Source organism: Schistocerca cancellata, chromosome 9 (assembly GCF_023864275.1).
Source record: "Schistocerca cancellata isolate TAMUIC-IGC-003103 chromosome 9, iqSchCanc2.1, whole genome shotgun sequence".
In the NCBI taxonomy this organism is placed as follows: domain Eukaryota; kingdom Metazoa; phylum Arthropoda; class Insecta; order Orthoptera; family Acrididae; genus Schistocerca; species Schistocerca cancellata.
Window position 1 is genome coordinate 428022414 of NC_064634.1, and position 144179 is coordinate 428166592.

General features: G+C 41.4%; 1 protein-coding gene across 2 annotated transcripts; it reads right to left on the reverse strand.

The window, feature by feature from the left end:
- Window positions 1-23632: 23632 nt before the first annotated feature.
- On the reverse strand, window positions 23633-120675 carry LOC126100820 (uncharacterized). Of its 2 annotated transcripts, none has more exons than XM_049911452.1 (3): window positions 120550-120675; window positions 62673-64068; window positions 23633-26105 (listed from the first exon to the last, which is right to left on the reverse strand). In XM_049911452.1, exons 2-3 carry the CDS (start codon window positions 64055-64057, stop codon window positions 25514-25516), a joined length of 1977 nt encoding a protein of 658 aa, XP_049767409.1. In that variant the 5' UTR covers window positions 64058-64068; window positions 120550-120675; the 3' UTR covers window positions 23633-25513. The 2 variants fall into 2 exon arrangements, with proteins under 2 accessions (XP_049767409.1, XP_049767408.1); XM_049911451.1 differs by having other exon boundaries at window positions 120480-120667.
- Window positions 120676-144179: the final 23504 nt, after the last annotated feature.

Genomic DNA, 144179 nt, shown 5'->3' on the forward strand with positions numbered 1-144179 from the left:
AGGACAATTGGCGCAATAATCGCGACAGTGGTAGAGGCCGTGGTAACAACAACGGCTACCACAACGACCACAACAACGATAACCATGGAAATAATGCATACCGCAACCGTGGCAGCAATAACAATAATGGTTCGGACCGTAATAACAATCGGTACAATGCAAATAATAACAGGAATGACGGAAACCAGTATCATACTAGCGTGATACGGGCTTCGCAGAATAGTAATAACGCCAGAGAGTGTGATCAGCCGCCTCAGCAGCATCCGGGGAGCGTATCTGCTGGGACGAGACAGGGAAACCATTAGCCGTCGGATAACACGTCCGTCATCGAGCGAGGGGATGCAGAGAGGGATGAGGTCTGGTGAAGGCAGTTCGGTCGCTTATACGACGAACTAAGAGATTATAGGGGCCTGTACGGGAGAAGTGTTTATGGGAAGCACGGGCAGGATTTGCCGCGTCTCGTCCCGCAGGAAGATAAGTGTTTGTGAAGTGATAGAAAGTTCTGGCCCTAACCGGCAGACTTTACCAGAAATAGTTGATGTTAATGGGGAACACGAGCAAGATTCGTCGTGTTTCATCCCGCAGGAGATGGATGTTGAAGTAGTAACGGAAAGTTCTGGCCCTAACCGGCAGACCTTACCGAAACTTATAGTGGTAGAAGTGGCCGACCCATCTGACGCAAAACTCCAGTTTAAACATTGCGAGAGTATTAAGGAGAAAGATTACGAGAATTTTAGTGATAGCCGGACACGATTGGTACAAAGGCACGTAGATTACAGCGTGTATGAGGTTAGAGCTGACGTTATACGGTCTGACGGTAGCAGTGTGGGTTGCGCATATCCAGAGGAAGTAATTGCAGATATTACTGGGCACATTCCTCCAGGTAGATTGGCAGATGAGATCAATCTGGCCAAAGAGGAGTCAACGGAGGTGGCAATTAGTGAATTGATAGCAAAGCAAGACTCACTAGTTGACGAGTTACAGGAAAAGGTTTCGGTATTGGAGGCGAAGCTACAGACTAAGCCTCAGGACAAACGTATTGAAATTAAAACTGTATGTGAACAGAGGCTGAAAAAGCCGCCAGATAAGCCGGATTTAGGATCAAAGCAGGATGGTTTTTTCTGGAATGACCTGGATATAGACGAGGATTTATTGTGGGAAAATAAAGAAACAGTCGAGGACAAGTGTAGACAGATAGTAGTGTCTGTTAATATGCACAACCTACAACTAAACATGTTGATTGAGACCGGTGTAGAATTGAGTGCTGTATCTGGGAAAATATTTCAGTTACTGAAAGACAGACCTGGATTCGTAGTTATGCCAGTAACAGGAGTGAAAATTATAGGTGCTACTGGGAAGGCCAGTAAACCGGACACAAAACAGATTTTTGTCAACTTCGAGATATGTGGGGCATGATTTGAACAAGAGTTTGTCGTCGTGCCAGACTTAACTACAGAAGTAATTATCGGGTTAGATTGGCTTTTGAAGTACCGTGCAGTGATTAATTGCGAAAGCAAAACTTTGACATGTTCATCACAAGATAAAACAATGGTAATTAGTTTTGACGCGGCAGGAGACGGTGTGCATGGGCAATGCCAGTCTATACACATTGTTAACTGGCCGGATGCCATTGACGTAGGTTTGAATTTGAACTACTGTAACGTGAGGAATCTCGGCATTGACAATAGTGTAGAAAGTGCATTGGAAAGTGTTGTAGACGGTGTGTCAAACGTAACACACGAACGAAGACGAGGCCGACTTTCCCGTACCTATTGCCATCACAACCACAGGGCATGGCGCAAATACACTCCTGGAAATTGAAATAAGAACACCGTGAATTCATTGTCCCAGGAAGGGGAAACTTTATTGACACATTCCTGGGGTCAGATACATCACATGATCACACTGACAGAACCACAGGCACATAGACACAGGCAACAGAGCATGCACAATGTCGGCACTAGTACAGTGTATATCCACCTTTCGCAGCAATGCAGGCTGCTATTTTCCCATGGAGACGATCGTAGAGATGCTGGATGTAGTCCTGTGGAACGGCTTGCCATGCTATTTCCACCTGGCGCCTCAGTTGGACCAGCGTTCGTGCTGGACGTGCAGACCGCGTGAGACGACGCTTCATCCAGTCCCAAACATGCTCAATGGGGGACAGATCTGGAGATCTTGCTGGCCAGGGTAGTTGACTTACACCTTCTAGAGCACGTTGGGTGGCACGGGATACATGCGGACGTGCATTGTCCTGTTGGAACATCAGTTCCCTTGCCGGTCTAGGAATGGTAGAACGATGGGTTCGATGACGGTTTGGATGTACCGTGCACTATTCAGTGTCCCCTCGACGATCACCAGTGGTGTACGGCCAGTGTAGGAGATCGCTCCCCACACCATGATGCCGGGTGTTGGCCCTGTGTGCCTCGGTCGTATGCAGTCCTGATTGTGGCGCTCACCTGCACGGCACCAAACACGCATACGACTATCATTGGCACCAAGGCAGAAGCGACTCTCATCGCTGAAGACGACACGTCTGCGTAGGATCCTACGGTCTTGACGTGCATCCGTGCAACGCTGCGGTCCGGTCTCAGGTCGACGGGCACGTGCACCTTCCGCCGACCACTGGCGACAACATCGATGTACTGTGGAGACCTCACGCCCCACGTGTTGAGCAATTCGGCGGTACGTCCACCCGGCCTCCCGCATGCCCACTATACGCCCTCACTCAAAGTCCGTCAACTGCAAATACGGTTCACGTCCACGCTGTCGCGGCATGCTACCAGTGTTAAAGACTGCGATGGAGCTCCGTATGCCACGGCAAACTGGCTAGCACCATTCGACGGCCAACACCGCGGTTCCTGGTGTGTCTCCTGTGCCGTGTGTGTGATCATTGCTTGTACAGCCCTCTCGCAGTGTCCAGAGCAAGTATGGTGGGTCTGACACACCGGTGTCAATGTGTTCTTTTTTCCATTTCCAGGAGTGTATGTAGCAGAATTTGAGAGAATTATGAACGCCTTGAGACATGAGTATACGGGACTTTCTCCAGAGGAAATCCTGTTAGATGACAGAAGTAAAAGGAAGAGATAATCAAATTCCGTCCACGGATTGACATTAGTATTGGTGTCAAAAAGGATCGTTTGCGAGACAGAATGAAGCTAAATGCTGATGCTCGCATACGTCGTCATGACGCTAAGGCGCGTTTTGCTAAGTTTGCAATCGGAGACTTAGTACTTGTAAAAGAGCATGAGAAATCGAGCGAGATAGACAATGAAATCTCTAAATTTAAGTTTGTTTATAATGGACCATATAAAGTCATTGGTATACCTCACACAAATGCTTATTGGTTCAAATAGCTCTGAGCACTATGGGACTTATCTTCTTAGGTCATCAGTCCCCTAGAACTTAGAACTACTTAAACCTAACTAACCTAAGGACATCACACACATCCATGCCCGAGGCAGGATTCGAACCTGCGACCGTCGCGGTCATGCGGTTCCAGACTGAAGCGCCTAGAACCGCTCGGCCACGCTGGCCGGCCAAATGCTTATCGCTTAGGTATCCAAGCTCTGGAAAACTATTAGGTATACGGAACATTGTAGACTTGAAATTGTACCAACCTAGGATTGATTAATACCACAGAATGGGTAATTTGTACAGTATGTAAATATAGAGTGTAAGATTTAAGGTTTGCTACATTGCCATTCTTTTGCCTGACCAAGAGGACATTAAAGAAGTTGTAATTAATAAGTAATTAATTTTGACTAAATGATTTAAGAGTAACTGATTGTTAATCAATTGAAAAATCCAAGCTGCTAGTTTAAGTTTTCAGCTGAGTCACAGTAGATTAAGGAATGTAAATATTATTTTGTAACTAGCTGTAAGATTTCATGAATATGCGATTTGCTAGTCATTGCCGATGTACTTAGACGCTGTTTTAAGTTTCAGACTAGTACATGCATGTGGTGATGGACAGTGTAGAGTTATCCACTGTGATAGTGTTACTGGACTCCTTGAGATTACTCGAGAGTGAGTTCTTCCGAAAGAATTCAGTGAAACGGACATTCTGGAAATGCCGTTGCGAGTGAGATCAAGCGTGCCGCACAGGCGGGCGCAACAGTACTGGCGAGACAGATCCGCTGTCGGCTCTTGTTCCGGTCGGCATTCTTTGTACTTGTGGATACGGAAGGCGGAGTTGTTTTTCTTTCCGGACAGCTGATGTGAAAGAATTCTGCTATCAATATGTATGTTTTTTTCGATCTGCTGTGTATTATTCTCTTGTTCAGCGTTAAGTGGACTCTCATGACAAGAATATTAATTATGAGAAGGTTATATAAAAATGTGTATTCTATGTAATTAATTATTAATTTGCATATTTTGATCTACCTGTTTTTATGACCATGTACTCTGATTAATTTTGTAAATAGTATTCCATTCCTTGATACTGTTAGAAATTTTGCTGATTTTAGAATAGCTAAACCATTTTCTATGTTTTCTATGAATTTTAATATGTTGTCAACCTGTTTTCTTTTGTGTAAGATGACAGAGTGGAATAAGGTTAGGAGTGTATCCACTCAATTATTTTGGTCTAAAAATTGGTTTATGGTTAATTAGCGTAATGCTTAACTTTCTTGCTGTTTTGAACATATGTTTTTTTCCATTTTGGGACATTTTCTGAGTCTGTTTAGGTTACACGAACATCCTCAGACAATTTGGGGCACATGTAATGCCAGAAATGCATATCCTCCTATTTCTATCTATTGTACTATAAATTTTTTTCCTTATTTTCTTACCTGAAGATATGACATTTCTGCGCCTTTATATATTGTGGTGGTGGTGGTTGTTAGGATGTTTAAGGGGGACTAAACAGCTAAGGTCATCAGTCCCCCATTATATATTGTAATTGTTTTACTATATATATATGTGTGTGTGTGTGTGTGTGTGTGTGTGTGTGTGTGTGTGTGTGTGTGTGTGTGTGTGTGTGTGTCGATTAATAAATGGTTTGTTTTGTAAATATTATTTGTATTTTTTCGCTGGGTCTTGCCTAGGGAAAACTATGCTATCGAACGAATACATCGATAGGTCGTGTGGAGAACCAAAGTGTTTAGGATCTTTGGTAGTGTTAACTCTGCCGTGTGGAGTGTGGGCAGACGAGCGTCTGGCTGGAGTAGGGCGGTGGAGCAGCTGTGTTGTGTGACGCTCCCGTGAGTTGCCGCGCTTCGGGGTTTGGCAGCATGTAATTGCGCTCGACTTGCTATGATAGTTTCTGACACGGTGTCGCAGACGGGAAGCAGACGAGGGTCTGGCTGGAGTAGGGCGGTGGAGCAGCTGTGTTGTGTGACACTCCCGCGAGTTGCCGCGCTTTCGAGGTTTGGCAGCATGTAATTGCGCTCGACTTGCTATGATAGTTTCTGACACGGTGTCGCGGGCGGGAAGCATTAGCTGGTGCACATCAAGAACCCGTTTCACCTGCTGACAGTGTCGAGAAGAAGGCGCACCAACAGCGACGGCCGACAATGAGTGACTGTCGCCACCTCCCTGATCGACGATTTCAAACCTTCAGTCAACCAACAAGGAAGACTAAAAGCACGTAAAGTTTTAGATCTGTATGGCAGACCTCAGCTTTTTCAAACTGTTGCCTCGCAAAAATACAGCAACTTAGCATGAACCTTTGTTGCTCATTGTCCCAATTGCATTACCAAGCAGGGCCCCTTGCTTTTCTGGAGTGAACTCGAGTGTCGTTGAAATTCATACGCCAGCATTAAAGTAATATCATTCCATTTCACTGCTTTAATTTTAAAGTTCAGTTAAAGTATTCATAGCAGGCTACAATATTTAGATTACACAAGCAGAAATTAAAGAGTGCGAGTTTTGTTACCATATTTTAGCTTACCTGTGACTGCAGCTCAGCTTGGTACATGCTAAATTTTACTATTGTTAATTGTTCAGAATCATTTAATTCAAGTTCAGAGTTAAATCTCTTATTTCTAAATTGCATAGATTCAAGTAGCTTTTGAAATGATTGTTGAGGTAGCTCAAGACTAACCTTATTTTATTGAATTTCGTAGTACTTCAGAAACAAAGTTCACTATTAATTTTAGTCACTAAATTAACTTTCAATTTTCCGGTTTTATTAATTCTTTTGCTAAATTAAGTCAAAGTGTAGCGAAATTTATTACTTCTGACAAACATTCAGTTTTCACACAACACGTGTCAACCTTCAGTGCTAATTATATGTGCAATAACCTTTCTTTTTCAGTTATTATAGTAGTTGTCCATAGGACTGGCGACCGTAATTTTCCCCAAATCTCAAATATCTAATTAACGCCAATTAATTGTTAATGTAACGACCACACATTTACTTTCTTTATTAATTTTACCCTTTTCTCAAAATTAATTTCCACCAATTTCATTTGCATTTTTCCTTTCATTTAGATGTAACCCTTTCCTCCCTCTTTACCGACAGATTAACTTCGGTGACGATTGCTTTTCCCAAATTTCCATTAGGTGCACGTGGTTTAATTTTTCACTGTCATTAAGGTCGATAAGTGAGGGGGAGGTTATAAGTAGTTTTTGCAAAATGCTCTGCCACCGTCTGAACTACGTCTCTGGGCGTTGCTTGGCGCCACCTGTGTTTCAACATTGCAGCTATTAGCACATGGCCATGTCTACCATAGATATTCCAGATGGCTTCCCATAATTTTGTAGAACTGTTCACAGAGTCCAGGAACGCTTGCCATGACCTTTTCTTGCTCTCCTTAATCACCCATCGAGCCTTGGCTCTTGTGACTTGAAAGCCGGCATTTAAACTGCCAAAGATCTGTTTGCCTGGCCTAAATTGGTGAACTACACTCATCTGTCCACCTCTAAGATGACTTGAGCCGGCCAGTGTGGCCGTGCGGTTCTGGGCGCTTCAGTCTGGAACCGCGAGACCGCTACGGTCGCAGGTTCGAATCCTGCCTCGGGCATGGATGTGTGTGATGTTCTTAGGTTAGTTAGGTTTAAGTAGTTCTAAGTTCTAGGGGACTGATGACCTCAGCTGTTAAGTCTCATAGTGCTCAGAGCCATTTTTTAAGATGACCTGAGGACTTTGGAATTGATAGGTCAGCGGCATGTGGATCACTCGTGTGATGTGGTCCACCCATTTATGGATGCTGTCGCAGTGTTCAAACACAGCCAGATGGCTGAACAGTGTCCAGTTAGCATTGCTGACCATCCATTTTGATGCTTCTCTACAGGGAATGCTGCATCCAGTATGTGAATGCGGTGTGGGAAGTGATCAAAAGAACAAAGGTCATCAGTGACATCCTATTGAACAGAGTCTGCAAGGACTGGAGAGCAGTAAGAGAGGTCGATGGCTGAGAATGACCTCAAAGCAGCACAGAAACGAGTTGTAGTACTTGTGTTGAGAATGCAAAGCTCATGAGTCGACATGAGGCTCTACAAAACCTGACTCCGAGGGCAAGTAGAGATGGAGCCCCACAAGACTCATAGACATTGAAGTCTCCCAGTAGGGAAAGTGGTGAGGATAGTTGTTCTATAAGATGTGTGTGTGTCTCATCTCACAGAGGAAAATACAGTGAGCAAACAGTGATCCTTTGACACACATGAATTTCAGCCACAACTGCTTGCAGGTTGGTAGCCAGGGGAGATCAGAGGAGTGGTACACATTACTGACAAACACAGTGATCCATCCCTTGGCCCTTTCCGCGGTTGAGTCATCTTTGCAATGTAGCATATAGCCCTGTAGCACAGGGGCATCAGTATCTTCAAAATGTATTTCTTGTAAACAAAAGCACAAGGGCCGTGCCTGTGCTAGGAGTTTCAGTTCCTCCATGAGTCCTGAACCCATTCATGTTCCACTGTAGTGTGGGAGCCAGTTCATCTCTGTGGTTTTAATATACCCCTATCTATGCACTGGGGAGGTGAAGCACTTGTAGAACAATGGGGAGCAGGGGCTGCCAGAATCTGGGGCATCTAAGTCCATCATGTTTCCCTCATCAATCAGATGTGCCAGAATGACATCTGACGGAGCCCAGGACAGCTTTTGACCCGAACAGCATGATGCTTTCCCTCCGCCCTGTCCTTTGACAATGAGGGGATTGTGAAAGGCATTCTGCTTTTTGTTTTCTTCTGGACGCCCACTGCAGAACTGTTGTTGGTCTTTCCTGTTGCAGCTGCCTGGATTGCTTTGTCCTTACTCAAAGACAGGAGTTTCATCACCTTATATGCTTTTTGGCTTTGGCATAGGGGATCCACTTGGACACTTATTTCCTATGTTTTGCATTTCTCAGCGAAAACAGGGCAGTCTCGGTTCCAAGCTGGATGGCTCCCAGAGTAGTTAATGCAGATCGCTGGAGATGGGCAGTCGTCCCAGTGTCATGGGTGCTTTTCTGCACTTCCCACAGGTTTCTTCACCTCCGCAACTCATGGTTGTATAGCCAAAACACTGGCATTTATAGCACTGGATAGGGCCTGGTGTGTAGGACCTAACCGTCAGTCGAAGCATCCCTGCCATAATATATTCAGATAGCGTTGGAGAATCGAGTGTGACAATGAAAGTGACAGCCTTTTCAGTTTATCCATTATTTCTTCGTGTTTGTTGTTCTACATCGACTGAGATACCAATTTTTGTTTCAGTTGTGCTAGTCCATATCCTTGATATCACAACAAGTTACCACACCGTTGCTTGAGATAAAGCAATCGTTCATCTCAACGATCATGTCACATTCACCCAGTTTGTTTAGAAGTTTCAGCTGCTTTGACCTCTTAGTTTCGACCAAAAAGGATGCACTCATTTTATAGATTTTAAAGTGCCAGCAAGTCCTTCCAAACCCTTATGGATACAGAAGGGGGTCACATTTTCAGACATCCCTTCCTTCCTCTTTATCAGCAGAAGCATGTTTAGACTTGTGATCCTGTGAGCCCTGTTACTTAAGTCCAACTGATTCTTATATTAAAGGGCTAGCCTCCCCTCATTCTTTTGCATCCATGGATGTGAGTACTCCCAGGCAGTACACCTTTCCTGCTAGGAGGTGAAGAAAAAGGTTTCAATGGTTCCATCTAGGTCCCATGAGCATCTAAGGAAATAAGAGTCCAATCACACTGTGCCCTACGTGCCTGAATAAGCCTTATACAACTAAGGTGCAAGGAGGTTCCCCAAAGGTTACCCGCTAACGACTCTTCCACCTCAACAGCCACACATCTGATCAGTACACAGCAGATATTGAGACTGAGGGGTTTATATAGAGGTTTCTACCATCCTCACGGTCTGGGTAGTCAAACCAAAGTCCCCATTCCCTGTGCACACGACAATACACCTCCACGTCACATGGTGGTCGCTGAAGCATGCCCAGAGCTTATGGTGACAGGGAATTGGCGGCACTCGGCACTTACCAGTCCCCAACTCAGGAATAAATGACTACATTTGAATTCCACTACGTAATTTGAGGCACCAGCCAAGTAAGTATTATCAGAAAATGTATATTTTTTTAAATATTTACCCATATTTCTGTAGTCCAGGTCGTGCCAACGACGTGATGATTTCAGCCAATCATAGTCCAATTTATTTATCATTATTATTCTAACAAAAAAATCAATAAACAAAAGGAAGCTCATTATTACAAAGCATCATACGCAATGCAGTATATGTGCACTTGTTACGTTCTCCCTGAATTATGTGTCATACAGTGAGTCACAGAAACATTATATTGATTGCAATGTACGAGACCACATCTGCTCTGACTAGCAACGCTTCACTGCAGCATGGCAACGTACCTTGCTGTAGCCGCTGGAACATCACTGCGTCTCCCCCCCATAGTATAGGATGGGAAACATACTTTATTTTTAAAAGAATGTTTCTATCGCAGTCCACAGATGACCCTGCTGACAAGCTGGTTTAGAGACAGAAAGTGACGATGTAGGTTCTGACCGGAAATAAGAGGGAGCAAAGCATCACAAAACAATATAAGCAATGCAGTAAATACACGCTTACTACGTTCTCTCCCGGGATTATACACCAGTCACAGAAAAAACATCACAAGTCACAATCTACAAGCCCACTGTCTTCCTGCCTGCCTCCTTGCCTAGCCCTGGCTGCGTGCTCTGCTGTAACCGTCGACTCATCGTTCTCTCTTCTCCCCCCATCCATAGAATAGGCAAGGAAATGCACTTTATTACACAAAAATAAATTAGTTTCATTCCCACCCGAGCATCCGCAAGCGATTCTGTCTGTTAGTTAGCAGAGCAAAGGCTGCTACTGCTGCGGCAACCAGCCATGAACCCAGAACTCTCCAGGCCCTGGTACTGCTGTGATAAAGGGACAGACAAAGCAATAAGCTATAATATAATATAATATAATATTATATTATATTATATTGTTTATTTATACACTATGTAATTACACATGATTAACCACAACACACAATAATATGTTTAGCTACAAACAACTTTTAAATGCTAATATCCTCCTAAGGCATCTCAAAGAATTCTTTAATGTCATAGAATGGATGATCTGACATCCAGCTTAATTTTTTTTTTAATTATATCGATAGACTGAACATGAATTGGCAGTTTATAGAACATTATGAGAGGGTTAACTTTGTGGGAATTTCCTGTTCTTGCTAATCTGTGGTGCAGTATGTCTAAATTACCCTTAGCCCTGGTGTTGTGTTCATGTATTTCCCCTCTGGCAATAAATTCAGAAATATTATTTTTAATATAGAGTACAGACACATAGATGTATAAATTTATAAGTGTGAGTATTCTGGGTCTGGAAAAAAAGAGGACGACAGTGCTCCCTATGACCTCTTTTACATATTACGTGTAAGACTTTTTTTTGTAATTTCAAGATGTTCTTGGTGTGAGGGGAGTGCCCCCATATAATAAGACCATATGAAATATGTGACTGGAATAGCCCCAAGTATGTCACACTAAGGTACTCTAAGCTCACTACCTCCCTTAGTTTCAAGATAAAGTATGCCACCTGAGATATTTTTTCACATATGTGATTGACATGTTCCTCCCAATAGAGTTTAATGTAAATACCTAAGAGTTTTACTGACTTATTGCCTAATTCATTTGATGTTTCCATCAAAAGTTGTTGGGCTTTATCAGGATTGCACAGGAGCTTATTGGCTGCAAACCAATCCAGGGCCTTATCAAGCGTTTCTTTACTTTGTTTATTCAGATCTGAAATGTTCAGATGTGTGGTAAGTAGTGTTGTATTGTCAGCATAACACACGACAGGGTGGGCTATGTTTTTAGGTAAATTATTAATACCTACAATGAAGAAGAAGGGTGCAAGGATATACCCTTGTAGTACATCTGTGCTGATTTCCATTATGCAAGAAGTTACATTTCTGACTGAAACAAATTGTTTTTGGTTAGTTAAATAAGAATTTATCACAGCTAAAGTGCTCCCTCTCATACCATAAAACTCTAGCTTCCCCAGTAGTACGTCAACAGGAATGCAATCGAAAGCTTTGCTTAGGTCACATGATACCAGTGATACCATGTTATTGTTTTCAAAAGCTGTTAAGGTTTGGTCAATGATTTCCAAGATGGTTCTTGTTGTGTTTTTCCCTTTGTGAAAACCAAACTGATTGCTACATAGGATATTGTGTTTTTCAAAGAAGCTGCTTATTTGTGTGTGTATCAGTGCATCAAATATCTTTGAGAATATTGGAACAATGGAGACTGGTCTGTAGCTTTGGGGAAGATATTTGTCCTCTTTTTTAAAAACTGGGACAACTTTTCCTACCTTAAGTGCATCTGGATAAACTCCAAATTCTACACATTTATTAAAAATAAAAGCTAATGGTTTGGCAATTGAGTGTATTGCCTTTTTAATTACGTTATTTGATAACAAATAACAGTCCATACTTTAAGAACATGAAAATTTGGATACAGCTTTTATAACATCAGCAGGTGTGACAGCCCTCCATTGAAATACCAGGTTAACAGGCAGTGGTGTTCCAACAAGGTCCATTGCAGATGAATTTGTTGCTTTAATACTGTTACTTATTTCTTTAACTGAGTTTAAAAAGTATTGATTTAATTCCTCAGGTTCAAGCAGAGCTGTTTCTGTACATTTTGGTGTATTCTCTTGTTTTATTATTTGCCATGTTGCCTTGCATTTATTGGGAGCCCAGTTCCAGTACAGCACTCGTGGCTGCCACATCGCGGTCACGAAGTGGGGCCGAGGCAGTTTCAGATAAGTTTTTACAGTCTGACGATAATTTATGGATTTGTAGTTTTAGCTTGACGATGTCCACTATGGACAAATGGTAGTTACTGTTATTCTGAAGAAGGTTGGGTTATCCCAACTGAAACCTAGGTAAATTCTAGGTAAATGGTGCAACTGAGGCTGTTGATTATTAAAATTAAAATGAATATTCTAATGCAAGAGCTGCCTGGAACATTGCAGCAGCAATTACATGTGAACGACTATTACTTTTTGGATTTTGCTGGGATTTTTAAAAAATAAAATGCTGATCTGTGAGTATGTAGTTACCACAGCTTCTGTATGGAAAGAGACTGACAGGGAAATAGCAATGTGATTGTGGACAATGACAAGGGAGTTGGGATTGACTGTCTAATGTAAGATAAAAATATTTATATACCAAATCACAAGCCTAGAAATGAGCAATTTTATTGGTAACTGCCTGGTAGATTTTATAGTATCCAGGCTATGAGAAACTTTAATGTCATCCTTGGCTAAAGGAGGACATAGTATAACCAGACTGGGCTGTATTTACAATGTTCTCCATGCATTACTCCCATGTGGTATCAATAAATGCTTTACAGTACAGCTGTTGCATGGTGTTTAATGATGTACTGTAAGGGTAATAAGAATATGCACAAACTGTAAATAAGTCTACCAGCTACACAAGGCCAGGAAAAACTTGTTAATTATGTTTCATCTGCATGTAGTTTTAATTATTTACCTATAAAGTACGTGGAGATTCTTAACACCTACTCCAACAAAGAAGATGTAAGTATTACACAGAAGTGCTATATTAAAGAGGTGTAGCATATTTCTCTCAATCCATGACACTGCTGCCCAAATACCATCAAACATATAGACATTGCCAAAATAGGTTCGGCTCACACAAACAGTGTTATTCCTCCAATTAACCTGTTATGCACATGAAAATGATAACTTGAGTATATGTCTACAACAATCATCATAAAGTATGAATATAAACTTCAATTGGGAAAAAAGCGGTAGCTACTGTAGGCAAGATTTACATACTGTTTTAAACACAGAGTATGGTGAAAACTGACTGTGGAGTACAGAATATTAGCATTTGTGTAAGCAGCAATGAAGATTGGTTGCATGTTAGATTACTGGTCTAAATCAATCAATTGAATTGAGAACGTTTACTACTATACCATATGACACATGAAAAATCTGTTTACCAAGCTCTGCTTGCACCTGGATTTGCTTAAAAAGGATGACAACATTGTTTATAAAGATGTTGTGGCTTCAAAGAAATGTAACTAGCAACAGAAAAGTCATTTGCAGAGCTTAAAACTGATGATGCAACTACTTTTAATGAGCACTTGTTTGCAAAAGGTGTAAACTTAAAAGTTCCATATGGCGATTTCATAAGAAAGTGCAGCAGCAGAAGAGTTGGTAATGTACACCCAGGAAGATGTGGTGTGCTTTAACAGAAATTGAACTAATTGTTAAAGCCATAAAACAGATGCTTTACTGTAAATAGCAGTGGTGAGTGACTAACAGTGTACTGGTGGAAAATTTTAGAATTGAGAACCTTTACAGCATTAAGGGACACACATAAAAAAATCTGGAGAGTTATGTTCACATCCGGACCCACTTAGACAACATAACAACCATTTTCAGAGTTTAAAACTGATTCAGAATACTGTGGTGGCATATCGTCATCTATTTACATTGCTCGTCCTCCTACTAGATATTTGTCCTTATTCCTAACAGTAGCAAATAAAACCAGTGGTGCTTCTTTCAGCCATATTAGCTGCAGATAGCCATATGGAGTAATGTCTGGAATCAAGACCATTTACTAACTTAAGTAGTACCTGAAACAAAAATCTATACATCTAAATGTGATGAGAATCTTATAGCATGGAGCAGAGTGAATCATATGTCAAGTCCTGTGCAAAGAACAAAAAATAGTATTTACAACCACACTCTGCACCAGTCAAATTTGTTGGAATTGAGACCGTTTATTGGATTAAGGACACACATAAAAACTACAATTGGAGGAGAAATGAAGAGGTTTACATACTGTCTTAAACACAGGGAGATACTAGTGCATACTGTAAAAAAAAATAGCAGTGGTGGGGTAGCCATATGTTGGAATTATATGCACAACTCAATTGTGTTTACTTTAACTCTCTGTAGGACATAAAGAGGAAAGTGTCTTAGCATAATGAGGTACAATAACATGTAATCTTCTGGTCATACCTTCTAAACGTGAATAGCCGTGCAAATCCAGTTATACATTATTTTGTGTGGGCTGCTGTGGCACAGATAACCGAATCGATGAATATTTGCTGTGTAATATGCATACATAAGCATAGGGCTGTCACTAAAATAGACTTACATGGAGGCAGTCCAATTCATTAGCCCCACCTGAAAAGTCTGCCAGATTGTTGATGAAATTAAGCATTTGTTGTAACACACACACCACAAAAATCCTAAACATGCAATGTATGTGGTGGTTATAGATTTGATGGTATTTATTTACATTGCCACGTGGACATGTCCGCCTGCTTAGCTGAATGGTAATGTGCTTGCTTCCGATGCAGCGGGCTCGGGTTCGATTCTCGGCCGGACTGGAGATTTTCTCTGCTCATGGACTGGGTGTTGTATTGTCCTCATCATCATTTCATCCTCATCACCAGTATGCAAGTCATCCAATCTGGCGTCGACTGAAATAAGACTTGCACTTGACGGCTGAACCCGAATGCGACCTCCCGGCAAACAGTGCCATACGATCATTTCATTTCACCATGTGGGCATTAGCACTGCATGGTGACACTATAATATACATCTGGAAAAGACAAGGTTGGCAGCAGGCAGCAGCTGAGTTGCATGGTCATGAGTCATATAGAAGAGATGTGACGATGGTGGAGGGGCATGCCTGATGATGCCAGTGACAGGATAACTGGGTGGCAAGATGGGGAGCAGTGTGCGCTCATTGTCTCTCCGGTGTTAACGATGATGCAGGTGCTGGGCAGAGCGGGGAGTAGCATGGTCAAGTGTTGGTTGAGTGTGACTGGTCAGTGAGTCCAGGGACACATATGCACTCCCACTCTTGTCACGATGACGGTTGTGTATCGAGAGCACGAACAGCCCAAGCACTTGGGTAAGGGCAGCATATATCTTGTTATTACGTTGCGGACACAAAATGTTCATATGGTGTGTGTCAGATGTCACACAGCAGTCAGTGTAGCACTGGTGAACCACCAAGACCTCGTTGGCTGAGGAGGCACACTTCTTGAATGTGTTGATGGGTGAATGATTGTCTTCCTGTAGTCTGTGTTGAACCATTGATGTACCAAGTAGGGTTGTGGGTCCTGTGATGCAGCAGCCTGAGTCAAAGTGTGAGTTATTGTACTACCAGGGAGAGCTGGATGTGGCATAAGAAGTCCATCCATAGGTGCAGTTATATGATTAAGAGAGAGAGTCCTTGAGGGATGGCAAGACTGTGACCATTGCAGGGTTCGGCTCAAGGATCCACAGACTACGATAGATGGTAGCCTTGTGCAGTTGCAATGCCGTAGGTCTGTCCTTTCTTGTTGAGCCGTCATGTAATAGATAATTGATATCAGAACTTATGTCTATTGGAAGGTGATTGTTGGAAGGAAGAAGACACATGGCACAGTTGAAAATAGAGTTCTCAGAAGTGGGATCAGCAGATGAGGAAGTCGTTCATTGACACCAATTTGAGGTCACTATGCTGAGTGGCAGTACTGACATATATTGCACAATGCAGGCAGAAGTACTTCTGCCCAGGCATGGTGTAGTTGGTCGTGTGTGGTGGCTGCATGGGCATGATGCAGGATGGTGGTTTTCAGCGCAGGAAAACATCGATGCAGCATGCTGAGCGGCCTTCTGCACCAGCTTTGACACAAAATGGATGACTATGAAGTGGGGGTTAGTTGCTGTCGTACAAAGATCATTGCTACAACCAGGTTGGACGAACTTGCCTGCTGCTTGAAAATAAGCACATCAAGACTGATGCTGCAGCACATGGCAGCCAGAATTGTCATCAACAATGTCAATATGTTTATCAGTGTTCCATGGAATACTGTTGATGTAATTGATCATTTGTGACACCGGTCATTTGTAACGGGTTGTCGTCAATCGCAGACCAGGCTTGATGGTGGTCTGGGAGAAATTGAATCTGTTCCAGATCCATCCCTGGCAAAATGGCAATGGTTGAAACCCAGGCGGGTGGTGGTGGCGAAGGCGGATCGGACAAATTTGCACATGGTGCAGAAGACGTGGTGTCCATGATGAATGAACACGAATCTGAGTAGTTGGAATATTTCCTGCTGTTTCTGCAATATCGGAATGATGATATGGTCCTACAGTAGAATATGAACAATACAAGGTGTTTCAAAATGAATATACCAGTTTTAAGGCATTGTAGCATTTATTATGTTCAATTTACAATTGTAAATAATACACCAAATAAAAGAGCAACTCAAACAATTTTGTTTGTATACTGCGCGCAATGGGAAGAGTATGGAATGACAAAGAGTGACTGAAAAACGTGTTGAATGAGTGCAAGTCTTTCATGCTTAGCCCCAAGAAATATCCCTGTGGAAAGTTTATGGTCCTCTCTTTTTCGGCAAATCAACTGTAACTGATGTTTCTTATCTTGATGTGCAACAGCTATGGTCTGTGCCTTGATGGAAAGAAGCTGAACAACACATCTTTATTTTGGAGCAAGATGATGCACTGCTTCACTGGCATAATTCAGTACATGACTGGTTAAATGACGTTGTATCCAAATGGTGCCTTGGGTGTAAGGGGCAGGTTGACACAACATTTCATGCATGACCTCCACTCCCATCTGACGTAATCATGTATATGTGACTCCGATACCAGCTGATCTATCCGACTTCAGAAACAGTGTTATTGCAAAAGTTACTCCTGACACATTGATCAAGGTTTAGGAACAACTGATGTATTGACTCGATGTGTGATCGTCATTCACACTGAATAATTGTAAGAAAAACTGTTGATGTTTCTCCTTCATTTGGTGTATTATTTATAACTGTAAGGTGAGTGTAATATGTGTTATAAAGCCTTAAAACCCATATATTCATTTTGAAACAGCCTGTATCATTAATCAACCATACAATCACCCTAGACAATACACAACTTCTTTCCACTGCAGTATCACTGCTACTCTTGCAGACTGAATATCAGCCATTGATAATCGCTAACCTTGCAGATGGCTGACTAAATTAATTCATTATTAGCCCATTATTACCACTTCATTCAAATGTCAAAGTCATTCAAAATCAATGAGCTGGTATCAGACATTATTGTCAGTGCATGTCCTAAATGACACTAGACGTGACCCTCTTTCATTTATACAACTTATCGTAACTTATAGTATGAAATGCTATCTGCTCATTTTAACATATGTAAGACACGTTTATATTAAGTGCAAAAAGGCATCATGGAAACACAGTTGTTGAGCCCCAGAAGAATAAGGGGAAAGAACAGAGTCAAAACTTTGGCTCTCTCCACAAATGGATTTGACATTGCTCTTTTGGCTACAGAGTGCACCAATGACTGATATGCACTGAGATGACGAAAGTCATGGGATAGCTACTAATATCGTGTTGGTCCTCCCACCATTGAGCAGCAACTCAACATGATATGGACTCAACAAGTCGTTGGGACTCCCCAGAAGAAATATTGAGCCATGCTGCCCTATAGCCATCTATAATTGTGATTGTGTTGCCAGTGTTGGACCATGTGCTTGAACGGATCTCTGGATTATGTCCCATAAATGTTTTATGGGATTAATGTTGGGCAATCTGAGTGGCCACATCATTCACTCGAATTGTCCAGAATGTTCTCCAAACCAATTGCGAACAATTGTGGCCTGGTGAAAGGGTGCATCTCTGTTTGGGAATATGAATGGTTACAAATGATCTCCAAGTAGCTGAACATTGCCTTTTCCCTTTCTGTATGTCCATCTTTTCACAGATGGTTGCTGGACTTGGCTGTTCAATACAGAATTTCAAACCTAACACCTTCAACTGCTTAATTTTCAAATTGTTATTTTACTAGCCTACCAGTTATGACAATATATTATGCCATCTTCAGGACTCCTGACTGACATGTAGGAAGATTCCCATCTTCAGTCCACTCAGTTGGGGCCAGCATTCAATGATTGGTACCCATAGATTTCTACTTGAGACAGTGATCACTTCAAACACGTCAGGAGGTGATCGCTGTCTCTGACAACTCTACACAAACTTTGCTGCTCTTGGTCATTAAGTGAAGGCTGTCGGCCACTGAGTTGTTCGTGGTGAGAGGTAATGCCTGAAATTTGGTGTTTTTGGCACTCTTGACATGGTGGATCTCAGAATATTGAATTCCCTAATGAGCTCTGAAATGGAATGCCCCATGTGTCTAGCTCCAATTACCATACAGGTTTTGAAGTCTGTTAATTCCCATTGTGCAGCCATAATCACATCGGAAACCTTTTCACATAAATCACCTGAGTACAATTGACAGCTCCACCAATGCATTGCCATTTTATACCTTGTGTATGCAATATTACCAAATGGTTCAAATGGCTCTGAGCACTATGGGACTTAACTTCTGAGGTCATCAGTCCCCTAGAACTTAGAACTACTTAAACCTAACGAACCTAAGGACATCACACACATCCATGCCCGAGGCAGGATTCGAACCTGCGACCGTAGCGGTCACGCGGTTCCAAACTGAAGCGCTTAGAACCGCACGGCCACACCGGCCGGCTGCAATATTACCACCATCTGTATACGTGCATATAACTGTCCCATGACTTTTGTCACCTCAGTATGGAGTATGTACAAGAACCAAGAGAGAACAATAGGACTGGAAGACCAAGAATGAAGTACTTGGATTAAAAAAGGTTTAAGACAGGGATGTAGTCCTTCGCTCTTCTGTTCAATCCATTCACCCAAGAAGCAATGACGGATCTAAAAGAAAGGTTCAAGAGTGGTATTAAAATTCAAGGTGAAAGGATATTAATGATATGATTCGCTGATGGCATTGCTATTCCCAGTGAAGGTGAAGAAGAATTGCAGGATATGTTGAATATAGTGGACTGTATAATAAGTAGAGAATATGGATTGAGTGTAAATGGAACAAAGACAAAAGGAAAGAGAAGTAGCAGGAATGAGAATCACGAGAAACTCAACGTCAGAAGTAGTTATCATGACGTAGATAAGGTTAAGAAAGTCTGCTACCTAGGTAACAAAATAATCCATCAGGAGGACATAAAAAGCGAATTAGCACTGGTAAAAAGTGCATTCCTAGCCAAGATTCTATAGTAGTAAATCCTGGACTATGGGAAAGCCACAACAGAAGAAAATAGAATCATTTGAGATGTGGTATATAGAAGAGTGTTGAAAATTAGGTGGACTGATACAGTAAGAAATGAGGAAGTTCTCCAGAGAATTGGAGAGGAAAGGAAACTGTGAAAACACTGACAACAAAAAGGGACAGGATAATAGGACACTTGTCAAGACATCAGTGAATAACTTCGATGGCACTGCAGGGATCTGTGGAGGCTAAACACTGTAGCGGGAGACAGACTGGAATACATCCACAAAACAAGGTATTGGGTTGCAAGTGCTACTCTGAGACGGGAAGATTGGCACAGGAGGGAATTTGTAGCAGGCCGCATTGAACCAGTCAGAGGACTGATGGCTCCTATTGACAGCTTCACTGATGTACCATGAAAAGGGGTCAAGCCATACGCTGTCCTGATTTAAAGGCATGTGCACTCCCTCCTGCCCTCAGCATTCATCTGTTGGTCTGTGTAGTAACTAGGGCTGCTCACCAAGGAGTGAGAGATAGTGTATCATATGATGACTGTGAGAAGTGTGTCTACCACATTCTAAGAATTACGACTTCCCTCTAACTCCGTGTTCATGGCTTTGCTCCTTCAAAGTCAGCACGTTTCTTATTCCTGCTGCTTTGTTTGTGGAAGCTGAGCTGCCAGTACTTACTATAAAACCAAGGACTGGGCTAGAAAAAAAATGGCATGCACCTTCTGTTACATATGACAGATGGTTATAAACCTTGTTCTTCAAACAAGGTTTTGCTATAGACATTGAATTTGTGTCCTCGCCTGCAATGCTGTCTAGCTTCAGGTAATGACCATTATTTGGTCTTAATCCCCAATCTGGGTCAGCATTCTGGGTTACTAGAACAAGCCTGAGTTATTTTGGTCTATTTGTAAGGCAAACAGAATTAATATTTTTGAGACGATTGTTTTATGAAAGCTTTATTTCTGTATTTATTTACTAGCAAGACATTAATTTTTAAATTATATGCTTCCACTTAGAGAACTATATGTTAAAACATGAAATAAATTAACACCTGAAAGTATTTGTTCTCCTTTACATACCTGTGTGTCAGATTGCTATTGTCATTATTCAGTTGCAACTAAAACCTGAAATGGGTGTGCAAATTACAACGTATTTCTGTTGTCATTACCTTAGAAAAAGTAAAAGCCTTTGTATGCATAGCTTTAAAAATTTCTTCAACTATTTAACGACCTGAATTATCACTCTTATTGGGGCATCTCAAACATTTTATGGTGTCTTTTTGTCATTCATTTTGTCAATGTCAAAATGCCACCAAGCAACTAAATATTATAAGTCTTTTTAGTTTTTGTCCACCACCTTACAATTCCCAGTTCCATGCTCCCTGTCCTTTTATTGGTAGCAGAGCGGGGTTCTGATAATGTATGGTGTAGTTGGAACTAAAATGAATGGTAGGGAAGTAAGTTGTTTTTTTTTTTTATATTGATAAAGTATATTGCTTGTTTTGATGGTTGTTAGCCATGGAAAAAACAGCTGTACACGGCATGTTGTATTTGACTAAAAAGAAACTTGAGTATGAGCTGGTATTACATGGTTCGCCCACAGAAGGCAATGTGACAGAGTTAAGCCAGCATTTGTGTGCAGTACATTGGATCACAAACTCTGTATCACTGCTGACAACATTACCAAGATAGGTGCCACTAGTGATGTAAGCAGTAGTTTACTTTATGGCTGCAGGTAAATGCTGAATTTTTGCAGAAAACCTCCCCTTTGTATAGCACATCTTTATAATCCAGGCACCTTTAAACCATTTGTGTAATCATGTTCAGGATTTACAGGCAGTGAATGTGGAACCCGTACACACACATTATTGAATAACTGCACCGTAGAGCCATTTAGTTGTAGCTTAGTACCAGTTTGCTCAACTGGCAGGATACCACTGGTCAGGATACAATTGATTCTTTTCCTCCTGACCAAGCTAATCAGGATTACGAGTTTGGAGTAACGAGTAGAGACTGTGGGGTCATGTGCATACAGTTCAACAAATTCCTGGACCTGCCTTTCCTGATACTGCAACACATCAACAAACTGCTGGCTGATACAATTTGTGAAATTAAAGACATTCTGTTGCTAACTATCCAGTTACATAATCTGGCCAGAGTTCTTCAACTTGATGATTTAGTAATATTTCAACTTATTTATCAGCTAACAGGTGGCAGATTAAACAAAATTATATCTGAAGCCCTTGATAAGGTCAAATCATTTGTTGCTTGATAAAAAATTGTTTTGCAAAAATTTATCAAGTAGAGTTAAAAAGGAATTGGTTAAGCAACATTCCTGCTGTGTTCAAAATCATGGTGAATCATTCATTCTATATCAGCATATTAGTATGGTCAAGTTAGCTTTCCTGCCTTAGGGTTACTGAACAGGAAGGGGTTAATAAAACCTTGGAAGGTATGTTCATGGAAGACTGTTCTTTTATATTATTCACTAAAAAACTGGATACTTTTGCTGATGTAGATAAGGCAGCTGCAGGTTTAGAGAACCTCCTGTTTAGTGACGAAAAGTGCGGCACTCCTGAATGCAAGTTTGGGCAATTTTCTGCTAAACACACATTATCTGATAACAAGGAAAAACTGTTTGAATTTGCAACGCAATGGGCTGATTTAAACCCACATGATCTTCCTCCTGGCCTTAATGTTTGTCTGGTGGTCTGTATAGTAACTGGGGTCGTTCACTGAGGGCTGAGGTCCAGTTCATCATGTTATGGGTGGCTGTGGATGATGTGCCTACGATATCTTAAGGATTACAGCTTCCCTCTAATTTTGTGGTCACGAGTTTTAGCATTCAAAGTCAGCATATTTCTTACTTCTGCTGCTTTGCTTTGTGGATGATGAGGAGCCAATATTTACTATACCGCTAAGGACTGGAGTCGAAAGAAAACTTGTGGGTATCTTTTATTATATGTGACTAAAGTTCTGGTTGTAGCTTATTCTTCATGCAAGGCTTTGCTGTAGGGACTGAATTTGGGTTCTTGTCTGCAACACCAGCAAGGCTTTGCTGTAGGGACTGAATTTGAGTTCTTGTCTGCAACACTAGCAAGGCTTTGCTGTAGGGACTGAATTTGAGTTCTTGTCTGCAACACTATCTAGCTTTGAATAACTACCATTATTTTGGGCTTAGCCCCCAGTGTGGATCAGCATTCCAGGCTACCACTACAAGCCGGAGATATTTTAAGCCTGTGTGTAAAAGGCAAACAGAACTTAGATTTTAGTGTTGATTGTTTTATGAAAGCTTTATTTCTGCATTTATTTACTAACAAGGAATCAATCTTTAAATTACGTGCTTCCTTTTAAAGGATGACACGTTACAACTTGAAATAAGTTAACTTCTGAAAGAATTTGTTCTATTTTAAATACCCGCGTATTAAATTATGGGAGTTGTTCGTAAATTTAGCTCAGCACCTTACCAATCCTAGTTCTTTGCTCCCTGCCACTTCAACACAGTTAGTCTTCCATGACACTGTACCCGCACAGAAATGATTCAATCCACTGTTGCCAATGAAGGTGTCATCTAAACTTTCCACGAATGAAGTGGAGGAATGACAATGCTTAGAGAAACTTTTGCTATAAATGCCTGAGTCACACCACAGTCATGATGAAAAGTTCAGGGCTATTGGCATTACTGCCGTCCCTAAAATGGTATGAAAGATGCAGTTTGCTCTTACAACCGATGGCAATATGAAGCTCAACACGCTGGATTAAGTCTGCGTTTGGAGCCTGGTTGCACTGTTTTGTCCGAATGTGCACCACCTCCGTCTCACCCTTGCCAGTAATTCCATCTGTTACAATGACATGTTCCTTCAACCACGATAACATAATTCTGTTGCTACTTCTGCAAATATGTATACAATGGCAATCATAAATGTTTACTTATCCCCACAAAAATATAAAGTTATGTAATTAAATTTTTGTTTATTTGCAGCTACATCTGCAGTCCTGTAATGCATTGAAACAACCAGAATTTGTCCATGAGTATAACAAAATACACATAAATGTTGTTTTAAAACCACAATTTATTCCGTAAATAGCATATCATACCAGATAGTTTTCCAAATCAGTAATTAATTAAATTTTACTGATGCCTATAGGTTGCTTTAAACATAAAAGTAGGAATAGCAATTTGCTTAGCATCCAAATACTTATCAAGTACAGCTCTGAACAGATGAATGGTAAGCATTACCTTTGTAACAAATACATAGTTTTAATAATTTACTCTAGTGGGGAAATAAAAAAGTTCAATTGAGACGAGACTTTGCCTCGACATTCCTGTGTTGCATGTGACTTGCTGTATTAATGTAGGCATTTGGCTGGTTTCATTTGACAGCCACAGGATATACATAACATAAAATTTTGTATGTATATTTTTTAAAAGCAGTGGAAGGAAAGGAGGAGGATATTGATGTTTAACATCCCGTCGACAAAGAGGTCATTAGAGACGGAGCAGCAGCTCGGATTAGGGAAGGATGGGAAAGGAAGTTGGCCGTGCCCTTTTAAAGGAACCATCCCGGCATTTGCCTGGAGTGATCTAGGGAAATCACGGAAAAATCAGGATGGCCGGACGCGGGATTGAACTGTCGTCCTCCCGAATGCGAGTCCAGTGTGCTAACCACTGCGCCTCCTCGGTCGGTACAGTGAAAGGAAAACCCACCAACAATACCACAACCATGGAGGAACTTGTCATGGGAATAAAGCAAAATTGTGTTCTTGCAAGGAGACGGACCCTTTTAATTCACTGATACTTTCTGCAAGAATGGGCACAGGGCTTAAATAGCATTATGAAAATAAAGATAGGGATGTTACATTCATTTCACTCAACCGAAATCTGCACCTTGGGTATGTGTTCTTACCTACTAGCAAGCTCCGTGAACTGGAGCACACAGTTTTGTTGGCAGCCCACTTCACATAAAGTGCATGCTTGGAGAGATATACAATGCATGCTGAACTTGTGGCCCAGTGCCACTACATCCACTAAGTTTAAATACTGTATGGTGACAGCAGGTACTCTCTCACTAATTTGGCAACTAATTTATTTTTCACCAATTTATAAAAATGACACAATGGCAAAGAAGTGTTTTTTTCCTGTAATCATGTTTAAAAACTACCCACAGAGAATCCACACAACAATTATTAAGTGAGAAATATTAATTAGAGAAATTCAGCAGGTGGGGGAAAGGAACTGACAATTGAGTATGGGCTTTGCCTAAAATATAACAAATCATATCTCACCTAAATATACCCAATCATAATTCACCTCAGATAGGGTTAACTGAAAGGCTCTATTGTTTAAAGAATTTCAAGAGTTGTCAGCAGTTTGGAAAATCTGAGGGTGTTTGTCAAGCAGTCCTCCCAGGTGTACAAGGTAATTGTGGAGATGTTCAGTAGCACGAGATGTTTCTTAAGATTGAAGTTAGTCATCATCAGTAACTGGTAAAGTTATTCTTACAATATGGGAAACTTTTGCTCCATAGGCAACAGTTATGAACGGTTATTTCAGATTTTTGTAGGCTACTATTGTGACTTAATCGACACACTCACAACTCATTAGTAGAGGCCTCTTATTAGACCAGGGGACAATTGGCTAGCTGGAGCTTGCAGTGGTGACAGAAATGGATTTCGCAAGGAATAATAAAAATAAAAACTTTATTTCTTTCTACGAAAGCTTAAGTATTTCAATTTTGGTGTGACTCTCGACTTAGGATAGTGTGTTCAAAACTTTCTATTTTCTCTCTGTGGAGATGTGCAAGCACATGCACACAAAATTACAGCTTCGCCTGCAGTATTTGTCCATAAAGTAACAAATAAAGATTATAAACACAGAATAGAAAACATAAATATCTTTTTCTTTATTTTATGCAGCATACAGTTAAAATTGATCCACATAAAAATGAGGCAAACTACCTCATAATTGCTGTCCAGTGGTTTTGCTTGTTTTTTCTCACCAAGTCCAGGGGCTTCTTTCCTTTTTTGTCCTTGGCACTTTTATCTGCACGAGCCCGCAACAGCACCTGTGCTATCTCCATCTGACACCACTTAGCTGCACAGTGTAAAGGTGTACTCCCATCCTTGTCCTTTGCATTGACTTCTGCACCGTTTGATAAAAGCATATGTGCAATGTTAACATAGCCCCAGGCTGCAGCCGAATGCAGCGGTGTACTCTGCCAGCGGTTTCTAATACTGACATCAGCCCCAGCAAGGAGCAATAATCTGACAACCTCTTCATGCCCATTGTGTGTTGCCCAATGCACTGGTGCCCACTTGTCATGGTCCTGGGCATCTACATTTGCCCCTTCTTGTAGCAAACACTTCACAACTTCTTCATGGCCATTCTCTGCTGCCAATAATAGAGCAGTCCTTTTTTTCTTGTCTTTTGCATCCACATCTATTCCTTGGGCTAAAAGTGCCTCTATGTCCTCCAAAGAACCACATTCTGCAGCACTGTGTAAGGTGTGTCTCGTTTTCTGTGCACCACTTGCTCCAGCTGAATTCCTGCATGAAACAGAAACTCTTTTAACATCCTTGTGGCGATAAAACACTCTCATATTTTATAAGTGCCGCTAAGTGAATACTTGCTATCACCAAGTATTTGTACTAGAAAATAAAAACATGCTTGATGAGCCCAGTGAAACATACTCTAATAAGACTATGTAGCTTATGTTAAATTAACACTTTCACTGCAGCTGACGCTTATAAGCATCACAAGCCACGAGCCAGTGCGGCTGACGCTTATAAGCATCTGCGCTCACTGCCGGATTACTCAGTCTAGTTGCAGCATCTAAGCTAGCATCAAAACATGTAAACTTGTTGTTTTGTGTGGTCAGTTATCGAACGTATATTGTTTGTAATGGCGGCTAATGATCCCACATCTGGACTTTTCAATGTGAAAAGGAGCAGAAAAAGCATTAAATTGACAGAGAAACAGTGACTTAGTGTACTAGACGACAGTGATTTTTTTGTGTAGTGAGGACGAGGCATACTACGGAGATTGTCATTCCGAGGCTGCAGAAGAATTGCAGAGTGATGTTAGTGTGGAAGCACAGCTTTCGAATCTGTTTTGTGACAGTTCCGAATCTTACGATATGGATCACGACGATTGTGTGGAAATAGATGACGAAAAAGAACCCTACCTGTCACACGGAGATAATCCTGGTGAGTCCTGGCATAAAGAAACACATAATATGCAGTATCACCCATTTACGAAGGAAATAGTTTTGCAAATTCATCCTGCTGGCAATTCTCCTATGGATGCCTTCAGTTTATTGGTAACAGACAAATTGTTGCAACTTGTAGTTGACGAAACGAATGATAACACAGTCAACATATTGCCAAGCGAAAATACAGAAGAGGGATCTAGGGCACTCCACGTTGCCGGGCCGCACTGCAGAGTTGCTTGCCTGCACCGATGCCACAGTGAAAGTGTTAAGCAACTGCCTGCTATGACTAACACAACAAGCAAATTTGAGGGCACAGGGTGTTCTTGAATTCAGGTTTTCTCTTGACTGATAAAACATACTAGTTGTATTAGTTACATTATCACATAAATACATTGGAATGTCAATTTTACATGCTTTGATTTTTTATGTTTATTGCAATTCTGTGCCATAAATTCATAGCCCCTTGAAAAAGCATAAGATTAATGCTAAAAATTCCCTGATTTTACATTTCTTCCTTGTAAGGTTTACCTCAATTCCATGTTCTTACTTGACATCTCACCTGACTTCATCCCCTTTTCTTCCTACTGACATTTGATGTGACTGAGTGAGTTATAAGTTGCACAAAAGACAGACGGTTCACACCATGGGTGGTGGCAGAGTTAACGGAATATTTTAGACTGTTGTGGAGAGGGGAGACATGAGAAAGGAAATTCTGAGGTAATTCATAATTGGTGTTGCAAACACAACTTGCAACATTTAGCTTCACCACACAATTATCATACAACTACTGCCAGGTTGTCGCAGCAATGGAAAAACAGGACAGTCGACACAAAGTGCTCCGGACCGAGCCAATACGTGACAAAGGAGCCCAGCTGCCACATTTTCTTGTGCCACTTTTAACTCGGTCTCATCTTTTTGCATGTATTTCTGATGTACTGTATTCAGCAAAAAGATCAACTGTCAACCTTTTAAATTCAAACACTAAGTCTCAAAGAATATGCTTGGTCGGAATCAGAGAAATGGCCATTTGTGACTAGTGAGCTCTTATTGACTGGTGACTTGTTACATTACCCAACAGCCAGCGCAGCCACCACACCACACTAACACGCATAATAAGTTTACAGACCAAAGCCTCTGAAACATTCAAAATTCCTAATGTACTGGATTACAAACAAGCAGAGAATCTATTAATCAAAGACAGTGTGAGTATTTCATTCTTATCCTCCTAGGTAACAATTTACCAACACTCATAACATCAACTAACATAACCAGATCACAAACAAAAAAGAAATTTCCAAATTTTACAACATATAATAGATCTATTAGGAAAGAAGAGTGGGTTTTGCCACTAGTAATTCTGTAGGGTACGTAATTGAAAAGACGGTCATTTCTTCTGATGATGTACAAGATACTTGAGCCAGTTCCGAAAACACTACTCCCACAAATTATACCTTAAAACATGCAGTTTTGAGGGTTCTTTTATTTCATGTTCACCGCAAAAATAGCAAAAATTTGTAGCCTACATGGTGAAATAATCTGAAAACTGTGAAATACAGTCAAAACTGCCTCATTTTAACAAGCCGGATGTTTGTTTTCCACCTTCAACCGATAGCAGTATAGCACAGTGACATCATGCTAATGCAGTGACTTCTCACATATACAGTGACTAACAGTGAGCTTACTTGATGGCTTGTTCCAAAGTACAGCTAATGTGATTGGTGTATAGGAAACTGAATGACCACAGCTTCCACTTAAGTTCCCCTACTACTTGCATTAATTTTACTTACAGTAGTTCTGCTCAGAGCCTGCTGTCAGAATCCAGATGGTATCGTGCCTCTACCAACTGCAACCGATGTAGACTACTCCATTTGGCATGTGTGGCACCACAATTAACAGGACATATTCAGTGAACAGTCGTGCAATGGCTTTTTTGTCATTGTTGCCATCCTCAATGGTGTTTAATGCACTATGATGGAAGACAGATTGTTGTAAATGAAACACCCTGAAATCACGTCATGGCTTTATTTTATTTTATATTTAGTGATATAAATAAGTACCACATGTGGAGGAAAACTTGTGTGTATATGCAGATTTTCACAAAATCTGCTGTGTTTATGCTACAGCAAGCGACGAGTTCAAAGTGCAAACAGCATGTGTTGGCAATACTTCAGAACGCTCCACTTCGGCTACTCTGCACAATCTGTGTCACAATGAACAAAGAAAAGTTTACAAGCAATACACTAGAGCTCGCTGCACTCATGTCACCAGGGTATGCTGCACTGCCAATGGCTACAAAAGGAAAACACACACCCCCACACATTAGATTCCAACACCTTTCACCGTACTTCACAGTTTTCAATTTGATTCACCATGTTCATCAATTTTTGTTTTCTTCTGAGTTAATGCAAAGGAAAGCTCTTTCAAAAAAGTGCGTTTTGCTAGATAATTTGTGGTCACAGCATGTCAGAAAATAGCTCAATTACCTTGCACCCAAATGCCAATTTCAATTTTTTGACACATTTTTACTTGTTGTTACACATCTGTGATTTTTCAAGAACTGTTGAAATTCATTACCACAAATTATTGTACAAACATTGTACTGTACATTTAATTTCCTTCACTTATACAGATTTTGTGCATTGTATTGGTGAGGATTATCGTATATGCCAATTACATGTTTTTGCTCAATTTTGGGAGTTTTAAGGTTTTCCTTGATTCTGCATGTTCCTCAATTTTGCAATTTTTTAGTCTAGACCACACAAAAATGTAATATAAGTGTTTCACTATACATATTAGAGACAGCAATAATTAATCATGTTTTATCAGCCATACTGCTGAATTTCAAGACTGAGAGAAAAATATATTTCCTAACAAATTATTTTCATTTTTGAGAAAGAAACATTGCGGTACAACTATTATTATTATTATTATTATTATTATTATTGTTATTAGTTAATATAAGCAAATGTGACATTTCCAATCATGAGGAAACTTTAAGTTCAAACAAATGGTCAAAACGAGAAAACTAATTGTATAATAGTCTCAGTATCAATTCCTAAATAATAAGTTCGGGTAAATCACTAATCTCTTGAAGCAACTTTTACAAATTTATTCTTTTTCTTAAAGTATTTCAGTTTTTACTCTACATTGCTTTTATTCACACTCTATAACAGGTACCAAAATTATGTCTTCTGTTGGAAAAAAGATCATGTTGTACATATCCTTATGTGCCTGACATGTTCTATTAATTCAGAAAGGCGCTTTTCTATAAGAATTAGCCACTTATTAGGCCACTCAGCAGATTGTATTTTTTATGATTTTAAAATGTACTTGTCAGCTAGTTTTCAAGCCACAATAGGTTCAGCATCAGATGGTAGAGACTTAACAGACACTTCGTACTTTCTATACAACAGCAGTTAAGTCATTGCTACAGACACAATTATAGGATTACATGACATCGCCATGATCCCAGTGACTAACTACGTTTGGTACAAAATACATATTGCCTGAAAATAGCCACCATCACTGTGCTGTGGCTGCAATGATGGTTAATGGTCAAATAAAAGTTTTAAAAACATTGGGACCTGACTGGCTACAGTTTACACACAAGCTATCTGATAATTAACTGCAGTCACAATGTCATCCACAGGAAAAACGTTTGTCACATTTAAAAAAATTACAGTGAAATCTCGCTTAACAAGCATGGGATACATTGTTTCACTTAATGAGTGTTTTGTATTACGAGCAAGATTCTGGAACGAATTATGCTTTGTATGCGAGGTTCTGCTGTATTGCACTGTCCTCGACATCACTCTTAACGATACTGCGACAGAAGAAAAGCACTGTGACAGCCAGCTTTACATGGTAGGGAAAGTAAAACTCATGTTTCTTCCATCCAGAACAGGACAATGCAGTTTGTCTACCCTGTTCAGTTTGTCAACATGCACCAAAGGGTCATCTGAAGCTTATCTCACACAAGTACTGTCACTTTATGGCAAGAAAAATAGTCAATATGGGAAACTGCCCGCCAAATTGGTAAACACAAAGGTGAAGGCGTTAGTTAGTTTAGTTTTCATGTACCATGGATCATTTTGCATGATAGATCATAATGATGTGAAATGAGTCATTTTACATTCACATTACAAATTAATCTGTACATAGGTTACATTCTGAACATTTTTTTCCCAAAATGAAAAAATATATACATACATGTGAGTTAGTAGGTGTTACTCACCACCTTCTATACATTACATTAATAGCAATTCTTTGTCAAGGACAAACTTTCTCAATTAATTTTCAAACTTTACTTTGCTGTCTGTCAGAAACTTTATATCACTGGTTAAGAGATCAAAACTTTTGTTGCAGTGCAGTGCACCCCTTTTTGTGCTAAAGACAATCTTAATGTGGAGTAATGAATGTCATTTTTCTTTTGGGTATTGTAATTATGTACATCATTACTCCCTTTGAACTGTAGCGGATTATTTACACAAACTTCATGAGAGAATAAATATACTGTGAAGCAGCAGACAGAATGCCCAACTCTTTAAACAGAGTCTGCTCTTTGAACAGATGTCTACAAGACAATCGTGGGTGAGCACCGCATGTTATTCTTACAACATGTTTTTGCACAATGAAGACTTTCTTTCTTGAAGATGAGTTACTCTAGAAATATTATTTGACAAAAATATCAAAACATATAAATTTACTGATCTGTCTCTCCTAATGATTTGCAATGATTGTAAGTGAAAATGAGGCAACTAAGTTGTTTTAGTACTTCCAAAATGTGGTTTTACCAATTTAAATTCCCATCAATATGGACATCTCAGAATTTTGAAGTGTCCACCTTATTTATTGTTTTCTTGCCATGCATTACACTTATCATTGGTGAAGTATCCCTAGATATTCAAAACTACCCCTAGATATGCAGAACTGAATGTGTTGCATCTTTTTAAAACTGAGGGTGAGACCATTAGCAGAAAACTAGTTAATGATACTTTTAAAGACTTTGTTCACCACTGCTCCTGTTTCTGTGTGTACGCTTGAATTGATTACAATACTGGTGTCATCTGCAAAAAGAACTAATTCTGCTTGTTTTATATTAGACAGAAGTTCATTCATATACAATAGTGGACCTAAGATTGAACCTTGTAGAATACCATATGTGATTTCTCACAAGTTAGGAATGCCCCCTGACTAAACTGATAGAATTACTGAGTACAACTTTCTGCATTCTTTCGCATTCTGCTGCTATTGTGAGAGAGAAAACACCGAGGATCTGTCTCATTGGGGTTGTCCACAGTCAACACCAACCCATAATCACTATCTAGAAATCATAATTTGTAAACGTCACAAGAAGAATCTAACAGAATGGGGCACTGCTGTTTTGGAGACAAGTGAAAGGGCTGTGTTGACCACACAATATAAAGCTGCATTCTCATGATCTATTTGGTCTATACAGATCCATTACAAACAATAGTACAAACTTCCCCCCCCCCTCCCGCTTCTTTCAAAAAAACTGTGGGGGGTGCAAAGAAAGCAAGTAAGAAAACAGCTGGAGTGGTACTTGAATCAGTGGTTATGGGTTCTCTTCACTAGCAGATTTGTCTGATGATCGCTGGAGAGTGTGAATAGGCCAAGTACCAACACATACCCCTGGCACAAAGTTTCACAGACTCAGAAGGAAGGTGGGACAGGTATTTTTTGGCCAACATCATTCACGGATGTCAAACATTTCTCGTTGCTATTGAAGTTAATTTGAGGGCTGTGCGGAATTGGTAGGGGATGCTCCAATCTTTTGTGCAGCCATACATCATGGTGATGAACTGGACTTTTAAGACTGCAATACACATGAATGGCATTATGCCTTTCCAAACACCTTCCACAGCCAAAAGGAGGCAGAAGTCAAATGAATGGAGTGACGTGCAGTATCTGCTGGGCTACAGTGAGCGTGTTTGGAATTAGTTAAAACTTGCAGCTTGCATTGTTGCTGAAACTCTCTTCACTAACTGGAGGACCTCAAAATAGTACTATCATTTTGATCACCTTGTGGACAGCACACCAGCGGGAATCCAAGCATGTTACCTACAATGCAAGGGATGCAGGAGTACAGTATTCAGCGTCATAACTTTGTCAAGACAAAAGGGTAAGCACATTTGCTCCAACACTGGTTTCTTCTTGCAAATGTTTCTGCACAATAATTAAAATATTTCTACAATAATGGACATTAACTGTTTTTCCTCTAGAGATAAACTGCAATCCCCAATTCAACTGCCATAAAAAACAATGAGCATTACTTTCAAATGGTTTGAGACCACAACCCACTGTAATGACTGACCTTGCCTAACAAAGGGCGTTCAAGGACTACCCCTCTTTGATTTTCTTCATGTTTGTAGAATTTGAAACTCTGTGCCCAGACATCAATTTTCTAAAGCAGTACAATTAAAAAAAAAAAAAAAAAAAAAAAAATTCACCTTTGAGGTTAAGAAGATTCAAAGCACCATTAAGTAGAGAATAAAAAATATTCTCAACTATTAAAGTAGTCACTGGTAGTAAGGTCAGTACAGATTCCAATGTGAAATAATTTAGGTGAAGATAAATGTTAAACACGAAAAACATGGGTCATCAAGTGATTTTATAGACCACTGCCCCACAGAAAAGTAGTGGTGAAATCTTTGAGGAGAAATTTGAGAATATTTTGTGTTGTTTTCCTGGTCAAATTATAGTATTAGGTGGAGATTGCAAATTAGAGTTATAGACTGCGAGATTTTACAGATCTGGGCACATCATAGGGACAGGGAACTGCATGAAACTATTCTAAGTGCTTTACACAAAAATTACCGTTAATCAGAGAACCACCTCATGAAGTTAACATCTTAGATCTCCTTGTGACAAACACACCCAAACTCTCCATTTTAGCGTAGAACAGGGAATCAGTGATCATAAGCCAGTTGCAGCATCACTCAATACAGTGGTAAACAGCAATATCAAGGAACGTAAGGATGATATTTCTGCTGAGTAAGAACAACAATAAGCACACTGCAGATTACATGAGCAAAAACCTCAAGAATTTCATCTTCAGCACTGACACATCAATGGACAAAGTTCAAGAGTGTTGTATCATTAGCTGACAAATACAGTAATGGCAATGTACTCATTTTGTCAGGTTTCAGTCAGAAACAAAAACAAAAAAATTATCTATGTTTGTAGTGAAGTAATGAAAAAAAAGAAAAAAAATCATTTCTTCTCTTGAAATTATGAAACAGTCACACAAAAAAATATGCATACTGTACAAATGTGTAAGTAGAGTATCCAAATTAAGGAACATAATCCCAGTAAGCTGGGCACAGCTGCTTTGCTTGTCTACAACATGATTTTGTAAATGTCTCTAAGGCAACAGCTCTTCAAGTTTTATAGACAGCTACTGCTGTTTGTGCTTCACAGTCGGAAGCTGTCAAAAGTGCTGCAAGATGTCATGGATTTACTTAATTTGAATCAACTGTACGAGTGTCTCAGTAGTTAATAAATTTACTAAAACTTTATGCATAATGTGGCAAATTTTCATGCATCTCAGTCCTATCTCCTGAAATACATGTGGCACAATGACATCCTTTTGTAGATGTTTTTAGCAGTAAATGTGGATACAGCCTGCAAACTTTATTGTGAATACAGTAACACAGACATAATATATGTAAACATCATGCATGCTGTCACAGTTTTTCACACATCTCATTTGTTTATGACATCACATTTCCTAAACTATGTCAGGTATTTGGTTCATTTCTTCACAGCAATTGTTGCCTGCAGCAGTGGGTATGTGTACTATGTTTGGTTGAAACCACTCCAGTGATTTACGAGTAGGTGTGGGAAACACACACACACACACACACACACACACACACACACACACACACACACACACACACACACTTTTATAATATGTACATGAATGGAAATGCTTTATAAGGACACCACACAGCAATTGGATTTTTGTAACTTTTTGTGTATTTATGGTATGGAAAGTTCAAAACTCATATCAACATCCCAAGGTAGTTCCGTGCAAACTCTATAAAATACTCGACAAAATCAACTTTGAAGATTTCCAAGTATGGTTACCAGCTTAAGGTAAGGTCAATTTTTCAACAGACAGTGTGGCTCTGTGGCAGCATGCTCACCTATCAAGCAGATGGCCTGATTTTGATTCCTGGAGGGTGCAAATTTTTCAGCGGTGCATGTTCTACAAACATTTCCAAGAAACATAAAATGCAAAACGATGGAAAATAAGTCTGCTAGAGAATGTGATCGCTGGTCAGTTTCATTTTGGCCATAATTTTTCTATTTAGTTTGAATACCTACATCATTTGAATATACCATCAATCAAAAATATGTTAGTTAACACATATCTAATTGTCATGTTCATGAAAAAATACATGTCATCTTATTTTCAACTACATATCACACACAAAATCATAAATTCTTAATTACCAATCTTTTATATAATATTATTGATAAAGATGGTTTAAATTTTAAAAAATCATTTTAAATTAATTTGTTTTCATCTTTAGGTATTTTAATTTTCATGGAAATGCTCATAAAACATGCACCTTTGTTTAAAAATTTAGCGGAGCCAGGAATCAAACCCGGAGCACCCATATGTCAGGCAAGCATTGTACCACAGAGTCATGCGATTCATCAAAAAAGTGATATAGCCTTCGGGAATTAAAGGCACTTGTTTTCTCGAGAATTTTTGTGAGCTGCAATTACCTGCTTTAGCAGTTTGGTCTTTGTGTTCTGAACTTCAATTACCATAAATATAAAAAAATATAAAAAAACCAATTGACAAATGGTCTCTTTGTTACACAAGTATGTACTGGGCAAACTTGTGAGGGATGGAAAAGACCTGCTGTGGTTCAACACCCATGGTAGATAGCTGCTACGAAATCAAAGAGCCTTACTACAAATTTAAACACAGCCTAAGCCTCACTGATAAATAAAAACTGAACAAAGCCAAAATTGGTGTACAAAGAGCTATGCTTGACACTTTCACTGAATTCAAAAGTAAAATCCCATCTACTAACATAACAGAACATCCTTACAAGTTCTGGTCTTTTGGTAAATCATAAAATTGATCAAAACCATCTGTCCAAACAAACTGTGACCATAATGGCATTGAAATGGTAGATGACACAGAGAAAACCTGAATACTAGATATTTTTCCAAAATTATTTCATTGAGGAAGATCCCACATTAGTTCTTCCTATAACTTGTAATTCAAACCGCTTGACAGAATAAAGGCCGCTGGAAGTGATGCATATCAATACAACATGACATAATAACATACAAAAGAACTTGTTCCTCTTATGACAGCAGTTTCTGAATTAGCAAAGCATTTCTAACATTGGAAAAATGAACAGGTCATTCCCACTTTAAAGAATGGTTGTCCTTGAGGTCCACAAAGCAGTAGACACCAGTGTCCAAATTGGTGCCACATTCCTTGACTTTCGGAAGGAGTTAGATACAGTTATGAATTGCCAGCTAATGAACAAAACACAAGCTTGCAGAATATCAGATCAGCGGTGTGATTGGATCAAAAGTTTCTAGCAACCAGGGCATGTCATTCTAACAAAGAGAAATTTTCAGACTTAAAAGTAGGTTCATGCATAACCCAAGGGAATGTTACAGGACCATTGTTTTTCATAACATACATGCAAATGACATGGTGGACAACAGTGGGAGTTCCACAAGTATTTTTGCAGATGACACTGTTGTATTCAGAGAAGTTGCAATACTAGAAAATTGTAGTGAAATGTAGAAAGACCTCCACAGGATAGATGCTTTGTGCTGGGAGTGACAATTGACCCCCAACATAGGAAAATGTAACATTTTGTGAATAAATATGCAGAAAACCACATTATTGTATGATTACATGACTGCAGAACAATGGTTATATCCATAAAAATCTGGGAGTAATATTATACGAAAACACCATATAAAACTTATCACTGATAAGGCAGAAGCCAGGCAGATATTCTCTGGAAGAATTCTTGGGAACTATAGTCTGTCAACAAAGGAAATAGCTTACAAAAGCCTCGTTTGACCAACACTTAAATATTACTCACGAGCCTGGGATTCATAGCAAATAGGATTGACGGAAGAATGAGGGAAGGTCCAAACAAGAGCAGCACATTCCATTACAGGTTCATTTTATAAGAACAAAAGCACCACTGAGATGCTCAGTGAACTCCAGTGGCAGATGCTAAAAGTGAGCCATCCTTAATGTTAAAGTTCCATGAGTATATATTGCTTCCTCTGATGTGTATCTTGCAAAAAGACCATGTAGGTAAAATTAGAAAAATTCGAACCAACACAGATTCTTACCAGCATCCATTCTCTGATCAAGACTATGCTAGCTTATCTAGTGATCTGAATGGCAACTGGCAATCTGATGTGATGAAGAATCTTTGCAAAAGATAGTACAATTCGAATATCTCAAGAAGACAAAGCAGGCCAGGAGGCACTCCTTCCTATTGCCTAGCTTGTCTATCTTCCTCCTTCACTCTGTTGTAATCATCTCCTCGTAGAAGTATCATCATTAACAATTTGAGACACATTGGGTACACAGCAAAGTACAGGCAGTTACGAGACCCTCTTCGCCAGTAGGCCTATACAATTATACAGAGAGAGGCAGCTAAGAGAGAGAGTGTACAGAACAACAAATTAGAAAGCACACATAAGCTGATAGATCCCACAAGTGACCATGTGAGCATAGAGTAGCTGCATGCAAACTCTTAAGTCACATTCATGTTGTGTTTGAAACTTTTTTTGCAACAATGATTACAACCATGTTTGCAGCTATTGCTGGGCTATCAATGCCTGCAACGTGTTACAAAAACAAAAACAACTAACTGAGGCTGTGTCAGTACAGATCAAATGAAGCATTGTTTCTGGCCTGTTACTGCTAAATACCAGTGTATAGTGCTAGTGTTAGTTAACAAAATACTCTGGGAACAGTATTATAACTGTGTTGCCTCGGTGTGAAATTCAAATACCTGTATTATTGTCAAGACTACTGATATATGTTGTATCGCTAGTTATGAGACAGAGGAGTGCCTCTGGAATATGTTACATGCAAACTAAAAATTTAGAAGATGAAACAGGACTACAACCAGAAAATTGCTGCAATGCTTCACACCATCAGCAGTAACATAGAAACTAAACTGATGTCTATGAAAACACAATACAGACATTTTGTATTGGGTTTTCTGAAGCGGAACTGAATTTATGCAAGAGAATGGAGGAATCGTCAGTGTGGATATGGAAAAGGGATCGACAACAACTGCACATTTGTTAGAAGAGATTGTTAACATCACTGCAGACGAGATGGCAGCTGTTGATAATAAAGATTTGATTTTATATATTAATGTAACAACATTATAAGTATGTCAAGAAGCAATGAAACATATACTTCAAAGAAACTTCCTGGCAGATTAAAACTGTGTGCCGGACTGAGACTCGAACTCGGTCCGGCACACAGTTTTAATCTGCCAGGAAGTTTCATATCAGCGCACACTCCGCTGCAGAGTGAAATTCTCATTCTGCATATACTTCAATGTTATTTACATAACTAGACTGCTATTACATAATAACGCTTTGACCAATGTTGCACAAACTGCATGAACTATTTGAGATATGGCTGGCTTTCAGATATGGAATACATATGCAAGACTTCGGAAGGAATCTCCTACTACTAGAAACTGAAGACTAATAGCAAGTCATTGCTTAATTGTAATTGATTTTCTGAAATTTGTGTCTTTCTTTGAAACAAATAGCTCTACCATATTTGTTAGAATTTCAAAATCTGATGACATCCTAGTGAAACTATGAAAAGCAGCACAACTTCCACGTTCAGTTCACACGATTCCTGTCAGATTCTATAGTATGTTTTTGTTCAACACAACAATTACACCTTCATTTTCATCTGTTTATATTGTTGAATACTGTTAATGCTCATATCATCAATTAATTCCCTTTGGTGAACGTACTGTAGCAAACAATGTGAATACACAGCAAGAAATGTTTGCCATTAGCTCCATTGTAGAATACAACATGAATATCTATTGTTTGCCACTAGTGTCATAGGTACACATACAATGCTGCAAACAGAAACATGTTTGTCAACTCAGTGCTAATATGGCTTTAGTTTTTGTGCACAACTGACAGACATAAATAGGTGGCCAGAGAGCCTGTCAGCAGTACTTTCCTGTGTACAGTGAGTGGCAGTAGCCAAGGGAGGTGTCCTTAGGAACAATAGTGAGCAACTGTCAGCCAATGACCAGCGTGTTAGTTTGGGAGAGGCACTTAAGTTGATTCCACATACTTTCAATGGTAATAAGGCACAATCAAATTTTTCAGTTTCCAGAATGAAATTTTCACTCTGCAGCAGAGTGTGCGCTGATATGAAACTTCCTGGCAGATTAAAAGTCTGTGCTGGACCGAGACTTGAACTTGGGAGCTTTGCCTTTTGGGGCAAGTGCTCTACCAACTGAGCTACCCAAGCACAACTCAAGACCCATTCTCACAGCTTTACGTCTGCCAGCACTTGCCCACAAAAGGCAAAGGTCCTGAGTTCAAGTCTCAGAATGGCACACAGTTTTAATCTGCCACAAAGTTTAAAAGTTTTCAGTTAATTGTGATAATGCATTTGAGCTTGCGTTCCAAAGTAAAGCAAGAGGTATTGTAAAAGTTTGGCACAGACAAAAGTGATACTGGATGGTTTAAGGAAAACTAAGTATTTTTCAATCCTAAAGTTAGCAAAAGGTTACTATCCAGTCCTGTTGGATGAGAACCTTAGGCAAAAGGTTGCTTTCAATCAAACAAACAGGAATTATAAATATAAAGGATAGAGAAGGGGTTTAAAGCAGTGGTCAAGCACATTCCAACAGCTTATGAATGCCAGTCTGACATGACTCCAAGGAGGTAAGTTCATTTAACTTGATGACATTGTGATAGTCTAATCACCAAAGAGCAAACTGTATGACTCACCAAGGACCAGAAGAGACTTAGAATGACAACTGGAAATTGCAAGTCAACAATTATTAGTTTCTGAATAAGGATGTCCCTTAATTAGGTCATGCATTCTTGGTTAACGGACTGAAAACCAGTAAAGTAGAAATACTCTACAAGAATTACACAAGAAAAAAGTGCCAAACTTACAAGTGGTGGAACAAAAGAATTCATCTCAAATGCTAAAGGAAGTATTACTCACTCACTGCATGGAAAAATTCCTCACTCACTGCACTATCTTCTTTTCAACAAGGAATTTGTAATTACAACATACTCATTTCCACTGAGACTGAATTGACCCAACAGAGACTAGAAAAGTGCTTGCAAGTGGCATGCACTTCTAGAAGCTTAACAAAGCTAAGTGGTCATATATCAGCACTGAGAGAGAGACTATGCCCATATGCTGGGCAATAAATATTTCAGACCATACACATCTGGCAGAAAGCTTATTGTATGTTTAGACCGTAACCCTTAATGCTATATATAATGTTCATTTTTACTGTTAATTTAGTCATGTTGAAGCTTGAGGAATAAGACTACCAGATTCTTGACAAAGAAGGTAAACAGAATGGAGAAGCAGATGCTCCTTCCAGTAGGAGAAATTGCAGGCACAGTGCTCAGCAGAGACACTACCATAAACAGTGCAGCAGGTCCGGGAGCTGCAGCAGGCAACACAGTCATGTGGGAGGAGCTACAGCAGGCCATCACGACTGATGGAACAGCCGGCAAACTGGAGCAAAGTGCCGGTCCCTCACATGAAGACTCAAAAACCAAGTCTGGCCCAGGGACATGTGGGGAAGTTCAGTGAATAAAAGAGACAGATAGATAGATAGATAGATAGATAGAGAGAGAGAGAGAGAGAGAGAGAGATAGAGATAGAGATAGAGATAGAGATAGAGAGAGAGAGAGAGAGAGAGAGAGAGAGAGAGAGAGAGAGAGAGAGAGAGAGACCAACTATTATGAAACGGTATCATAATTTGTTAGTGGGTGGGTAGCAGGGGATGTTACCACGATTAAAGAAGTATATCTCCTGGGATGAAATGACAGCAGAAGATATAGAAGAGTATGAGGCATGTCCAGAAAGTAAGAGTACTGAGCCTCTGGCACTCAAAGTAATTTCTCTCATGAAGTTTACAGCACTTTGATCAAGAATAAGATGTTGGCATTAGAATATGTGCTCTTCTTAGTCAGCTGAAAAAACCTTTTAGTGCCATTTGTTGTTGTCGTTGTTGTTGTTGTTGTTGTTGTTGGTGGTGGTGGTGGTGGTGGTGGTGTTCCTATGGTACCTAAATGCTGAGGTCATCAATCCCTTGTGCCGTTCGGAAACAAGTGTGCATATTCTAAACCTCAACAGTTGCAAGGTGAGGGGCATAATCTGGTTTCCTCTTGCAGATTTTTAACTAAACCAAAACTGTTTATGGCATGAAGCTTACCAATGTGTACAGGTGATTCCAGTAAGAAAGCTGGCAGAATGAATGTTTGCAATGAAAAGGAAGTGGGGGGGGGGGGGGGGGGGGGGAGATCCTCACTCTTGATTGATGAGATGGTGAACAAGACTGAAGAAATGATTTGTGGTGACTGTGAATTGACTTTGGATGAGATGAACACAATGTTTCCAAAAATTTCTATATCCTTCTTCAATGAAATCATTACTGAAGCACATGGTTTTCAAAAATTGTAGATCAAAACAGCTCACAGATCACCACAAAGTCAATAAATTTCACATTCATGGGAATTTCTAGAGTGTTCTAAACTGGAAAGTGAACAGTTCCTTGATTCTACTGTGACTGGCAACAAAATGTGGGTGGCTCTCTTCACATTCCTTGATTCTATTGTGACTGGCAACAAAATGTGGATGGCTCTCTTCACACTTGAAATGTAAAGACAATCAATGCAGAGATAACATCCCTCTTCTCCATCAGTGAAAAAATTCAAAACTGTCCTTTCATCCCAAGAAATCATGACCTCTGCCTTAGGACCATAGAGGGATTCTCTCCACAAGGTAAAAAAATGATGAGCAGTATTGTTGAACCCTAAACACAATACAAACGGCACTACAGAATACAAGAAGGTGTATGTCAACGAGGGTGGATGCTTGTTACATGACAATTCACATCCCTCATCCCCATAGAGCCAATGTTACAAAAAAAGCTCAGATTCATATAACTGGACATCAACTACCAGCCTGTTCAATCCCTGATATTTAGTTTTGATCTTCTCATCTCCCTGAAATTGTTTATGTGTGGAAAAAGATTTTCTACTGACTATGACATCCAGAGAGCCATGAAACAATGGGCGAAATATGTCGAACAAGACTTTTCTGATGATGGTATCAGAAAGCTCTTTCATTTGCTTACAAAGCACATTAAGCATGGAGGCAACTATATAAAAAAATAGTGTTTTACATAAATTGGTGAATTTTTAAGATTTTCATAAATATATTGCCTTTTCGATTTTAAAACAAGTGATTAATTTCAATTTTTGAATATGGCTCGTACATCATCAGGAAACTGAGAGTTGTCAGTTGAATAAGGTAACTCAAAGTAAAATTAAAATGCCTGGAAATAATTACCTCCTCAGAAAACATATATGAATGATGTTATTGACATTGTGGGGCTGCTGAACCAAATGGAACAAGGTAATAAATATGTATTAATGTTCCAGGATACATTAACTGAAGATATCATGCAACAACCAGCTGATTGGAGAGGTGTCGACATGATAGGACACGTTGGCAAAAAGAGTAATCATATTATTTTATCCATTTTGATTGTAGAACATCACAACTGTTTTTTCAAGTTACACTGTATTAAATACTGCAACCAGCCACAAGGTTTTTTTAAAAAAATGATTTTATTGTGCCATTAGTAGTTTTGGGCCTGAGACCATCCTCAGATGATAGCGTTGACTTATTTGCAAGCTTTACTTCTGTGACTACAATATAACAAAGCTTTTGTGATGCAGAGTTTACAAAATGTTTCACATTTGTTATATTTTAGAACGCAAATGTAAAATTTGCAAAGAAGTCAATGATACCATCTGGCAATGGGCTCAAGCCCGAAAGTAGTAATGGTACAATTAAATCATTTCAAAAAAAGCTTGTGGCTGGTCGCAGTATTTCCTTACCGTGTAATTAAAGAATAATAGTAGTTCGGAAAACCATCATGCTGCTACATGCAAGTGGAAGTAATTTTGTCAGTGACATAATTAAAAGACAGTGCAAATTGATTGGGATTGCATAGATGCAGTGATCAATTATCACACACAAAGTAAGTATGCTCTGGAGAGCAAAATTTACAATTATGGAAATGTGGGAGACTTTGGGACTGAGCACAAACAGACTGGGATGACTGAGGTTTTTATGCATAACACTACACTACATAGTGCAACTGAATATACCCCTCAAGAGCTCTTGTTTAGAGAACCGTATAATATTGCAGGCACATTACAGCAGAGCCTGACAGGCTGGATATATTACATTTTTTAATTAAAAGAATGTACGCAAACAGTGTACTGTAGTGTGGGTCAGTAGAATGCACAGTGCAAAACAAAGAATAAAAAGCACTTTAGCAGGACTCAAGAACAAACATACTCATAATCTAAGTTCCGCAACAATTGCTGCACAATCAAAGAGTGTGGGATAGGAGGTTAAGAAACCTAAACACTAGTGTCAAGGGCCTTACACAGCAGTGTGGGCAAAGGGACCAGATGCTGTGGTCTAAGAAAGAATAAGTACTTATTAGTCAGCATTAACAGATTAAAAACACTCTTAATTACAAATAATACTGGGATACTTTTTTGTCAGGATGGTGTAGACAATGTGGCTGCTGGGATACACAGGGGAATCCGATCTTGTTCCACAGATGATCAAATACTGACTTTTGCCAGGACTATGTTGTGGCATAATGGAAAAGGCAAGCATTTAAGTGTCACTTGGAGGGTGATCAGTTACTTTTATCTCTTACACTTAAAATATTAAATTAATGAAACCGAAAGAGCTCCACTGTGAATTGTAGAAGTCTGTATAAATGGACTGAGAGCTCAGAACGTGGGTATGGTACATTACTAGCCACCAAACTGGCATTCTACTGGCATGTTACAAAGATACAGAAAATGAAAAACCCATTCACGAAACTGGCTCAACAGTAAGTCAGAACAGACACAGAGACAACTAAATTTGTGGTCGAAGTCTGTAAGATATTATTTAGCACACAAAATTAAAATGATTACTCATATGTGAGCAAACACAGTTACTACAGTTCATGAATAAACAACTAAATATAGGGAAGTAACATTAGGCAGTTTCAACCAGACAATATATTCAAAGACCAGAAACAAAGAAATGATTACAGCAGGACTGAAAAAGCTAGGTAGGCACCTCGAGGACTATAAGAACAGTACGATCAAAGCATTACTGCAGTAATGAAATTATTTACTATACATGATACCAAAAGACAGTATGCGCTATAACAAGCATAAATGTGATCCATGCAGTATTTTACAAACACATAAGATACAATGAAGTACAGGTTGTGCACATTACTGAACACACTTACTGCACAACATTAATATAGATTACAGAATAGGTCGAGCACTCATTCATGATCGCTTAAATAATACCGTTTCTTTGGCAGCTCACCAGAGTGTGCCTCAGGGCTGACCCAGGCAGCTTCTGTAAGCAGACCTGTGAACTGTAGGGATGCATGATACTTGAAATCGCGATAGTCATGAGTGAAGGTACATCAGTATGTGAAACTGAGTACAAACAACTATCATGCAAAGAAATCAGTCAATTTAATACACTACTGGCCATTAAAATTGCTACACCAAGATGAAATGCAGATGATAAACGGGTATTCATTTGACAAATATATTATACTAGAACTGACATGTGATTACATTTTCACGCAATTTGGGTGCATAGATCCTGACGGCCTGGGCATTGAGTCAAACAGAGCTTGGATGGCGTGTACAGGTATAGCTACCTATGCGGCTTCAACACGACACCACAGTTCATGAAGAGTAGGGACTGGCGTACTGTGACAAGCCAGTTGCTCGACCACCATTGACCAGACGTTTTCAGTTGGTGAGAGATCTGGAGAATGTGCTGGCCAGGGCAGCAGTCGAACATTTTCTGTATCGAGAAAGGCCCGTACAGGACCTGCAACATGCAGTCGTGCATTTACCTGCTGAAATGTAGGGTTTCGCAGCGATCGAATGAAGGATATAGAGCCACAGGTCGTAACACATCTGAAATGTAACGTCCACTGCTCAAAGTGCCGCCAATGTGAACAAGAGGTGACCGAGGCGTGTAACCAATAGCACTCTATATCATTACGCCAGGTGATACGCCAGTATGGCAATGACGAATACACGCTTCCAATGTGCGTTCACCGCGATGTCACCAAACACGGATGCGACCATCATGATGCTGTAAACAGAAACTGGATTCATCCGAAAAAATGACGTTTTGCCATTCGTGCACCCAGTTTCGTTGTTGAGTACACCATCGCAGGCGCTCCTGACTGTGATGCAGCGTCAAGGGTAACCGCAGCCATGGTCTCCGAGCTGATAGTCCATGATGCTGCAAACGTTGTCGAACTGTTCGTGCAGATGATTGTTGTCTTGCAAACATCCCAATCTGTTGACTCAGTGATTGAGACGTGGCTGTACGATCCGTTACAGGCATACGGATAAGATGCCTGTCATCTCGACTGTTAGTGATACGAGGCCGTTGGGATCCAGCACAGCATTCCGTATTACCCTCCTGAACCCACCGATTCCATATTCTGCTAACAGTAATTAGATCTCGACAATTAGATCTCGACCAAAGCGAGCAGCAATGTCGCGATACGATAAACTGCAATCGCGATAGGCAACAACCCGACCTTTATCAAAGTCGGAAACATGATGGAACGCATTTCTCCTCCTTACACGAGGCATCACAACAACGTTTCACCCGGCGACACCAGTCAACTGCTGTTTGTGTATGAGAAATCGGTTGGAAACTTTCCTCATGTCAGCACATTGTAGGTGTCGCCACCGGTGCCAACCTCATTTGAATGCTCTGAAAAACTAATCATTTGCATATCACAGCATCTTCTTCCTGTCGGTTAAATTTCGCGTCTGTAGCACGTCATCTTCGTGGTGTAGCAGTTTTAATGGCCAGTAATGTACAATTTGTAAGGAAAATTTCATTCTGTGATCATGAGAGTACCAAGCAATAATGCTGCGGCCAGTCCCAGAAATTCCTTCCAGCTGTGTGGGAAAATTCAGTATGGTAAATGGAAGTGCGTGGACTCAGTTCAGTCAAAAAAAGTAGCTGTCCATCACTCCCAGAGATGAGGAATTTACAGTATTGAGTAACAATACCAATTAACCCTTGTCAAAGTAACAAGAACAGGAAAACAAAAATCCCTTAGTGTTGTGGAGTATGATCACAAGTACTGCTACTCTCAGAACATGTGAAAATATCAAATGTAACCAGCATTAACATCATGCCAGGCTGTAAGCTGGAACCTGACTGCTGTATGATAGATGACAAGAAATGAAATGAGCTCAAGCTAAACATATCTGTATGGCAAATTGTGCAGCAGGTCAATATAAAACTAGGTGAATTACAAATGGAGATATACAACCAACCAAGAAATATCTGTCATAAATTCTATACGAAAAATTATGCAGTCACCATTTACTCAAGCTATAGTATGTTGTTGTTATTATGGTCTTCAGTCCTGAGACTGGTTTGATGCAGCTCTCCATGCTACTCTATCCTGTGCAAGCTTCTTCATCTCCCAGTACCTACTGCAACCTACATCCTTCTGAATCTGCTTAGTGTATTCATCTCTTGGTCTCCCCCTACGATTTTTACCCTCCACGCTGCCCTCCAATACTAAATTGGTGATCCCTTGATGCCTCAGAACATGTCCTAGCAACCGATCCCTTCTTCTGGTCAAGTTGTGCCACAAACTTCTCTTCACCCCAATCCTATTCAATACTTCCTCATTAGTTATGTGATCTACCCATCTAATCTTCAGCATTCTTATGTAGCACCACATTTCGAAAGCTTCTATTCTCTTCTTGTCCAAACTATTTACCATCCATGTTTCACTTCCATACATGGCTACACTTCATACAAATACTTTCAGAAATGACTTCCTGACACTTAAATCTATACTCGATGTTAACAAATTTCTCTTCTTCAGAAACGCTTTCCTTGCCATTGCCAGTCTATATTTTATATCCTCTCTACTTCGACCATCATCAGTTATTCTGCTCCCCAAATAGCAAAACTCCTTTACTACTTTAAGTGTCTCATTTCCTAATCTAATACCCTCAACATCACCCGACTTAATTCGACTACATTCCATTATCCTCGTTTTGCTTTTGTTGATGTTCATCTTATATCCTCCCTTCAAGACACCATCCATTCCATTCAACTGCTCTTCCAAGTCCTTTGCTGTCTCTGACAGAATTACAATGTCATCGGCGAACCTCAACGTTTTTATTTCTTCTCCATGGATTTTAATACCTACTCCGAATTTTTCTTTTGTTTCCTTTACTGCTTGCTCAATATACAGATTGAATAACATCGGGGAGAGGCTACAACCCTGTCTTACTCCCTTCCCAACCACTGCTTCCCTTTCATGTCCCTCGACTCTTATAACTGCCATCTGGTTTCTGTACAAATTGTAAATAGCCTTTCGCTCCCTGTATTTTACCCCTGCCACCTTTAGAATTTGAAAGAGAGTATTCCAGTCAACATTGTCAAAAGCTTGCTCTAAGTCTACAAATGCTAGAAACGTAGGTTTGCCTTTCCTTAATCTTTCTTCTAAGATAAGTCATAAGGTCAGTATTGCCTCACGTGTTCCAATATTTCTACGGAATCCAAACTGATCTTCCCCAAGGTCGGCTTCTACTAGTTTTTCCATTCGTCTGTAAAGAATTCGTGTTAGTATTTTGCAGCTGTGACTTATTAAACTGATAGTTCAGTAAGTTTCACATATGTCAACACCTGCTTTCTTTGGGATTGGAATTATTATATTCTTCTTGAAGTCTGAGGGTATTTCGCCTGTTTCATACATCTTGCTCACCAGATGGTAGAGTTTTGTCAGGACTGGCTCTCCCAAGGCCGTCAGTAGTTCCAATGGAATAGCTATAGTATAGTAATGTTAATAATAATGATGATAATGATAAGTCTCTGTAGATACCGTAAACGCTGTCAAGATTGTATCTAAACTGATTTCAAAAGTATGGTTGACAACTGTTGTGGATGCACGAAAAACACAATAGTGAGCCATTATGGAGGGGGCATAGGTGAGAATGGTACCTTCCTGTACAGATGATGTCACAACCCAAGGGGGGCATAGATGAGAATGGTACCTTCCTGTACAGATGATGTCACAACCACAAGAATAAGCTATTTTCAACAGGGAGAATATTTGGTTGGGGTAATGGAAAAAGAACATTGTAATCACGGAAGGAAGTATTAGCAACAACATTATAAAGCTATCTGTATTCTCTTTCAAGAATGGTGTTATATGCATGGTATGCAATTTTAACATAGTGTACTACTGATGAAAAGCTCTCAGGTTTCCAGCTGGAAGCAGCATTGGGATACTGCAACGTTTCGATCAGTGTCATAATCATCATCTACTAGTATTGGGATACTGCAGCGTTTCGATCAGTGTCATACTCATCATCTACTAGCAAAGTATTGAGATACTGCAGATCTGACAATATTTATACTAGTGATGCACCCTCTCCATCTGGCTGCAAGCGGTTGGCTCTGTAGGACTGGCAAACAGCGCAAGGCATGGGGATACAGTGGTGCACATGGCCCTGTCACACAAACAGAAAACAGCAGTGACAGAACGTAGCATAAAAAATGATCACACATTTGATTTTGAGAACGCAAAGTTACTATGACTAACAAGCTGGCAGTCAATATGCAGAGAATGGAATAAGATTGCATGCGAAGTAAAGAAATGTCAAATGTTGAAGTGTTAACAGTAAATTGCCTATGCACTCATAACAAAGTTCCTGAATTTCCCAGTCTCCAGGAAAGCTTCCACACTTAAATTATGCTTGAAACTGAGATCTGGATGAAGCGTGAAGTAGAGAGTTTTGTAACATTTAATGAGGCATGGAATTTACATTGAAAATTGAAAACATAGGTTACACACCACATGAGGGGACGGGGAGGGGGGGTAATGTTCATTGCAATCTGTTGTAACTGCGACTGAGACGGTCATGGGGTAGCAATGGCAGAAAGAGCGGCAGGACTCATGGAGAGGCCCGCGAACAACAACACAACAGGAGAGGACGGACACAACCAACGAGGGACAGAATGAATACAACAAGATCAAACAACAGAGTCACAAGGAAACAAACACTTCCACTTGTACACAGAACAAGGAAGTAAGCTGTCTTAATGCGAGGCGAGATGTCAACCTACGTATGCGAGATTTGACTGGCTGGCCGAGCGAGAGGCAGGCGTTTAAGTACGCTATCGGGGGTGCCGCTATTGGCTGCTGGAACCACGTGTTCCACTGTGGCGCCCTCACACTAAAAGTGAGCCAGGAGGCGTGCACCGCCACAGCTTACAGCGTGATGGTGCAGAGACCTCTATGGGTCTTCAACGTCCATGACATCTGGCACGGATTCAAATTCCGCGGCATGTGGTACCAGACAATCGACAAAAATATTGTGCCTGTTGAGGTCAAAAATTGAGTATGACTGTGAACTTATCCATATGCAATTAACAAGACTAGGTGGACTGGAGTTAATCATTAGATGTCTTTACTGGCTACCTGATTCACAATTGCAGAACAATTCAAAGTAAATCTATGCTGAGTAGTGTGGAAGTACCCCAATCATGCAACATTAGTTGGACATGGTTTTGGCCCACCAAGTGTAAAATACAATGTGTTTTGATTCATTTCATATAGTACAAACAGACTTGTGAACAACTTCTCAACACATTTTCTGAAAACTCTGTTCAGTAACTAGTTTGACAACCATATGGAATGGAAATATTTTAGACCATCTAGCTACAAACAAGCCTGACCTTATAGGCAGTGTCAGTAGAGACAGGGATCAGTTATCATGACATCATAGTCATGATGGTTACTACATACATAAATCCATCAAGAAGACAGAGAGATTTTTTGCTCAAAAAAGCAAATAACAGCTGTTAGCAACTTACTTAGATAATGAATGGACATCATTTAGTTCAAATATGATGGACACAGAGAAATTATGGACAATGTTTAAACTAAGTGCAAACCACACACTGGAGAAGTACGTGACGAGTAAGGATACTAAAGACGAAAAAAGATTATGTGATGTTTTTGATATGACACTCATGTCAATGAATTTTTCTTATGTGTTCATTAATGGTTCTGTCAACAATCACAGTATTTATTAGGCAACTAGTTTTGAACCATCACAGGTTCAGTTTCAAGCTTGGCCTACTGAGACTACAAACACAGTACACAGTTGTCAATGAACAGTGAATACGAAATTGGTATTACAATAAAATGTTCAAGAATATAACAGAAATTAATTATTTGAACACAAACATACCTGTGCTGACAGTGCCTGACCTCAATAACACACATTAAGTAGCTACACATGCTCTATAAATGTTTGCAGGATGAATGCCACAATCCTGAGTGAGCTCCAAGCCGCCGCTGGATAAGCAGCAGCCAGCAGCAAGTCGCACTCTTAGTTCACTTATTTGTTTCATAGTTCAATTCTTAATTTTTTTGCATGTTTTTGTGTACTTGCATAGTTTAATTCACAAATTTCGGGCATATTGTAGTATTTGAGAGTTGTAGCATCGTGTTTTGGTACCCGTTAGTGTAAATTAGCGTAGCCGTCAGTCATCTGTTTGTTTTGAGCAGCTTGTGAGTTAAAGAGAGGGAAAAATTTTTTGTTAGGGATCGATAGGGACTGCGCCTATTGTGTACGGATTCAGGGGGAATTGGCCACCGTCCGTAAACAGTTGGAAGTTGTGTTGGCCGAGCTCAACAGGCTCCAGGCTGTTGCCCTGGTCCGCGGTGACGTTGGGACACCCGAGGTCAGCACTTTGGCGCCTCTGGAACCTGTAGCATCGCCTGGGATCTCTGATGCCACTGCGCCCTCGGATTCGGACGTCCCTGCCGGTCGACACTTGCCTGACAGTGACTGACGAACTGTTGCAGTGTCTCAAATCCCTGGGTGGAAGGCAAAAGTCGGAGCTTGCTGCAAGGCTGTAACCTTACGCCTCCGTAACAGGTTTGAGGTACTGCCCACTGCTGAAAGTACTTCTGAGCCAGCAAGTGCAGAGGGTGGGATTGCTTGTCATTGGGAGCTCACTCAGTGTGCATACCGGGGGGGGGGGTCATCCAAGACGTGGAAAGGGTCCTTCTGGATGCCATGAAGGGTACAGGATGCAGCCAACTGCAGGTGGTGGCTCATGTCGGCACTAATGGGGGGGGGGTGGGGGGGGCATCCAAGACGTGGAAAGGGTCCTTCTGGATGCCATGAAGGGTACAGGATGCAGCCAACTGCAGGTGGTGGCTCATGTCGGCACTAATGATGTGTGTCACTATGGATCAGAAGAGGTTCTCTCTGGTTTCCGGCAGCTATCTGAGTTGGTGAAGACTGCCTGTCTTGCTAGCGAGATGAAGGCAGAGCTCACTATCTGCAGCATCATCAACAAGACTGATTGCGGACCTTTGGTACAGAGCAGAGTGGAGGGTCTGAATCAGAGGCTCAGACAGTTCTGCGACCGTGTAGGCTGCAGATTCCTCGACTTGCGCCATAGGGTGGTAGGGTTTTGGATTCCGCTAAATAGGTCAGGTGTCCACTACACACAGGAGGCGGCTACATGGGTAGCAGGGGCTGTGTGGCATGGACTGGGTGGTTTTTTAGGTTAGACAGTCTCAGCAAAGATCGAAAAGGGCTCCAGTCTCAAAGGGTACAGGGCAAAGAAACAACAAGAATCGACCAAGCAACAGTAGGTACTGTAGTTGTAAATTGTCGTAGCTATGTTGGAAAAGTACCAGAGCTTCAAGTGCTGATAGAAAGCACTGAAGCTGAAATCATTATAGAAACAGAAAGCTGGCCAAAGCCAGGGATAAATTCTGACGAAATTTTTACAGAGGTGCAAACCGTGTTCAGAAATGATAGATTATATAAAGTAGGTTGTGGTGTGTTTGTGTCTATTGGTAGTAGTTTATCTTGTAGTGAAGTTGAAATAGACAGTTCCTGCGTATTACTATGGATAGAGGGTATACTCAGCAGCCGTACCAAAATAATAACTGGCTCCTTCTACTGACCCCCAGACTCAGATGATATAATAGCTGAACAGTTCAAAGAAAACTTGAATCTCATTACAAAAAAGTAGCCCACTCATACAGTTATAATTGGTGGAGACTTGAATCTACTCCCGATTTGTTGGCGAAAATATATGTTAAAAGCCAGTGGTAGACAGAAAAAATCTTCCGAAATTGTACTAAATGCTTTCTCTGAGAATTACTTTGAACAATTAGTTCAAGAGCCCACACGAATTGTAAATGGTTGTGAAACCACACTGACCTCTTAGCCACAAATAATCCTGATTTAATAGAGAGCGTCACGACGGATACAGGGATTAGTGAACACAAGGTCATTGTAGTGAGGCTCAAAACCATATCAACTTAAACCACTAAAAATAAATGCAAAATATATCTATTTATAACAGCAGATAAAAATTCTGCTTGATGTCTTCCTAAGAGAGAGTCTCCATTCCTTCCAAGCTAATTATGTAAGTGTAGACCAGATGTGGCTGAAATTCAAAGATACAGTATCCACAGCAATAGATAGATTCATACCACGTAAGTTAATAAAAGACGGGACTGATCCACCATGGTACACAAAACACATCAGAACACTGTTGCAGAAGCAACGAAAAAAGCATGCCAAATTCAGAAGAACCCAAAATCCCCAAGGCTGGCTAAGTTTCACGGAAGCTCAAAATTTAGTGCGGACATCAATGCGAGATGCTTTTAATAGTTTCCACAATGAAACATTGTCTCAAAATATGGTAGAAAACCCAAAGTGATTCTGGTCATATGTAAAGTACACCAGTGGCAAAAAACAGTCAATAGCGCGATAGCGATGGAAATGGTACCAATGATGATTCTACTAAAATGGAGTTACTAAATACAGTTTTCTGTTATTCCTTCATGAAAGAAGACGACGTAAATATTCCAGAATTCGAAACCAGAACAGCTGTTAGCATGAGTGACATAAGAGTAGATATCTTAGATGTTTGCAAAACAACTCAAATCACTTAAGAAAGGCAAGTTTTCTGGTTCAGATGATATACCAGTCAGGTTCCTTTCAGAGTATGCAGACACAATAGTGCCTTTCTTAGCAATAATATACAACCACTCACTTGACGAAAGGTCTGTTCCTAAAGACTGGAAAGTAGCACAGGTCACACCAATATTCAAGAAAGGAAATAGGAATAACCCATTGAATTACAGACCCATATCACTGACCTCAATTTGCAGTAGGATTTTGGAGCGTATACTGTAACATTATGAATCACCTTGAAGAAAAGGACTTATTGCTACATAACCAACACGGATTCAGAAAATATCGTTCTTATCCCCATTAAGTAATGAGTGCTGTCGACAAGGAATCTCAGATTGATTCCATATTCCTTAGATTTCCAGAAGGCTTTTGATACAGTTCCTCACAAGTGACTGTTAATCAAATTGTGTGCATATGGAGTATCGTCTCAGTTGTGTGACTGGATTCGTGATTTCCTCTCAGAAAGGTCATGGTTCGTAGTGATAAGACAGTAAATCATCGATCAGAACAGAAGTGATATCTGGCATTTCACAAAGTAGTGTCATAGGCCCTCTGCTGTTCCTGATTTACATAAATGATCTAGGTGATAATCTGAGCAGCCCCCTTAGATTGTTTGCAGATGATGCAGTAATTTACCGTCTAGTAAAAATCATCAGACGATCAATTCCAATTACAAAATGATCTTGAGAGAATTTCTGTATGGTGCCAAAAGTGGCAATTGGCACTAAACAAAGAAAAGTGCGAGGTCATCCACATGGGTACAAAAAGAAATCCAATAAATTTTGGGTATATGATAAATCGCACAAATCTAAGGGCTGTCAATTCGACTAAATACCTAGGAATTACAATAACAGCAACTTAAATTGGAGAGACCACATAGATAACATTGTGGGCAAGGTGAAACAAAGACTGCACTTTGTTGGCAGAACACTTAGAAGATGTGACAAACCCGCTAAAGACACAGCCTACATTACACTTGTCCATCCTCTGCTGGAATATTGCTGTGCGGTGTGGGATTCTTACCAGGTAAGATTGACAGAGGGCATTGAAAAAGTACAAAGAAGGGCAGCTCGTTTCATGTTATCGCGCAATAGGGATGAGAGTGTCACTGATATGATACACAAGTTAGGGTGGCAGTCACTGAAACAAAGGTGGTTTTCTTTGCGGCGAGATCTATTACCAAATTTCAATCACCAACTTTCTCTTACAAATGTGAAAATATTTTGTTGACACCCACCTATGTAGGGAGAAATGATCATCATAATAAAATAAGAGAAATCAGAGCTCGAACGGAAAGATTTAGGTGTTCCTTTTTCCCAGGTGCCATTCGAGAGTGGAATGGTAGAGAAGTAGTATGAAAATGGTTGGATGAACCCTCTGCCAGGCACTTAAGAGTGAATTGCAGAGTAACCATGTAGATGTAGATCCACACGTCTGTTACCAACTCAAACTCACATTGGAGGTCAACATAGCCAACAACACAGAGAAACTTTCGATGGCACTAGCATCACACCTCATGTACAGGCACACATCTGCAGCCAATGGGCATGTTGTGTTCTTCAAAAAAAAAAAAATTATATGTGCCTAAGCACCTTTCTTAAACCTGACATCAATACAATGCAAAACAGCAACAAATGTACAGGTGTTACACAAATACAAATACTGGTGTGACATGTATACCCATTACATATTTGAACAGAAGACAAGCATTTCATGTCCAAGTGTGTGTCCTCGGCCGATAGACATATTTAATTAAAATACGGGGCATCACAGCATCTCCATCTTCATTAACCAGTCACATGTAACATAAAGTACAATGAAACAAATCACATTTGTTGTACCATTACAAATTTTGTGTTGTACAAACAGATGATTGTCTTCCAAAAGTCTACATACATATAGTTTACATACACAAAACACTTAACAACAATACATATCATTTGTTCAGCCAATAATTTTTGTAGAAAGCAGTTACATAGTCGCACGAAAATAGTTTCTCACAGCACTGAATCATTACTACAACTTAATCGCCTTGTCCTGCACTCAAAGTGCATACCTGTTCATGTGAATCCTGTTGTTAATTACAGGGGAAAAATACAGAAATACGAATGCTCAAGCATTTTACGTATTTCCAGACAATTTTGTATTGCTAGTCATGCATGCTGCATGAACAGTCTTTTTCATATAGTGTCCCTATGATCACACCACCCTTCAATACACATATACCTGACATAATTTACTAACTAGACATGCTAATCCAATAATTACAGACACACTTAAATGCTCTCCTTTGTAACATTGTTTCAAATTCAAACATTCTGATCCAACATGTTTGCTGATTTGATATGTATCTCAGGACAAGGCAATTTCGAGCTGGTCGCGCAGGACGTGATGTAGTAATGATTCAGTGCTATGAGACACTGTTTTAGTAGGACTATGTAACTTTTTATTTTTCAGGTCCATCTCGATCACATAAATTTTTACATTTCACTATGAGCAGTTTTGGCTACTGCCATCTTCAGATCATAAAATATTCTGATGTAGTATAAACGTCAAACTAAACATGTATGTACATAGTAAGCACTTACTATGTACCTACATGTTTAGTTTGATGTTGATACTACATCAGAATATTTTATGATCTGAAGATGGCAGTAGCCAAAACCAGTCATAGTAAAATGTAAAAATTTATGTGATCAAGATGGACCTGTAAAATAGTGTGCCAAAAATATGATCACAGACTCATTTTCAGACTTTATGCCTTCAGTTGGTATGTAACTTTTTTTACAAAACTTATTGGCTAAACAAATGACAAGTCTTGTTTTTAAATGTTTTATTTATGTAAACTATATGTACGAAGACATTTGGAAGACAACCATCTGTATGTGCAAGGCAAAATTTGTAATGGAGCAACAAATGTGATTTGTTTCATTGCATTTTATATTACACATGACTCATTAATAAGTGCTACGATACCCCCTATTTTAGTGTGATGTGTCTATTGGCCATGGACATGCACTTTAACATGAAATGCTCGTCTTCTGTTCAAATATGTAACAGGTACATGTCACACTAACATTTGTATTCGTGTGATACCTGTACATTTGTTGCTGTCTTTCACTTCAATTATGTCAGGTTTAATAAAGGTGCTTGGACACATCCCCATTTCAAAACATGCCATGCCCACTGACTGCAGACGAGCACTTGTATGTGAGCTTGGCTATGTTTACCTCCAATTTGATTTTGACTTGGTAACAGGCTTGCGCATTTATTCTGCAAACATACTTAGAGCATGTGTTGCCAGGCAGTGTTTATTATTATATTCTAACACTGTCTGTGCAGGTATGTTTGTATTCAAATAATTAATTTCCATTACATTTTAACTTCTTATTGTAATACCACTTTTGTATTCACTGTTACTGCAACTGTTGGCAGAACCATTAATAAACACTTTAAGGAATTTAAGTGAAGTTGCTGCTGTTGCCTGTCAACAAAATGTTGAAACTGAAGAGGAGGGTCAGTGAATTTTATTTCATGATCACCCTCTTGGTATAGACGTTCCGCTATGGCCAATTCATCTGCATATTCCAGATGGCAACTCCTTGTGTTCAACCAGATAGGCATTAACACTTTGTTTTGTGATACCAATATAAACCAGTCCACAACTACAAGGCATTTTATTCATAGCTGGTGTAGCCAAAGTACGTCTTATAACTTTTGCTGATCTTGAACGTTCTTTTATCTTCCTGGTGGGTCTGAAGGTAGTTTCCACACCATACTTGTTCAACACTTTCTCAATGCACTCTGTAATTGTACTGATGAATGGAAGGACAACTATTCCTTTGGGCAGCCATCATTCCTCATCAGTCCTTATTCTCTCTCTCTAAGATGAAGTGCTTGATCTACGTCCTTGTTCAAATAACTGTTCTTCTTTAATGCTGAAGTAGATGTTCAGGCTCACCTTTTAAGTCAGTCACATCACAAATTTCATGTGCCACATCTACCAAGGTTTAAATCACACCTCTTTTTTTGTCTGGGGTGGTGGTTAGAACTTTTCCACAGGTAACACAATGCATGAATTTTCTGTATACCCTGTGGCCCAACATCCCGTCACCTTGCTTTATAACAGACACATTCATGAAATTCAGTCAGCCATTAGTGCTCCATACTAAATTATATTTTCAGACTGATACCGTTGAAATGTATCAGGAAGGCATCCAATTCCTCTTCATTCCGTGTCCGTACTATGAGGGCATCATCAAGATAACGGTACCATATGGCTGGTCTTTTACTCACAGTTTGCAACACCTGTTGTTCAAAGTTCTCCACAAAAAAATTGGCCATAGCCAGACTAAGAGGACTGCCCACAGGCACCCTGTCAATGTGTTCATAAAAATCATTGTTGTACTGAAAATAGGTCGCGGTGAGGCAATGTCTGAATAAAAGTTAGGACAGTGTTTTACACACTGACCATTGAAGTTTTAAGTAATAGATTACATGGATAATGATCTGTATTTTTCCCCTCTCTACTGGGTATGTACACTTCATATTCATAATTAACATTCAATTGTTTTCTCCTTCTCTTGCACATCCGCACATTGTCACACAAATCATACCCAAGTCTTCAATCTCAAGTTCTTTTTTGTTTCAACATTCAATAACATGTGCCTCACAGATCTCTTCACTAATGTATTCTAATGAAAAACTCTTATTTTCTGTCCCTCCATTTAATTTTTGAACACTGTTTAACAAAATAACATGTATGAAACTTTCAAACTCCAACTCTTTTCCACCGCCCATCTCTCTCACGTACACAACAGTATATTCTAATCATGAGCATCTTATTCCTTCATCTACAGTCCAAGAAGCTTTTCATTGCATTACATGTCAATACTACTTGTGTACAAAATTGATCAATTTGAAGAGTGCCTAACCTAGCATCAAAAACAACGAAGTACCTTTGATTTCCTCACACTCTGAAGATCATTCATTTTTTCCTCCAACTGTGCCTACATCAATCCATAGATTTCCTATGACCCACTATATGGCATATGACCATGATAAGCTGCTATGTAACACATATTACCCTTAGATTAGCAACTTGGGCAGCATAATACCAACACTTTACAAAAATGTTTCTAGCAATCGGTTCTGGTCAGTGGTAAATTAACTATGTGAGCACACACATGACTGGCTTTCATTTCAACTAGTAATTGCTTTTCCAAGCTTACGTAAAATACACATCCTTTATGCAGACACATTCAAATCACCACCTAAGTTATGTGAAGTTTTTGGTGTACAAACTGTGATACACACTGGCATACTAGGAGGAAGCAGAAACAGGGAGCACTTTCACGTCGACAGTCATTTACATTTTAGGTCATGCTGAAGAGACCAGAAACTAATATGTTAGCAATTAGAAGGAGACTATGCATGAAAGAACAACCGCTATTATGGCACTGAATGGTATATCAAATAAATCAAACCATTCATACAACAAACGTCATGAGGAATTATCATTACTTGGAAAAGTACTTTAGTGCAGAATCCACAAAAGAAATTATCAGCCTTCCTCTGCCTATAGTCTTTGGTTTTTGAGTGATTCTTGAGATTCGGTCTGTAACTACTTGCAAACTCAAAATGTAGCTTATGTTATGACACAAGAGGAAAAAAAGTATATATATATATATATATATATATATATATATATATATATATATATATATATATATATACACTTAAAAACAAAGATGATGTGACTTACCAAATGAAAGTGCTGGCAGGTCGACAGACACACAAACGAACACAAACATACACACAAAATTCAAGCTTTCGCAACAAACTGTTGCCTCATCAGGAAAGAGGGAAGGAGAGGGAAAGACGAAAGGATGTGGGTTTTAAGGGAGAGGGTAAGGAGTCATTCCAGTCCCGGGAGCGGAAAGACTTACCTTAGGGGGAAAAAAGGACGGGTATACACTCGCGCACACACACATATCCATCCACACATATACAGACACAAGCAGACATATTTAGAGACAAAGAAACTCTTTGACGGAGGACGGAACTGTTCCAGGCATGGTTCAATTTGGATAGTATCTTGGGGAGTTGGATCATTAGGAGTAGGATTAGGGGTAGGATTAGGAGTAGTCCTTTTTTGAGGAAGAGGAGGTGGGTCCCGCTGTGACGGAGGACGGAACTGTTCCAGGCATGGTTCAATTTGGATAGTATCTTGGGGAGTTGGATCATTAGGAGTAGGATTAGGGGTAGGATTAGGAGTAGTCCTCCGTCACAGCGGGACCCACCTCCTCTTCCTCAAAATCACCCTCTCCAAACCTTCCAGGAATTTCTGACTTCCAGCCTTGCCTCTCAATCCTTCTTAAAAAACCTCAATCCTACTCCCAACATCACCACTGCTGAAGCCCAAGCTATGCGTGATCTGAAGGCTGACCAATCCATCGTCATTCTTCCGGCGGACAAGGGTTCCACGACTGTGGTACTTGATCGTCGGGAGTATGTGGCTGAGGGACTGCGTCAGCTTTCAGACAACACCACTTACAAAGTTTGCCATGGTAATCCCATTCCTGATGTCCAGGCGGAGCTTCAAGGAATCCTCAGAACCTTAGGCCCCCTACAAAACCTTTCACCTGACTCCATCAACCTCCTGACCCCACCAACACCCCGCACCCCTACCTTCTACCTTCTTCCCAAAATTCACAAACCCAATCATCCCGGCCGTCCCATTGTAGCTGGTTACCAAGCCCCCACAGAACGCATCTCTGCCTACGTAGATCAACACCTTCAACCCATTACATGCAGTCTCCCATCCTTCATCAAAGACACCAACCACTTTCTCGAACGCCTGGAATCCCTACCCAGTCTGTTACCCCCGGAAACCATCCTTGTAACCATTGATGCCACTTCCTTATACACAAATATTCCGCATGTCCAGGGCCTCGCTGCGATGGAGCACTTCCTTTCACGCCGATCACCTGCCGCCCTACCTAAAACCTCTTTCCTCATTACCTTAGCCAGCTTCATCCTGACCCACAACTTCTTCACTTTTGAAGGCCAGACATACCAACAATTAAAGGGAACAGCCATGGGTACCAGGATGGCCCCCCTCGTTCGCCAACCTATTCATGGGTCGCTTAGAGGAAGCCTTCTTGGTTACCCAGGCCTGCCAACCCAAAGTTTGGTACAGATTTATTGATGACATTTTCATGATCTGGTCTCACAGTGAAGAAGAACTCCAGAATTTCCTCTCCAACCTCAACTCCTTTGGTTCCATCGGATTCACCTGGTCCTACTCTAAATCCCATGCCACTTTCCTTGACGTTGACCTCCACCTGTCCAATGGCCAGCTACACACGTCCGTCCACATCAAACCCACCAACAAGCAACAGTACCTCCATTATGACAGCTGCCACCCATTCCACATCAAACGGTCCCTTCCCTACAGCCTAGGTCTTCGTGGCAAACGAATCTGCTCCAGTCCGGAATCCTTGAACCATTACACCAACAACCTGAAAACAGCTTTTGCATCCCGTAACTACCCTCCCGACCTTGTACAGAAGCAAATAACCAGAGCCACTTCCTCATCTCCTCAAACCCGGAACCCTCCACAGAAGAACCCCAAAAGTGCCCCACTTGTGACAGGATACTTTCCGGGACTGGATCAGATTCTGAATGTGGCTCTCCAGCAGGGATACGACTTCCTCAAATCCTGCCCTGAAATGAGATCCATCCTTCATGAAATCCTCCCCACTCCACCAAGAGTGTCTTTCCGCCGTCCACCCAACCTTCGTAACCTCTTAGTTCATCCCTATGAAATCCCCAAACCACCTTCCCTACCCTCCGGCTCCTACCCCTGTAACCGTCCCCGGTGTAAAACCTGTCCCATGCACCCTCCCACCACCACCTATTCCAGTCCTGTAACCCGGAAGGTGTACACGATCAGAGGCAGAGCCACGTGTGAAAGCACCCACGTGATTTACCAACTGACCTGCCTACACTGTGAAGCGTTCTATGTGGGAATGACCAGCAACAAACTGTCCATTCGCATGAATGGACACAGGCAGACAGTGTTTGTTGGTAATGAGGATCACCCTGTGGCTAAACATGCCTTGGTGCACGGCCAACACATCTTGGCACAGTGTTACACCGTCCGGGTTATCTGGATACTTCCCACTAACACCAACCTGTCAGAACTCCGGAGATGGGAACTTGCCCTTCAGCATATCCTCTCTTCTCGCTATCCGCCAGGCCTCAATCTCCGCTAATTCCTAATTTCAATCTGCCGCCGCTCATACCTCACCTGTCTTTCAACATCATCTTTGCCTCTATACTTCCGTCCCGACTGACATCTCTGCTCAAACTCTTTGCCTTTACAAATGTCTGCTTGTGTCTTGTATGTATGGATGGATATGTGTGTGTGTGCGAGTGTATACCTGTCCTTTTTTCCCCTAAGGTAAGTCTTTCCGCTCCCGGGATTGGAATGACTCCTTACCCTCTCCCTTAAAACCCATATCCTTTTGTCTTTCCTTCTCCTTCCCTCTTTCCTGATGAGGCAACCGTTGGTTGCGAAAGCTAGATTTTGTGTGTATGTTTGTGTGTCTATCGACCTGCCAGCGCTTTTGTTTGGTAAGTCTCATCATCTTTCTTTATATATATATATATATATATATATATATATATATATATATATATATATATATATATATATATATATAGAGGGAAACTTCCACGTGGGAAAAATATATATAAAAAACAAAGATGCTGTAACTTAACAAACGAGAAAGTGCTGGTATGTTGATAGACACAATAAAAAACACACAAACACACACACAAATATTCAAGCTTTCGCAACCCAAGGTTGCTTCATCAGGAAAGAGGGAAGGAGAGGGAAAGGTGAAAGGATGTGGGTTTTAAGGGAAAGGTGTCATTCCAATCCCAGGAGCGGAAAGACTTACATTAGGGGGAAAAAAGGACAGGTATGTACTCGCACATACGCAAACACACACACACACACACATCCATCCGCACATATACACACACAGGCAGACAAATGTGTCTGCCTGTGTCTGTATATGTGTGGATGGATATGTGTGTGTGCGCGCACACGAGTGTATACTTGTAGTCCGGGATTGGAATGACTCCTTACCCTCTCCCTTAAAACCCACATCCTTTCGTCTTTCCCTCTCCTTCCCTCTTTCCTGATGGAGCAACCGTTTGTTGCGAAAGCTTGAATTTCGTGAGTATGTTTGTGTGTCTATCGACCTGCCAGCACTTTCATTTGGTAAGTCACATCATCTTTGTTTTAGATATATATATATAGTTATAATAGAAGGAAACATTCCACGAAGGAAAAATATACCTAAAAACAAAGATGTTGTGACTTACCAAATGAAAGTGCTGGCAGGTCAACAGACACACAAACGAACATATATATATATATATATATATATCACACAAAGAGAAAATATCATTGTGTTCTAACCTGCTTTTGACTGTTGTTGTTCCCTTTGTGCTCAATCTGTGTTTAGCAGGGGGTTTTGGAGATTCCTCTATCACAATGACTTCAGAGATTTTTGGTGATGCTCCATTCAAACACACACTCTCTGCACTAGTCTGTACAGTGATTTTTGGACTTTCTCCATTCAAACAAGATTCCTCAACAATAGCCTCTACAGGTCCCTCATAGGTAGAGCAAACAGAGTGTGTTGGTGATTTTGTATCTAAATGGGATCCCTTGTCAGTTGCCTGTACTGGGACTGTTGGAGATTTTACATCTACATTAGATTGCTTGTCAGTAGCCTGTTTTGGAACTGTCTGCGATTTTCCAGTTAAATGAGATCCCTCATCAGTAGCCTGTACAGGAACATTTGGCAACTGCCCATTTAAATGATATCCATCATTAGTAGCGTGCAGAGAACCTTTTGACAATTTTTCATTTAAACAAGATGCCTTATCAACAGGCTGTAAACGTAATACTGCCATAAATCCCTGTAAACAAGGTTGCTCATCAGTAGCCTGTAAAAGAACTTTTGTTGATTTTCCATTAACATGAGATCCCTCATCAGTAACATGAGACCCCTTGTCAGCAGCCTTTAATACGACTGTTGGTGATTTTACTTTTAAATAAGGTACTTTGTCAACAGCTTGTATTGGGACTTTTGGTGATTTGCCTTTTACACGAGATCCATCGTTAGTAGTCTGTATGAAGATTTTTGGTGATGCTTCATTGAAAATCCACAGCCCCTCAGCCCCTTGTAAGGGCATTTTTGGTGTTGCTATTTGAACACTAGATCCATGTCCTGAAGTTTGTACAAAACTTCCCAGTTTTCTTTTTTTTGCACTAGATTCCTCTGTGGCCACTTGTAGGGAGTTTGGTGACATTTCTGTAGAGTGCTCTACATTTGCATCTTGTACAGTTCGGGTGTCATTCATCACAGCTGCAGTCCTCTTTTGGTTCTTAAATAAGTTGTGCACAGTGATCAAGGTATTTGCAGTCATTTGCTCTTTCGACATGTCCAGAATTAACTGCTCCTTACACTTTTGCTCCAGGACAGGCAATTTGAGCTTTTCTGCTGCTAAAAGTAACTTTGGTGCCATACTCTGCAGCTTGGGAACTCTGTCAGTGTACATGAAAATTACAAGTTGCAGCAGCACATCTGGCTCGACATCATGCAGTTCGATGTGACAGTGCTGTCTTCCATTTTTTAATACAGCAGCAAAAAATGGGCTTCGTGCAACCAGCACAGTCTTGTGGGCCAGCACCTTGAAGTTGCCAGCATGCAGAGTGATGTCTGCACGGAACCCAGAATTGAGCAGTGCTGCCAAGTCATCTGCCAGACTACCCCTCTGATTTCCTTGGTCGCCCATTACAACTGCACCTGAAATCAAATTTTCACAGCATTATACAACAATAATCACTTTTCTTCCAATAGCTTCACAAATTTTTAATATTATTAACTATTTTATGTTCAAGTGAGACTCTATGGAAACATTCAGGATGTAAGCATTACTCTTACGCGCTAAGATTATTACTGATTCTAACAGAACATACACACTTTTAGCTCCTGAGACTCAAAGGAATATGATTGTTACTGGTAACAGTGCCAGTTTATGTTACAATGTTGATCTTCCTTACCAGACAACATGCATAGATTTGGCCCTTAAAATTAAAACAAGATAAAATTTCGGTGTACATGTTCCATCATAAATGGCTAGATAATTTCTAGACTAGGAAAAAATTTTCTCCCTGTTCATAGTTTTATTAATTTTCTGTATTTTGCATGAATGTGAATTGGGTGATTTGTAAGTTCCTCACTCAATCAATTAATTGACTGTACTTGATACAACTGCCAACAAGTTTTCATTTGGTCATACAATAAATTCCAGTGAAGATAAAATGCCAAGTATTCGAGGAATATGTTATGAGTTGATTTACTCACAAACTTCTCTCTTTTACCACCAGGAAAAAAGAAAGAAAAAGTATAAATCAGGTATGTATGGTGACCTTTTTATCCATAATTCAATTACTGCAGCACAACCAGAAATCAAAGTGCAAGTACTTGCAAACTAAGTTAATATTGTGCACTTCCGCTGTATATGACATTTAAAAAGTGTAAATGATAACACCACATGATTTACACATCAAAGAAATTTTTAAATTAGAAATTGGGAGAGGGGAGGGGGCAGTGCATTTCAACTAGGGGCACCTTTAAACAGTTTTAATGTCTCACCACATAAACCTCTCTGTCCTTGGCCAACAGGTACACTCAAGTTACACAACTGGACAATAGCTGACAATGGGGTCCTCTGCATTTTATCCATAATAGGACTGCTATTCAATAAGTACTGTTACATGGTGGACAAACGAAACCTCAGTTCTGTTTTCAACAGTGCATTTTTGTTACTTAATATCAATCAAGGTAAATGAAATGCGTTCACTCCCTTAATTAGGAAATTCTGCATTAAATGTCCCATAAATAATGTCACACACATTGTTAAAAGAAGTAACAGTGCTTTAATCTTAATGGCTGCACATGTGGCAAATTTCATGAAACCATTGGGGGTCATTTCAACACCAAGCCATTTGCATATTTATTGTGGCAATAATGTATTATTATTTGGAATAACAGATGAAAAGTACATTGTTTCTTTTAAGCTTGGTTAATATAGTGTGCTTTTGCAAAAAGCAAGTGTGTTAAACCATAAGCAAGTGAGCAAATACTTAGAAAGGTCAGAAAAGTGACAAAAGATTTTATTAAAAAAGCAATGAAAGCAAAAAAAGATCAGATTACAAAGGTCGTATATCAGTAAAATATGGGGTGCCCTTTAGAATTGCAGATCTCTTTGGGATGTACTGTCCTGCTTTATTTGAGATGTTAATATGAACTATATTAAGCTGAACAATAGCAATTCTTAAGTTAAAAATACAAATAGTTGAATTAATTATAAACAAAAATGATAGCTTACAGAAGAGTATGTAAAAATACTGGGTTCATGGACACAGTGTAGATGTATATAAAATAGCTAGGATTAACTTGGCCAAAAGTTTCAGCAGGTGCTATCAACAGCTTATGAAAACCTCAAAGAAGTAAATTATCAAGAGCAACAACTATAAATAAAGTAAATGTTTCCACAATATCCTTTCTTCCTGGAGTGGTAGTTCTACAAGGTTCGCAAAAGAGTTTGGAAAGTAGGAGCCGAGGTACTGGCAGAATTGAAGCTGTGACAATGGGTCGTGAGTCGTGCTTGGGTAGCTCAGATGGTAGAGCACTTGCCCGCGAAAGGCAAAGGTCCCGAGTTCGAGTCATGGTCCAGCACACAGTTTTAATCTGCCAGGAAGTTTCAAAGTAAATGTTGCTGCAATGTTTGACTATAATGGATGAGCTGTTCATTCAAATGATATCGCAGAAGACTGAATTCACAACCTGGATGTAGTTGGTTCCTATAATGTTGAAGTGAACTGTACAACGAAATACGAACCTAGAATAAGCAATGAAAATGAAGCTGTCTGGCAGATTCCTGTTGCAGAAGCAAAAAGTAAGTTGAGGGGAAGAAAGAAAAGTCAATATTTGCTTGAAAAAAGAAAGTGTTGTGACTCGCCGATCATTCAAATTGCCGCCGCGCAATTACGCGCGTCCTCTACGTGCGGCGCTGTCTGCCAGCCATGCAGCAGCTGCACCACCTAAGCGGCCAGCCAAGCAGCGGCCGCTAGACTGGGACACAGTGCTTATTCGAATGCTAACGAATACACATGTCAACTTACTCTGTGACTTATATGTGTTGTTGTGTCGTTCCGAAATATATGTGTTAAACTTGAAGTTCTAACAATTGGCGACGAGGTAGTGGATTTTTCCTTTTCATCATTGACTCACAGGGTTCCATGGCTACTGTCGAGCAACTCTTGCAAAATCTCCTTGAACAGCAAACACTTCTGACAGCGGCGATTCGCGATTTTGTCGCGGTGTCAAATGGGGGGCGTATCTCGTCGTTGGCTATACCTCCTTTTCCTCCTTACGACGAGACGGCGGAAGACTGGTCTGATTATGAAAAACGTCTTCGACAGCACTTCTTGGCATTTCATGTCACGGACGAACAACCATGTAAGTCTCTGTTCCTTTCCTGGATTTCACCTCAAATGTATCGGTTGTTGTCGCAATTGGCTCCTTTGAAGGATCCTGCGTCTTTGTCCTTCGCTGAAATGTGCTCACTTCTGTCTGTCTATTTTCAAAAGCAAACGCATGTAGTAGCCTCTCGTGTTGCCTTTTATCGTTGTCAAAAACAACCAAATCAATCCTATCGCGCTTGGGCTGCTGAACTTCACGGCCTCAGTCGAAAGTGTCAATTTGTTACTGATGTTCACAAAGAATCCTATGCCGATTCCATGGTATGGGATGCTATTATCCGGTCGGTGCCTGACAAAGAAGTTCAGCAACGTGCCCTTCAGTTGGCGAATCCGACTCTAGATGAAGTTCTCTCCATTGCGCAGTCTTTTGAAATTTCTCGCGCCGCTGGGGTGCAAATAGAAGCGTGGGGTGATGTCAACAGCGCACAGAGGTTGTATTTCCCCAACGACGCGTGCGGCGCGTCCCCGCCAGCCAACGTGGCCACGGTGCACTCCCACGCGCAGCCTCGGCCTAGCCGTAAACAACCCGCTAAGAAACTGCAGCAAAACCCCCGGCAACTTCCTTCATGTCTGCGGTGTTTTATGAAACATTCACGCGAGGATTGTCCCCAACGTTGGGCTGTGTGTCACAATTGCAAAAAGAAAGGTCATGTGTCTTCCGTTTGTAATTCTGACCGCATTCATGATGTTCATGAACATGATGCTGATTCTGATTCTGTGTTGTCTGTCAATTGCACTTCTTCCCTTTCAGGGAAGTTATTCCTCACTGTCCAAATCCTTGGTCGAGATGTTCGCATGCAAGTGGATACCGGTTCTGCTGCCACTATAATTAATTCTCAGATGTATCTTCAGCTGGGCTCTCCAATCCTGTCCCCTGTCACTCGGCAATTACGGACGTACAATAAACAGAAGATTTCTCTCTTGGGACAGTTTAATGCTGAGGTATCTTACAAATCTGTCATTCGCACTGTTCCCATATTTGTAGTCGACCAGAGCAACGCAGAAAATCTTTTTGGTTTCGATGCCTTTCGCGTTTTTGGGGGTCTCCATAGGTGACTATGTCAATATTGTCTCTGACGCTATTCCTTATGCTCAACTGGATTCCTTGTCGATGACATTTTCGTCCCTTTTTTCTCCTGGGTTAGGCCGTGCAAATGACTTTGAAGCTCATATCACGCTCAAACCCACTGCTCGGTCTAAGTTTTTTCGGGCTTGGCCCATTCCTGTGGCCCTTTGTGATCGGGTAAAACGGGAGTTGGATCGTCTCACTGCGTCAGGGGTCTTGCTTCCTGTCACTTCCAGTGAGTGGTCCTCTCCTGTCGTTGTAGTTGCTAAGCCAAATGGTGATATTCGTCTCTGTGGCGATTTCAAAGCCACTGTAAATGCTCAATGCCTCATCGACACTTACCCTATGCCCCGTCCTGAAAAACTGTTCACTAAACTTGCTGGAGGCCAGTATTTTTCTAAAATTGACCTGTGAGAAGCTTATCATCAACTTCCTCTCGACGCTGCTTCCCAGCAGTTTCTGGTCCTTAACACGCCTTTCGGCCTCTATCAATACCAACGCTTGCCATTCGGGGTTGCTAGCGCCCCTGCTCTTTTTCAGCGATTCTTGGAACAATTATTGCTCCCTGTCCCTAGGTGTATCAATTACATGGACAACATTGTTGTCACTGGCTCCATCACGGAAGAACATCTTGAAAATCTCCGCACACTTTTTCATGTCTTACAGACTCCCGGTCTTAAGTGTAATCTTCAGAAATCACAATTTTTTCAGGCATCCATCACATACTTGGGGTTTCAACTCTCTCGGGATGGTATTCGTCCGCTTCAACAAACTGTCGCTGCGATCGATGCCCTTCCTCGCCCTACATCTGTTAAGGAACTGCAGGCCTTCTTGGGGAAAATAGCATACTATCACAAGTTTCTACCGTCTGCAGCTTCGGTGGCTCAGCCGTTGCATTGCCTGTTGCATAAAAACGTGCCTTTTCACTGGTCCGCGTCATGTGAAGCGGCTTTCCAGAAATTAAAGACTCTGCTGAAACAGGCCCCGTGCCTGGCTACTTATCGACCTGGCCAACATCTTGTTCCTGCCACAGACGCCTCTCAATACGGGGTCGGTGCAGTCCTTGTGCACTGTTTTTCTGACGGTTCGGAACAACCCATTGCTTATGCCTCCAAAACGCTCACGGATGCCCAACAAAAGTATTCTCAAATTGAGAAAGAAGCTTTGGGCATCATTTATGCTCTTCATAAGTTTGGTGTTTTTCTCTATGGCTCCAAATTTCATCTTGTTACGGATCACAAACCACTTGTTTCCTTGTTTCATCCATCAACGTCACTTCCCGACAAGGCTGCACACCGCCTCCAGCGTTGGGCTCTTTACTTGTCCCGTTTCAATTATGAGATTCATTTCCGGCCAACGGCTCAACACGCAAATGCTGATGCTCTGTCTCGCCTTCCCATGGGTCCTGATCAGGCATTCGATAGGGACGAACTTTTGTGTTTCCACCTGGATGTTGCCGAGCAGCGGGTTGTGGACAGGTTCACCATCACTGGAGACAGGCTGGCGGCTGCTACGGGTTCTGACCCTACCCTCTCCCGGGTTTTACGCTGTATTCAGAAGGGTTGGCCAGATCGCCCATCTGCTAAGACTTCTGATCCGTTGCGGAACTACTACACTTTGCGCTACCGCCTCACGGCTAGGGATGGTGTTATCCTCCTCTCCACTACAATGCTTCGCCGCGTGTTGTGGTACCTGCGTCTTCGCGTGCTTCGGTCTTGCGCCTCCTTCACCAAGGGCACTGGGGTGTGTCTCACACAAAATCTCTGGCGCGCCGTCATGTGTACTGGCCTGGCATCGACTCTAAATAGCACACATGGTCGCTGCCTGCGGCCTTTGTGCGTCACAGACCGCTGCCCCGAAGTCATCTTTGTCACCGTGGCCTTTGCCTGAGAAGCCCTGGGAGCGCATTCATGCTGACTATGCGGGACCCTTTTTAGGTACTTATTGGCTCCTCGTAATTGACGCCTACTCTAACTTTCCTTTCATTGTACGTTGCACGTCACCTACCACCGCGGCAACCACCAGTGCTCTCGCCCGCATTTTTTCTTTGGAAGGCCTCCCCTCTACTCTTGTTACTGATAATGGTCCACAATTTGCCTCTTCCGAATTTGCGGATTTTTGTGCTCGTCACGGCGTTACGCATGTCACGGCCCCACCGTTCCATCCACAATCCAACGGTGAAGCTGAACGACTGGTCCGCACATTTAAGACTCAGATGCGGAAACTTCTGACTTCTTCTGCTGCTGATGAGGCGCTTCTCCAGTTTCTGGCGTCTTACCGTTTCACCCCCATGGGCGACCACAGCCCGGCTGAGCTCTTACTTGGCCGACAGCCCCGCACGCTACTTCATCTTCTGCGGCCTCCCACCTCACAGCCGCGGGTGCCTTCACTTGGCCGGTTCACCGCAGACGACCTCGTCTGGGTACGGGGATATGGCAGGCGGCCAAAATGGAGCCTGGTCCACATCTTAAGACACCATGGCAGATGCCTGTATGAAATCCAGACAGACACGGGTGTTGCAGTGCGTCATTTGGACCAGCTTCGGCCTCGGGTGCCAGCAACGCCTGTTCCGAATGCCGCCATACCACCTTTGGCTCTACCTGACGCTCGGGATCTTGGCATCTCTCAATACTCACAACGCAGCCCTCTCACCGTCATTGCGATGCCAGCACCAGAATGGACGCCACCAGGAGACATGCCCATGCAGGAACCGGAAGACCATCCTCTGTCTGAGCAAATCTACTCGCCTCCTCCTCCAATGGACGCCGACACATCACCCATGTCTCCTGTCACATCAACTGGACTTGCCACAATGGGCAGATTGGTGCATGGGGCCCCAGCAGATTCGACACCTACATCTCCTGTCATCTCGACCCGTTATCATCGGGGACACTTCCGTCCGTACGGGAAGCCGCCTCCTCGAGACTTTACGGCGAGTCAAACAACGCCTATGGACGTTAGCCATCTCCAGGACACCTCCATCAAGACCAGTGCAACAATTTTAAAGGGGGGAAAAGTGTTGTGACTCGCCGATCATTCAAAGTGCCGCCGCGCAATTACGCGCGTCCTCTACGTGGGGCGCTGTCTGCCAGCATGCAGCAGCTGCGCCACCTAAGCGGCCAGCCGAGCAGCGGCCGCTACACTGGGACTCAGTGCTTATTCGAATGCTAACGAATACACATGTCAACTTACTCTGTGACTTATATGTGTTGTTGTGTCGTTCCGAAATATATGTGTTAAACTTGAAGTTCTAACAGAAAGAAAGGAAAAATACTTAACTGAACTGGAAAGCCTTAAAAAATTCAGATGAAATGAAGAGTGGCTTTAAAGAAAATGAAATCTGAAAATAAACAAACATTAAATGCAAGGCTACGAGGAAAGTTATACTGTGTGACTTTTCTTATACTGAATATGGTGCAGGTCTTTTAAAAATTTGATTGTTAAAATGTGGACTTAAGTAAATGATGATGAACCTGTAGAATTTGCAGGAAAGAACAGCAAAGAGCTATTTTTAAGGCAAGTTGAAGTGAAACAGGGAAAAATCAATGAAAGATTCATGTGGACAATTCTACTTCTATTTATTGCATTTGGTATCATTAATTTTGTTGTATTTGTACCTCTAGGTATCTTATACATCTCTTACACCAAAAAAATACACAGTGAGTTGACCTAAAAGTAAGAACAGCTAATTTGTTATTAAGAGTCTGAAATGATCTCCAGAGTAGGAGTACATTTCAACGAAAATTGGACCGTTTGTTTATCGTTCCCACTGTGATAAGAAGCTACAAACTATCCAACATTCTGTAGTAATTACAAGAGCTATTTACAAAAAAAGTCATGTTTCATATGATTATATTATAATCTAGAATTTGGTTAAATGTGCCCCGCTCTTCCCTGTAGGAGGAGGACATTTGTGTTTAATGTCCCACCAACAATGAGGTCATTAGAGACGGTGCACAAGCTCAGATTAAGGAAGGATAGGGAAGGAAATCAACAGTGCCCTTTCAAAGAAACCATTCTGGCATTTGCCTGAAGCATTTTAGGGAAATCACGGAAAACCTGAATCAGGATGGCCAGACACAGGTTTGATCCATCCATACTCCTGAATGCTAGACCAGTGTACTAACAACTGCACCATCTCACTCGGTCTCCCCCCTATAAGAGGAGTCTTATGTCTTGTACATACACTGCCCACTTTAAGTTTGTTTCATGACATCTTTGCCTGCTACATCCCAGTGACTTAATGTCTACTGAAATGTGGCTGCATGCAGACAGTTTCCAGATAGGTTTACATTAGTGTAAAGAATACGTAGTTTAATAACAAAGGTACAAAGAAGGTGGTCACACGTTTGTTACACCAATGGAAGAGAATCACAGAAATGGGGTAAGTATGTGGCACAGCTTAATGGCTACTCCCATATTTCCCAACACTATCATCTTACAACTACTTCATTAATGTGCAGTATTATCGTTTTTTAGAAATTATAGCAGAGTGATTTCATCTCAGATCATACAGGGCACGAGTGAATGTGTCACATCAGTATTTCAAAGTTTGTTGAACAAAATATATGTTGAAGTTTCGCATGATACTTCTCCAAAACTAAAATATTTTGATTTTCTGATGATTTGTTAAAACACTACACACTTCTTTAAATGAGAACATTAAAATAAACTATGAAACTTTGTAACTATTTGCAAATTTCAAAATTATGTTTTGAAAATATGAACAGTCAAACTGTCTTGAGAAATAATAAAGTGGAAGGATGCTAACTGTCAGCTACGACATTGCACATGAAATACTTAAACTGTCAAAATATTTGTACATAAATATGGAAGAACCTGAAATTTTTTGGTTTTTACTAATTATTTTCTCCAAAACCCCATCTTAAATGTTCTAAAAATTTCATGGTATGTTATTTTGTATCCCGCCTGAAAGGCGGCGCATGTGCCTGCTCCTGAGATCTGTGAAATAGGCCGAATGAAGGAAGCGAGTAGAAGCCGGTGAGCTAAAGTACTTCGGTACTGCAAGTAAAGTTAAAGCACCTTTACTGGTGTATAAACATATACAAATACATTACTTAACTTTTGGTACAGATGAGCACGTAGGTGTGAAGCCGTTCATGTATCAAAGCTAACAAAGGCAAAGTCTATAATGGCTAGCCCCCCTACAAGTAGAAGCTAAGTTGCTAGGTCGTGTGCTCTTGATCAACTGGGCAGAAAGCAGAGCGGCGCTCGTTGAGCTCCAAAGTGTCAGCTAGAGGGCGCTGTGGTTGGCGTAATTCATCCACTCACATAGTGCCAACCTACGAGTGTGCACCAACACTGTGGCATCAGAACTATCAATAACACATGTTAGTTGGTCATTGTACTCAGGGAATGTGCAGTGAGTATGGGAAATAGTTGTCTATACAAAATGTGAGAAAAATTTTAGGTAGACTTAGCTCTACTATCGAGGTCAAAAAGTCATGCAAACCTGGTATTTATGAATCAAAATAATTATTTTACAACATTGTAAGCGAGTGGAAATACAATTCATAATTTTATTTGAAAGCATTTTATAGCAAACATTAGATTATAGAATATTTATACCCATTTTTCTTTTTATGATGATACTTACAAATTATTATTGTCCTCTGTCATGATTTTACTACTTTTCCATGAACTAAAACTGCCTACAATGTAACAATCAACACTGCACTGTTGAAAAGAGTTTATTTGGTTTTTTTTTTTTTCATCTGCTTCTCATTGAACTTGTAAAGCCAAGCTGAATTTGCACTCGGACAAGGATGATCCACCAACAGCAGTACTTGGAAAATGGGAACTGCACACTGGTCTGTTGAAGATGGCCATTTGAAAGCATTAGCAGGACAATGAGGTATTATGAAGGAGATGGTTATATCATATCTTGCAGCTCCTGAGACACACTTATTATCTGTCCCACCCCCGCACTGATTGTCACACACACGAGAAATGAAATGGATCGCTACAAAGTCTTCTAATGTCTACTGTGGTCTCTGCATTTCACACAAAGTAACAGGATGCATTTCATGGAGAACTGTTCTCGCAGTATGTGTGCCACTCCCATTTGCAACCCAGTAGTGACCTGATTGATATCCTACCACATGCTTCATAGCAGAAAACTCTTCCGTATCTTTTAAACAGAATTCTCTTAATGTACTTTCATTTAGAATTAAGAGTTTCATGTTCATTACTAAAGTTGATATTGTGTGTAAAAATCCAGTAGCATCTCTTATATCATCAACAGCTTTGTGCTGGAGATCAAATCTCGTTGCAAGATGTGGTCTTAATTCATGTACTACAGTGTTGACTGAGCTCATAAAGATGCAAGTGGTTCTTAAAATGAGATGCTGCACTATCAGTCACATGTGTAGGAAATGCATGGCCTCTAGATGCTAAGTCATCAATTATCATGCTGACAGCATAGCATGCATGTACACTGTCATGAATGAGATAATCACTGACAATAGCAAAACAGTGTGATGATCCAAGGAAGTGAGCAACATATGTGAATATTGATACCTGTGATGTGTGCCTGTGGTAGCTTTGAATTTCATTCTGCAAAGCAACAGACCAGTTATCAGCAAAGTCGAAATGAAGAACTAAAGTTCCAGGATTCTGGGATGTGGCTGATTTTATTTCTGCTATGGCCTACCTCTGAAACCTCCAGATATGATGGCGAGCTATTCCTTTCATGACCAAATGCCTAACCTCTGTAACAAACTTCTCTGGCTCTTCTGTCTTCTTCAGCAACTCTCCTCCCTCCCACAATGCATAGTTTACGTCATTGTCAGTATTCTGAAGGTTTAATGCTTCAACAGTCATCACTTTAGCACCAGGACACATTGCACACTCCTGCAACCAACATTTATCTTGCAGCTCCTGACAGATACACAAAAGTATCAGGTCCATCTCTGTGTACTTCTTCCCTGTGACACTGCTTATGGCCAAAGAAACAAGTTTCAAAATAGTGCAGTAAATACACGTGCACACTTCCTTCACTGGCTGGCATTTTACCCATTTTGGTCGTAGGAAGTAGAATTTTGTGAGGCCAATTTTTAAATTCTGGTTCACCTTTTTCATCAGGAGATAAGCTTCTACTGTTGATCTTGTCATATTTCTTTTTACCTATTTAATTTTTTCACCATTTTCACTACCAGAGATAACATCAGCCTGGTTAGAACTTCGCCTGTTGCAGTCTTTGTCATCACACAGAGCATCAGTAAGCATATCATCTTGCAATGGATGCCCACAGTAAGAATCTAGGCTTGCCCAAATACCTTTCTCATTTTAAGAGAATCTTCCGTCGGTTCTTGGCAGAACAACATTATAATAAATGAAAAGCACCAGTTTGCTTTTGTTCTACAATATTACTTTTATTGTTAACCAGGTTTCGGCCCAAAGAAGTTCTTTATTTTACAAGCTTTTGAAATCAAATAATGTAAGGAAGTGAGTATGTATTTCAGCACCTGCTGCTTAGAGTAGCAACCTGGTATCAGTGTCAGTAACTGTGCCTTCTCAGTATAGGTGGCTGCTGAGATAGCAATATTTAAGTATTGAAACCACACATCACATTTCATAAACATATTCAGGTTCTGAACCATTATACACTTCACAAAGTTTTGAAGATGTTGCTTGTGTAAAAATTGTTTCAATTTCTTCCACTTTTCTTTTTACATACTGTTTTCTTTCCTGGATACTTAATGGGGAATATAGCAGGGGATACAGCAGAAACACTAATATTCAACACACCAACAGCTTCACACCCAGGAATATAAACATCTGCACTGTCTTCTTCAACTTCACATTCTAGAGATGGTGACTGTTCATATGGGTTGTCACTAAATTTCTTCTTGTAGTGAGCATAGCAATTCCTGCACAATGGATGTGTTGCTAATACCATTATTTGAGGACCACGATATTTCTGCAAAACCCCTGACAGATTTCTAACAATTCTGAAGTGTTTTCCACTCTTCTTGAACACCATCTTCTTGTGTCTTTTTGCATTGTCCACATACCTCACTCTTGCACTACTGTATTTCGTTATTGACGTATCTAACAAAAAGTTCAAACCAAACAAAAACTCGATGCATAACGGAAAGAGCGCAGCCAACATGCATATTTTACACAAGAAATTTAGTGATGTGAAATGTGCAGAATGTTGACAAATTTTTAACACTTTACACAGAAATATATTGCCCATACTGAATACTACCATATTAACTAAACAATATTTTGTGTAATTCTCAAATGCTTTTGGACAGGAGTTTTCGAGTAAATAATTTGTAAAATCTCATAAAAATGCAATTTTTTAAATTTTTGGTAATAAATATTTACATACTACAGATAGTTGGAGCAGAGAAGATACTGTTTATAATTACATCGGTAGTATCTGATAATATGGCAGAAAAGATAGTGTTCTGTGACTACTGAAGTTACAACAAATATTAAGTGGAAAAAAACTTAGATTTCTTAAGTTTGTAAGTTAAAGGAAGCCCATAAGTGCACGGGTGTCAATTAAATTTCAACACACTTCGAAGGAGCTTTAACATAACACATCTGGTATGTCTCCATTATTTTTGGTTTATTAGTTATAATTTTTTTGTTCTCTACTGTTTTAAGAGTTATTTACAAAATATACATTTTTCAAAGGGCTGTACATTTACAAAAATTAAGATAAAATGAAAATACTCTATTTCTTACACTCATGATATAGAGGTCTAATATATATTTTTTCCAGAGAAATTCATGACCATGAGTTGACACGACCTGCTCGATTTGAGATGAAATCACGAAACAGCTTTTGTAACTATATTTCTTTATTCATTTTTATCTTACAAGGAGACATTATGGAGTGGAAGTCTTTGATTTTCTTCATAGGTATAACATTTAGAGTCCACTGAAACACATCAATTTGTACAATGCAATCCTTTAAAAAAATATGCCTTTGAAGATTGGAAAATCTGTAAGCACAAACATTTGCAACTTCTTGACATAGTCATTGGTAGTTTGATACATAGCATAAAAGTATTCAAAACCTGAAGTTTCTGGCTTGAATTTCACTAGTAGCAACTACCTATTTTTTTTCACTTTTGTTCAGATTCAATATTTATTAACAAATAGACCTCTTCAAGAGACACCGCCTTATAGTAGTACTGTCTACGCGGGTGGAAAGGGTTGCATGTTTGAACAACATGGGGATAACGTTATTTGCAGGGTCTACCAAGCAGGACAGGTCTCTGGGAGTGTGCCTCACATCATATCTTCCTATTCACTGTCCTTCATTCATTGACATTTTTGAGAAAAGGGGAGATGAACTGTGACAGCTGTAGAGAAAGCAATTCATCCAGGTGGGAGGTTACCCCAAGATCAAAAACAATGGTCCTCCAGATTGGGAGTTGGCAAACGTTACCCCTATCACAGAAAACTTGTTAACAGTAAACAAATTACAAGAAGCCTTGGAATCCGATAGTACAAAACAGACAAGAAGTGTGAGGACAAGGTATATGATTTAGAACATGGAATATTCATAGTTTATACAGACCAGGTGCTTCAGTCAACCTAGTCAAAGTCATTGAAAGATATAGCATGGATTTAGTCGGTTTACAGGAAGTATGTTGGGAGAATACTGGTATCACCAGTGTCAAGAACTATACAATCTTTTATGGAAGTGGTGAGACAGGTGAGACAGGACACAAACTGGTTCAAATGGCTCTGAGCACTATGGGACTTAACATCTGAGGTCATCAGTTCCCTAGAACTTAGAACTACTTAAACCTAACCAACCTAAGGGCATCACACACATCCATGCCCGAGGCAGGATTCAAACCTCCGACCGTAGCAGTCGTGCGGTTCCAGACTGAAGCATCTAGAACCGCTCGGCCACAGTGGCCGGTGGCATAAACTGGGTAAGGGATTTTTATCAGTGGCTCCTAGAATAGCTGGATTAAAAATAAGCAAGACAATATGTAAAATGTCATTTGTGAACTGCCAAGCACATACAGAAGAAAGCACATGCCAAGTGAAAGATGAATACTGCATGCAGAATTGAAAGTTGTCATGGGCGACATTGCAAAAGCAATTTTAAATTCCTACGGGGTGATATGAATACTGAAGTGGAAGAGAAGGTGTATTACATTCAACAATTGGAAGACACAGTTTACATTAACTCAGCAATGACAATGGCTTCATGTTCATAACATTTGCAACATCAAAAGGGATGTTCATCAACAGCACAAATTTCCAGCGGCAAGATATACATTAAGGAACCTGGGTGTCACCAGATGGTAAAACAGTTAATCAGATAGATCACATTGCAATTGACATCCAAGCAAAGAAATGGGTGAGGGATGTAAAAACAGCATGGGGTGCAGAAAACGGTAGTGACCACTTCCTAGAAGACAGCTGGCTACAAATACAACACACATCCAGGGTCAGAAACAATCTTAAGAACGTAGTATGCTATCACGTTGATGCATTCAAAGATATTAAGAGATATCAAAGCTATCTCAGCAACCACTTTGAAATTCTGCAGGAGAATGATTAAAAAAAGGAAAGTGTAAGACGTGCGGAGAGAAATCAAGGACACAGTAACTAAGGTGGCAAATGCAGCCATCGAGAAGCAGATAAGGGGCAAGAAGACTTGGTTTGGGGATGAATGCATTAAGAAATTATCCAAGAGAAGAGGAGCCAAAAAGAGCTGGCTATGAGGCACATATTTTGTTCAACGCAAAGCACAGTTCAAAGAAGTTAGAGAAGTAGCTCGACAATCCCAAGGAGAGCAAAGAGTGTACATCAAAGGAATGATAGGGGAAGCCCAACAAGATTTCATGGGGAAAGAGGTACAAAAGATGTAATGTAAAGTTAACTTCTTTATAAAGGGATACCACAGCAGCCAAAAATTTGTTAAGGACAATAATAGGACCACACTCAAAAATGAGTTCAACATTGCTGAGAGATGGAAATAATGGAAACAATACTTCAGGGAGCTGTCATGAACCTAAAGGTGTGCTTGAATTTCAACCTTCTAACATTGTAGATTTAAATTATCCACCACCTACACTGGAGGAAATAAAGATTCAAATAATGAAGCTTATGAAGACCAAGAGCCCTGGAAAAGGTGGAATCCAGAAAGGAGGAGATCCCAGAAGACAGAAAGACAGCAATCATCTGCTCTATACACAAGAAATGCGACCAAATGGACTGCATCAGCTACAAAGGAATTGTCCTCCGCAGTGTCTGCTATAAGATCTTGTCCAAGTATATACAAGATAGAATCCATCTGTTTAAAGAAGGAGTGACTCTTGAAAATCAATGGGGTTTCAGAAAGAGCTGTTGACTGTCGACAACATCTAGGTGCTGCAACAGCTCATTGAAAAGGTGTGGGAGTATGGAGAAGACCTACATTTTATGAAGGCATATGACAGCATCCACCAGGAGAGCCCAATGAATTGCCCAACAGTCTGGATGCTCAAGAGACTTGTCATCCTAGTTCGAGCTTGTCTCACTGATGCCAAAGGCAAAGTGAAGCTCGGGAACTAAGTCACGAAGAGCTTTAAGGGTTGAGACAAACACATGGTGTGCTACTTTCAACCTGGCACTCAAAAAGATAATGAGAGGAGCTTTCCACCAGGAATCAAAGTAAAGGGTGAGAAAATCGAGTCACACATCTCACATATGCCAGTGATGTAGCCGTGCTGTCCAGATCTACAGAAGAAGTGAAGCATATGAGAAACAGTGTTGGGGCAGCAGCAAGCAGAATTGGTCTCCTTGTAAATCAAGCAAAGACTGAGTATCTGATGATGAGCAGGACTCATACCCATTTGAGAGTCCCACTCCAGCCTCTGGTAGTCAGCACCAGATCATATGAAAGGGTTCATAATATCACATATCTGGAGGTAATCTTTACTCAGGATGCATCCTGTGAGGCAGAAATTACAGAAGGAATCCAACCCTCAAACCAATCATACTTCAGTCTAAGTCAGCTGTTTAAATCAAGCAATCTGTCAAGCAATTTCAAACTCCAGCTGTGCAAAATACTGATAGGGCATTATGGTTGTGAAACTTGGAGTGTCAGAAGAAGTCTTCTCATTTTCAAGTGAAAAATCTTAAAGAACATCTAGTGCGTAGTATAAAATGAGATCGCTGGAGAAGGGAGAGTCTGGCACAACTGTGAGCTGGATGAAACCTACGATACAACAAACATAGTAGGCCTTCCCCATGAAGCATGGACCTTGCCGTTGGTGGTGAGGCTTGCGTGCCTCAGCAATACAGATGGGCGTACCGTAGGTGCAACCAAAACGGAGGGGTATCTGTTGAGAGGCCAGACAAACGTGTGGTTCCTGAAGAGGGGCAGCAGCCTTTACAGTAGTTGCAGGGGCAACAGTCTGGATGATTGACTGACCTGGCCTTGCAACATATTAACCAAAACGGCCTTGCTGTGCTGGTACTGCGAACGGCTGAAAGCAAGGGGAAACTACAGCCATAATTTTTCCCGAGGGCATGCAGCTTTACTGTATGGTTAAATAATGATGGCATCCTCTTGGGTAAAATATTATGGAGGTAAAATAGTCTCCCATTCGGATCTCCAGGCAGGGAATACTCAAGAGGACGTCATTATCAGGAAAAAGAAAACTGGCATTCTACTGATCAGAGCGTGGAATGTCAGATCCCTTAATCGGACAGGTAGGTTAGAAAATTTAAAAAGGAAAATGGATAGGTTAAAGTTAGATATAGTGGGAATTAGTGAAGTTCGGTGGCAGGAGGAACAAGACTTTTGGTCAGGTGAATACAGGGTTATAAATACAAGATCAAATAGGGGTAATGCAGGAGTAGGTTTAATAATGAATAAAAAAATAGGAGTGCAGGTAAGCTACTACAAACAGCGTAGTGAACTCATTATTGTGGCCAAGATAGACACAAAGCCCACGCATACTACAGTAGTACAAGTTTATATGCCAACTAGCTCTGCAGATGATGAAGAAATTGATGAAATGTATGATGAGATAAAAGAAATTATTCAGGTAGTGAAGGGAGATGAAAATTTAATAGTCATGGGTGACTGGAAATCCTTGGGTAACAGAAGAAATATTGAATTTAATTGATGAAAGGAGAAAATATAAAAATGCTGTAAATGAAACATGCAAAAAGGACTACAAACGTCTCAAAAAAGAGATCGACAGGAAGTGCAAAGTGGCTAAGCAGGGATGGCTAGAGGACAAATGTATGGATGTAGAGGCTTATCTCACTAGGGGTAAGATAGATATTGCCTACAGGAAAATTAAAGAGACCTTTGGAGAAAAGAGAACTACTTGTATGAATATCAAGAGCTCAGATGGAGACCCAGTTCTAAGCAAAGAAGGGAAAGCAGAAAGGTGGAAGGAGTATATAGAGAGTCTATACAAGGGTGATGTACTTGAAGACAATGTTATGGAAATGGAAGAGGATGTAGATGAAGATGAAATGGGAGATACGATACTGCGTGAAGAGTTTGACAGAGCACTGAAAGACCTGAGTCGTAACAAGGCCCCGGGAGTAGACAGCATTCCATTAGAACTACTGATGACCTTAGGAGAGCCAGTCCTGACAAAACTCTACCATCTGGTGAGCAAGATGTATGAGACAGGCGAAATACCCTCAGACTTCAAGAAGAATATAATAATTCCAATCCCAAAGAAAGCAGGTGTTGGCAGATGTGAAACTTACTGAACTATCAGTTTAATAAGTCACAGCTGCAAAATACTAACACGAATTCTTTACAGACGAATGGAAAAACTAGTAGAAGCCGACCTTGGGGAAGATCAGTTTGGATTCCGTAGAAATATTGGAACACGTGAGGCAATACTGACCTTATGACTTATCTTAGAAGAAAGATTAAGGAAAGGCAAACCTACGTTTCTAGCATTTGTAGACTTAGAGCAAGCTTTTGACAATGTTGACTGGAATACTCTCTTTCAAATTCTGAAGGTGGCAGGGGTAAAATACAGGGAGCGAAAAGCTATTTACAATTTGTACAGAAACCAGATGGCAGTTATAAGAGTCGAGGGGCATGAAAGGGAAGCAGTGGTTGGGAAGGGAGTGAGACAGGGTTGTAGCCTCTCCCTGATGTTATTCAATCTGTATATTGAGCAAGCAGTAAAGGAAACAAAAGAATAATTCAGAGTAGGTATTAAAATCAATGGAGAAGAAATAAAAACTTTGAGGTTCGCCGATGACATTGTAATTCTATCAGAGACAGCAAAGGACTTGGAGGAGCAGTTGAACGGAATGGACAGTGTCTTGAAAGGAGGATATAAGATGAACATCAACAAAAGCAAAACGAGGATAATGGAATGTAGTCGAATTAAGTCGGGTGATGCTGAGGGAATTAGATTAGGAAATGAGACACTGAAAGTAGTAAAGGAGTTTTGCTATTTGGAGAGCAAAATAACTGATGATGGTCGAAGTAGAGAAGATATAAAATGTATACTGGCAATGGCAAGGAAACCCTTTCTGAAGAAGAGAAATTTGTTAACATCAAGTATAGGTTTTAGTGTCAGGAAGTCGTTTCTGAAAGTATTTGTATGGAGTGTAGCCATGTATGGAAGTGAAACATGGACGACAAATAGTTTGGACAAGACGAGAATAGAAGCTTTCGAAATGTGGTGCTACAGAAGAATGCTGAAGATTAGATGGGTAGATCACATAACTAATGATGAAGTGTTGAATAGAATTGGGGAGAAGAGGAGTATGTGGCACAACTTGACAAAAAGAAGGGACCGGTTAGTAGGACATGTTCTGAGGCATCAAGGGATCACAAATTTAGCATTGGAGGGCAGTGTGGAGGGTAAAAATCATAGAGGGAGACCAAGAGATGAATATACTAAGCAGATTCAGAAGGATGTGGGTTGTAGTAAGTACTGGGAGATGAAGAAGCTTGCACAGGATAGGGTAGCATGCAGAGCTGCATCAAACCAGTCTCAGGACTGAAGACCACAACAACAACAACAACAACAACAACAACAACAACAACAACAACAACAGTAGGCCTGATGAGAAGCAAGCGGCTAGAAAGGGCAGGACATGTGGCTCGGATGGATAAACACCAATGGCCCTTGAAATCCATAGATTTTACTCCCTGTGCAAGAAGACCACTAGGAAGACCAAAGAAAGGGCGGAGAGATGGAATCCATGAGGCCCTGCTGTAGATCAGCATTGAGTTTGTGTGGAACGACAATCGAACGAAAGGGCAGTTGGAGCTTAAGAGTGACTGGCGACAACACCTCCAAGATCGGATATGGTCCTTTCCAAAACTTCTTAAACTTTTCAACTTGACTCTTCCGTAACACCATGTTGCTCAGATACACAAGATCTCCAACTCAATACTGTGGCACTGCCGCTTGGCGGTCTTGTTGTCTTGCTTGCTGAAGAAAGGAGTGATGATTTCGCTGCTTCACTCCCCTCCATGCTTCCTTTAGCTTGCATGCTAGATCCCTTACTTGTTCATTGCCGATTCTGGCAGTTGATCATGTAAAGTCCAAGGGTGAATGCATTCTTCTTCCGTAAACGATCTCATATGGACTTAAGCCAGTTGAGCTGAGCATTTTAGCATTGTAACAACTAACCAAGTACGGTAAACAGACATGCCAACTGTCGTGTTTGCTGCTCACCTAATGACTAACCATTTTAATAATTGTTCTGTGGACTTGCTTGACTCTTCCATTTCCTTCAGTGTGTGCTGGTGCAGTCCTTAACTGAGTTATTTGCATGAGCTTACAAGTCTGTTTAAGTAATTCACTCATAAAATTCGTTCCTTGATCACTAATTATATTTAATGGTGATCCAAACTTAAGAATACATTCTTTTACAAAAACTTTAGCTATAGTCTAAGCACGCCAATCAGGTATTGGTATCATGAGAAGGTATCTAGAGAAATGATCTAACACTGTCAATATATATTTGTTTCTATCTTTAATCTTAGGCAATTGTCCTACGACATCTAGTCCTACTCATTCATTCCATCTGTTACAGGAATCACATTGTGAAACAAACTCGAAAATGTCAGCTTTGTGGCTCGGCCACCAAAACATTTGAGCAATTTTAATGTTGGTTGCTTTTTTACTGCAGTTCTTTGAATCATGTTGTTCTTCATGATTTGCTCTTTCATGCTTTCTGGAATAACTATGTGGTTTCCTTTACTAGTGATTTTGTCCAATAATCCATCTATTTCGACAAAACATTGATCATTTTTCCATAATTTGCATTGTGGACCTTCTTCCTGAGCTGCCTTCAACTCTTCTTCTCAACTTATAGTAACACAAACAGACTTTTTGACTCATTGCATCAGCATTCACATGTTGTTTACCATGTCAGTGAATAACCTTAAATTGGTACTCACTCAGACTTAATGCCCACCTTGTTAATCTGGAACTTGGATCCTTTAAGCTCAATAACCATTTAAGCATCATCTGTTATGTGCTATACCAAAAACCAAAGTACAAAGCTCCTTCTCAGTAGTAGTATAATTACATTCAGCTTTGTTTAATTGTCTGAAAGCAAATGAGATTGGATGTTCATGACCATCAACTTCTTGAGACAAGATTGCACCTATGGCAAAATTGGGTGCATCTGTTGAAAGAATAAAAGGTTTACTGAAATCCGAATAGGCTAACACTGGAGCTATAGTTGGAGCAGTTTTAAGTTCTTCCATTGCCTCTTTGCACTCTGTTGACCAATTAAATATGGCTCCTTTCTTCAGTAGCTGTGTCATTGGACATGCTATATTAGCATAACTGGCTATAAATCGTCTGTAGAAATTTGACAATCCCAAGAATTATTGTTCTTTCAAATTCTGTGGTTCTCCAATTAATTTTGTATCAGGTCGAACACCTTCACTGGTTATAACATGACCAAGGTAGTTAGCTTTACTTTGTGCAAAATGACATTTATCTATTGATAAAGACAGGTTTGCGCTTCTTATACACTCAAAACCAGCTTGTAGTCTCTCAGTATGCTGCTTCATGTTTTCCCCAAAAATTATTATATCATCAAGATAAACAAGTGCTTGTGTTGGGGTGAGCCCTTGTAAAAACTGAATCCATCAGGCGCTGAAATGTAGCTGGAGCATTACGAAGTCCAAATGACATATGAAGATACTTGTATACTCCTGTTGCTGTTACAAATGAAGTTTTTGCTTGATAATCTGGCTGCACTGTTAACTGGTGATAACCACTTGTTAAATCACATACTGAAAAAATTCAACACCTGCCCAAGTAATCCAAGGTTTGCACTAAATTTGGTAAGGGGTAAATGATGGGTGTGGTCACAGCATCCAAAGATCGGTACTCAACACAAAAACGAATTTGGTAAGGGGTAAATGATGGGTGTGGTCACAGCATCCAAAGATCGGTACTCAACACAAAAACGGAACTGTGGTTCTCCAGAAATTGAATTCTTCTTTACAGTTACAATAGGCGAACACCAAGGTGGGTCTGAAGGATCTCTTGGTCTTATAATTCCAGGTTCTGATTGTTCTTTAACCATGTCTTCTGCCAACTCTCTTTGACTGAATGGTATTCGGTAAGGTTTCTGTGTGATCGGGGCTGCATTCCCTGTATGAACATGATGCTGAACTAAATGAGTGACAGGTAAATTTGCACATTCTCAGAATAAATCTGCATACTCCAACAAAACAGGTGCTAAAATCTTCTGTACATCAGCTGTCAAATGTTCTATCTTCTTCCAAATCTTGCGCTTCAGTTCATTATTAACTTCGTCTCCTGTGGTACTGTTACAAAAATCTGTGTTTATAACTGCAGCATTTGTTACCTCATCTGGAATCTGTATTATGTCACTTTTACTTACACTCAACACTTCACTTCAGCAACTTTCATTCCTTGCGGCAAAACAACATCCTCGTTGCTCATATTCGTTATTGTAACTGGGACTTTTGCGACATTCTGTCTCACCATTGTAGCGACACCAACACTTCTAGCAACATAACAATGCATTGTATCCAGTAACTCACTTTTCTCGGATCGCACAATTAACAATAAAGTTCCTTCCTTGCAGCGGCGTGACTTAACTTCAACATAGATTGTCCTTCCTCCTCCCTTGGGAATTTGCTGAGGCTGATCAATTTGAACATCTACTCAGATGGTTTGAACTGTTGCATCGTTTGGGCGGTCCATTCCCACGATGTCACTATTGCTGCTCCTTTGAGTAAGATCTGAAGAATGATCTCCTAGGTTGTAGTTGCTACGACCTAGTCTGATCTTTCTTTCTGCGATGAATATCTCTGCCTCGTTAGGGGACAAGAAATCAAATCCAAGTACACCATCATAACGTGTTTCATTATTTGAAACTACTTGCACCCTTGCTGTGTATTTATCTTTATCTTTGATTTCACCTTCATCTTGGCCTTGGCCAAGAATTAATTCTACATCAACTGCTCCATAGTTATGAAGCTTTCCTCCATTTACCCTCGCACTTTTATTAGTAGCGGTTTCAATACATCCCTTTTATCTATACAACACCACATTAATGAGGTCTGTGCTCCTGTGTCAATAAGTAGTTTGTTGTTTCTCCCACGATATACAGCACCTGTCACAAAGTAATTTTTGGTCTGATTTTCACTGGAACTAACAGGAATCACTGTCTCAGGCAAGAGGCGGATGGAGTGGTGGCCTGTACATCCCCGTACTCATTTAAAGATCTGGCAGATTGTCTGTTGTTCACATTACCTTTCTTCTTGTGACAATCTCTTGAAACATGACCCTGCATCCTGCAATGATAGCAGATTCGATTCTCTTTACAATCCTTCCGCTTGTGATCCAGCTTATTGCATATGTAGCACTGTACTGTTGTGTTGAAAACTCTGTGTTCTCGTTTCTGCATCTCATTTGGTCGTCTTAGTGCTTCAGCGAAACCAACAGCTGATTCTACTGCTTCCTGAAATGTTTTACATCCTGCCAATCAAAGGCTCTCTGGTGGGCTTCGACAACTAAATGTGATTTCCATTTTCATCTTCTACTAACTTGTATGTTGATGTTTCGAATTCTGTCGGCAAACTGCTCACTAGATTAACCTCGTCGCATTCACAAACTGTACATCTACATGGATACTCTACAATTCACATTTAAGTTCCTGGCAGAGGGTTCATCAAACCACCTTCACAATTCCCTATTATTCCAATCTCGTATAGCGCGCGGAAAGAATGAACACCTATATCTTTCTGTACAAGCTCTGATTTCCCTTATTTTATCGTGGTGATCATTCCTCCCTATGTAGGTTAGTGTCAACAAAATATTTTCATATTCTGAGGAGAATTGGTGATTGGAATTTTGTGAGAAGATTCTGTCGCAACGAAAAACGCCTTTCTTTTAATGATTTCCAGCCCAAATCCTGTATCATTTCTGTGACACTCTCTCCCATATTTCGCGATAATACAAAACGTGCTGCCTTTCTTTGAACTTTTTCGATGTACTCCATCGGTCCTATCTGGTAAGGATCACACACCGCGCAGCAGTATTCTAAAAGAGGACGGACAATGTAGTGTAGGCAGTCTCCTTAGTAGGTCTGCTATATTTTCTAAGTGTCCTGCCAATAAAATGCAGCCTTTGGTTAGCCTTCCCCACAACATTTTCTATTTGTTCTTTCCAATTTAAGTTGTTAGTAATTGTAATACCTAGGTATTTAGTTGAATTTACAGCTTTTAGATTAGACTGATTTATCATGTAACCGAGGTTTGAGTTTCTTTTAGCACTCATGTGAATGACCTCACACTTTTTGTTATTTTGGGTCAACTGCCACTTTTCACACCATTCATATATTTTTTCTACGTCATTTTTCAGTTTGTTTTGATCTTTTGATGACTTTATTAGTCGATAAACAACAGCATCATCAGCAAACAACTGAAGATGGCTGCTCAGATTGTCTCCCAAATCGTTTATACAGATAAGAAACAGCAAAGGGCCTATAACACTACCTGGGGAACGCCTGAAATCACTTCTGTTTTACTCGATGATTTTTCATCAATTGCTACGAACTGTGACCTCTCTGACAGGAAATCACAAATCCAGTCACATAACTGAGACGATATTCCATAAGCACGCAATTTCACTACGAGCCACTTGTGTGGTACTGTGTCAAAAGCCTTCCGGAAATCCAGGAATACAGAATCGATCTGAAATCCCTTGTCAATAGTACTCAGCACTTCAAGTGAATAAAGAGCTATTGTGTTTCAGAGGAACAATGTTTTCTATATCCATGCTGACTGTGTGTCAATAGACAGTTTCCTTCAAGGAAATTCATAATGTTCGAACACAATATATGTTCTAAAATCCTGCTGCATATCAACATTAACAATATGGGCCTGTAATTTAGTGGATTACTCCTACTACCTTTCTTGATTTGGGGTGACCTGTGCAACTTTCCAGTCTTTAGGTACAGATCTTTCGTCAAGCGAACAGTTGTATATGATTGTTAAGTATGGAGCTAATGCATCAACATACTCAGAAAGGAACCTAATTGGTATACAGTCTGGACTAGACGACTTGCTTTTATTAAGTGATTTAAGTTGCTTCACTACTCCGAGGATATATACTTTTACGTTACTCATGTTGGCAGCTGTTCTCGATTCGAATTCTGGAATATTTACTTAGTCTTCTTTTGTGAAGGCATTTTGGAAGGCTGTGTTTAGTAACTCTGCTTTGGCACCACTGTCTTCGATAGTATCTCCATCGCTATCGCGGAGAGATGGCACTGATTGTTTCTTGCCGCTAACATACTTCCCATACGACCAGAATCTCTTTGGATTTTCTGCCAGGTTTAGAGACAAAGTTTCATAGTGGAAACTGTTATAAGCATCTTGCATTGAACTCCGGACTAAATTTTGAGCTTCTGTAAAGGATGGCAAATCTTGGGGATTTTACATCTGTTTAAATCTGGCATGTTTGTTTCGTTGTTTCTGCAACAGTGTTCAAACCCAAGGAGGATCAGCTCCGTTGTTTGTTAGTTTATTTGGTATAAATCTCTCAATTGCTGCCGATACTATTTCTTTGAATCTAAGCCACATCTGGTGTATACTTATATTATTAATTTGGAATGAGTGGAGATTGTCTCTCAGGAAAGTGTCAAGTGAATTTTTATCTTCTTTTTTGAATAGGTATATTTTTTGCTTATTTTTCGAGGATTTGGAGATTACAATATTCAATCTCGCTATGACAACCCTGTGTTCACTAATCCCTATATTGGTTTTGATGCTCGTTATTAACTCAGGATTATTTGTTGCTAAGAGGTCAAGAGTGTTTTCACAACCATTTATTATTCGCGTGGGCTCATTAACTAACTGCTCGAAATAATTTTCAGAGAATGCATTTAGCTGTTCTCTGTGAAATCTGATCGTATTTTTACTTTTAAATCTCTGAACAACAATCGTTCTAAACTCATCGTTATCTTCAGTTTTTACGCAAGTAGGCTCTGCGCTAATGAAATCTTGTGCTGCTCCCTGAATTCTTAATTTGGCGACCAATAGCTTATCGAAATCTGTCCATGATCCTAACAGGACGGCACCTTCAAATTTATGAAAGAACTCCTTCACATCATCTTCAGGTTTCCCACTGAACACTGGTACTGATGACAATAATGAAAAATTCTTTATTGCAGTTGTACCTGTACTGAATGAACTATCATTTGACAAGTCTTTCGGAATGTTACACTCACTTCTTTCTGCTTTTAACTGCCTTTTGTATTCAAGCCAAACTGGAGTAGACCAACCTGAATTCCAGCATTGGATGCCCCGCTTAGTCAGAAGATGTTTATGCCGCTGCTCGAAGTTCACGTTGTGCTGCACCTCTTCAGGACTGTATATTTTTCCATAATTATCTCCATGCTGACACCACTTCTTTAAGAGGGTTGTTTGTGTTGTTGCCCCAGATGATAATTACACAAAATATTTGTCAGCATTTGTAAGTGGTGGGTCCTTGAAGTACAGTAATATGCGAACACTGAGAAGTACGTTTAAACAGTTTTATTAACAAAAGGCTGATTATAATACACGCATGCTACATGCACCCATCATCATTGTGTCTGACATCCTAACAGCGGCTCCATGGTGAGCTGAGAAAAGAGACATATTCGCGCCCAAGGCTGCACTAGTTATCCAGCATGCTGCAGATGGTGGCTAGCTGCTTACTCCCTGTGTTGACTGCAGCCGGAAGCACCTGTACTGACCAAGCAAATTGTCAGCATTCCAGATAGGTTGGCTGGCGAGCATGTGTTACATACCGTATGGCTGTGTGCAACCCATAGACCCTTACAGATATGTTTGATCAAATTACCAGCTTATGTTTATCACATAAATCTTGCTGGAAGGTATAAGCACAGTGTTGATGCTTTCCTGAGTTTGAAAAGGCACATAGGCATTCAAAAATAGGCACAGGGAATTTTAAATGACAAAATACTGTCAGCAGCCACACCAGAATAATGGCTCATGGGCACATAGGAATTGTTTTGGAGAGAAGACTGAACGTGGGAATCGGCAGAAACAGTAGAAACAGGAACTGAGATCTGTGGAGTCGCAGGTGGTTCAACAACAGACAGGCACAACCAAAATTGGCAGGTCCCTGAATGATTGTCTATGTGTTACCAGTCACTGTTTAATTTATTTCCACAATGTGTTTCAAAGAATTAAACCTCTATGATCAAGTGGATTCATTTGTATTAATATAATGAGTGTTATAATAGAAGGAAACATTCCACGAAGGAAAAATATACCTAAAAACAAAGATGATGTGACTTACCAAATGAAAGTGCTGGCAGGTCGACAGACACACAAACGAACACAAACATACACACAAAATTCAAGCTTTCGCAACAAAATGTTGCCTCATCAGGAAAGAGGGAAGGAGAGGGAAAGACGAAAGGATGTGGGTTTTAAGGGAGAGGGTAAGGAGTCATTCCAGTCCCGGGAGCGGAAAGACTTACCTTAGGGGGAAAAAACTTACCTTAGGGGGAAAAAAGGACGGGTATACACTCGCGCACACACACATATCCATCCACACATATACAGACACAAGCAGACATATTTCTGCAGACGTATGTCTGCTTGTGTCTGTATATGTGTGGATGGATATGTGTGTGTGCGCGAGTGTATACCCGTCCTTTTTTCCCCCTAAGGTAAGTCTTTCCGCTCCCGGGACTGGAATGACTCCTTACCCTCTCCCTTAAAACCCACATCCTTTCGTCTTTCCCTCTCCTTCCCTCTTTCCTGATGAGGCAACATTTTGTTGCGAAAGCTTGAATTTTGTGTGTATGTTTGTGTTCGTTTGTGCGTCTGTCGACCTGCCAGCACTTTCATTTGGTAAGTCACATCATCTTTGTTTTTAGGAATATAATGAGTGTGTTGCATTTCAACTTTATGGTAACCTGTGCCACTGTCTCCAGTTGCCACAGGCTTCTTTCTCTGTCGTAATACAGGAAATATGAACTTCAGCACTTGTAAACAAAGACTGTGTCTACAAACTGATACATATCAGTTTATCAGTGATGAATTATGACCACTGGAGACAATGCCACATGTTACCATAAAGCCACAACACAACACACATCATATTAACACAAATCAATCCATCTGATGATGGAAGTTTAAACCTTTGAAATGTGGAAATTAAATGGTAATGGGCTTGTTCTTTCACTCAATATTAAAAACAGTTGTGGTAAAGCCTAATCAAAAAATGTTCTCATTTAAAGAGATACTACTGGCTGAGGAAGATAGCACAAGTTGTCAATGATCCATCTGATAACTAATGTCAAAGTTGACCCCATAACTCTGCAATGTGACACTGACACAGGTAGTCCAATTACTGTTCTAAGTGTAGCAACTTTTGGTAGATGTGAACAGGAGGCAGTGCGACCTGTTTTGCCACTGCAAAAGACAAAAGTGACAGGAGCCACTCTCAACAAAACTGTCAAAGCCACAAGACAACCTCAGATCAATTTTACATACCAGGGGTACACACTGAGTCCAAATTTTATAATTTACTATGGAGCCAATTTTAGGCTTAGCTTTTCTGATTTAGATAGTGGTGAGATAAATCTGTAGGTCCAGAGCAGACCCAGAAGTTAAAGTTTGATGTTTGCATCGTTAAGCAAGATGTCAGGATGAAATGTCTTAGACCAGTTACTCAATCTGTGATGAGGACTGAACCAGAGTTCTTTTCTGATAATGATGGGATATCCATAGCTGCTGACTCAGGTTATGACCATAAGATCACTTTAGAAGATAAAATGGAAGGGAGACAGGGTAAATTTAGCAAGAGAGGAAATTGCAAAGTTACAGGAGATATTGAACACACAAGCAGAGGCATTCTCTGACGCCCCAGGAGTCATTATAAACTTCACATTGATATTCCATCCCACTGGCACACAAGGAGAAGGTAAAGAAGGAAACAGATTCAATGGCTGGGGCAGGGAGCCACTGAACACGCAGTAAGCTCATACAACAGTGATCCAAAGTGAGATGGCTCGATCTGCTTCGTGGTAAACTCAAGGTAAATTAATGCTATTATCATGCCCAAGACAAACCACAAAGCCTGAAAAAGCTATTCCAAAAGTTTTGTGGAGTCAAAGGGCTGACTTCAGTGGATTTGCAAGCTAGTTACTTACATGTCACAAGTAAATGGCATTCCTTTGCTTCAGGCAGTGCTATCAGTTTAAGAAACTTCCGCTTGCTCTCAGGGTCTTTTCCATAATGCTCATATGAAGTTTGAACACAGTTATCCCCGATGAACAAGAGAAACATGACATTATACATGGATGATGTCTTCATATGTGAGAAGTCTTGGTAATCATATATACAGGTTTCAAAAAAGTTATTAAAAGAATTCCTTCATCTGTTATTATATTGAAACTTGACCTGATACTTGGAAGATTCAGCCAGAGAGATTCCAGTACCCATCATCAAGAGTCAGTTGAGGGCTTACCTTAGATAAAAGAATTTTTATAACCTTATCAATTGAAGACATAAAGTCTGAAAATAAAGTGCCAAAATTTTTATAAGCATTTTGTGAACCTTAGTACGAGGGTTGGAACTTAAATAGCAGCAACTATTTATTCACAACTGATACAAAAGAGTTACATGTTTGCACCTGTTACTGCCCTTCAAAGTAGTCACGAGCAATGTGCAGAACCTGTCGCCAGCGATGTGGAAGGCGTAGTATACCGTTAGCAGAGCCTGTTGAGTTGATGGTGCGAACGGAGTGGTCTAAAGTTATGGTGATTCTCGTGTACAGCTGTGATGGTGTTATCGTAACGTATTACGTTCCTCCACGGCAGACCGTCAGTGCAGTTTTACTGTTTGTTTTTGGAGCATCATCTGCGACAGGCTTTGCAAAAAAAGCGGCGACACTTTCCGCACAACCCACCAAACTCAGGGAGTCACTACAGATAATGAAGGACTCACCTGAGCAAGAGAGGATATACTCTAGGGCGTGAGAGATGGCGACCAGCTCGGCAGTGAAAACACTGCAGCCAGCTGGCAATGAGTGTTGATCATAATGATCCCCTAGAATAAGAGCATAACCGACATGACCAGCAACCATCGAACCGTCAGTATAGACAACGTCAGAGCCTTGTAACGTGGCAAGGATTGAAAGAAAGCGGTGGCAGAGGGCCTCAGGAGGGATTGAGTCCTTCGGGCCCTGGGGCCCTGTGCCAAATCGAGCCAAAGGCATGGGCAGAGCACACACCTTGGGGGTATACACAGAGGGGCCCAGAAGAGAGGTGGAAGACAAAAAACCTCAAGCCCAGAAAGAAGAGCTCTGATGTGAACCGCGATCGTACACCCTGACCGGGGCCGCTGTTCTGGAAGATGGACGACCAACTGAGGGAACAGGAGATGATAATTTGGATGCCCGGGCAAGCTACGAACATTTGTAGCCTAAGTGGCCAGTAATCATTGGTGCCGGATCGCAATGGAGGGACACCTGCTTCCACAAGTATGCTGTTGTCAGGGCTTGTCCGAAAAGCTCCAGTGGCGAGTCGGATCCCGCTGTGAAGGATGGGGTCCAGCAAACGCAATGCGGAAGGCGATGCCGAACAGTAAGCCAGGCTCCCATAATCCAGACAGGACTAAATTAACGCCTGGTACAGCCGTAGAAGGGTAGACGATCGGCACCCCAGCTGGTGTGACTCAAGCAACGAAGAGCGTTAAGATGCCGCCAGCATGTTTGTTTAAGCTGCCGAGTATGAGGCAGCCAAGTCCGCCGGGTATCTAATAACAATCCCAAAAACCGATGCATCTCCACTACAGCAAGAGGTTCACTGTCAAGATAAAGCCGTGGCTCAGGGTGAACAGTGCATCACCGGCAGAAATGCATAACGCAGGTCTTGGCAGCCGAAAACTGGAAGCCATGCGCTACAGCTCAAGACCGCACCTTTTGGATAGTGCCCTGCAGCTGCCATTCAGCAGCTGCAATGCCAGTGGAGCTATAGTATAGGCAGATGTCGTCAGCATACAAGGAAGATGAGACAGATGTTCCCACCGCTGCAGCGAGCCCATTAATTGCAATCAAAAGAGGCAGACACTTAAGACAGATGCTTGTGGTACCCCATTCTCCTGAACTCGGGAGGAACTATGGGAGGCCGCAACTTGCACATGAAAGGAACGAAGCGACAGAAAATTTTGTATGAAAATCGGGAGCGGACCCCAAAGACCCCACCCATGAAGAGGGTGTGATGTCGCCATGTCGTATAGTATGCCTTCCTCATGTCAAAAAAGACAGCGACCAGATGCTGACGGCGGGTAAAGGCCGTATGGATGGCAGACTCCAGGCACACCAGCTTATTGGTGCAGAGCGGCCCTTACGGAACCCACCCTGAGACGAAGCCAGAAGGCCCCGAGACTCAAGTAGCTCACTCTACCTCTGGCTCAACATGCATTCGAGCAACTGGCAAAGAACATTGGTGAGGCTAATGGGGCAGTAGCTGTCCACCTCCAGTGGGTTTTTGCCAGGTTTCAACATGGAGATTTGACATTTTCCTGCCATTGCGATGGGACCTCGCCCTCAGATACGGTTGAAAAGGTCTAGGAGGTGTCGCTGGCAGTCCACCGAGACATGTTTCAGCATCTGGCAGTGGATGCAATCTGGCCCGGGCAAGCAGCTAGAGTACTTCGGAATTCCCACTCACTGAATGGAGCATTGTACAATTCAGAGTGGCGCATGTGAAATGAAAGGCTCTGACGTTCCAACCACTCTTTCAGGGAGCGGAAAGGCCAGTGGCTGCTTGTGATGCTGGAAAGCCTGCCTGTGATCTTTAATCGCCTCAGTGATCTCAGATGACCACAGAGGACAGTCCTCCGCTGAGGGGATCCAGAAGAACAGGGAATGGCAGATTCTGTGGCAGTAACGATGCTGGTGGTGACCGAGTGAACCACCGCATCAATGGCATCATTGGAAAGAGGCTCAATAGTGACAATGGAGGTGAACAATTCCCAGTCAGCCTAATTCATAGCCCATCTGCAGGGGCACCCAGAACAGTGATGCTGTGGCAGCGACAGAAAGATCAGAAAGTGGTCACTACTGCACAAGTCATCATGCACACTCCATTGGACAGATGGTAATAGGCTAGGGCTGCAGATCAAAAAGTCAATGGCTGAGTATGTGCCATGCGCCACACCGAAATGTGTGAAGGCACCATTATTTAAAAGGAAAAGGTCGATCTGTGCCAATACTTGCTCAATGATGCTGTCTCGGCCTGTTGCCACTGATTCACCCCACAGAGGGTTATGGACATTGAAGTCGCCCAGTAACAGAAAAGGTGGTGGCAATTGGGTTATCAGCACAGCCAGGACATGCTGCGGGATATCACCATCTGGTGCAGACAGTAACAGTCTGAGGCATCCACACCCGAACAGCGACAGCCTCTAAAAGTGTTTGTAGACGGACAGACTCACTGTAAAGGGAGTGAAGGATGTAGATGCAGACACCACCAGATACCCTCTCATAAGCTGCCCGGTTCCTATAATAACCCCGATAGCCACGGAGGGCAAGGGGTTCACATCGCCGTAAACCAAGTTTCCTGAAGAACAATGCAGTGAAAGGGTGAAGGCTGAGAAGTTGTCGGAGCACAGCAAGATGGTGGAAAAAACCGCTGCAGTTCCACTGGAGGACGACACAGTCCATGGCCGAGAAAAGCGTGAAGGGACCGAGGAGGCAGATTACACTGCTGGGTCACCTGCTGCCACTGATTGAGTACCTGTGTGAGTGACATCCATCATGTTTGAGAGTCCGGCGAGATCTAGGTCCTCAGCAGACACCAGAATCTCTACCTCACCCTCACGTGCAGAGCTTGTAAGCTGTGGTGGGGTGGCTGCCACCGCAAGTTCCTTCGTCTTAGAGGTCTTCTTCTTGGACTTTTCTCGCTGCTCCTTGGGTTTCACTGGCTAGGAGGGCTTCACCGATTCAGTCTCTGGTATGGAGGATCGCGAAGCCCTACAACCAGCTGCTTGTGGGCACTTATGCCACTGCCGGGTGTCATCCTTCCCACTTGTGGAAACCTGGGAAGGGAGGGATCCAAGGGACCTCTTGCGAGCGAGAGGAGCTGAAGAAGTTGGACGCTTCCCCAGCTTAGAAGTGGGGACAGACATTCCCAATGGGTGGGGGGGTGTTGCCCCCAAGGTAAGTGGCACAGGAGCAACAGGGTGGGTAGTGCCCCTCATGGGCAAGGGGGCATGTGGAGCTGTACGGCTCGATGAGCTGACTGGAATTCGCTGAACTGATGGGGCTACCACACTTGTAGTAGCAGCGGCATATGAGGAAGTCATTCGCACATGATGGAGCCGTTCATATTCCCTCTTAGCCTCAGTATAAGTCAGTCGGTCCAGGGTCTTATATTCAATGATTTTCCGCTCTTTCTGTAAGATCCTGCAGTCTGGCAAGCAAGGTGAATGATGCTCTCTGCAGTTGACACAGATAGGAGGCGGGGCACGTGGAGTATTGGGATGTGATGGGCGTCTGCAATCTCGACATGTGAGGCTGGAAGTACAGCAGGAAGACATATGGCTGAACTTCCAGCACTTAAAGCACCGCATCAGGGGAGGATATAGGGCTTGACATCGCAGCGGTAAACCATCACCTTGACCTTCTCCAGTAATGTATCATCCTCAAAGGCCAAGATGAAGACACCGGTAGCAATCTGATTATCCTTCGGACCCCAATGAATGCGCCAGACGAAATGAATACCTCGACGCTCTAAATTGGTGCGCAGCTCATCATCAGACTGCAAAAGAAGGTACCTATGGAAAATAATACCCTGGACCATATTTAAACTCGTATGGGGTGTGATGGTTACTGAAACATCCCCCAACTTGTCACAAGCAAGTAACCTTTGTGACTGGACAGAGGATGCTGTTTTTTTTTTTTTTCAATACTGACCCACAGTGCATGTTGGACAAGCCCTCCGCATCCCCAAACTCATCCTCTAAATGTTCTATGAAGAATTGAGGCTTTGTTGACATGAAAGAATCCCCATCAGCTCTTGTCGAAACTAGGAACCAAGGCGAATAAGTGTCACTGCCATCATGAGCCTTACGCCTCCCACGGTGCGGCCAGGGAGGGGAACGATTTGGGATCTTGCTGGCCACCAGCAAGAGATGATGTATCACACTTCATTGCGGGTCATCCACCCTGATGCCACCCACTCCGACCAAGGGCCCTCCCCACGGGTGCCACCCAGCCTCAGCAAGGGCCACCTGGCGGGATGGCCATTGCCGGGAGCCCTGATGCCCCAGGGAGGTAGCCATCTACTCCTTATCTTACATGGGGAGTTAACGGCACAGGCATCAGCTGAGCGATTCCTGTGATGTCAGGGGGCTACAACCAACAGGGTACATGGCAGCTCCACCACAACGGACTGGCTACCGTGCTGGATATTAGGTGCAAGGAAGTCCATGGTCATCGTCTCCGCAAAAAGCAACACTGTGCAGTGCATGGTGGAAATCGCACCCAGGAATGTATCCTCGGCCAAGAGATGGAGAACAAGCGGGACAGCAATGCGACGACGGGAAAGCTGGCTAAAGGTCTCAATGCATGATGGACACTATGCACCATGTAAGGCGCCCTTCGCCAAGTGGCTCACTCTTTGGAAGAATTTAGAAATATGGAGGTCAAATCCAAGAGGGGACCATCACATATAGGCCGAAACATTTGAGACTCCTTTTAGTCACCTCTTACAACAGGCAGGAATACCACAGTCCTATTCTAACCCCCAAACCTGTATTGGGGGGGGGGGGAATGGGTTTATATTTAGAAGGAAGAACCCAAGTGATCTTAATTAGATATTCTGTATACCCAAGGAGCTTAGTAATTATTTGGTACACTCATCTTAGCTGTGCCCACTTTTGATCCCGTATATGTTTCAATAAGCTTAAAGAAACTTATATTTTAGTAAAGCGGAGTAGACAATACAAAAAGTGGAAGCTACTTGCAAAGCTTGCCAAAATAACAAGCTACAAGCAGTTCCTGTTTCCGCTGTATCTAAAGCTACAAGTAAAACTGTAGCAATTACCTCCATGAAACACTTTTTCATGAAGTAGGGCGCATACAAAAAGTAATTTCCAACAAAGGTCCCCAGCTTCAGTGCCGGCAATGGAAGGAAAGTCTGCAAAGAAGACAAATCAAACCTATTTTCACTTTGACTTACCGACATGCCAGTAACCCTTTGAAGACGATTTTGAAAGAACTCTGAATACTGTGTTGGCTATATTTCTCAAAGAAACACTGAGCACGGAACTTTCCTTTGAGTACTTTCAAAATTTTTCAGTGAATTGCCACATGATTCAATGTCACTTACAAATAAATAGCTGACAGATCAAATAAAGGAGCTGGTACCTTTCTCAGCATAGCGTAAATGGAGGCACTATGAGATTGTCGATCTTGCCCTCCATCAGAACCAAAGCAATGCACACAGACGGAAAAGAAGGGCTAAAGGATCAATTCCCAGAAATTTTCATGTGAAAAAAGGTTCTTATAAAGTTACACCACTTATCAAACAATTACAGATTCCTCAGCCATATGTTCCTTTTTTAATGCCTACTGCTTGTATTGCTCACAAAAGGAATGAACACCTATATCTTTCCATACGAGCTCTGATTTACCTTATTTTATCATGGTGATCTATTATCCTTATGTAGGTCGGCGTGAACAAAATATTTTTGCATTCGTGAGAGAAAGCTGGTGATTGGAATTTCGTGAGAAGATTGCTCTGTAGCAAAAAGGCCTTTGTTTTAATGTCCATCCCAAATCCTGTATAATTTCAGTGACACTCTCTCCCCTATTTCGCGATAATACAAAACGTGCTGCCCTTCTTTGAACTTTTTCGATGTATTCCGTCAATCCTATCTGGTCCCACACCGTGTAGCACTATTCTAAAAGAGAACAGACAAGCATAGTGTAGGCAGTCTCCTTAGTAGATCTGTTACATTTTCTAAGTGTTTTGGCAATAAAATGCAGTCTTTGGTTTGTCTTCACCACAACATTTTCTATGTGTTCCTTCCTATTTAAGTTGTTCGTAATTGTAATTCCTAGGTATTTAGCTGAATTTGCAGCCTTAAGATTTAACTGATTTATCATGTAATCAAAGTTAATGGATTCCTTTTAGCACTTTTTGTTATTTATGGTCAATTGTCAATTTTCGCACCATAAAGATATCATTTCTAAATCTTTTTGCAAATTGTTTTGATCTACTGATGACTTTATTAGTTAATAAACAACAGTGTCATCTGCAGTCAATCTAAAACGGCTGCTCAGATTGTCTCCCAAATCATTTACATGGATAAGGATCAGCTGTTGTTGTTGTTGTTGTTGTTGTTGTTGTGGTGGTGGTGGTGGTGGTCTTCTGTCCTGAGACTGGTTTGATGCAGCTCTCCATGCTACTCCATCCTGTGCAAGGTTCATCTCCCAGTAGTTACTACAACCTACATCCTTCTGAATCTGATTAGTGTATTCATCTCTTGGTCTCCCTCTATGATTTTTACCCTCCATGCTGCCCTCCAATGCTAAATTTGTGCTCCCTCGATGCCTCAGAACATGTTCTACCAACCGGCCCCTACTTCTTGTCAAGTTGTGACACAAGCTCATCTTCTCCCCAATTCTATTCTATACCTCCTCATTAGCTATGTGATCTACCCATCTAATCTTCAGCATCCTTCTGTAGCACAACATTTCGAAAGCTTCTATTCTCTTCTTGTCCAAACTATTCATCGTCCATGTTTCACTTCCATACATGGCTACACTCCATACAAATACTTTCAGAAGCGACTGATACTTAAATCTATACTCGATGTTAATAAATTTCTCTTCTTCAGAAAGGGTTTCCTTGCCATTGCCAATCTACATTTTATATCCTCTCTACTTCACCCATCATCAGTTATTCTGCTCCCCAAATAGCAAAACTCCTTTACTATTTTAAGTGTTTCATTTCCTAACCTAATTCCCTCAGCATCACCCGACTCAATTCGACTACATTCCATTATCCTCGTTTTGCTTTTGTTAATGTTCATCTTACATCCTCCTTTCAAGAGACTGTCCATTCCGTTCAACTGCTCTTCCAAGTCCTTTACTGTCTCTGACAGAATTACAATGTCATCGGCGAATTTCAAAGTTTTTATTTCTTCTCCATGGATTTTAATACCTACTCTGAATTTTTCTTTTGTTCCCTTTACTGCTTGCTCAATATACAGACTGAATAACATCAGGGAGAGGCTACAACCCTGTCTCACTCCCTTCCCAACCACTGCTTCCCTTTCATGCCTCTCGACTCTTAAAACGGTCATCTGGTTTCTGTACAAATTGTAAATAGTCTTTCACTCCCTGTATTTTACTCCTGCCACCTTTAGAATCTGAAAGAGAGTATTCCAGTCAACATTGTCAAAAGGTTTCTCTAAGTCTACAAATGCTAGAAACTTAGGTTTGCCTTTCCTTAATCTTTCCTCTAAGATAAGCCGTAAGGTCAGTATTGCTGCAAGTGTTCCAACATTTCTATGAAATCAAAACTGATCTTCACCGAGGTCGGCTTCTACCAGTTTTTCCATTCATCTGTAAAGAATTCGTGTTAGTATTTTGCAGCTGTGACTTATTTAACTGATAGTTCGGTAATTTTCACATCTGTCAGCACCTGCTTTCTTTGAGATTGGAAGTATTATATTCTTCTTGAAGTCTGAGGGTATTTTGTCTGTCTCATACACTTTGCTCACCAGATGGTAGAGTTTTGTCAGGACTGGCTCTCCCAAGGCCGTCAGTAGTTCTAATGGAATGCTGTCTACTCCCGGGGCCTTGTTACGACTCAGGTCTTTCAGTGCTCTGTCAAACTATTCATGCAGTATTGTATCTCCCATTTCATCTTCATCTACATCCTCTTCCATTTCCATAATATTGCCCTCAAGTACATCGCCCTTGTATACACCCTCTATATACTTCTTCCACCTTTCTGCTTTCCCTTCTTTCCTTAGAACTGGGTTTCCATCTGAGCTCTTGATATTCATACAAGTGGCTCTCTTTTCTCCAAAGGTCTCTTTAATTTTCCTGTAGGCAGTATCTATCTTACCCCTAGTGAGGTAAGCCTCTACATCCTTACATTTGTCCTCTAGACATCCCTGCTTAGTCATTTTGCAGTTCCTGTCGATCTCATTTTTGAGACGTTTGTATTCCTTTTTGCCTGTTTCATTTACTGCATTTTTATATTTTCTCCTTTCATCAATTAAATTCAATATCTCTTCTGTTACCCACGGATTTCTACTAGCCCTCGTCTTTTTACCTAGTTGATCCTCTGCTGCCTTCACTACTCATCCCTCAGAGCTACCCATTCTTCTTCTACTGTATTTCTTTCACCCATTCCTGTCAATTGTTCCCTTATGCTCTCCCTGAAACTCTGTACAACCTCTGGTTTAGTCAGTTTATCCAGGTCCCATCTACTTAAATTCCCACCTTTTTGCAGTTTCTTCAGTTTTAATCTACAGTTCATAACCAATAGATTGTGGTCAGAGTCCACATCTGCCCCTGGAAATGTCTTACAATTTAAAACCTGGTTCCTAAATCTCTGTCTTACCATTATACAATCTATCTCATACCTTCTAGTACCTCCAGGATTCTTCCATGTATACAACCTTCATTTATGATTCTTGAACCAAGTGTTAGCAACGATTAAGTTATGCTCTGAGCAAAATTCTACCAGACGGCTTCCTCTTTCATTTCTTACCCCCAATCCATATTCACCTACTATGTTTCCTTCTCTCCCTTTTCCTACTCTTGAATTCCAATCACCCGTGACTATTAAATTTTCATCTCCCTTCACTACCTGAGTAATTTCTTCTATCTCATCATACATTTCATCAATTTCTTCATCATCTGCAGAGCTAGTTGGCATATAAACTTGTACTACTGTAGTAGGCATTGACCTCATGTCTATCTTGGCCACAAAAATGCATTCACTATACTGTTTGTAGTAGCTTACCCGCACTCCTATTTTTTTGTTCATTATTAAACCTACTTCCGCATTACCCCTATTTGATTTTGTATTTATAACCCTGTATTCACCTGACCTGACTTGTTCCTCCTGCCACCGAACTTCACTAATTCCCACTATATCTAACTTCAACCTATCCATTTCCCTTTTCAAATTTTATAACCTACCTGCTCGATTAAGGGATCTGACATTCCACGCTCCGATCCATAGAATGCCAGTTTTCTTTCTCCTGATAACAACGTCCTCTTGACTAGTCCCCACCTGAAGATCCGAATGGGGGACTATTTTACCTCCGGAATATTTTACCCAAGAGGACACCATCATCATTTAACCATTCAGTAAAGCTGCATGCCCTTGGGAAAAATTACGGCTGTAGTTTCCCCTTGCTTTCAGCCGTTCGCAGTACCAGCACAGCAAGGCCATTTCGGTTAGTGTTACAAGGCCAGATCAGTCAATCATCCAGACTGTTGGCCCTGGAAAAGGCTGCTGCCACTCTTCAGAAACCACACGTTTGTCTGGCCTCTCAACAGATACCCCTCTCTTTTGGTTGCTCGGTTGGTACAGCTATCTGTATCGCTGAGGCACGCAAGCCTCCCCACCAACGGCGAGGTCCATGGTTCATGGGGCGGAAGGAACAGCAAAGGGGCCTATAACACTACCTTGGGGAACACCAGAAACCACTTCAGTTTTACTCTACATCTACATCTACATTTATACTCCACAAGCCACCCAACAGTGTGTGACGGAGGGCACTTTACGTGCCACTATCATTACCTCCCTTTCCTGTTCCAGTCGCGTATCGTTCGCTAGAAGAACGACTGCTGGAAAGCCTCCATGCGCACTCAAATCCCTCTAATTTTACATTCGTGATCTCCTCGGAAGGTATAAGTAGGGGGAAGCAAGATATTTGATAACTCATCCAGAAACGCACCCTCTCGAAACCTGGACAGCAAGCTACACCGCACTGCTGTTCTTTGGACCTTCTCCATCTCCTCCGTCAACCCGACCTGCTATGGATCCCACACCGATGAGCAATACTCAAGTATAGGTCGAACGAGTGTTTTGTAAGCCACCTCCTTTGTTGATGGACTACATTTTCTAATGACTCTCCCAATGAATCTCAACCTGGCACCCGCCTTACCAACAATTAATTTTATATGATCATTCCACTTCAAATCATTCTGTACGCATACTCCCAGATATTTTACGGAAGTAACTGCTACCAGTGTCTGTTCCGCTATCATATAATCATACAATAAAGGATCCTTCTTTCCATGTATTCGCAATACATTACATTTGTCTATGTTAAGGGTCAGTTACCACTCCCTGCACCAAGTGCCTATCCGCTGCAGATCTTCCTGCATTTCGCTGCAATTTTCTAATGCTGCAACTTCTCTGTATACTACAGCATCATCCGCAAAAAGCCGCATGGAACTTCCGACACTATCTACTAGGTCATTTATACATATTGTGAAAAGCAATGGTCCCATAACACTTCCCAGAGGCACGCCAGAGGTTACTTCATCATCTGTAGACGTCTCTCCATTGAGAACAACATGCTGTGTTCTGTTTGCTAAAAGTTCTTCAATCCAGCCACACAGCTGGTCTGATATTCTGTAGGCTCTTACTTTGTTTATCAGGCGACAGTGCGGAACTGTATCGAACGCCTTCCGGAATTCAAGGAAAATGGCATCTACCTGGGAGCCTGCATCTAATATTTATGGGTCTCATGAACAAATAAAGCGAGTTGGGTCTGACACGACTGCTGTTTCCGGAATCCATGTTGATTCCTACAGAGTAGACTCTGGGTTTCCAGGAATGACATGATACGCGAGCAAAAAACATGTTCTAAAATTCTACAACAAATTGATGTCAGAGATATAGGCCTATAATTTTGTGCATCTGCTCAACGACCCTTGAAAACTGGAACTACCTATGCTCTTTTCCAATCATTTGGAACCTTCCGTTCCCCTAGAGACTTGCAGCACATGGCTGTTAGAAGGGAGCAAGTTCTTTCGCGCACTCTGTGTAAAATCGAATTGGTATCCCATCAGGTTGAGTGATTTCAGTTGCTTTTCTATTACTTGGACACTTATTTCGATGTCAGCCATTTTTTCATTCGTGTGAGGATTTAGAGAAGGAACTGCAGTGCGGTCTTCCTCTGTGTAACGGCTTTGGAAAAAGGTGTTTAGTATTTCAGCTTTACGCGTGGCATCCTCTGTTTCAATGCCATTATCATTTCAGAGTGTCTGGATATGCTGCTTCGATCCACTTACTGATTTAACGTGGAACTTCCTAGGATTTTCTGTCAAGTCGGTACATGGAATTTTACTTTCGAATTCACTGAACGCTTCACACATAGCCCTCCTTACACTAATTTTGACATTGTTTAGCTTCTCTTTGTCTGAGAGGTTTTGGCTGCTTTTAAACTTGCAGTGAAGCTCTCTTTGCTTTTGCAGTACTTTCCTAACTTTGTTGTTGAATCACGGTGTGTTTTTCCCGTCCTTCACAGTTTTACTCAGCACGTACCTGTCTAAAATGCATTTTATGATTGCCTTGAACGTTTTTCATAAACACTCAACATTGTCAGTGTCGGAACAGAAATTTTTGTTTTGATCCCTCCTATTACTCTTGCTGAACAGATAAACCTACCTCCTTTTTTTTATATTCCTATTTACTTCCATATTCTGGGATGCTGCAACGGCCTTATGATCACTGATTCCCTGTTCTGCGCTTACAGAGTCGAAAATTTCGGGTCTGTTTGTTATCAGTAGGTCCAAGATGTTATCTCCACAAGACGGTTCTCTGTTTAATTGCTCAAGGTAATTATTGGATAGTGCACTCAGTATAATGTCACTCGATGCTCTGTCCCTACCACCCGTCCTAAAATCTCGATGACTTACCATCAATTACTATGAACTGTGACCTCACTGCATGAACTCACGGATCCAGTCACATAACTGAGACTAAATCCCAGAAGCACTGAGACAATATTCCGAAAAGCACGCAAATTCACTACAAGCCGCTTGTGTGGTACAGAGTCAAAAGTCTTCTGGAAATCCAGAAATACTGAATCAATTTGAAATCCCTTGTCAACAGCACTCAACACTTCATGTGAGTAAAGAGCTAGTTGTGTTTCACAAGAATGATGTTTTCTAAATCTGTGTTGACTGTGTGACAATAGATCGTTTTCTTTGAGGTAATTCATAATGTTCGAACATATTATATTTTCCAAAATCCTGCTGCATATTGACGTTAATGATATGGGTCTGTAATTTAGAGGATTTCTCCTAGTACCTTTCTTGAGTAGTGGTGTGACCTGTCCAAGTTTCCAGTCATAGAGACTGAGATGCTTTGAACAAAGAAATTTTGTGGATTACAGCATGTCTCTAAAGTTAAGCATTTCATAGATCAGAGTGACCATGATTTCAGGAGGAAAAAATAAGTGAAAAGTAAATAAAAATTGCAGTATGTGTGCCTATTCAGGAAAGAAACATTTGATTTTGTTTAAGTGGTAAATGGTTTGTACACAAAAAAACTAGTGTGAAGCAGAAATATGAAGAGAGACATTCCCACTCAAGTGTAATAATGCAGCCTCAAGATGCAGATGTAAAATTCTGATTAGGTTAAGTCATTTTTCTGGGTAGTATCAGTCACAAAATGTACTGTTCTTTGTCTTCCTCATTGGAGAACAGTGTCTGTCAGATATTAATACATATACAGAGTGGTTAGAAACAGTCTGGAAAGCTTGTAAGTGTTCCAGGGTATGTTGTGCTGAAATAACTGATAAGAAAAAATTTAATACATCCATGAAGAAGAGCAGCATCTTTTTCAGTAGTTGCAGGAGCAACAGTCTGGATGTTGACTGATCTAACCTTGTAACATTAACCAAAGTGGCCTTGCGGTGCTGGTACTGCGAACGGCTGAAAGCAAGGGGATACCACAGCCATAATTTTTCCTGAGGCATGCAGCTTTACTGAATGATTCAATGAAGATGGCATCCTCTTGGGTAAAATATTCCGGAGGTAAAATAGTCCCCCATTCGGATCTCCAGGCAGGGACTACTCAAGAGGACGTTGTTACCAGGAGAAAGAAAACTGGCATTCTACAGATCGGAGCGTGGAATGTCAGATCCCTTAATCGGGTAGGTAGGTTCGAAAATTTAAAAAGGGAAATGGATAGGTTGAAGTAGATATAGTGTAAATTAGTGAAGTCTGGTGTCAGAAGGAACAAGACTTCTGTTCAGGTGAATACAGGGTTGTAAGTACAACATCAAGTAGGAGTACTGCAGGAGTAGGTTTAATACTGAATAAAAATAATACGAGCACGGATAAGCTACTACAAACAGCACAGTGAACACATTATTGTAGCCAAGATAGACATGAAGCCCACACCTACCACAGTAGTACAACTTTATATGCCAACTAGCTCCGCATATGATAAAGAGATCGAAGAAATGTACAATGACATAAAAGAAATTATTCATATATACACATCAAAAAAAAGTTTTGCATCACTTCGGTTCTGAGAGTTCCAGAACCTGTGCAGAAAATTGGAACACAGGTCAACATAAACATCATTTCCGCCCTTTTTATTGCTCATGAAAACCACACATTTCATGTTGTACCACCATACAGCAAGACCTTCAGAGCCGGTGGTCCAGATTGGTGTAAACACCGGTACCTTTAATACCTGGTAGCATGTTCTCTTGCATTGATGCGTGCCTGTATTCATCGTGGCATACTATCCACAAGTTCATCAAGGCACTGTTGGTCCAGATTGTCCCACTCCTCAACGGCGACTTGGAGTAGATCCCTCAGAGGGGTTGATGGGTCATGTCATCCGTGAGCAGCCCTTTTCAAACTATCCCAGGCATGTTCGATAGGGTTCATGTCTGGAGAACATGCTGGCCACTCTAGTCAAGCGATGTCGTCATCCTGAAGGAAATCATTCACAAGATGTGCACGATGGGGACACAAATTGTCATCCATGAAGACAAATGCCTCGCCAATATGCTGCCAATATGGTTGCACTATCAACCGGAGGATGGCATTCATGTATCGTACAGCTGTTATGGCACCTTCCATGATCAACGGCAGCGTAGTATGTCAGCCCCACATAATGCCACCACAAAACAGCAGGGAACCTCCACCCTGCTGCACTTGCTAGACAGTGTGTGTAAGGCATTAGCCTGACCAGGCTGCCTCCAAACACGTCTCTGACATGCAACACTCATCGGTGACAAGAATGTAATGCCAATCTTGAACGGTCCATTCGGCATGTTGTTGGGCCCATCTGTACTGTGCTGCATGGTGTCATGGTTGCAAAGATGTACCCCACCATGGACGTCAGGAGTGAAGTTGCACATCATGCAGCCTACTGGGCACAGTTCGATCATAACATGACGTCCTGTGGCTGCCCGAAAAGCATTTTTCAACATGATAGTGTTGCTGTGAGAGTTCCTCCGAGACATAATCTGTCAGCAGCGGTGATCCACTGCAGTAGTAGCAGCCCTTGGGAGGCCTGCATGTCATCAACAGTTCCTGACTCTCTGTATCTCCTCCATGTCCGAACAACATTGCTTTGATTCACTCTGAGACACATGGACACTTCCCTTGCTGAGAGCCCTTCCAGGTACAAGGTAACAATGCAGAAATGACGAAAATGCGGTATTGGCCACCTAGGAATGGCTGAACTATAGACAACACGAGACGTGTACCTCCTTCTAGGTGGAATGACTGAAACTGATTGGCTGTTGGACTGCCTCCGTCTAATAGGCGCTGCTCATGCATGTTTGTTGCAACTTTGGGTGGGTTTAGTGACATCTCTCAACAGTCAAAGGGACTGTGTCTGTGATACAATATCCACAGTCAGCGTCCATCTTCACGAGTTCTGGGAACCGGGGTGATGCAAAACTTTTTTTGATGCGTGTAGTTAAAGGAGGTGAAAATTTAATAGTCATGGGGGACTGGAATTTGGTAGTAGGAATACAAAGAGAAGGAAAAGTAGAAGGTGAATATGGACTGGGGTAAGGAATGAAACAGGAAGCCGTCTGGCAGAATTTTGCACAGAGCATAACTTAATCATAGCTAACACTTGGTTTAAGAATCATGAAAGAAGATTGTAGACGTGGAAGAGGCCTGGAGATACTGGAAGATTTCAGATAGATTATATAATTGTAAGACAGAGATTTAGGAAGCAGGTCTTAAATTGTAAGACATTTCCAGGGGCGATGTGGACTCTGACCACAATTTGTTGGTTATCAGCTGTAGATTAAAACTGAAGAAACTGTAAAAAGGTAGGAATTTAAGGAGATGGGACCTGGATTAACTGAAAGAGGTTGTAGAGAGTTTCAGAGAGAGCATTAGGGAATGACTGAAAAATACAGGGGAAGGAAATACAGTAGAAGAAAAATGGGTGGCTTTGAGAGATGAAATAGTGAAGGCAGCAGATGATCAAACAGGTAAAAAGACGAGGGCTAGTAGAAATCCTTGGGTAACAATGCAGTAAATGAAGTAGGTGAAACGGAATGCAAAGTCTCAAAAATGACATCGACAGGAAGTGCAAAATGGCTAAGCAAGGGTGCCTATTGGACCAATGTAAGGATGTAGAGGCATATATTACTAGGGGTAAGATAGAACTGCCTACAGAAAATTTAATGTGACCTTTGGAGAAAAGAGAACCACCTGTATGAATATCAAGAGCTTAGATGGAAAACCAGTCCTAAGCAAAGATGCGTAAGCAGGATGGTGGTTAGAAGTACATACAGCAGAAGGACCATGTACTTGAGGGCAATATTATAGAAATGGATGAGGATGCAAATGAAGATGAAATGGGAGATATAATACAGCATGAAGAATTTGACAGAGCACTGAAAGGCCTAAGTCAAAAAAAGGCCCCCGGAGTAAACATTCCATTAAAACTACTGATAGCCTTGAGAGACCCTGGCAAGATGTATGAGACAAGCGAAATACCCTCAGACTTCTAAAAGAATACAGTATTTTCAATCCCAAAGAAAACAGGTGTTGACAAGTGTGAAAAATACAAAACTATCAGTTTAATAAGTTACAGCTGCAAAATACTAACAAGAATGCTTTACAAATGAATGGAAAAAGTAATAGAAGCTGACCTCGGGGAAGATCAGTTTGGATTCCATACAAGTGTTGGAACACGAGAGGCAATACTGACCCTATGACTTATCTTAAAAGGTAAGTTAAGGAAAGGCAAACCTATGTTTCTAGCATTTGTAGACTTAGAGAAAGGCTTTGACAATGTTGACTGGAATACTCTTTTCAAATTCTGAAGGTGGCAGGGGTGAAATACAGGGAGCAAAAAAGCTACTTACAATTTGTACAGAAACCAGATGGCAGTTATAAAGAGTCGAGGGACACGGAAGGGAAGCAGTGGTTGAGAAGGGAGTGAGACAGGTTTGTAGCCTATCCCCAATGTTATTCAATCTGTATATCAAGCAAGCAGCAAAGGAAAGAAAAGAAAAATCTGGAATAGGAATTAAAATCCATGGAGAAGAAATAAAAACTTTGATGTTTGCCAATTACATTGTGATTCTATCAGAGAGAGCAAAGGACCTGGAAGAACAGTTGAACAGAATGGACAGGGCCTTGAAAGGAGGATATAAGATGAACATCAACAAAAGCAAAAGAAGGATAATGGAATTAAATGAGGTGAAGCTGAGGGAATTAGATTAAGAAATAAGACACTTAAAGTAGTAGATGAGTTTTGCTATTTGGGGAGCAAAATAATTGTGATGGCCAAAGTAAAGAGGATATAACATGTAGATTGGCTATGGCAAGGAACACATTTCTGAAGAAAAGAAAATTGTTAATTCCGAGTATAGATTTAAGTGTTAGGAAGTCTTAAGTATTTGTATGGAGTGTAGCCATGTATGGAAATGAAACAGATCAATAAATAGTTTAGATAGAAGGAAAATAGAATATTTTGAAATGTGGTGCTATAGAAGAATGCTGAAGATTAGATGGGTAGATCACATAACTAATGAGGTACTGAATAGAATCGGGGAGAAAGCAAATTTGTGACGCAACTTGACTAAAAGAAAGGATCGGTTGGTAGGACACGTTCTGAGGCATCAAGGGATCACCAATTTAGTATTCGAGGGAAGTGTGGAGGTTTAAAATCGAAGAGGGAGACTAAGAGATGAATACACGAAGCAGACTCAGAAGGATGTAGGTTGCAGTAGTAATTGGGAGACAAAGAGGCTTGCACAGGATAGAGTAGAATGGAGACTTGCATCAAAGCAGTCTCTGGACTAAAGACCACAACAACAACAACAACAACAACACCTAGAGTGGCCAGCTACAATAGATTTGTTGGAATGATTATAACAACAATGAGACAACATATTCTGTGACATTTTAGGTAAGAATACTCACCCTGTTGGAACAAGTATGTGGTTGGTTGGTTTAAGGGAAGGGGGGAAAGGACCAAAATGAGAGGTCATCGGTCCCTTGTTCCCGGTAAAATAATTACCCAAGGGAAATAAGAAAAGAAAGGAGACATACAGCACAATAACAGGAGAATGGAAGAATTAAAAGAACAACAGGACAACCAACACTACTATGGACAAAACAGGAAAAGAAAACCACAGAGAAAAGCAAGAAACAGGTAGAAAGGATAAAAACAAGAGAGCAGATGACCGTGACTGGCCGACCATGGGAATAATAAGGAAAAGCCAGCCACTCTGCGACACATTAAAACATCCAGCCTACAAGCATTAGAGTGGAAAACACAAAGGGACAAAGGACATGTGTTGAAACTTATATAGAATGATAAAACCCACCATCACGTATAAAACGTAAAAATAAATTAGACGATGAAGCGTTGTCAGCTAAAATTAATGGCAACGAGTCCAGTAACGGAAGAGTCCATCACAGGGCAGACAAAGACAGACAGCTCAACAAGATGTGGGCCGCTGTCAGCCAGAAACCACACCATCACTGAGGTGGTCATCACGGTGCAGGAAGTAGCCATGTGTCACCCAAGCGTGGCCAATGCGGAGCCAACAGAGAACCACGGAGTACCTGTGAGAGGTCCGAGTGGAGGTCTTTCACACATTCGTAATCTCCTTAATGACACGTAGTTTGTTGTGTGTACTGAGGTTATGCCATTCCGTCTCCCAAAGCTGCAAAACCTTGCGGCGTAGTATTGAATGCAGGTCAGTTGCCTATCTCCATAAGTGGTTTCCGCATAGCCTGCTTTGCCAGCCTGTCGGCAAGTTCATTGCCTGGGATTCCGATGTGACCTGGGGTCCAAACAAACACCACTGGATGACTGGACCGTTCCGGGGCATAGATGGACTCTTGGATGGTCACTACCAAAGGATGAGGAGGGTAACACTGGTTGATAGCTTGTAGGCTGCTCAAGGGGTCAATACACAGAAGAAACAACTCCCCAGGGCATGAACGGATGTGCTCAAGAGTGCGAGATATAGTCACCAGCTCGGCAGTTAAAACACTGCAGCCATCGGGCAAGGAATGCTGTTCAATATGTCCTCCATGGACATATGCAAAGCTGATGTGATCATCAGCCATCGAGCCAATGGTGTAAACCACTTCATGGCCTTGGTACATGTCAAGAATCGAGAGGAAGAGGTAGCGGAGAGCCGTGAGGTTAACTGAGTCCAGGCAAAGCCGCGGCCTAGATGTACATCATCGAGCTGTAAGTGAATGGACCTCAAGTATAGGTGGTAAAGGCAAGGACTCCAGTTTGGAAAGAAGGGATCAGACACAAACTGCAATTGGAAAACCTGACCTGGGCCGCCAATGAGGGAGATGAACTGATGTGGGTGAGAAAAGGAGACGGTAATTTAGATGCGCAGAAGAACTATGAACGTGTTCAACGTAACTGGCTAGCAGTTGTGCACTCCTAACCTGCAATGGAGGGATTCCAGCCTCCATCAGGACGCTGGTCACCAGACTCATCCTAAAAGCTCCTGTCACTAAGCAAACACCACAGTGGTGCACTGGGTCAAGTTAACGCAACACTGAGGGCGCCGCCGAACCATAAACCAGACTCCCATAGTCAAGGCTCTGTAGAGCTGCAGCAGCATAGAGCGATCTGCACCCCAGTTGGTGTTGCTCAGGCAGCGGAAGGCATTGAGGTGCTACCAGCACTTCCACTTAAGCTGACGAAGGTGCGGAAGCCAAGTCAATCAGGTGTCAAAAACCAGTCCTAAGAATCGATATGTCTCCACTGCAGTGAATGGATCGTCATTAAGGTAAGTTCTGGTTCCGGATGAACGGTATGAGGCTGACAGAAAGGCATAACACACGACTTTATGGCCAAAAACTGGAAGCTGTGGGCTAGAACCCATGACTGCGCCTTGTGGATGGCTCCCTGTAGGTGCTGCTCAGCAACACCAGTACTGGTGGAGCAGTACAAAATGCAGAAGTTGTCCGCATACAGCTGCTGGCAGACCATTAATGGCCACTTAAAATAGAGATACACTCAATACAGAGCCCTGTGTAACCCCACTGCCCTGGATATGGGGGGAACTATGGGAGGCACCAACTTGGACAAGGAAAGTACGAAGCGACAGAAAATTTTGGATAAAAACCGGGAGCGGGCCTTGGAGACTCCCTTGTATAATGTGGCAAGGATACGATGTCACCAGGTCGTGTCATACCCTTTTCATAAATCAAAAAAGATGGCAACCAGGTGTAGGCATCTGGGAAAGGATGTTCAGATGGCAGACTCGAGGGACACAAGATTATCAATAGCAGAGCGACCCTGACATGGAGCCAGTAGACCACGTGGCTCCAGGACCCAATCCAACCGCCGACACACCATACGTTCCAGCAGCTCACAAAGAACGTTGGTGAGGCTGATGGGCCAATAGCTATCCACATCAAGCAGATTTTTACCGGGTTTGAGCACCAGAATGATGGTGCTCTCTCGCCATTGCGATGGAAAGATGCCATCGCACCACATCCAGTTGGAGATGCTGAGGAGATGTCGCTTGCAGTCAGATGAGAGATGTTTAATCATCTAGCTGTGGATCCGACCTTGCCCAGGAGCAGTGTCAGGGCAATGAGCAAGGGCACTGAGGAGCTCCCACTCTGTAAATGAGGCTTTATAGGATTCACTGTGGCGTGTAGTGAACAAGAGGTCTTTTCCTTCCAGCAGCCATTTGAGGTTGCGAAAGGCTTGGGAGGGAGGGGGGTGGGGGTAATTCTCCGATGCAGAGGATTGAGCATAATGCTCAGCAAAGTGTTCGGCAATCGCGATTGCGATGGTAGATAACACACCATTTATGTTAACACCAGGAACACCTGTTGGGCTCTGGTACTCGAAAACACGTTTGATCCTTGCCCAGACTTGGGAAGGTGATTTATGGCACCCAATGATTGAGACGTATCTCTCCCAACACTCCTGCTTCTGTCATTTGATAAGTTGGCGAAGGCGGGCATGGAGATGTTAAAAGGCTATGCGGTGCTCTGGGGAAGGGTGCTGCTTATGCCGCTGCAGAGCTCGCCAATGTTCCTCAATGGCTTTATGGGCTTTCGGCGACCACCAAGGGACTGCCTTTTGCTTGGGGCACCCTAAAGAGTGAGGGACCGTATTTTCTGCCACAGAAACGATTGTCGTAGTCAGCTGCTCAACCATCACATCAATGTTCCCGTATGGGGGAGATACAACAGTGACAGCAGAGGTGAGTTTCCCAGTCCACCTTGTTTAAAGCCCATCTGAACAGGCGTCCATGGTCCTGATGCCAGGGCAGTGACAGGAAGATGGAAAAGTGGTCACTACCACGCAGGTAATCATGTGCTCACCAGCGGACAGATGGGAGAAGCCCTGGGATGCAAATTGATAAATCAATGACTGAGTAACTACCATGAGCCACAATGAAATGTGTGGCAGTCCCAGTATTTAAGAGGCAGAGGTTGAACTGAGATAGTAAAGTTTTGACATCTCTGCCTCAGCCAGTAAGCATAGTGCCACCACACAAGGGGTTATGGGCATTAAAATCTCCCAAAAGTAGGAAAGGTTTAGGGAGTTGATCAACCAGTGCAGGAGTACTGCACCATCTGGAGGAAGATATACATTGCAGACATTTATTTTCTGTGTCATTCTTATTCTGACAGCCACAGCTTCAAGAAGGATTTGAAGAGGCACAGTTTCACTACATACTGACTTTAGGACATAAACACAAACTCCACCTGACACTATTATAGTCGCTATGGTTCCTGTAATATCCCTTATAGCTGCAGAGGGCAGGGGTCCGCATTGCTGGGAACCAGGTTTCCTGGAGGGCAATGCAGAAGGCAGCTTAACAGTTGGCGTAGGTCAGCCAGGCTGTGCACCTGCTGCCACCAACTTATTGCCTGAGCAGTCGATATCCATTGTGCCTGAGTGTACAGCAAGATCTAGGTCCTCAGCGGACGGCAGAATCTCCACCTCATCCACAGATGCAGAGCTTGTAGGTAGCGGTGGTGTGGGTGCCACCATAATTCCCTTATTCTTGGGAATCTTCTTTTTGGATTTTTCCCACTGCTTCTTGGGTTTCCCTGGCTGGGAGGACTTCACTGATTCAGTCTCCGGGACAGAGGATGAGTGTGAAGCCCTACGACCAGCTGCTCTTCAGCCAATGGCGGGTGTCATCTTCCCAACTAGCAGAAACGTGGGAAGGGAGTGATCCAAGGGACCTCTTCCTAGCGAGACGAACCGAAGAAGACTTACATTTCTTGGGCACAGAAGTGGGGATTGATATCCCCGATGAGCGATGTGATTGTTGGGGGGGGGGGGGGGGGGAGGAGGGGGGTGTTGCTCCTGAAGTAGGTGGTGCAGGAGGCAACAGGGAGGGAAGTGCCCCCCTACCACCAAGGGGGCAGGGGTAGTCATCCAGCTCTGAGAGGTGATTGGGGTCGACGCAGCCGATGGGGCTAAAACTGTTGTAGTGGCAGCATAAGACAATGTCATACATACAGGGTGTAGGCATTCAAATCTCCTCTTCACCTCAGTGTAGGTCAGTCAGTCCAGGGTCTTCTACTACATGACTTTCCTTTCTTTCTGGAGAATCCTGCAGTCAGGTGAGCAAGGCAAATGGTGCTCTCCGCAGTTAACACAGATGGGAGGCGGGACACATGGAGTATTGGGATGGGATGGGCGTCCACCATCTCGACATGTGACGCTGGAAGTAAAGCGGGAAGACATATCGCCCAACTCCTAGCATTTAAAACACCGCATTGGGGGAGGGATATAGGGCTTTATATCACAGCGGCAGGCTATACCTTGACCTTCTCAGGTAATGTATCACCCTCGAAGGTCAAGATGAAGGCACTGTTGGCAACCTGGTTATCTCTCGGACCTCAGTGGACACGCCGAACGAAATGTACACCTCGCCACTGTAAATTGACGCAGCTCATCGTCAGGCTGCAAAAGAAGGTCCCCGTGAAATATGATACCCTGGACTATATTTAAGCTCTTATGGGGCGATCACGATGGTTACAGAAACATCCCCCAGCTTGATTGGGCAGAGGATGCTGTTTTGATCAAGATTGACTCGGATCTCACCTTGGACAAGCCCTCCACCTCCCCAAACTTGTCCTCTACATGCTCAACAAAAAACTGAGGCTTCATCGTCTTGAAAGATTCCTCATCAGCTCTCGAACATACAGGGTACCGGGATGAATAAGAGCCACTGCCATCCTTAGCCTGACGTTCCTCTCATGGTGTGGCGAGGGAGGGGAACAATTTGGGGTTGTACTTCTGTGCATTGAATTGAGCCCGTGGACACTTAGAGACTGCTGGTGTTTGATCACCAGCAAGAGAGGATGTACTATGCTTCATCACGTGTCATCCGCCCTGATGCCACCCACTCTGACCAGTGGCCCTCCCCACAGGCGCCACCCTGCCACAGCAAAGGCCACCTGGCAGGATGGCCACTGCCAGTAGTCCCAATGCCCCCAGGGTGATGTGCACCTACTCCTCAGCATATGTGGGGAGTTAATGGTGCAGGCATCGGTAGAACGATTCCTGTGTTGTCAGGAGGCTACAATCAACAGGGTACATGGCGGCCCCACCACAACAGACTGGCTACCATGCTGGATATCAGGTACAACCAAGCAAACAAGTCCATTGTCATCGTCAGCACAGAAAATGATACTGCACAGTTGCTGGAAAAATAGGCACCCAGGAGGATGACCTCACCCAACAGTTGGAGAATGAGCAGAAGTGCATATCCACATTGACAAAGTATGCAATAGGTCTCAGCTCATGATGGACACGATGCACCATGGAAGGTGCCTTTCCCCAATTGGCTCACTCTTCAGGAAAATTCTGAAAAATGGAGGTCAAACCCTACAGGGGACCACCACATAAAGGCTGAAATGTGTGAGACTCCTTTTAGTCACCTCTTACGACAGACAGGAATACCTCAGACCTATTCTAACATTCGGACTTGCAGGGAGACAAGTATGTGGAATACTTAGATAGGGAACATAAAAAAAATGGACAATCCAGCCCTGTGACACAGGATCTTACAATCAGTTACTGAATCATGCTAGAAAATGTGGATGAGAAACTATAGAAAATCTAAAGCAGCAGTCATCTCAAACCAGGACCTTCCAAGTAGTGTTGTACATAAATAAACACACAGAAAATACACTATTTAACCCCATGTTTAAATAAATAAATAGATAAATGACTCAGGGACAAGAGTGAAAAAAGATAGAAGACATTAATCTCCCCATACCATTCACAGAGGAGAAACTTTACGTAGTAATCAAATCCCTCAAAAACAGGAAAGCTGCTGGAATGGATGGTATATTTACCAACTTCATTATAAAAATAGAAAGAAAAAGCTACAACAACATGTTGCTCCATTTCTGAGACAATTTGCATTGAAGTTACGTAATCAGACTCACACATGTACAAATTCAAGCAGCCCACCAGATACAATTAGTGTCAATTGTTCTCATAGTGTAGATGAATGCGCACAAGACTGTTCAAATGTTGGTACCATCCCATGTCCGATGTTTGTATCTGTCCCTTGTTCAGTTTTAGAAAACCAAATCAAGAACACATTTGATGCCACTGTCTCTGGCAGGCAGATTGAACTTGTGCATGCAACAGACTGATTGGTTAACTTAAATATTAATAACACTAAAACAACATCCAAACATATTGATTTTTTTTAAGTACAACCCACCCTGTAACATCCATGCAAACTTTGCAGCCTGTTTCTGACCACCCTGTATATGTTTCTTGATATTGGACTGGGATGATATTCATTTGCAGTTGTATCATTAGCTGTTATCTTCTGATTGTCGGGGTACCGCAATGGTCATACATAAAAATTGCATTATGATATTTCATAAAACAATTTAGGTAGAAAAAATTAAATTTTTCCACCATATTTTATCATTTTCCAGTTCAGTACTGTATCATCAATGACAATTTGGACAGACAACTTATTTAAGACATTTTAAGGAGGACCTAAACACTAAAAAGTTTTTTCGTAGCACAGAAGGTAAAGACATTCCTTTCTAACCCATTCAAGGCTTCTCGCACAATTTCTGTATGCTTGTTTCGACTTCAATCTCCTTCATTTAAATCTGCTATACAGTTTTTCTATTTTTCTACTAGCTTTTCTAATATTCTTATTGGACTACTGTGGGTCCATACCCTTTATCACTATCTTCTGTGACACTAACATCTAGCATACAGCCTACAGTGTGTCAATTTCTGCCAGAGATCCTCCACTGCTCAGTTAGTTTCCAATCATTTGACTTTTACTTTGACATCAGTGATCAGTGATGCTATGTTACCCTTGTGGCAATTGATCTCTACATCTGTGTTCACCAAACATAAAACTTACGGCCTATTCGTTGCTGGCAAATACAATAAATTTTCCTCCTGGGTTGGATGTCTTGGCCACTGCTCTAAATCATTTCTGAAAAATATGTTGATTACAGTGTCTCAAGATTCTTTGTCCCTGCTTCCCACTGGAAATACGTCTCTCAGTCTATACATGGTAGACTGGGACCTTCCAGTAGTAAGGAAGAGTGTGGTGGCTCTAACTGGTTCAAATGCAATTTCAGCAATAGGAGCCAACTCACATCTACTGTTACAGTCTGCAGGGGCAGCCATACGGTCAGTACCCAATCATATCTTCGACATAGAGAGATGAACTTTATAAAAACTGAAAAATGCTGCTACCTGTATGTCACTGAATGATTATCAGTAAAGACTGATTTGCTTCTTGGAACACACACCACTGATTATCATTGCCCAGTCTAAGTTAATATAAAGCACACGAGCAAAGAGGCCTTCAGATAAAAAAAATAGATAATAATCATAAAAAATAAAAATAAAAAATTGTTCTCTCCCAGGTTTACTGTTTAATGCATGTCCATGTTAGAGGACGTGTCATCCAAATTATTGAACAACATAATTCCGAACGACCAGACCCCGCCATACTGAAAATCAAATTCAGATATTTGCCTTTCCCATGTTGTCAGTCATGTTGCACAAGCTCATAGCTGGAACAAGCATCTCGTTACTGCTTCCAAACTCCACACAGACTTTCACATGATGCTGTGGAATTAGCATCTCTAGTAGAAGAATTGTCAGTCCCACCTCACAGAAGTTTTTGTTGAGGCTTTAAGGGATGGAGAAAAAATACTGGCAAAGTTAAGCACTGGTCATGAGTCATGCTCAGGCAATACAATAGGTAGAATCCTCCTGCAATAGGAATGTATCTGGATTCAAACCCCAACGAGACAAAATATTTTAACACGTCAAAAATAATCAACACCCCACAACAGAGTACAATGATATTTGATAAAAATGATTACCAAAACAGCTGATTGATCAAATAAAAAGCATTGATTTCATCAAAGACTATGATATCCCATATTTCAGCATAGAACATGACATCTGAGGTATATCTCTGCATTAACTGAATTGTTCGATACCGCTTCGTCAACTTGCATCTAAACTGTAATCTTTCATTCTAACATATACCTCACCCTAGTTAGAGAAAAATTCGTCACCACAGCTAAAATTTCATACTCTCACCACTGGCTTTACCAACACACAAGTCACTAACCTATGCCTCTGATTAAGCAACAGTTCAGCCTGTCACAACAACCAACATTTCAAAAAATACAATAGAATCGAAAACAGAAAATATTGTTATTGTTACATTCTCTTCCTTTCTATGCATGTATGATGTCACAAACCACATCGTCATCATTTTCATCAGGACAAAGCCAACATCTGGTATCAGTCTATTCAATTGTCCCCGTGACACACTCCTCATGCCTAATACTCCTATTTTATTAAAGCTATCTTTTTCCGATTAAAATTTCGATGATATCAGATGGTGCTATGTAGGTCCTAACGTAACAACTCTGTAATGCATATAATCTAAGTCTACTTCTTACACAACATACAAATATTCATTAACTGTAGTTAAATTTCTCACAATGCAGCCAACAGTTTATATAGACAATAATTAAACGTAACTGCTATGGACTTCTTGAGGATCTGCTGCTGATACTGTTCACGAATTATCAAATTAGTACAAAGTGACATTGAAGAATATGAGGGCATTTAGTAACTAGTGGTCAATACATAAAATACATGACATAATCTACAATCATTCAACGCGTCGAGTGCTTATCATCATTAGATTATTGCACGAGTCTGAAAGGTTTATGAAGCTATACACAAATGTGGTAGAATCAAAACTTTGAGTCAATCATACGCAAAGGTAAGGGACCAACAGTACAATTTAAGACTTACAAAAGTCTTGCCTTGTGAAGCAAAGTTTTCAGGTCTAGAACTACATAACACGGTAAACTATCACGTAAAAAAACTACATAAGCGGTAAATTTAATACTTTACAGGTGATCCAGGATTTACCAATGCATTGGGTAATTCAAAATCACTGTACAAAGTGTGTTTCAACAGTTTATAGTCCACCGAATTTAGATATCAACAAAAGTCTGACTTTCTACACATTTTCTCAGCTACACTGTTGTAAATTCAAGTATCAAATCCGGCCTTTATACGAAGACATTGTACTTCTACTGTACTGAACTTACCGATAGGCCATTCAGAAAACTCGAACTTGTGAAAGAAATATTACTTGAAACCACAGCATTCTATACCTACTTTTGAATAAAATTCCACGCCAACAGCGTCGCTAATCAAAGATATCTTACTTCTGCTTCACTTGTAATCACTTAAGATTTGCTGTACTGTATGTCTCGATTCACACATGAGAAAGGGCGCCATATTGTGGTCTAGCTAGTGCTGATTTTCACTTGTCCAGAACGCCGCGCCGTTTAAACTTGTGTACATACCAATAATGCTTTCGGTGATTCTGCAGCTTCGTAGCACTACTAGAAGAAGCGACTTTATATTGACCTGACGCGTGACACTGGATATGGTTCAGTCGATATACCTACGCAAGGGTTATTCATCTTTCGTTTTTATTTTCAATTTACTACCATTTCCCAAAGCTGTGTAACTTCATGCGAAAGTAAAAATCCCTCTAAGAATGTGCGCCATAGTCATTCTTCGTGCGTTAACCTTGCCACATTTGAAGTTTTAAGTAGGTTGGATTAAGACATGTGTTCCTGTAAAACGAATTTTTGTGGCAGACCGAAGCAATAGGACGTTTTTTTGGTGCCAGAGAGAGAGAGAGAGAGAGAGAGGAAATGTTTATCAGTATCTCACCCCTTATACGTGCTCTAGAGAACTGCCGGTTAACACTGTAACAGCGTCGTAACCTGAGTATTATTAGTTTCTCTTCCTTGGATCACTTGGACGATAAATGTTAACGATGTGGAACGAGTCATTTTGCTTTCAAGTCGCAAATTAATTTTTAAATATGGCTACATGCTGAACACATATAAGGTGTTTTTTTATGCATATCGTACATGAACACGGGATAAACTATTCGGCGATTTCGTGCTTGAGACAAGTTAGCTACAGGAAGAGTTTGACAAGTACTCAAAAATTTTAGTCTTGAACGATGACGACGTGGTTTTTGCAGAGTTGCTCGTCATAATGTCAAAAGGATAAGAAAGTTAGATGTAGGTCCAGGCAGTTAGAAGAACACGTTCACTCAGTTTATAACTTTATTTCGTAGATGAACGGAAGCTCTGCTATGTTTTTCGGTATTTTAAGTGACAACTAGATTACGTTAGTAACAAGTGAGTCTTCACTTGGGTCTCACAACATAGTTCTGTTGTACATTGTATCTGTAGTGGCGTTACCCGAAATACACCTTTCTTTCTTACAAAATAAATAAACTGCGAGCATGTGCATTGGTACTAAACCAGCCTCCTCTGGAACAGTTTCATGTCCCTGTCTTACCATTGGATTAGATTAAGTTTTTTTTCCTTCCATAGACCCAAAAGTGAGACGATTCTCATGGGTGTGGAACAAGTATATTTAAGATTCACCTTTTTATTTAGTAAAAAGAGACCAATGGAAACCTCCTCTCGTGAGGCATATAATTGAACAGAACATTTTCATCTTTTTTCTTCCCCTTCATTAGCGTGGTGCTCGGGTTAGTTCAACATTGGCAGCACAAAATAAAATTTCACTCTCCCCGTTTTGAGGTCATACTTGAATGAAATAGGCCTAGTGTCAAAGCAACTTTGTCTTATTAAATGATAGTATTATGACAACAGCTCCAGTAATGTTGGAAACAAACAAAATTGACTTATCACAAAGCATCATGTGCACTGTTAATGAGTAGTAATTATGAACTGTACATATGATATGTGTACTCCTTTTCTGAGGAATGAATCTGCCAAGGGAACAGAGTATCTATAAACTATATCACTGATATTGATGTATATTAGAACAAGACTTTGAATGAAGACTTTGGTTGTCACACATTGTCAGATTGTCATATCTCTCTCTCCCCCCACCCCCCACCTCTCTCTCTCTCTCTCTCTCTCTCTCTCTCTCTCTCTCTCTCTCTCCCTCTACCCCCTCCCTCCACTCTGCCCCCCCCCACTCTCTCTTATTTATTCGTCCATAGACCATTAAATAGCACAATGGTATTGGATATGTCAGAAACATCACAGAACTACTATAAACATATAAAACTGTTAGCAAAGAAGGGTAGGAGGGCTCAGGCATTATTCCTGGGTCATTACAACGACTGGCAGCGAAGGTTGAGAAGACCAGCCTTGCACATTAGTGAAGCTCACAATTTGCAGCATTGTCCTGAGAACTGATCGTGGCCCTTTGGCTCAAAGCTGAGTGGAGGGACTGAACCAGGGACTTCGAAGGTTCTGTGACAAGCTAAGCTGCAACTTCCTGGACTTGGAACACTGGGTTGACAACTGTAGGGTTCCCCTAAATAGATCAGGTGTGTACTACACATCAGAGGCTGCTACTCAGGTAGCTCACTATGTGTGGGGCGCACACAGGGTTTTTTTTTTTAGATTAGACATCTCTTCATCCAATATAGATAACAATAGCTGTAGGAAAGCTAGAAGCATAAATGTAAGATTGTGTCCTGTGTTAGATTCCTGGCCGGGTTGGGGATTTTCTCTGCCCAGGAACTGGGTGTTTGTGTTGTCCTCATCATCATCATCATGAGTGACAGTAGCTAGATAGGACTGCGAAAAATATTGGACTGTGAAATAATTGGGACTTTGAACAGGTGCTGATGACAGCACAGTTGAGTGTTCCACAAACCAAACATCATCATCATCATCAATGTAAGATCGAGAAAGATGCTTGGCAGATGAGAATATTAATATCCTAATGGTAAACTGCCAGAGTTTGAAGTGCTCATGAGAAGCAGTGAAGCTCACATAATACTAGGTACAGAAAGCTGGTTGAAACCTGACATTGATAGGAGTGAGATTTTTGGGGAGAATATAAGTGTATATTGAAAGGATAGGCAAATGGGAAATGGAGGTGTATTTGTTGCAGTAGACAAGAAACTCAGATGCACTGAGGTAGAAACTGAAGCTGCATATGTGATTGTCTGTGCAAAACTCAGTATCAGGCATGGGCATAAAATGATAATTGGATCCTTCTGTTGCCCACCAGACTCATTTCCTGATGTAGCCAAAAAATCAAGGGGAAACCTCAGTTCACTTGTACATAAGTTCATCAATCATACTGTAATCATCATTGGAGACTTTAATCATCCAACAATTAATTGGGAAACTTGCAGTTTTGCTAGTGGTGGGCACGATAAGACATCCTGTGAAACTTTACTAAATGCCTTCTCTGAAAAGTGCCTAGAACAGATAGTTAGGAACCCTACTCATGATGGAAGTATATTGGATCTAATGGCAAGAAACAGACCTGACCTCTTTGAGGATGTCCACATCTAAACTGGTATCAGTGACCATGTGTGGTTGTGGCAACAATGATCATCAAAGTACAAAGGACAAATAAAACAAGCAGAAACATATATATGTTTGGTAAACTAGATAAAAAATAAGTTATGTCATATCTCAATGAGGAATTTGAAACTTACAGCACAGGGCAGGAGCATGTAGAGGAACGCTGGTTCAAGTTTAAAAGAATAGTTGACCACACACAGGATAGGTATGCAACCAGTATAACAGTTCACAATGGGAGGGAATCTACATGGTATACAATCACTGTAAAGAAGCTTTTATAAAAACAGGTATTACTGCATAATAGGTGTAAAACAAAGTGTTGGGCTTTAGATAAAAACATGCTGAATGAAACGTGTTTGGCTGCCTGTCAAGAGAGCAATGCCTGACGCCTTCAATGACCACTGTGTTCGAATACTCTCACGTGATCATTCAGAGAACCCAAAGAAATTCTGGTTGCATGTAAAGGCCATTAGTCGCACCAAAGTTAGTGTCCAGTCCCTAGTGAATGAGACGGGAATTGAAATTGAGGGAAGCAAAACAAAAACTGAACTGCTTAACTCTGTTTACAAATGTTCCATTACTAAGAAAAACCCAGGAGAATTGCCCCTATTTAATCCTTGTACCATGAAAAAGATGAATGAAACAAGTATCAATATAATGAAAGGGTAGTTGTTGTTCACTATATAGCGGAGATGTTGAGTCACAGAAAGGCACAACAAAAAGACTGTCACACAATTAGCTTTCGGTCAATAAGTCCTTCGTCATAATAAGACAACATACACATATGCACACACTCAGGCAAATGCAACTCACACACACATGACCACAGACTCTGGCAGCTGAAACCAGACTGTGAGCAGCAGAGCATTATGGTAGATGCAACCAGGTGGGTGTATGGAGGAGGCTGGGGATGGGAGTAGCAGGGATACCAAGGTAAGGGTTGGAAGGGTAAAGTGTACTAGGGTAGGCATGGGTGAGGGTAAAGTGCTGCTGGGAATGTGCAGGGATGAGATGGAGAGTGGGGCAACTAGTTGCAGTCTGTAGGTTAGACAAGGGTGGGGGGGGGGGGGGGGGGGGGTAGCGGAAAAGAAGAGCAGTAAGAAGACTGGGTACAGTGATGGAATAGAGGGCCATTTAGTGCTGGGATGGGAACAGGGAAGGGGCTAGATGGGTAAGAACAGTGATTAATGAGGGTTGAGACCAGGAGGGTTTCGGGAATACACACTCCTGGAAATTGAAATAAGAACACCGTGAATTCATTGTCCCAGGAAGGGGAAACTTTATTGACACAATCCTGGGGTCAGATACATCACATGATCACACTGACAGAACCACAGGCACATAGACACAGGCAACAGAGCATGCACAATGTCGGCACTAGTACAGTGTATATCCACCTTTCGCAGCAATGCAGGCTGCTATTCTCCCATGGAGATGATCGTAGAGATGCTGGATGTAGTCCTGTGGAATGGCTTGCCATGCCATTTCCACCTGGCGCCTCAGTTGGACCAGCGTTCGTGCTGGACGTGCAGACCGCGTGAGACGACGCTTCATCCAGTCCCAAACATGCTCAATGGGGGACAGATCCGGAGATCTTGCTGGCCAGGGTAGTTGACTTACACCTTCTAGAGTATGTTGGGTGGCACGGGATACATGCGGACGTGCATTGTCCTGTTGGAACAGCAAGTTCCCTTGCCGGTCTAGGAATGGTAGAACGATGGGTTCGATGACGGTTTGGATGTACCGTGCACTATTCAGTGTCCCCTCGACGATCACCAGTGGTGTACAGCCAGTGTAGGAGATCACTCCCCACACCATGATGCCGGGTGTTGGCCCTGTGTGCCTCGGTCGTATGCAGTCCTGATTGTGGCGCTCACCTGCACGGCGCCAAACACGCATACGACCATCATTGGCACCAAGGCAGAAGTGACTCTCATCGCTGAAGACGACACGTCTCCATTCGTCCCTCCATTCACGCCTGTCGCGACACCACTGGAGGCGGGCTGCACGATGTTGGGGCGTGAGCGGAAGACGGCCTAACGGTGTGCAGGACCGTAGCCCAGCTTCATGGAGACGGTTGCGAATGGTCCTCGCCGATACCCCAGGAGCAACAGTGTCCCTAATTTGCTGGGAAGTGGCGGTGCGGTCCCCTACGGCACTGCGTAGGATCCTACAGTCTTGGCGTGCATCCGTGCGTCGCTGCGGTCCGGTCCCAGGTCGACGGGCACATGCACCTTCCGCCGACCACTGGCGACAACATCGATGTACTGTGGAGACCTCACGCCCCACGTGTTGAGCAATTCGGCGGTACGTCCACCCGGCCTCCCGCATGCCCAACATACGGTTCACGTCCACGCTGTCGCGGCATGCTACCAGTGTTAAAGACTGCGATGGAGCTCTGTATGCCATGGCAAACTGGCTGACACTGACGGCGGCGGTGCACAAATGCTGTGCAGCTAGCGCCATTCGACGGCCAACACCACGGTTCCTGGTGTGTCCGCTGTGCCGTGCGTGTGATCATTGCTTGTACAGCCCTCTCGCAGTGTCCGGAGCAAGTATGGTGGGTCTGGCACACCGGTGTCAATGTGTTCTTTTTTCCATTTCCAGGAGTGTAGAATATATTGCAGGGAGATTTCCCACCTGCATAATTCAGAAAAGCTGGTGTTGTTGGGAAGGATTCAGATGACACAGGCTGTGGAGCAGTCATCAAAATGGAGGATGTCATGTTGAGCAGCATGCTCAGCAGCAGGGTAGTCCGGCTGTTTCTTGGCCACAGTTTATCGATGGCCGTTCATGCGGGCAGACAGCTTGTTGGTTGTCGTGCCCACGTAGAATGCAACACAGTGGTTGCAGCTTAGCTTGTAGATCTCATGACTGGTTTCACATGTAGACCTGCCTTTGATGGGATAGGTAATGCTTGTGGCAGGACTGTCACAAACCTCACCGCCATCCCATCAAAGGCAGGGCCACCCGTGAAACCTGTCATGATCTACAAGCTAAGATGCAACCACTGTGCTGCATTCTATGTAAGCAACACAACCCACTCTCTCTCTCTCTCTCTCTCTCTCTCTCTTTTTCCCCCCATGAGTCTTCTGACTGGTTTGATGGGGCCCACCAGGAATTCCAGTCCTGTGCCAACCTCTTCATCTCAAGAGTAGGACTTGCAGCCTACATCCTCAATTATTTGCTGGAAGTATTCTAATATCGATCTTCCTCTACAGTTTCTAACCTCTACAGCTGATTCTGTTACCATGGAAATCATTCCGTCATGTTTTAACACATGTCCTATTATCCTGTCCCTTCTTCTGCTCAGTCTTTTCCACATATTTATTTCCTCTCTGATTCTGTGCAGAACCTCCTCATTCCTCAGCTTGACCGTCCACCTAATCTTCAACATTCGTTTATAGCACAACATCTCAAATGTTTTATTCTTTTCTGTTTCACTACCATACAAAGCTGTGCTCCAAATGTACATTTTCAGAAACTTCTTTCTCAAATTAAGGCCTATGTTTCATATTAATAGACTTCTCTTGGTCAGGAATCCCCTTTTTGCCAGTGCTAGTCTGCTTTTGATATCCTTGCTCCATCCATCACTGGTTATTTTGCTGCCTAGATAGTAGAATTCCTTAACGTCATCTACTTTGTAACCATCAATCCTGATGTCAAGTTTCTTGCTGTTCTCATTTCTGCTATTTCTCCTTACTTTCTTCTTTCTTCAATTTACTCTCAATCCATATTCTGTGATCATTAAACTGTTCATTCCATTCAGCAGATCATGTAATTCTTCTTTACTTTCACTCAGGATAACAATGCCATCAGCGAATCGTATCATGGATATCCTTTCGCCTTTAATGTTAATCCCACTTCTGAATCTTTCTTTTAAGCAGTAACAGCAGCAGCAGCAGTAACAACAACACCAGTAACAGCAGGAGAATCAACAAGAACTGGAGCAGCAGCACAGCACAGCTTAAGGAGGAGCCAAAGGCAAAATACATGACAGGTTTTTATGGTTTAAAGCCAGGAAAAAAAATTAAAATGTGAAAATCAGCCTGCCAACTCACAGATAAGTCACAGTAACAACTTATTTCTAAACTCACAGGTAAAACAGAAGAATATGAACTTGGTTCTGTTCCACCAAAATGTGCAGTCACTAACTAGCTAGTAAAATAAACAAAATTCAAATCCGCTTAGAAAACACATTAAAAACTACCTTATTATTGTGTCTCACAGAACATTAGTTTGATGAGGACAAGTTACATATTGTGTCCCTACCTAACTTTATGATAGGTGATTATTACTGTAGAAAAATTCTTAAACATGTTGGCAGTTTTATATTCATAAGAAATAATATAAATTTTGTAAATATAAAATTTCCTGTTGAAATAATGAAGGAAAAAGATGTAGAGCTATCATGAGTTGAGATAGTGGACACTAAACTATTTGTTAATACAGACCTCCAACTGGTGACAAATACTTTCCTAAAAAGTTTGGAGTATTCACTTAACAGGCCAACACAAAAAACAGAAGAGTTATTTTATATGGTGATTTTAATACTGACTTTGCACAGGACACCAAAGAAAAGAATGAATTCCTGAATCTCTTGCAAACATTTAACATGAAATCTACTGCAGAAACAGCAGTTTGTATCACAAAGACTTAATCTACCACCATTGACCAGATATTTGTAAATGTAAAAATGAACTGTAAAATAAAAACACTAAACACAGGCTTTGGAGGTCACACAGCTCAAAAACTCTCTCTCTCTGAGTACAGAAACTGAGCTGCAATCTCAGCCATATTTCTAGAGCTCTCTAAAGCATTCAGTGTCATCAATCACAACATCTTGCTTAAGAAACTTAAATCTGTAGATATCAGGAGCCCAACCTATGAGTGGATTAAATCATATCTTCAAAATAGAGAGCAAGTAGTTGAGCTTGGTATCCAAAAAGGGAACAAGATAAAGTCCTACTGCTCAGAAAAGCAGCGCATTAAGTTTGTTGTGCCACAAGGCTCCATTCTAGGGCCAATTCTGTTTCTACTCTTTGTAAATGACTTAAAATCAACCAGTCCAAGTCATAATTACATAAAATTCACAGAGGACTTAAATTTAATAATAAAAGAAAGGACCAGAGAAGAGTTGCTGCATGAGATTAAAAAGTGTACCACTCACATTACAGAGTGATTTTCTGGGGACAATTTAGCAATAAACACAAAAAAAAACAGTTACAATGCACATACTCACAGTGCAGAATAAATGCCCACTAACACCATACATAGAGTTCTTTACCAGAACCCTTGAAGATGAAAGCTCTACAAAATTTCTTGGAATATGGATCCAAGAAGATCCAAGATGGATTCAACATGCAAAATCCATTACAAATAAATTGAATACCTTTTGTTAAACTATCAAAATTCTTTCTGATTGCACATCGAAAAAGACACTAAAAAATGTATACTTCACCCAGGCAGAATCTTTACTGTGATATGGCATAATCTTTTGGGGAAATGCATCTGCCAGCAAAATTTGTTTTATATGTCAAAAGAGAATTGTAAGAGTCCTAGAAAATGCTGTCACAAGAAGCTCATGCAAGCCCTTATTTAAGAAACTTCACATCCTTCCACTACCATGTCTATATATCTTCCAAGTAATAATATTTGTTAGGAAAGTCTTAGAAAATAGCAACAGCCTTGTATCGACTAACCAGAGTATCCATCTATATAACACAATGAGAAAGCAGGATATACATGTTCAACACACATACACAACACTAAAACAGAATGAACCACTGCAAACAAAACAGACTGTACAGCAAGCTGCCTAATAACATTAAAAACAAAATAAAGATACTTCAAAATTTGAAACTGCTGTGCACAAATATTTATTGCAGAAGTGTTATTATAGTATAGATGAATATCCCAAAACATAAAAATTTGTTCTGTCTATGTTCTGTACTTTGTATGTAAACCCGAACACCTTAATACAGAAGTGTGTCACCTTTACTGTTTTACTTTAGTAATGGATTTTTCAGTGTATAGGGTACTTTTGAATTATCCATGTTATTTGCCTATGTGTTTGTTTCCCCTAATAATGTGAACATATTTAGAAATAGTGTGCAATTCTGAATTTTCCACAAGATATCCACCTATACACTTTTCTGCTTCTTGGCATTACACAAGTATTTTTTAACACTATAAGAGCACTGTCATAATCATTTTAACCATGTATCATCTGATCTCCATTTTTTACTTGTCCTGTATCATCATGTGCTTCTCTGCACATAATGTATGATCTACAGGATAAATAAAATTATAATTATAATTCCATCTTTGCTTCTTTGCTGTACAAATTGAATAGTTGGGACAAAAGACTACATCCCTGTCTTACCTCTTTTTAATCTGCATTTTGTTCTTGGTCATCCACTCTTCTTCTTCCCTCTTGGCTCCTGTACATATTGTACATTACCAATCTCTCCCTATAGCTTACCCCTATTTTTCTCAGGATTTTGAACATCTTGCACCATTTTACATTTTTGAACCCTTTTTCTAGGTCAACAAATCCTATTACCGTGTCTTAATTTTTCTTTATTCTTGCTTTCGTTATCAACTGCAAATTAGATTTGCCTCTCTGGTGCCTTTACCTTTTCTTGAGCCAAAGTGATTGTCATCTACCACACCCTCAACTTTCTTTCCTATTATTCTATATATTATTCTTATAAGCAAGTTGGATGCATGAGCTGTTAAGCTGATTGTGCAATAATTCTCACACTTGTCAGCTCATGGAGTCTTCAGAATTGTGTGGATGACATTTATCTGAAAGTCAGATGGTATGTCCCCAGACTCATACATTCTACACATGAATGTGAATATTCATTTTGCTGCCACTTCCCCAAATGATTTTAGAAATTCTGATGGAATGTTATCTATCCCTTCTGCCTTATGTGATTTTAAGTCCTCCAAAGCTCTCTTAAATTCTGATTCTAATACTGGATCCCCTATTTCTTCTATATCAACTCCTGTTTCACTTCTATCACATCAGACAAATCTTCCCCTTCAAAGACACCTTTAATATACTCATTACTCCTATCTGCTCTCTCCTCTGCATTTGACATTGATAGTGGAATTCCCATTGCAGTCTTAATGTTCCCCTCTTGCTTTCACTTTCATCAAAGGTTGTTTTGACTTTCCCATATGCTGAGTCAGTTCCTTCTGACAATCATTTCTTTTTCAATTTCTTCACATTTTTCACTCAACCATTTCATCTTAGCTTCCCTGCATTTCCTATTTATTTCATTCCTCAGTGACTTGTGTTCCTACATTCCTGAATTTCCCTGAACATTTTTGTACTTCCATCTTCCATCCATTAACTGAAGTATTTCTTCTGTTACCCACGGCTTCTTCGCAGTTACCTTCTTTGTACCTACGTTTTTCTTTCTAACTTCTGTGATTGCCCTTTTTAGAGATGTCCATTCTTCTTCAACTGTACTGCCTACTGGGCTATTCTTAACTGCTGTATCTACAGCCTTAGAGAACTTCAAGCATATCTTGTCATTCCTTAGTACTTCTGTTTCCCACTTCTTTGCATATTGTTTCTTCCTGACTAATCTCTTAAAATCCAGTCTTCTCTTCATCACTACTACAGTGTGACCTGAGTCTTTATCTGCTCCTGGGTACACCTTACAATCTAACATCTGTCAGACCATGATGTAATCTAACTGAAATCTTCCCATATCACCTGACATTTTCCAAGTATACCTCCTCCTTTTGTGATTCTTGAACAGAATATTCACTAGTACTAGCTGAAATTTATTACAGAGCTCAAATAGTCTTTCTCCTCTCATTCCTTGTCCCAAGCCCATATTTTCATGTAACCTTTCCTTCTGCTCCTTCCACTACAACTGCATTTTAGTCCCTCATGACTATTAGATTTTCGTCTCCCTTTACATACCATTTTACCCTTTCAATATCCCCATATACTTTATCTCTTCATCTTCAGCTTGTGACATTGGCATTTAAACCTGAACTATCATTGTCAGTATTGGTTTGCTGTTGATTCTGATAAGAATAACCTTATCACTGAACTGTTCACAGTAACACACTCTCTGCCCTACCTTCCAATTCATAACAAATCCTACTCCCGTCATACCATTTTCTGCTGCTGTTGATATTACACAATACTCATCTGATCAGAAACGCTTGTCTTCTTTCCATTTCACTTCGCTGGCCACTACTATATCTAGATTGAGTCTGTTTAGATTTTCTAGCTTTCATACCATGTTCAGACTTCTGACATTCCACACCCTGACTTGTAGTACGTGATCCTCTTGCTGGTTATTCAATCTTTTTCTCATGGTCACCTCCCCTTTGTTAGTCCCTTTTTGGAGATCTGGATGGGGGACTATTCCAGAATCTTTTGCCAGTACAGAGATCACCATGACACTCTTTCAATTACAGGCTGCATGTCCTGTGGATACATGTTACGTGTCCTTAATGCAGTGATTTCCATTACCTTCTGCATCCTCATGCCACTGATCATTGCTGATTCTTCTGCCTTTAGGAACAGTTTCCCATCCAAAGAACAAGAGAGTGCCTGAACCTCTGTCCACTCCTCCGCTCTCTCCCATAATGCCTGCTGCTTGCAGTCTGACTTCAGCTGCCAGAGACTTTGGTCATGTGTGTGTGAGTTGTGTTTGCGTGAGTATTAGTGTGTGTATATGTCGTCTAATTTTGACAAAGGCCTTGTTGGCTGGAAGCTGTGTTACAGTCTTTTTGTTGTTTGTGCATGTCTGCAACTCAGCATCTCTGCTCTATGGTGAGTAGCAACTGTCCTTTTCATTATATTGTTATGCCCATCCTGAATGTTCCATTGTTTAATGAACTAGATATTAGTGTCCGTGGTGTTGAGCAACAGCTGAAATCATTAAAATTGAACAAAGCTCCAGGCCCCCAATGGAATCCCTGTCAGATTCTATACTGAATTTGCAGCTGAGTTAGCCCCTCTTGTAACTATAATCTATCATACATACCTCAAACAAAAAATCATGCCCAGTTCTCGGGAAAAGGTGCAGATCACACTCGTCTACATGAAGGGCAGTAGAAGTGATCCACAAAACTATTGTCCAATATCCTTGACATTGATTTGTTGTAGAATCTTAGAATTATTGCGAGCTCAAATATAATGAGGTACCTCAAACACGATGACCTCCTCAGTGCTAACCAGCATGGATTTCAAAAATGCCGATAATGTGAAACCCAACACGCAGTTTTCTCACATTACATAGTGAAAGCTTTGGATCAAGGCAACCAGGTAGACACAGTATTTCTTGATTTCTGAAAAGCATTTGACTCAGTACTACACCTATGCTTATTCTCAAAAGTACAGTCATATGGTGTATCAAGTGAAATTTGTGACTTCCACATCATCAGATGTAGAAGTAACTTCAGGTGTGCTCCAGGGAAGTGTGTTGGGACCCTTACTGTTCATGTTGTATGTTATTGACCTTGCAGACAATATTAATAGTAACATCAGGGTTTTTGCAGATGATACAGGTATCTATAATGAAGTACTATCTGAAAGAAGCTGCAAAAATATTCAGTCAGATTTTGATAAGATTTCAACCTTGTGCAGAGAATATAAAATTTTGCAATTCACAAAACGAAAAAATGTAGTATCTTATGTCCATAATATCAATGGGTCACTTTTGGAATTGACCAACTAATACAAATACCTTGTTTTAATACTTCGTAGGGACATGAAATGCAGTGATCAGATAGTTTCAGTCGTGGGTAAATCAGGTGGTAGACTGCAGTTTATTGGTAGACTAATGGGGAAGAGCAGTCAGTCTACGAAGGAGAAGAGAATAGAATCTTTTGAAATATGGTGCTACTGAAGATTGCTGAAGATTAGATGGGTAGATCAAGTAACTAATGAGAAGGTACTGAATAGAATTGGGGAGAAGAGGCATTTGTGGCATGACTTGACTAGAAGAAGAAATTGGTTGGTATGACATGTTCTGAGGCATTAAGGGATCACCAATTTAGTATTGGAGGGAAGCATGGAGAGTAAATATCATAGAGGGAGGCCAAGAGATGAATACACTAAGCAGATTCGGAAGGATGTAGGTTGTGATAGTTACTCAGAGAGGAAGAGGTTTTCACAGAATAAAGTAGCATGGAGAGCTACATCAAACTAGTCTTTAGGCTGAAGACAACAACAACAACGACAACAACAACAACAATATCAGTGAGTGGGGTGTGAAGTGCAGACAACCTCCAAGATGATGCACCTTGGCAGTACTCTGTTGATTCAAAGCAGCAAAAAGTCTACACACATGGCAACCAAATCAAATGTGATCATGACCATAAGAAATGGAATTATCCACAGCACAACAAAGATAGTTCTTGTAAGATCTCACTGATAAAGGAAACAGGACCACAAATCTGAAACTGCAACTCAACATTGAAGGCCTAATCCAAGACAAAGGAAAAAACTGAACAGAATTGCTAAAGAAAACAAGACTGACATTATTACGCCCCAGGAAACTCATATATTTTATGAAGAACAGTCCTCTGTGGAAAACATACTGGCTATAAAGTTGTTGGAAGCATAGCCTCAAAAACTCACCACTACATAGCGTACATTTGCAACAATATTAAACAACTATGAATTCTTCACGGGTTTTCAGCCTAGTGGCGTCGACTTCTAGTCATAACATTTCAATGGATTGTGTATCCATCATCTTCAGGTGAAATGTTGGGATGCTGTCTGTTACGCGCCTTTGTAGCCTCCAGACTGCTATCAGATTCTGGCCACTGACCAATCACGTGCCAGCGGAATCGCACCGGGCACTTGGCGCCACCAGTGGTGGGGAGGATGTGTGTGCGGGCATCGGTTCCCGGTGTATGTTCATATCAGTGCCGGCTGCAATCCCCTTTGGAACGGACCGTTCTTGCCAAATTTCTTTTAATTGCAGGATCCCAGGCTGTACTGAAATGGTAACCACTGTCTCGATTAATTAAATTTTCGTGCAGACAAATCTCTACCACTTCTTTTATCATTGAATCCCAAAATCCACTGGTGCTGCATAACTTCTTTGTTCCTTCAAATTCAAAGGTATGCTTTTCATTGATGCTGTGGTCTGCCACCACAAACTTGTCAACTTGTCCAGGACGCATGTGTTCTTATAGTTCTGTATGTCGCTGCCCTATGTATTGCATTCCACATTCACATCCAATTCTATAAACACCCGGTGTCATTAGTCCTAGTGGGTTTTTGGTCGATCCAAGAATATCCTTGATTTTCTTTGCTGCGTAAAAGACGGTCGTCACTTGGTGCTTCTTGAGGATTCTTGCGATCTTCACCGTTGGTGGTCCTGCATACGACAGGAACACACAACCTCTTGTGTCATCCTCTTCTGTTCTCTCTCCTCCTCTCTTCTTATTGTTCCTCAAAGCTCTTCCTATTAGTTTCTCGCTGTAGCCACTTCTTCTGAAGGTTTCCTTTAGATGTTGTAATTCACTCAGTAAGCTCTTCTTGTCACAAATGGACCTCGCCCTGTGTATCAAGGTGATAAGTACAGAGCTGCATTGTTGACATATAGGTCCGTATGTGTTTTCTTCCTATATATCAAATGTCCCAGCGTGCCTCCTGCATTTCTAGTAATCAGGATGTCCAGGACGGGTAGGCTTCCGTTTTTCTCTATCTCAATGGTAAACTTGATGTTTTCATGTGTACCGTTGAGGTGCTGCAGGAACTCAAGTAGTTTATCTTTACCATGTGGCCTTACCACAATGGTGTCACCCACAGATCTGTAAAATGCTTTTGGTTTCAGTGGAGCCATGTCCAATGCTACCTCCTCAAAGTGTTCCATGTATAAGTTAGCCATGCTTGGTGCTAAGGGGGAACCCATAGCAACTCCATCTATTTGCTTGTAGAATTTCCCACCACATTTGAAGTAGGTGGTGGTTAGCACATGCCAAAAGAGTTTGACTATGTCCTCATCAAAGTGTCCCTCGAGCAGTGCTGGAGAATCATCCAATGGCACCCGTGTGAATAATGATGTCACATCGAAGCAGACTAACAGATCTTCTTCATCCAAGTGCATTTATTGCAGTACCTTGACGAATTCTGCCGAGTTTTTCGCATGGTGGGGACAGTTCCCTACGAGTGGTTTTAACAGCTGTGCCAGATGTTTGGCAATGCCGTATGTCGGCACGTTTCTAGTGTTTAAAATCGGACGTAATGGAACCTCCTCCTTGTGAATTTTTGGTAGGCCGTACAGGCATGGTGGTGCAGGTGCCTTCAGGTACAGTCTTCTGACAGTGTCCTTTTCTAGTCCTGAGTTATTGAGGCACTCAATGATCTTGTGTGTCACTGATGCAATCGCGTCCTTTCCCACTTGTTTGTAAGCAGTATCTTGCAGAAGATTAGTGGCAGAAAATTGGCACCTTGGAAAAACTACAATTACATTCTATATCACAAGTCTTGGTTTTGGCCCCACTTTTATTTAACTTGTACTGCAGAACTTTGAAAAAAAAAACTGTACCACATTTTGCTTGACAGTACAAAAACAAAATTTAAAAAAATGGAATGCTCACACAGGCTCAGTCATAGGTAAGGCATGTGGCAGACTTTGATTCATGAGAAGGATACTGAGAAAATGCTGTTTTATTCATTCATTCATCATGTTCCATAGATCTGACAAGAAGTGTGTGCAAATTGCGTTTTGTGTGTGTGTGTGTGTGTGTGTGTGTGTGTGTGTGCCTATTGCTGACAAAGGCCTTAATGGCCAAAGGCTATAATTGTGTGAATCTTTTTGTTGTGCCTATCGCAACTCAGCATCTCTGCTATATGGTGTGTAGCAACTGTCCTCTCTAATAGTGTTACATTCCATCCTGGATTTTCCATTGTTACATTTTAGTTTCCACATGAGAGGAGTCAAATCTGATGATTTTGGTGTATATACAGTTTGGAACGATCATCCAACAATTTGGTTTGCTCCTGGGAGAGGCCAACAGCTAATTGCACCACAAATAGTTGAGAAAGATAGTGTGGCCATAGCTGAGAATGCTTGATGCAATGTGTGATCATTGAGCAATGCATGAGCTGTGTCATGGCAATTGAACAATCCATGATCCACCAATTGAAAAGTGCTGTGAATAGTTTCGGGATTGTATTCCTGTAGAATTCACACTACTCACCAGCTTTTCCCATGTGACACAGACATTCAATTAGACTTTGTTCATATGTTTCTTGCAGGGGTTGAAGTTGACATGCGGCTTTGGAATATTTTGCGGGCTGATTAAGCACACTTAACACTTACTGGGGCAGTGAATATTCACAATTGTCACATTTGGGAATCATCACAGCTAATGAAGATCCTCTGCATAGTGAATGCATCACTGTGTTGTATGGCTTCATGATCAGTTCGTGACTAGTTCAGTTTTCATTGAGGAACTCAGACCTCAATGTCCAAGGACATTCCGCATGAACAACACGTATTACAGTGATTTGCTCCACCAACATGTAATCTCTGCTTTCTAGGAGATGGGCGTATGGGACTCAACTGTATTAATATACGACAGAGCTCCATCTTGCACTGCTTGTGAGATCACATGATTACTCCATAACACATTTGGAGAAAACTGAATCATTAGCTGATCATTCCAAATAGTTTAACCACCAACATCACGAAATTTGAACCCTCTCATGGGGACATTAAAGCATGTTTCTTACAATGGTATATTCACTACTTCTCTTCCACATGTCCTTACAAATGTTTCCCCAAAGTTTCATTGCCCAGCATTACTCACTCCCTCAAGTAGCGAAAGTTGAATTATAACCACCCTGTACATTACAGTTCAGCTGAAACTTATGTTCATTATCAGCAATAAAAAACCATTAAGGAGTAAATGTATTGGGATGTGAGTTTAAGAAAGCTTCTGCAAGATATACTTTACACAATATTCATACTGCTTGCTTCTTCTGAATAAACACTGCCCAGAAGGTAATTCCATAAGACAACTAGGAATGAAAATATTCAAAAGAACCCAACACACTTTTCTTTAGGTAAACACAATGAGAGGCACATTTAAGATCATAATGCACTGAATTGAGCTTCTTGACTAGTTTATCCATGTGGTGACTCCATTTTAATTGTTATCCAGTGGGACACCATGCAACTTCACACTCTATGCTTCATGCAGTGTATAGCCATTAATGTGTGCTTAAAAGTCATTATTACTTGTCTGAAATTGCTTAATATCAGTCACTGCGAAGTTAAGACCTAGGCTGCTAGCTGTGAACCACTTATAGACCTGGTCAAGTAGTATCTTAGTAGTGTCTGCTATGGTTGAATTTGAGCCATTGAATAGTGCTAATTACAGGCGTTGGACTGACCTTTAAAGTCACTGCAAGATAATAAATATACATTAGAAACAAGAGAGGGCCTGTTACTGATCCTTGTGTCACTCCACATGTTATGTTTACACATTCAGAAGTCATTTTCATGCCCGTTAATGAGGCTGGCTGTATTCTATTAAGAGGGTAAGACCCTATCCCTGCAATACAGATGGCATAATACTCTAGTTTGATTAGTAAAATTTTGTGATCCGCACCATTGAAGCTTTTACAAGGCCATAGAATGCACGAACAAGATATCTTTTGTAGCTCTGCTAGCACTGTGTCTGATTTGGGTAATAAAACACATTGTTCATGAGCTGTAATGACTGTCAAAAGTACTGATTCACATACATAAAATAAATATTTATACACATTATATGGACAGATACAACTTAAACACTTGGCGTCTCAGATAACACTGCCCTAGGTCCACAGATACTGTTTTTGTAGTGATATTCTTGGGGATGGAAGTCCATAGATCTTGTGTCCCCACAGGGCTTCCAAAGGCATGGCAAAGTTGTGTTGCAGTGTGGTGCAGGACATCTCTGGAGATGTTGTCTAGCTCGTACTTGTCTAGATGTCTTGGTTGGCACAGCAGTATGCCTGTTTCTGATGTCGGTACTGTCTCAGTCGGTGGTACTGGAGGTACCATTGTTAAGTCATCCACCAGTTTTTGTGTGTGATCCTGTGGTGGGAGTGTAGGCTGATCCTGTGTCTGATTTTCCATGTTGTGGTCTAGGGCTGACACATGTAGGCTGCTGTCCCTGGATAGCATAGGTAACAGTGCAGCTGCATCAACTGACTGTGGTTTTGGTGGGGAGTGGTGCAATGATCATGACACCATGCTGTTGCCAACCTGTTGGTTTTCATACGTGGCAGATACCACAATCATGTCATGTAGAGACATTGTGACATCTTCTGGAAGGAAGTGCTTGACACTGAATGTGAAGGAAAGGGGGGTTAAGTCATGGTGTGAGATCAAAGGGGCAGTATCGTTCCCCAGCGTCTCCACCAAAGTCCACGCTGGGTTCAGTCTATCGACAGACACAGTAGTGGGCTTGCCAGCTAGCATGATCTCAAATGTGTTTGGTTCCTGTGTTAGTACTTTATACAGTCCACTGAATGCTGGGTGCAGCACTGGTTTGATGGCGTCTGAATGCAGCATTACGTGAGTGCAAGTCTGCAGATTTTTGTACACAAATACAGTGGGTGTTGTGTGGTGCGATGGCAGTGGGACTCTGATGCTGCATATCTGATGTCTGACTCATTGTACGAGGTCTGGAAGGTCCCGTTGCCTTTGCCTTTGTCCATTGTCTGTGTGACAAATTCCGCCGGGAGGCTAATCACATTGCCATAGAGAATCTTCCCTAGCAAGGCACTGAGATATTTGTGGGCTGTTCTGATACCCAGCAGCACCCAGGGTAGGGCCTCTGACCATTCATTATAGTGGCTCACCAGTGTTGTTTTCAGTGTGTGGTGCCACCATTCCACTAGGCCATTTTACTGTGGATGGTAGGCTGTGGTATGGAATCTATGGCAGCCGCAGAGGTGGGTCAGTTCCGTAAACAGGGTCAATTCAAATTGCATCCTACCGAGCGAGGTGGCGCAGTGGTTAGCACACTGGACTCGCATTCGGGAGGACGACGGTTCAATCCCGTCTCCGGCCATCCTGATTTAGGTTTTCCGTGATTTCCCTAAATCGCTTCAGGCAAATGCCGGGATGGTTCCTGTGAAAGGGCACGGCCGATTTCCTTCCCCATCCTTTCCTCACCCGAGCTTGCGCTCCGTCTCTAATGACCTCGTTGTCGACGGGACGTTAAACACTAATCTCCTCCTCCTCCCCTCCTCCTCCTCAAATTGCATACCCTGATTGGTTGCTAGCAACTCAGGGCAGCCAAATCTTGCTATCTGTCAATCAATGAATGAGCTTGCCACTGTGTCTGCTGACATGTCCCTGATCAGAGTGGTCCCAACCACACAGTCGTTTGGTCGATGACAGATAGGACATAATGGAATCCATTAGATTCAGGTAGTGGTTCCACTATTGCTGGATCTTCCCTCTGTTCAACAGCAACATCATTTAATACAGCAATGACTGAGATTTCATCTTTACTGCATTTTTCACTCAAAGGATTCCTTGAAAGGCACACAGCATCTTTGTGTTCTTGCCCACTTTTGTATACTACTTTGATGCCATACTCCTGAAGCCTCAATTCTCAGTTCACCAACTGGCCTGATGGATCCTTCAGGCTAGCCAACCAACATAGAGAAGGGTGATCCATCACAATGGGGAAGAGGCTGCCATTCCAAGAAAACTTCTCATATCACAAATGTGCTATCCCAAACAACTGCAAGGGGCTCTTTCTCAGTTGTAGAGTAGTTTACTCCAGACCTGGAGAGTCTGAAATCATAAGTTATTATCTTCTCAGCATCTTAATGAATTTGCACAACAACTGCACCTATCTTGTAACAGGTAGTGTTGGTATGAAGTCATATCTCAGCATTCTTGTCAGACAATGCTAGAATTGGAGATGGTGCTAGCACCTCCTCAAGAAGAAGGAATGATCATTTTTGCACCTCATTACAGGAAAATTTGGCATCTCCCTGGAGTCATCTTGCAGGGACTGTGGTACAGAATTTCTTTGTGAATCATGGGCAGTATCAGCATATTCCAGGAAACTTCTCACATCATAAATATACTGAGGAGTTGGAAAATCTGTAGCTACTCTTATTTTCTGTGTATACCAACATTCACTAAATGTTTAAGAATTTAATTTTCTGGGCAGCAAGGAAACATTTTTTTTATTAATATGAAGGCTTGCAGTTTCAACATACTTCAACACAGTTGCTATGAAGCTTAGTTTCTCTTCAAATACATTCAAAAATTGATATTGGCATTCAGACAGAAAAGACACATTGTCCATTTAAGAAGTTGAAGCAGATTGTCTACCACACATTCTAAGGTGTCTGAAGCATTACACAGTCGAAACAGTGTAACTTAAAACCCACAGAGGTATTCAGGAGTTATGAAGGCAGTCTTTTTCCAGCGAGCCTCATCAACCAAGATTTGCAAGTAGCCTCTCTACACATTCATAGCTGAGAAATAGTTTGCTCATTTTAAGCAGTCCATGGTATCATCAGTGCACAGCAATGGATAGATATCTTTCTTCATGATTTTCAACAATGTAGGAAAAGACACATTGCTACTTACTGTAAAAACTGCCTGTCAGGTTGCAGACAAACAAGGCTAAAAGACACTCACATAAAGCTTTCGGCTACAGCCAGCCTTCATCAGTAAAGACACACACACACACACACACACACACACACACACACACACACAAGCAAGCAAGCACACCTCATGCACACACAACTGCCAACTACAGAATCTCAGACTGGAATGCAACATCACATGAGATGCAAGCAGCACTCTGGTGGGGGTGGGGAAGGGGAAGGGAAAGTGGAAGGGGAAGGAATAGTAGCATATGGGTGGGGAGAGAGACGAACGCTGTCTAGTGGAGTGTGCAGGAACTAGTCTGCCAACAGTCACAGCATCATAAGGTTGTGGGGCAGGGAGGTGGGTAAAAAAGGAAGAAAAAGGAGAGGAGTGGGGAAGACAGGCTGATGCATTGGCAGAGGGCTGCAAATAAACAGGGTGGGAGATGAGAATGGGGAAGAGATGATAGGACAGACAGGGTAGAAACAGTTGAGTGGAGGTCGTGGGCAGACAGGGTAACTGGAGGTTGACACTGGGATGATTATGGGAGCAGAGATTGTTTTGTAAAGATAACTCCCACACGTGCAGTTCAGAAAAGCTGGTGGTGGAGGGAAGGATCCAGATGGCTCAGGTAGTGAAGCATCCATGATGTCAAGCGTTTTATGTTCAGCTGGATGTTGTGCCACCGGGTGGTTTACTTTGCTCCTGGCCACATTTTGCCGTTGGCTGTTCATCCTGGTGGACAGCTGGTTGGTAGTCATACCAGTGCAATGATTTCAGCAGAGCTGGTAAATGATATGGCTGCTTTCACAGGTGGCCCAGACCCTGATGGAGTAGGATAAACCTGTGACAGGACTGGAACAGAAAGTGCTGGGTGGATGGATTGGGCAGGTTTTGCACCTGAGTCTTCCATAGGGAGATGATTCTTGCGGCAAGGGGTTGGTATTGGAAATGACATAGAGGTGAACTAGGATGTCGTAGAGGTTGGGTGGGTGGCAGAACACCATTTTGGGATGGGTGGGAATTATTTTGGGCAGTATGTCCCTAATTTCAGGGCAAATTAAAAATCTTAAAATAATTTTAGAAAATTATTCTGTCAGTGGGCCTCATGATTGTTTGCATTTTTGATTTATTGTCATGCATATATTCACTGGAAGATGTGGCTCCCATTGCTATGAAACCAGTAATGAATCTAAAAGTACAGGACTAAATACATCTAAAGAAGATTATTAACACCCAATAACAGTCTAATTACTTTAAGGACAAACACTGTAAAATGTAAAAATGTCATAATGTCATAAATCTGCTGACAAATGGTAAAAAGGTAGCCCATAAAAGATACAAAGAGGATGCAGCCAATAAATAAAACACAGTGTAGTAAGTTACCACCCAAGACACCCATGAGACTCAGCTCAATTTGCAGGAACAGAAACACCTGGCCAGCCACCAGATCACAATTTCATATGGTGTGCTACACATCAGCTGAAATTAAAAGTACAGTCTCTGGATTCTGAAACTAAATGCCTGGATTGTTACTGCCAGCTACCTAACTGCATTGTTAAAGATACAAACAGTATACACTGACAGACAAACTGAAGCAGCCAGAAGATATGGTCGGAAGTCAGTGTAACTTCATAATGTACATAGCATTGGTGGGCATGTAAATAATAACAGTTGTAATTTCCTGTGACATTAGAACAGCCACCAGAGCACATTAGTGTTTTTTGCTTTTGGTGTTATTACCAGACCTTGTAGGGTACATAAGGAGTGTGGGGTGTGAACAGCATCAGATGTTGAGTGATAAAGAACATTGAGATGATGCACACTCCTGTGAGATAGCATTATCGGAACTTGACAAAGCTTGAAAGGGCCCTCATTGTGGGTCTCCATCTGACTGGCTGGTGAAAAATGGCAATATCCCAGATTTTGAGGAATTCATTGTGACAGTAATGTGATGTTGGACTGCATGGAAACATGTGGACAGGCGTACACATCATTGACCACCATCTGCACCTACATCCATACTCTGCAAACCACTGTGAAGTTTATAGCAGAGGTACTTATGATTGTATGTGATTAGGGCAGCTTCTCATTCCATTCACATATGGAGCACAGCTGGAATGACTGCTTAAATGCCTCAGTGTGAACTCTAATAAATCTGGTCTTGTCTTCATGATCTCTATAGGAGTGACACAGGGAGTGTTAGTAGATTCCTAGATTCATCATTTAAAGCCAGTTCATGGAACTTTGTAATTAGCCTTTCTCAGGATAGTATGCATCTATCTTCGAATGTCTGGTAGTCCAGTTTCTTCAGCATTTCTGTAACACACTCCTCTGGGACAAAAAAACCTGTGACCATTCACACTGCCCTTCTCTATATGCATTCAATATCTCATCAGTCCTTCAATACTTGAGAAATATGCTAGAATTAGTTGCACTACGATTTCATGAGTAATGTTCTTTACAGACTGCTTGCATTTCCTTAGTATTCTACCAATGAATGAAAGGCTTCCAACTGTTTTACCTACAAGCAAGCCTGTGTGATCAATCCATTCCATAATCCTACAAAGTGTTAGACACAAGTATGCAAGTTGCAGTCTTTACACCTTTTCAAAATCTAATCAAGATCTGAATGAATATTTGTGCAGCTTTTTTCAGACAGCACAGGTGTTTATAAATTAGTTAACAAAAGTAATCTTTAATTGTGAAAAGGGTAAATAACTAACAGAAATGTTTGATACAGCACTGAATGGAGGGTACCTTCAAGGTTTATTCCCACCTAACACTGTTAGTTTCCAACATT

Excerpts from the sequence above, each read along its gene's own strand:
- LOC126100820 (XM_049911452.1), bottom strand. The coding sequence starts at position 64,057 with ATGGGCGACCAAGGAAATCAGAGGGGTAGTCTGGCAGATGACTTGGCA. Across the intron at positions 26,106-62,672 it reads ACAACAACAGTCAAAAGCAG|GAATTCAGCTGGAGCAAGTG; the intron begins GTTAGAACACAA and ends TGTTTCATGCAG.